At 43.0% G+C, this 144,179-nt stretch overlaps 2 protein-coding genes and 2 long non-coding RNA genes across 10 annotated transcripts in view; 3 read left to right on the top strand and 1 right to left on the bottom strand.

The window, feature by feature from the left end:
• The first annotated feature begins 1,139 nt into the window (after positions 1-1,139).
• On the top strand, positions 1,140-73,924 carry mef2cb (myocyte enhancer factor 2cb). 7 transcript variants are annotated; one of them, XM_034596610.1, is made up of 13 exons: positions 1,140-1,222; positions 1,312-1,385; positions 8,796-8,924; positions 32,664-32,906; positions 42,531-42,734; positions 58,484-58,627; positions 58,838-58,975; positions 61,429-61,609; positions 62,447-62,494; positions 67,713-67,885; positions 69,197-69,326; positions 69,705-69,840; positions 70,070-73,924. In XM_034596610.1, the coding sequence occupies exons 4-13, from the start codon at positions 32,853-32,855 to the stop codon at positions 70,416-70,418; spliced, it is 1,557 nt and encodes a 518-aa protein (XP_034452501.1). In that variant the 5' UTR covers positions 1,140-1,222; positions 1,312-1,385; positions 8,796-8,924; positions 32,664-32,852; the 3' UTR covers positions 70,419-73,924. The 7 variants fall into 7 exon arrangements, with proteins under 7 accessions (XP_034452501.1, XP_034452503.1, XP_034452506.1 ...); XM_034596612.1 differs by having other exon boundaries at positions 1,141-1,385; positions 61,432-61,609; XM_034596615.1 differs by lacking the exon at positions 58,484-58,627 and having other exon boundaries at positions 1,141-1,385.
• Positions 53,356-76,929, bottom strand: LOC117768347. Its single transcript, XR_004615046.1, has 3 exons — positions 74,404-76,929; positions 65,481-65,485; positions 53,356-57,698 (listed from the first exon to the last, which is right to left on the bottom strand). It is a non-coding gene; the product is annotated as an uncharacterized LOC117768347 (long non-coding RNA).
• A 3,486-nt stretch (positions 76,930-80,415) lies between these two features.
• Positions 80,416-117,500, top strand: LOC117768346. Its single transcript, XR_004615045.1, has 4 exons — positions 80,416-80,805; positions 94,589-94,695; positions 113,538-113,636; positions 117,156-117,500. It is a non-coding gene; the product is annotated as an uncharacterized LOC117768346 (long non-coding RNA).
• Positions 117,501-133,109: 15,609 nt separating this feature from the next.
• tmem161b (transmembrane protein 161B) overlaps positions 133,110-144,179 on the top strand; it is a 16,669-nt gene continuing 5,599 nt past the window's right edge. The window contains exons 1-8 of the mRNA XM_034596618.1: positions 133,110-133,384; positions 137,995-138,098; positions 139,212-139,292; positions 140,868-140,965; positions 141,078-141,234; positions 142,711-142,862; positions 142,981-143,041; positions 143,160-143,300. Coding sequence (XP_034452509.1) covers positions 133,382-133,384; positions 137,995-138,098; positions 139,212-139,292; positions 140,868-140,965; positions 141,078-141,234; positions 142,711-142,862; positions 142,981-143,041; positions 143,160-143,300 — 797 coding nt within the window. The 5' untranslated portion in view covers positions 133,110-133,381. The remainder of the gene's footprint in view (positions 133,385-137,994; positions 138,099-139,211; positions 139,293-140,867; positions 140,966-141,077; positions 141,235-142,710; positions 142,863-142,980; positions 143,042-143,159; positions 143,301-144,179) is intronic.

Consider the following 144,179-nt stretch of genomic DNA (forward strand, 5'->3'; position numbering starts at 1 on the left):
TTTAACTCATCTTTCCTTTAAATCATCAATCTCAACATTAGCTATTTTGTTGATTTGAAGAGATGTATATATAAAATACTTATTTAAATGCATCAGTCAGTGTTATTATATTAGATTTTGACATCAGGTATAAGAACCTGTCTGGAAAATACTTGATTAAAAATATCAATTACATCTGTGCCACCTCCACAACAGTCTAATGTGCAAACAGTCACAGAGGATATTATGATTTAAACTCACATTCTTCTGAATGTATCATTAAGAGGGAGAAATGTCTCGTAAAACTTTCCTCCTGCATGATTTTTATCAGGTTTTAAATGAGAAACATTTCCTGAACATTATGGTTCTTTGGAAAAAAAACAAGACTGTGGGTGGATTTTAGTCATAGTTATACTCAATTAAATGAGCTTATAATTACCAAATTATAGGTGTATACCACTGCACCTGGTATTTTGACATTTGACAAGATGCTATCAATGCCATGTTAATCTCTTCCAGTGGATAATTTACTTATGATTCACATATATTAAGCTGATGCGGGTTATGAAACAGATAACATTGTTTGCTACAGCAGAGTTTATTTAATATGTTTTACCCTAGGTCACTGAATTAGAGAAGTAATAATGTTTAAATAAGCTTTTAATCTGGGAATGTCGATAATACAAAGTCTTGGATCTGGCTCATTTATATAGCTGTGCATATTTTTTCGAAATGCCTATAGAAAGGTTAAAGAAACGCATTTGAAGTTTGTGTTAAATTTGGATATTTACTGTCGCTCGACTAAGAATGTCGCCTACACAGTTTCAAGTTGTGGTGTGTGAAGGGGGAAAAAGGAGGGGAGGGGGTGGTCTTTTTTTGCCACTGTGAAGATGGCGGCATTCTTGGGGGGGCACTAATCCAGGGCATATATGCCAGTGCTGACAAAGGTCTGGAGTGTGTGTGTGTGTGTGTGTGTGTGTGTGTGTGTGTGTGTGTGTGTGTTTGAGGGGGGGGGGGGGGGGGGGGGGGGGGTGTCACCGATCCCTCGGAAGGCTAAATTTACTCAGGAGTGATGGGGACAGGTGGATTCAGCTGGGACAGAGCGGTGGGGGTGGCAGTGCCGATGGGGGGGGTATTGGAAAAAACTAAACCTGGTTTCAGTTCAGACGGAGATCGGGGGGAAAACACACAAACCCAAATCGGGGGTTTCTATTCAAAGCCAGCTGGTCTGGCTTTATCACATGTAGGACATTTATTTCAGGCAGTTTTGTTTCTTTTTTCGTTCGACTGTCTCTTTTGTTTTCATTTCTTTATATATTTTTTTAATTTTAGACCTGTTTGATTGAACCGGGCCTCAGCTGGTGCTGCAGGGTGTAACTTCCTGGGGAAGCGGAGAAACGGCACGGGTGAGTTTTTCTCTCTACACCTATATTCCCTTCCTTTCCCCCCCCCCCCCCTCCTATGAATCTCACTCTGTCAGTGGAAAACCTGTCTCCGTCAGGATTTTCTAAACGCACTCCGCACAGTGGGTCATGACATGTTTAACAGATTAAGCCATAATTTTGATATTTGAGCTGCTCAGTTTGAATTCAGCAGAAATTTATTTTGAAGTGCAGTTGACTAATTGTTTCATTATACCCTGGCTGGATTTAGTGAATGATGCCTTTGTCATGTCACCAAATACAGAAACAGTTATTCCGCGAGGCTAAAAACTACATTTAATTGGTGTTTACTTTGACTTTTTCCTGCTCTTGACAAAGTAAAAAGACACCAGAGACACTGGAACACAGCTGAAGGAGGAATCAGGTCCCTGCTGCCGACAGTCACCTCTGCTGAGCTCTTAGGGAATAGCGGATTGAGGATCCTACTTTTTTTTTTAAGTCTACATTTTATGTCTCGGAGGAGAGACAAATGGTTTCAGTCACCTCAGTGGAGTTTATTGTGTTGTTTCTCTGCTTCTAATTCTTCACAGTCAGTTTAGGTTACTGGTACTTTCGAGGGTAATTGCTCAGAACGTCTCATTGCCCAATCTGGAATTATCAGTGAGAGAAGAGAGCATGGCCTTAACCTGCTGTTTGGTTTAGAAATGACTCATTCCCTCAAGGTAGCTACCTTAGTGGCAAATACACACTTCAGTGAGGCACGCCACACATTTCAGTGGTTAAGACAAACTGTGCAAAACTTTAAAAACAAGTGAGAAACTTTTGTCATATCACAAAGAGGGGCTCACAAATAATATAATAAAATGTTTCTACTGTGGGGCAATAGGCCCAAACCAAACTGGTGGAATTTAATACTAAACCAAAGGCTTTATTTAGGTTTAATGAGCGGTGAATGACTGTTGGATATTTTCCTCTGAAATTTTATTTAAATGTAGTCGTTGGATAAGAGAGGAGAAGTCTGATTATTCCTGAATTTGATTAATTATTTCCATAAAATGTTACCATATGATTTTATTTTAGATCAAATATATTTATTGCTACTTCAAATACAATTAACACTTTCACGCGTTTAATTGCATCCTTTCTCATCAAATTACAAACAAAACTGTAACAAGCAAAAATAGAGGAAGATTAATGGATTAAAAAAAGAAAAGAGAGACATCTCTTAGATGAGACACCGATATATAATACCGTGACGAGAGTTACTGTCCTTAACCCAAAGAGGCCAGACCTGGGGAACTTTGACCCACTTTACAGGAACCGCTCAGTCCAGCACTTACAAGCTTTCTGCCCCTGAATTCCACGGCTTTGATGGTCAACGGAGTTGAGGAAACACGTTGTTTTTGTTCTCTGTAGGGAGGCGAACGCTCTTACGCAGTTGCCTCTCTGCCTTTGAAATTCACCTCATCCTGTCACTTCACCTTCACCCTGCGCCATGCGCTTCATTGTGGCTGTTTCTTTATGCACCATGAACAGTGGGAAGTTTGGGAACGCTTGTGTATCTTCAGTGGAGATGTCTGATGTGAATGTAGATTAAATCAAATTTTAGTCATAGTTTCTGACACTCACATGTTTAATGTCCGTCTTGATACAAAAGCTAAATCTTGTGGTCACTGATAGTTTTAACTTAGTGATTCATTGCAGATATGCTGTTTTCTGGTTTCTACTTTTTTTATGTAAATTAATAGGAAGGTTAAGATAAGGCAAAGAAGTCATTTGTTGTGTTTTTTTCTGTAATAGCTGCTAACAGAAAGCAAAGCAGTAGTTAGGGTAGCCGTTAGTTTCCATGGTTATGTGGTGGGCACCACTGATCCATATGCTCTTGAGTTACTGAAGATGCCCTGTTTTGCTGTAGAAAGAGCATTTCATTTTTTAAAGAAATCATAACTGAACCGAGACCTATTTCACATATGGAGGCAGTTTCGATTGCGATGGCATGGAAAGCAAAAGTATCTTTGTTCCGCTGTAATGGCTTCCAGTAAAGGCACAGTCATTTTGCTCTTATTTTTCCTTTTCATTCTCTTCTATCGTCTTTATTATATAATTTTGGATGATTTCCAGCAGCAGTCTGGCCTCCTGTCTGAAAACTCTCTTTCCATCTACCCCCCTGAGCACCGTCGAGGCCAGAAAACAGTATGACGCTCCGCCGCCACTGTACAACGCCTGTGTGCTGGGGCCGCCTAAATCTACAAAACATGAGTGCTGGCGCGAGGCAGCTCTTTTGATCTGCAGCTAATCTCAGTTGCCTGCCTCCCCTCTGATCATGTCTGAATAAGAATGAGTCGGGGGGGTGATCCTGGAGGCACAAAGAGCTTTAGACGCTGCCGCTCATCTGCTGAGCTCTGCCGTGTAACACGGGCCTGCGCCAATGGTCGCTAGGCCTCGCTATCAAACATAAGCGCTGGGGAACCCTCTTATAGACACACATTATGCTCCACTCCCCTTGCTTTTCTTCACAGCGAGATGCTATCAGCTGCTTGTTAGGAGTGTGGGAGAAGTTGCACAGCCATGCTGAGTGATCTTTAATTGTCAGGGGAATTGGTTGAGGTCAACATCAGCAGAGGGGACTTCTGCTGTGTAATGGTTACTATGGGAATCGGAAAAAGTGATTGTCTTATGTGCTATAAGCTCACTGTAATACAGGGTAGACATCTGTCACTCAAACATACTCAGTGAAACTCATCATCAGTAAAATACTTGTGAAAGAATAAAATAGTGGGAGGAAAAATAACTGTCATCTGGTGTTGTTGATGCTGTTTCTCAACCTGGACAGATCTTTGTGTAATCTGATCCCTGATCTGAAAGCAATGGGAACCACTGCTGGTCAAGAATTATGGATGTTTCAAATAGAATCTTCTTCCTTGAGCTGCCAGTTATTTAAGATAGGATTCATGTGGATGTTCTTTTCAGCTGCTGCTAAATAAAGGAATATCAGTAACATATTGTAAAAAGCTCATATTATTATTTATACCTTAAGATGCAGTTATTCAGTTCTATTGGGTTCTATTACCACATATCTAACTGTGTTACAGACACAGCTTTGGAACCATTTCAGGAAACACCGGGGGGCACCTCTTGAATAGAGACCAAAAACATACTTTGTCATGTCCCCTGTGTGGACAAAATTAAGAAAGTGCGGTGAGATTTTTTTTATAACTTTGGTGATGTTGCAGTAGTTCATAGGAATCATTAAGAGAAAATGAGTTTCTCTTTTTTTATTTGAGTACATGATGTAAAAGAGAAAGTGTGTGCAATTATACTTGCTACCTTAGAGGGACTTTACAGGGAGAGAGGACGAGTAGAGAAAAGTGTCAGGGAATATAATAAAACATGGCATAAATTAAAAGTAAAAATATATAGTCAACGTTTGTTTGCATGTGGGATAATTACTAATACTGAATGTTATTGTATTATCCAAAATGATAAACAAATATTGGTTAAACTTTGTATGTGGCGATACATCCATACTATGAAAACTGTAAAAATAGTATTGTGCAAGGAGGGAGGCAGAGCTCCCCTGCAGGCAGCATGTTTAATTACACAATGTGCTTTTTATATGTAGCAGGTGTCACACTTCATCTTCCATACATTCATGACATGGATAACATTAAAACATATTGATTCTAAAATCAGTATTTACATCTTCATATAGTTTATTACTCTGCAGAAATCTGCATTATCATATAGAAAACAGCTACTCTTCTAAATATTTAAATGCTTTTTGGATGTTTGTCTTTTGCACAGGATTTGTTTACTAAACAATAATAAATGAAAGGAGGCATAGACTGATATTTAAACTGTGTCAATTATACAGTTTGATTTATATTCCCAATAAAAAATCAATCGTCTTTCTTACTTAAAGTTAGTAAATCTCATCTTGACAAAAAGGTGCATTAAAAAGTTTTTAAAGTGTTTAGCACTAGGATCAGTGTGGATTCCTCAGCAGGCACCAGGTAGGTGTAGGAATGAGTGCACGTGTATCTCAAAGTGTGTGCATGTGTCTACATGTACTCATGGTAAACATGGTAGTATAACAAAGTGAAGAAGCAACAGGTCTGATCAACAGCTCAGCCGTCGGCGCTGTCACACAGTCACAGGACCATGGGGCTTTTCCTATGATGTAACTGGAGCATCCGGCAGAACAAAGGCAGAGCTTGTTGTTCAGCTTGTGGCTCATCCATAATGCATACAAGGTGTACAGACAGAATAGTGTTGGTTAAACATGACACATGCAAATCACCGGTGATGCCTCTCGTTTGACTCCGCTCGGTAAGGGGTCGTTATGTGGCCATTACGGTTTCAGTCGCCCCTCTTGTTATTCCTGAGCTCGACTCTGCTTTGTGTGGCTTTGATCCAGGAGGGTGCTGTTCTGAAAGTTAACCCTGAGGACGAGGAAGTGTGTGAAATGGTACAGTGAGTTTCAAGCTCGCCAGACCCGGTTAATGGCCAAGCCACACAGAAAAACTGTGTTATGGAAATGAACGCTCTTTATGGCTTCACTGAAAAATTAGTCAGACCATTACGGAACACAGCTGCTAATGATAAGCAGACATAGCAGTGTTCTGACCAGAGCGGTGATAAATAAAATGACTGCAGTGGCTTTATGTTTATGAGATATGTGGGATCATTTAATGTCCAAACTGTGCAGATAAAAATCAGCTGATGGTGGAGGGATTTCTTTAGTTTGTTTAAGCGACAGATGAAACGCCTGCAGTTAATATGCTGTCATTCCAGGACTAGATAACATCGTTGGATGCAATTTTTGCAGCAACATGTTTACTTAAACCACATAAAATTATATTTATATGCCATATTTTTGTGAAGGCAATTACCACAAGTTGCTATAGTACATGCTACTACTGCTTTCTTTCAGTGGTAGAATTATCAAGGTAATATTGCCTGCAAGCTAAATTTAGAATGCAGACTGGAACCTTCATATTACAAAAGCTCATTTGAGTATACAAATAAATACTTCCCTCAGAATCATGGGTTTCTTTGTTTTATATATTTTGTAATATGAGGACATAGGATTTCAGTTAATTAACAGATTTTCTCACCTTTGCTCCTCTAATTATATTGTACAGTGGTACAATACATGTGACTATAATTACTAATGATATTGCCCCCTGAATTTCATTATAAACCTTATTAATAAGGAGCTCCATCATCATGTGTAATATCTCGCTTTGGATGACTTAAACAAAGACCGAGCGCAGATCGACAGGGAAATATCTCTCATCTCTCCGGTGTGAGGCGACTTCTGAGGCTGCTGTGTTTTACCTCAGAACCAAACCCAGATGTTCACACTGATCGTGTCCTGTACAATGTGGATATGATCTGTTAACATGATCATAGAATTACTGAAATATAGATGGGTTAAAATGTGTTTATATATATTACATATAAAAGTTGCAGTAGAGTATAACGCACTCCAGCAGGTTTAAGCACTTGTAGTAATGATGGATGACATTTTGATCTGATTTACCATTGCCTTTAAATATTGGAAATTGTCCATATATTGCTGATATGGCTGATATGTAAATAAATTCCTTGTCAGGCTTAATTTCTCCCTTTAACTCAATATGTGCCTACTCAATTCAATAATACACTGTAAAAATGAAAAATGATTTCACTGAAATTTACAGTGTTATTTTACAGGTTTTGTTTTTTTTTCTTAATTAAATGTCAACAAAATACTGTAAATTACTTTGTTGCCAGATTTTCTTAAAATGTTTTAAAGTGTACATAACAGCTTTAATAGTCTACCATAGGCTTTTCCACCATACATTTTAGAAGGAAAATATATACCTTCAGTCATAATTTTCAACATAATATATTCTTGAATCAAACTCTGCTGGCGTCGGTGCTGCCTTCTAACAATCATATTGATCTAGCTATAAGACGGACATACACACAAACACCTACGCACACATACACATGTGCGGGAGTAAGATCTATAGATGCCCAGCTGAGCCCGTGAGTAAAACTGGCCTGCAGGTCTTTCCGTGCCCCCTGTGAAGAATTTGGTCATCAAATCATGTAGCATCAATCTGGCGTCAAAACACCAAATATCTCTTGGAGTCATTAGGGAACGGACGCAGGGAGAGTGACTGTGAAAGAAGTGGTAAATACCAAATAAAGATGGAAACATGCTCAGACATATCTGACGCGCAACAAATACTCCATGTGTCTCGCAGTGCCTCAGTAATAGCTAGCTAATTCTCAGGAGCAGCGAGGCAGCGTGCTTGACAACATCATCTACTCTGACAGGCAGATTTTGTTTTCACGTGAACATGATCGACAACAGATTGCACTGAGCCCGGGCTGTTCCTGTTTGCCCTGGAAATGTGTTTGTTTTTATCTTTTGCTTGAGAGAGACATTCCTTTCTTTCTCCCTCAAAAAAAAAAGAACACATTTTCAGGCGAGCTGTTCTGTATGTATGTGTGTGTGTGTGTGTGTGTGTGTGTGTGTGACACATGCTGTGAAGTGACTGCCAGGAGAGGCTTAAGAAACAATCCAAGCAAGATCAATATCAGCAAACCGCACTTATGTGTTTGACTTAACATCCAGTCGCAGTTTCCCTCTCCTCTTTTCATGCACGGCTGATGCCAAACCTCACAAAATTGCATTTACCCAAAAGCCTAAAGTGTGTGTATACACACTGCGACATATTTGAAATTACATAATTGTTTTGGCAAACTGTTGATTTTGCTCCACCGGGCTTTGATGACACTGTCAACCCACACACACGCACATACATACACATACACACACACACCTCAAAACACAAGTTCGGCATTGCTTGTACTGGGAGTGGGAGGAAAGGACAATGGCTAATGAGTTAGGAAAGTTTCAGAAGGCAAGAAACTAATAATCTAGTTTGTTCTAATTAAGGAGAAAATGCTTTGGCTCAAGATAACACAAAATCCAAATCCTACAACACACCCAACTCCAAATTAACTTCAACACACTGACTTTACACTAATGTAATATCTGGCTGCGTTACTTTGAGCTCTTTCTAAGGTCTCTACATTAAGCTGTAGACCCCCACTCATGAGAGCAGAGAATACTGTACAGCAGGTCCTCCCTACTTTGCATTAAATGTGTGAGCTCAGAATGAGGCTGTTAGTGCGCCTTCACTATAAGTTTATCCCTGTAGACAAGTCAGACAGTCGTTTATGAATATGCATGAGCCAGTGTTTGCCACGTTTAATGATTTTTCACCATTAGAATGTATTCAATCCACCTCCCCCCATTTACTTCTCTGTGTTTCATATTTCACATGGCTGTTGAGCACACACACACCGAACTGCACATGCACAAACTACTTCCAGGTTCACTCCTAAGACGTCCTTCTTATTTTCTCCCCCCAGGTGCCAACCAAACACAACCTCAAGCATCGTGAATGCTGAAAAAGACCTCTATACGATGAACTACTGACAGCACAGTGAAGCTACATGACTGAGGAACACTGACGGCAGACGAAAGGAACCTTCAATGTGGTACGTACTATCTCACATGGCACCCATAGGTGTTCATATGTCAGTGGGAGATTTAATGCAGTTGCCAATGGCACACGATAAGACGTCTAAAAGGAGGGAACTGTTTCTATTAGGGGTGTCGCATCTGTACATTTCTTTCACGGTTCTGATATGTGACTCCATTGACGTCTGCCATGTTGCATTCATGAACCCACTGTTTCTAACAGACTTGCACCCTATTGATTATCATGGAGGTCTGCATGGGGGCCAGAGGAAAGGCTATTAAAGATTAAAGGGTCAGGTGATGTGAAGGTGGTATCCCGAGTCATCAGATACCAGCGGCTTCAGTTACAGGCTGTAATGTTTGCCTGTCAAGCATATTAGCCAGCTTGATTTATTTATTAACTGATTTCATGTCCCTCCATTTCCTACCTCAAATGACTGCGGACTGACTGGGCGGGCAGCTGCCTTCATGGCTGAGGCTTCACAGATGAACTTAAGGGGAAGGGGAAGATTGCCTGGTATCTACCTACACTTTACACAGTCTAGTGAAAGGCATGTACGGCTAAGACCAGGGAAACTTTGAGGAAAATGATTTTCTATGTATTCACATATAGATACAAAAAATGCTTTCAGTAAAAAAGTGGATGATGCCAATTCAATGAAGGTAAGGATACTGGTAAAACCAAACACCACCTGTTCACTAAGGCCTTTGGCCTCAGCTAACACTCCACCCTGCCATTAGTGCTCAAGTCTATTTCTGTCCTGTTTTGTGTGAATGACTTCCTTTTCTTTTTTCTTTTTGTCCGTACTGACCGTCTAAAGCGCCCTTGGGTCTCTTGAGAGGCGCTGTATTAATTAAATTATTATTATTATTATTATTACTTCAAGTGCAGGGGTGGATCCAGCGGCTGGGCTGGGGGTGCACTGGCCCCAGCTGAAATCTGATTAGCCCCTGAGGTGCCCCTTAGTCACTTACTAACAACACAATTAATACATATGACAATTTGTTAAGAGTTGTTATTTTCTGAGCTTTCTTTGTGTTTGAACAAAGAAGAAATTTCAATGATGTGTGGCTTTGCTTAAATCTACAGAGCTAACAGTAGGAATGACTTTAATGTGCACCTTACTGAATCAGGAATCATGGGTGGATGTTGGACATATAATTGGCATACAATTGGATTTAAAAAAAATCCTAGATCTGCCACTGCACAAGTGACAGTGTGAGACTTTAACCATCCAAAAAAATGCTAAAGAACTTTAAAAACTGATGTTAATCAATGTCTGGGATTATATATTTTCTATTTACAAAAATGGATTCATGAAAACCCAAGAGTGAGGCCTGATGGTGTATCAGACTATAACAGGCTTCATTCAAGACAGCCATTAAATGTCTTCTAAAACGATACATCCCCCCGTATAATGTGAGTATAATACAACTGTGGTATTACAAGGCTTATCAGGCGACACATCTCTGTACAAAAAGCCATCGCGCTGCCTGTCTGCTTCTTATCTGAAGTGGCAAACTTGCTCTTCTAATTGTTGCCTTCACACTAATAGAGTGGATGTTTTGAAATCATTTGGTTGGATGGATAAAGGCCTGGTAATTCCCCCATGCTCACTGTCTGTGTCAGCGCTTATCTATACTGTGGGAGATAGCTGGGTCCTGGAGAATGATTGGCAGCACGCATGCTGGAGGTGGAAGGTTTGTACAGACTCAAAATAAGAGGAGGCATCATTAATGCTGCACAGACATGGAGGAATGTGTTGCGGAATTGAATAGGCCTATTATCAGGGGGTTATTGAACACGTAATGCAACAATTAGTCTTAAAATCTCAAAGTGAGAGTGGTGCACATACAAGGTCTATGCAGCAAATTGTGTAAAGTTTTTGTTCTAATTGAGGAGAAGGGGATTTGACTTTTCTGTGTTTTTCTCTGTTTTCATTGGGTCTGAAAACATCTTGAAAAAGTGTGATTTTTCTGTTGGGACTGATCGTGATAAAGTTGTTTCGAGGCATGCATGAAACAAAAAGGGCCAAAACTAAGAGATAAGTTTGTCAGCATGGATTTAGCCTTGCAGTCTAAAGTGGGCTGCAGACGTTTAACTTAACGTGGCGTGCGTCGCTCCATTAGTTAAAGCACACATTCCCCATCATCCTCCTCCTCCTCCGTGCGCTCCGTCTCTCTGAGCAGTTAATTGTGCGTCCACTCTATCGGGACCGGCGCGATAATAACGCATTAAAGAGCCGTGCCTCTTTCATTAAAGTGGAGTTGGAAAATGTGAGACCGCCCCCTTTCCAGGAGTCAAAAACGAGAGAGAAAGAAGGAGAGAGAAGGGAGAGAGAGGGAGAGAATCGATTATTTCGCCTCGAAGTAGAGGAGAGAGGGTTTAAGGGGGGAAGCGACGCGGTCAGGGTTGTGTGGGAAGGGGCAGACACGAGCTCTCCAACATCAAACCCCCGACAGCCTCCAGACGTCCAGCAGCAGCAGCAGCAGCAGCGGGGCTTTACGCACAGCGCCACCGCTCCACGACGCTCCAGTCCACCGGCACCGCGCAGCGCAGAGAGAGAGAGCAGGAGAGAGAGAGCAGGAGAGAGAGAGGGAAAGAGAGAGAGAGAGAGCGAGAGAGAGCAGGCGACGCGTCCTCGCCGCCTCCTGAGCAGACACTGTCCGATCAGAGAGAGAGAGAGAGAGAGAGAGAGAGAGAGAGAGAGAGAGAGAGAGAGTTTCCTCTGACATTATAGAGAGACTCCTACCACGCACTGTAGGTTACTTTTTTTTCTCCCCCTCCCGGCGACGTCCTCCGCTAAGTTGCGCTCCTGGATTTTAAGTGCGTCTTGGCGAAGTCCATCCTCATCCAGCAGCGGCGGCGAAACCCCTCCTGTCACTCGGCCGGAGCCAAACGACCGGCGCGGACCGGCGCTTGTTGTACCTCTCACTTCAACCCGGACACGATTTCACGCACAAACAAAGTAAGTACCGCGCACGCAGCACTTCGCCGCCGACTCGCAAACATCCCCGGGACGCATCGCAGACTGCACCGTGTTTATTTTTAATCTTCCAGAGGATGAAACTTATGTGTGTGTGGGGGGGGGGGTCTATTTTTCGATGCGCGCTTGCCTCCTCAACAAAGTAAAGTAACTGTGTCCATCGATTTGTTGTGACCCTGATCGACTTATCCCGGTGACAACAGTGTGCCGGGGTATAATTACAGGCTGACACCAAATATCTGTTTATGGTCAATTAGGAGAGTGAAGGTCTGCCTCGTGTTTTTAAGGTTGGAGTGTGAGTGCTGTGTCGACCTTGTGGAGCGTTCTCGTGTCCACATGCAGGCGCACAGCCCCAGAGCTGCAGCCACTGAACAGGCTGCCCTCCCTCATATAACATGATAAAGCATGTTCTGATCTCCTGTGCTGTGTTGAAAAGTTCCACCAGTAGTTTAAAACGTAGAATTTAAACTGTTTAGCATGTATTTCATTTTTTTTCAACCAAATGATTTGACAAGAAACTTAAAAAAAACTCAGATGAAGGCAATGAAAAAAAATTGTTCCGAAGTTTTAATATTTAAAATAATTTGCTGTGTTAAAGCAATAGAGTCAAAAAACTCACTGTAATAGCCTTATTTTGTGGGTTCATAAGCAACTGTAATTATTTTTCCATTAGTTTGAACGCACTATACTGAGGTGCACTGATCACAATTGCCCTGCATTGATTTAAATTTAATCAGGAAAACATGCATAAAGGTAACTTTCATAAATATATTAGAAAACAGAGAGTGGTGTAAATATTAATAATTTTCCATAATAGAATATAAAAGAGCACAGTATTTGAACGCTTATTACAGAGACTCGGTGGTAACCGTACTGTAAATCAGTGTTTGGCGTGTTCATGCTGAATTCTACTTTCTTCTCTGTGACTTTGGGTCTGAGCTTGTTTAGACCTAATTCCACGACACTGAGGAGGAAGTATTTACACGGGGACTTTAGTTCAGTCTCATGAGGCTCAAATGAACCTGTTGCAGTGAGAGGATTAATAACGACATCATAATTAACCTGTGACAACTTTCACAGGTTGCAGCTTTAGAAATAAAAAAGGAGATTTATTTGTTTTGAACTGAGGAGTTGATGTGAGGCCCTGTGATGAAATGTGCAGACGCACTAAGGATGGTGATAAAATGTAAAATTACTACGCCACACTTAATTTTAATTTGGACCAATTGTGGCACTGACTAGGTTGTGTGCAATGCAACTCATGCTCATTAAAAATGAGCCTCGAAGTAAATCTCTTTCATTTTATTGTGAATTTGTAAACATTAATTTTATCACTTAAATAAATTCTGTCCATTTTAATGTTGAAATAGCTGCAGTTTTTAAACTTGAAACTCTTATATCCACATCTTTTTTATTGAGATCTAAAAGAACTATTTAGATCTAAGAGAACTAAAAGCTATTAAATTTGAAATATGGTTTATTAGTGAGACATTTTGAAGGCACTCTGGAAAAGTACATTTTTAAGTGATAAAGTGTTGCTGTCTACTGCAGCATATCGACCTAATTTGTGACTCTGTGAAAAGCGTACTGCATACATTAAGTCATTTACTGCTTGATTGCATTTTATAGTTTTCTTTAAAAAAAAATACAGCCTGTATAAAGCACAGGCAATATTTAAGATCCATTTTTCACATTTTAAGAGGGTGTAGTGTCCTGAGCATTGTTCCGCCACTTTTTTATAATCCATTATGCTGTTTTTATATGAGTTGTTTACTCATAAAAAAATAGAAAAGCATATTAGTCTATTAAAGGATTTTACACATGGCCTTCCCTCTTCTACCCATCGTCAATGAAGTTGTTCTGTGTGGCCTGTCTGGCCTGTTGCTCTCTTGGGATTTAGCGTTAGGTTAATCCGCTCAGAGGAAGGTGAGCGCTCGCATGTGGACCTACGATTACACACAGAGGACTCTGTCAGCCAAGCTGTGTAATCTCAGAGACCCTGTGCAAACACGCACACACTCACATGCACACACGCGCATTTGCATGCAAACACACACACACACACATGCATAAAGACAAAAGCATGGCGTGTCCCTTTCTCCCCCTGTCTTTCTTTGTACGCACACAGTTTGACACATACGCACACACACATACGCGCGCACACACACACACGCACACACACACACACACACACACACACACACACACACACACACACACACACACACACACACACTGCGACACCCACACTCTCTGGTCTGCGCTGCCTTTATTTCTCTTATTCTCTTAAGACCTCTTCCTCTTGACAAATCATTTGGGATTTTGGGTGCTGATTCACAAAACCAACAGTGACAACACACTCTTACCCTTCTCACAGAGAGGGATTAGAAGGTCACGTGTCCCTGTGATTGGCCAGGGCATTGAGCCGATTGTCAGGGCACTTTGCTGTACACCAGGGGCTCAGTGAAGCTTTAGTTAAGTGAAGGAGAGGGACACACTGTGTGCCATGCTCAGCAGTATCCATGTGTTTTGATATCGGCTGAATAAAGAGTTGCTAATATCTTTAATCATGAATATGAATGTGTGAATACTTGGTTGCCCTGGCAGGCCAAGACGTGCATGACCAGAAAGAGTGAGTTAGCCTTCGAGTGCTGTAAAGACGTGTGCCATTAAGCTTGCATCTTTAAAAAAACAGAAGGTGTAAAGTATACCTCTGTCCTGCCTCATTGCACAGACATTTCAAACTGTACAGAAGGCACGTTTCAAGATTCCCTCCTCATGGAAAGCCAGATCTATGAAAACATTTTTTTTCTCTTAATGGAAACATCCGAAGCATTTACATTTAAGCAAATAATTCAGTATTTTTTTTCTTTCGCTAATGGTTTCAAATATTTTGGAAGGGGTTTGCAGAGTTTGCTCAGTACTACACTCATTTGCAGATTGCAGGTTGGCAAGATCTGGAGGTAGATATTGAAGAAAGTGTAATTGGACTTCATGCCCTTTGGGTCAAACAGGGAGGTAATATAAGAGTCAATTGTAGGGAATCGTATTTACCTCCGATATAAGAAGCATATAAACTGTCAGGAGACACCTCCTGGATTTCCTGTAAATAACATAGTTAATGTTGGTTCTTATTATTTTATATAAATTTTGGAGATGCACTTGAAATCCAAATGTGAAAAAGCAAAGATAAGCTCTCTTCTGAGTAAATGCATCTGACAAATAATGTGGAACTGTTAAGTCATTTGTTAGAAAAACTTTTTTTTTTTTTTTTTTTACTCGCCTGTTTATAAGCAGATGAAAACACTTAAGTTTTATAATAACTCAAGGGCTTGTTGTATTTGTGTTTATTGCACAAGGCAGGTGTTCGCTCTTGCTGCATGGGAGGAAAAGCCTCCTTTTTTTGTTTTTCGACACATTTTTATAGCGTCAATGAAAAGCATCGGGCTCAACCTCGCAGTGTGTTTATTTACTCATTTCCAACAGATCTCCCTTTCATTGTCCTAACTGTTGTGCATGTTAGAAATGTTTACCCAAATGTTTCTTTGCCTTAGGAGCACTGTCTGTGTAGCTTCATAAGTGCTGCAATTACTCATTAAACTTAAAAAAAAAAAATAATAACAATAATCCAAAGTAAATAACACAGTCCTTGAATGGTTTATGGTGGATGGAGTGCATATATTTGAATATGTCCTGGTTTCTGCATAATGATGCAAAGACTTCTTCTGTCTCTATCTAGTAATTAGCGGTGACGTTCCGCAACTTTCTCTGTACACTGTAAGTGGATGGGGGTGTGTGGGGTTTGTTCACTGGGGTGTTAAAGATCACAGAGGAATATATCAGGCTTTGATGTTTAATTGTATTGTAAAACACATTTTAGAATATTTCTGCATAAAGTAGACTTCTGGCTGTGCTGTGCTTTGTGTTTGCTGTTTCTTTGTGTGTTTGTCTGTCAGTATGTGCTGTGTGTCTGGGAGGTGTGTTTGTGTGTGTGTGTGTGTGTGTGTTCAAGTTTGTGCCTTGTCTCCGTCTGTTTGCGCATCACAATGTTTGTGCTTTTGTTTTTTTTGTCTGAATTTTGTGAGGGTGTTGCTGGTGTATATTCAAATGAAACTGCGTGTGTTTCTCTTTCTCCTTTCTTCTCTCACTGAAGAGGGGAGGATTTGATGTCTGCGATGATGGAGCAGTCTGGAAAACGGTGTCAATGTGAGGGCTGAAAAGGCAAACTGAGAAAATAGATGCACAGAGAGACAGAGGGAAAACAAAACACATACACACAAACACACACACACACACACACGCAGTAAAAACGTAGATAGAAATGTATTTGAGCTGAGGTGAGTTAAAAGCAGACCAACTGCATTTTTCTTTTCTTTTCTTTGGCCTCAGATCAGGTATTTTTCATTAACGGGAGATGCGTTTGTGATGTCATGTTTAACACATTGATCTAGATGAACAGGATGTCCTGCCTTCTTCTTCCTGCTTCCTGTTTCCTGCCTGGCCTGTTGGTCATTATATGGCGGCAGCTGCCTGCTGGGTGGTCCGCGCTCAGCAGTGCTGACCACACGATCATGGTGTCAGCTGCGGAGCCCACCTAAAGAGACACCCAAAACACCTCGCCATACTTGAGGCCTGCTCCCTGAAATATTTGGACAGCGAGCGAGTCCAGGGAGGCAGTGAGGCTGGAGGAGTGCAGGGAGCAGAGTATTCAGGATGATAAGACAAAGAGAAACATTTAGACTAGAAGAGAGTTTGCATCTCTTTGTCCAAACACATCAGGCTGAATGCCTCAGCATCAGCATCCAGACGTGATGTTTAATGTTAAAGAAAAGTAAAATGAGAGTTAAAATGCTTAAAGATTAGTTTATTAACTTTAATACCAGACTTTTACTCAAGTTGCGTCCCTGTGAGATTTTTATTCAGTGTAACAGAATCCAGACATAGTAACACCACATACAGTGTGTATCTATAACTGCTGCAAACATATTGTGCGGTAAGTCCAAAATTAACTGAGAATCCTTTTTTTAGTGAGTTTTTTGGGGTTAGTTTGAGGGAGAGGTGTTTGCTGTCCGTGCGCAGAAATGTGGCGACATCAGGCACGTTCCATGATAAAACACAGTACCTGACCTGTGAACGGCGAGGGCCAACTTCTCACCCCCTAATATATTTTCAGAAACCCACCCCCCTCCATCTCCCTTTGGTGTGGCACACATTTGGACTACACCCAATGTGAAAAAAAGGAGGAGGAGGGTGGAGAAACGGTGAGAGTGAGAAAAAAAAAAACTAGAAATGTTTCCCAGTGGCCGTAATTTATCTTTGTCACGGCTGCAACATAGCCGAGTCATTCTGCAACATCGTCCGGTGAGACGCACAGAGGTAGCTCTGTGCCTTGGCCTCACATAAGCTCACATCCATCTGAAACCCCTGCTCTCTCGGCTGCCACGATCTGCCACCGCTGCTGCCGCCACTGCTCCCCGTCCACGCTGCTGCTGAGCCTCACATTGCTACCGGGTATTTCTTTTTTCAATAGATCTTATGCTCATACTGGATTAAGAGGAAAAGGGAGTCAAAAATTACCCAGTCAGGAAGATTGTTGCAGTAAATTCCAAACAATTGGCAGTGCTGTTATTGTATTTATCTCTTTTTGCTGCTCCAAGGAAGTATATTACAGCCTTAACGATGATGCTTGTTTTTCATCAGACATTTGGGCAAAGTCTGCAACATCAAGACGGTTCACTTTTTCAACTCTGTGGGGACCGTGCTGTTAAAAATGCTGTTAACACCGTCTAAGTTGAGAAAAAGCTGTATAAGAATCCACGCTCAGTGCTCCCCCCTCTTCCACCGAGCACGCAGCTCGACCAAGCGTCGTCCTGCCAAAGTCCACACCAGTGTTCCTTTCCACTGTCATCTGTGCCATTCCCACACCAAAGGCCGGCCTGTGAAATACTGTGCAGCAACAGGGCTGTTTTGAACACTTTACATTACTCAGCTGACCAGAAGAAAAAAAAAAAAGCACGACAAAGAAAATGTAGGAAAAAAAGAATTGTGCTGCAGCTACATGAAGAAATGAAAAAAAAAGGAAGACAAAAATGAATTGTGTTCAAACTTTTCAGCTGAAGAGTATCTGAAATCAAACGTAATAACACGTAATAATGTACAGCAATATGAAGGGTGCCCTGAGGGTGGAGAAGGCTGAAGCACACACACACACACCTTTTTTTCTTTCTCGCTCAATTTTTGTAACACTTTTTTTCGGCCCAGCTCCTTCTGCCCCATGATGTATGGCCTTTTTCCTACAGTGGCTCTTCCAAAGTGCAGCTCGTGATGTCATTAATTTTATTCATACTTTATGGATGCTCTGTCTAAAAAAAAAAAAAAAAAAAAGGAGAGGGACAATGTGAGGAGAGAGGGAGGAAGATGGAGAGAAGGAGAAGAGATGGTGTTGCGGAAGGAGATTTTCAGTGCAGTCGCATGTATAATGAATGAGGGGGGCACTTTGTTTGAAACTCCAGCCCGGCGCTTCACTTCAAGGTTTGCTGGGCAGAGTGGGGCCTTGTGATCTCACACCAGCCACTCTCTTTATCCTGCCAATAGATGCTTTCACCTGGCACTGTGGTTCGACCCAGTGGAAAACCAAATAACCTTGTATGTGTGTGTGTGTATAAAAGAAACACACACAGACACACACAGAGAGCACTGACAATGGAACAAGGGGTTTGGTAGAAAGGGTGAGGAGCGGGTGAGAGAGGAAAGAGGTGAGTTTGTATAACAGCAGCAGTGCAATGACGCCCAGACGATACTGAGGAGAATACTGGCACCCGGCCCACACTTCCTAAACAGTGCTCTCTACAGAAATAGCCCAGCCTTGATATTGACTTTTGTCTGCTGTGTATGTATGTGTGAGGATGTGCACATTCGAGCATGCTCACTGCGAGTACAGCGATGGTTCTATTGTCTAGTGAGGAGTTTTTCTACTTTGTTAATATTTGGTAATAATTGTTGCATGGTGACGTTAGTCATTTCTTATCCCGGGGGTTTGTGTCTGGGCATGCAAGCATCAAAGGTGTGCGGTCGAAGGAGCCGCCTTTATTATTTTGGGAAAAAAATGGCCTCCGTCTTATTTTTGGCCGCTGTGCTGGACTCGCGGTTTTATAAATAGCCGAGGGAGTGCGGGGGGATACCTGTCGTGGCTCCTGCCTGCCTCCAGTCGAGTCCCAGCGCCTCCACGTCACATCCAGCCACCGTCCGCCCTTTCCAGGGGGCGGGCAAACAGGATGGGACTGAGATCGAGGGTGTGAGAAAATCAGTCTCTGGAGTAAAAACACAAAAAGGGCTCACAGTTCATCGCGAGTGGCCTTATCTGACACTGTCAGATTTAGTCAAGCACGGATTAAAAAAAAAATATAACAAGTTAATTCCTTCTTATGAATACTGAGCAGACTTTAATGCTTGAAGAGGAGTGTCAAGATGGCAACACAATAGAGTGTCTTCAAATTGAGAGGTGTGTTTTTTTGATACTTCGTCTATGAGCATAAGGTCACAGGGTTTTTTTTTCTCTCCTCTCTGCCTTCTGTACGCGGAGGTGTCTCGTTAATTTAATTTCTGCGTCTCAGACATATGCCTTGTGAACAGCAGTTAGCGTTAACTTTCTCTCCGTGCACTGTTTCCCTCACACTCTGCTCGCGCTTTCCTACCAGATGATCTGGCTTCACATGTTTTTTAAATGAAATGAGAGGGTTTTTTTGAATGATGGATCGCTGAATACAAAAAAAGAAGAAGTCTATTGATTTGCTGATAATGACATACGAGAGTGGAGCTGGCTTATTATAGGCAGTCTGCATTCATTTATTTATGAAAAGGTTTTGATTGTTTGGGTCAAACTAATTTTGAATGTCTCACTTATGTGGGCAGATAATCATTTGTACTTTTTCTGGCAACGTATTCCTTTATTTAATCAGCTAATTATTTGCTTGACTTTACGTTTTGACCCTGAGATGCACAAGTGTCCAATCGTAGGTGGAAAAACTCTGCATGTAAAGCCTGTAATTTGTTCAAACATGAGCATCATCCTTGCTGCTTCCTGTTCCTATATTGTTCCCCCACTAAATGAGTGGCCCTTTCCATTTTGGCCGCTTATAATAGAGGCCCAATAATCATGTTAAGAGTGGGACATAAAGAGAGAGGGAAGGAGAGAAATCTTTAAGAAGCACTAGTGCCCTTGGTGGACTGTGTATATACACAGCGAAAGAGAAATCATTATTTTTTTCTCTTGCTTTGTGCTTTTTCCCTCTATCTGTGCTGCCTGTTAATATTGTGCTTTTGACAGCTTAATTTGATAAGCGGACTACTTGTTAAAGAAGCCTTGGATTGTTCTCATAGAAAGAACATGCTTTTTTTTTTTTCTTCTCCTCCCTCCCATGTTCGCGCAGTCTGTCGATGACCCAGTTCTGAGAGATGGTCGAAAAACAAGGAAGAGCAGCGCGAAATCCACAGGGGAGGAGGAAGGAGAGGAGGCAAGAGGGTAGAGAAGAGAGCGAGCAAGATCGAGTGAGAAAGGATAATATAAGTAAGAAAGGCACTTGTGGGAAGTTAACTCACATGCTTTTCTTTCTTCTCGCTCCCTCTCGCCTCCTCCACTCTTCCTCCTCCTATACGCACTGAGCAGCCTACCTTCCCGGGCTCCTCTTCCCTGTAGTCTAATCGGAAGAGAAACGGTGGGAACGATAACGGGGATTAGCTTCCACTGCTCGCCAGCTCACCTTGGTTAAGTACACGTGTAATGAGTTGTTTATTCACAGTAGGCGCAGCAGAAGCCCAGAGACCCCCCCGCCCCCCCGCCTCCCTTCCTCCTCTGCTAACATAGACACACATCACACGCAACAGATATATCACATAGACTAAATGTATAACACATGGAGCTATACGCGGCAATGCACATGCACCATATGCAGTGTGAACATTGACGTGCGCAGGTATATGTGCAAATACATGTATTCAGTCAACCCTCCCGCTAGCACACCCACCCGTACGAATTCCCACACACAGCTGTGATGCAGGTCACTTATACTGTGCAGGATATGTGTGTGTGTGTGTGTGTGTGTGTGTGTGTGTGTGTGTGTGTGTGTGTGTGTGTGTGTGTGTGTGTGTGTGTGTGTGTGTGTGTGTGTGTGTGTGTGTGTGTGTGTGTGTGTGTGTGTGTGTGTGTGTGTGTATAATGTTCTCAGGCCTTCCTTGGGTCACAAGACTTGGGGATTTTTCTCAGGGTGAAGAGAAGGGGAAGAAATTGAATGATGTGAGAAAAAATGAAGGGAAGGAACCAAGAGAAGGAAAGGGGATATGATGTGCCCACTACTTAGTGTGTGTGTCTAATGCTCTTGTGTGTGTGTGCCAAGTTTGTGTGTATGTACATGAAGTGGAAAAAGCTGTTGCCTTGTGGAGGGGACGTGCTCTGCTATCATTAGCTGGGGTGGGGTGGGGCGGCGGTGGTGGGGTAGTACGAGGGGGCAGGCGAGGTTATGTGAACGGTGCAGCTGTGCTTTGCAGCGGAGGGATTTGAGCGGAGGGGTGGCGGTGCTGTGTGGGGTGGGGGTAGACATGGGGGGGGGGACTCAAGGCGGCCAGGTCCTTCGCTGAACCACCAGCTCGCAACGCAGAGGAGGAAGAAGGGAGGAAAGAAGTCGACTGAGCGGCGAGAGTCATATGCGCAGCACTCTGTCCGCCGTCTCCTCCACCTCTCCATCCCCCCACTCCTTCACTCCTCCACTCTGGCCCTTTACTTCCCTAAATAGGGAAAATAAATAAATAACGATTGATGCCTGATGGTAAAGATAAGAGTGCACGAGAGAGGAAGAGGAGGGAAAAAAGGAAACAGTCATGATTTATATATATATAGTAGTAAAGGGTAGGCTTCATAACTTTCAATACTTCTGCTACTACTACAAATAATAATAATAATTAAAATCACCATAATGAACATGTATTTTTAAAATGACTGTATAGGAACATAAAACTGTTGTTCAAGTTTGTAGCCTGTTTGTTGCAGGGATTTCCCCGCGACTTGACATACAATTCGAAAATCACTTAAATTTGTTTAAGCTTCCTCCCCGCCTCTCTCATGTTTGCTCGCTGAACGAGTCAGAGCCCACGTAGCGAAGGCTGGCGCAGCAGACGCAGACCCGAACTCGCTTGTCAGCCCCGTGTGATCAGTCGCTGTAGAGAGAGACAAGGCAGAGGTGGCTGAGAGACGACAGAACACAGAATGGCAGCGGCGTGCACTGCTAATGCATTCAGCCTGCCACCGTATCCAACAACAAGGCAGGATATCACACAACTCACTTCACAAGATGTTCCTACAACAACATCGACAACAACAGACATGCGCGCAGACACACAGTCACACACAGGTGTGCACACATGCATAAATAAACCGCACACTGCATGTTGAAAAAAAACAAAAAAACAACCATGAGGAACAAGAATTTGAAAGCAAACAAACAAGTTGGAATGTAAGCAACTTGTCGGAGACTTTGTGACAGAAAAAAATAAATGAAGAACGAAATGACACATTTTGTTTCATGAGAAAGGGAACATAATTGCTGCGGTGCACCAGGCGCTCAAATTTTTTGTGAAAGCAGAAAGTTCCTGGCAGATTTTAGTGTAACTGTGAACTACGTCAGGCACGAGGGCGAGCGCCGAGCTATAAATAGAGCGTGGTCAAACAGCAGTAGTGCTTTGGCAAGAGGGTCATCTCCATGTGATACAGTGGCCTTCACTGTAGCCACGTATCGAGAGCAGAGGCTCTCTGCCAAAGCTTGTAGCTTCACAGCAGTAATTTAATATTTGTTGGTCTCTATTATTTCATTCTCCCCTCTCCCCTTCTCCCTCTCGCTCCTGCTTATGGGGTTAAGTAACAGTAAGCTTTATCAGATTACTTGGTCTGAGGTCTCTTTCAAACCTCTCTTTGCCATTTTGATTTTGTGCAGCTGTGCAGACTCTTTAATCATACGCTATCTTTTTTCACTCGCCCTCCCCTCCTCTCCTCCCTCTTTCTCGTCCTCCCTCCTCCCTTAACATATGTTAATTGGCTGCTTTCTGTGACAAATTACGAGCGCTCGCTTTGATGAGGTCGGGTTGTGATGGTGCTGGGAGTGGAGTACAGTGCAACTGCCAGACCCTCACCGGTTCCCCCATAACCACTCCAAAAGGGAAAGCGGCACCCAGCCGATGACTAATGAGAGGCTTGGACTGAGTCTGGCCCAGATCTGGCCTTGGTGGGGCCACTCCCCTAAACAGAGGCTGATCTGTAGGTACCGTATGCCGCCACACGCCTTCCACACTCCGCGCAACCTTTCGCCTCATACATCTCACCACCGGCAATCCTCTGGGAAATCTAAGGCACTGTGAAAGGAGAAGAGTTCAGGCTATGTGCTGGAAAAGATTCATATTTATTTATATTTATTATTTATATATATATATATATATATATTTATATATGCGATTATATATATTTATAACTTTGTTATGTATATTTGTCATGACGGGGATTGAAAAACTTTTTGATATAGATAGTTTTTTTTAATTTTATTTGCCTGATCTATTTTTTTAAGTAATCTAAATTTGACTTCAAATTGTAGATGCAGAGCAACCTAAATTTGAAACTTGGGTCTCAAGTTTACATTGTGTGTGTGCATGTGTGGGATTGTGTGTGTGTGTGTGTGTGTGTGTTTGTGTGTGTGTGTCTGTGGTGAGGAGACAGTGCCTGGAAATGTTATATTGCCTTCGCTTAAACAAACATTAACAGTGGAACAATCTCTGTTTAATGATGCGCAGCGTCAACAGGGAAACGATGCTCACCAATAATCACCACAATCAGCTTGTGGTAAAAAAAAAAGACAACTGAACATGACATCATTCAAGTTTTTTTGCCTTCTTTTTTGTTTTTAAACGTTGAGTCGGGCGTTGAGGTGTCAAAGTCTCTATCTACCTTCAATCTATCATACTGCTTCTGTAGCTCAGCCTCTCTCTCTCCCTCTCTCTCTCTTTCTCAACCCCCCGTCTCTCTTCTTCTTCTCTGTCACAATCCCTCTCTCCCCTCAGTCTACGATCTAGGTTACTCGGTTTCCTAGCCGAGCACAGGGACCATTCGGAGAAGAAAAAAAAAATGAGAGAAAAGAAAAAACAGAAGGTCGAATCTATGAAGGACATCCTTGTTGAAGTGTGCAACCTTCTACTTCTGCGCAAATTACCCACACGCTGTGCATGGACTCAAAGCGGAGCTGTGGCTCTCAATTCAGAAGCTCAGAAAGGATACAACCGTGACATGTAATGCTTGTTGGAGTGTCACAACAACATGGAGAGGCAGCGTTGTGCTAACTGTTTACAGTTTGTACTATTTGCCTGCTTTTGATGGGTTAATTCTGTCCTTAATCGTTTTTTTCATGTATATATGTTGGGATTCTCATTACAGTGAATGGTCTTGAGAAGTGTGAAGTAGGGATGAGAAAATCAACAATAAGCATAAGTCTAAACTTAGAAAACAATAACTTGTTATGTAATAGTATCATTGTGGAAACTTGCTGATGAAGCGAGAAAAGAAAAAGTAGTAAATTCCACAACTTCCCCGTAGAGTTTCCACTCCCCACATGCTGACTTGGTTTCGACAAACCCGCCCTAAAAAAGGAAATCATTTTATTTACCTCTTCCCATCAGCAAATGCAAAACAGATGAGGGGCAAGCATGCATTTCCATACCTACAAAAGTGACTGACTCGCACAGATACACCTGCACCCACACCACCACATTCCCGTTTAAGGATGGCAAAATGTAGGTGGTGAAGAAAAAGCAAGTGCACACCAGAACCTCGTGGTTTGCGCGAGGGTTAGCGACGTTAGCATCAGCCTGCAGGCCTTAATTGAGGCCAGGAGGGAGCATTTAATAATTGCTGTCAGAAGATCAAATTTAATTCTCCTCTCCTCACAGCCACCACTGCTGTAGGGTAGAGTGAAACAAATTGTCATCAGAGATTTCTAAATGAACAAAGCTTTTAATTAGGGTGATTAGAATGCTGTGGCAAAGAGAAAGAGTAAAGGGGTAGGGGGCTGGGGTTGGGTGTGATGAAATCATCAGCAGATCGTCTTAACCATGATGTCTGGTGTTGATACAGTGTGGGGGTGAGGGGGCGGTGAGGGAGGGAGGGAGGGGACCGGGGCATGCATGGGACTACTGGGGAAGTTTGCTGTGTGCTTGAACACAAGCAAAGCGTGGCCCATGCTGCAAATTAGCCCTTAGCCTCGGTTTCAAACCTCTGACACGAACACACACACGCGCGCACGCACATCGCACACACTCTCTGCCCTTTTCCCCCCACTGGAGAACATTGCTAACATCCTGAGACATTGTCATACTCGGCGGGGAACATAATTGGGTGAATATGTCAGTGCTTTGTGTTCTTAGTGACATGACTCCCGGCTGTTCCTGTGGGGGCTGGGAATGCTCATTGAAGGGTTCATATAGTGCTATTCCACAACATGGGTTCATTGTTCATTACTTGTGCCGCTTGCTTCGCGATCATGAAAAAAAAACATTAGCAGAGAGAAACTTACCTGCGCACGTAGATGACGAGTTTTGCGAACGTGCCATCGGTCCCTGTCAGCGGTCAGTTACATACCTGGGTGCACAGGGCAACGTGTGCTTTGGGACAGTGGTTTACAGTGGCTGGAAAACTTGACCTGCGGCAGAGCATTTTAAATGACTTTACGACTGGAAAGAGAGGGAGGAAGGAGTGAAAGAAAATGTGACTCTTTTAATAAAGGGAAACTTAAGTTGGGTGCTTGAAACATTAGATGTGTTTGACAATCTGCACCACCTCCATAATCTAAACCTTTTCAGTACCTCTCGTCTTGTCCCTTTTCGCCAAACTTCCACCTTGTAATGTGTCACCTCTATTAAGTCCATTCTTTTTTCTCTCTCTCTCTATCATCTTTTCTATCTCCACTTCATCCTTGAATGCTCATCGCCCCTCCCTATGCTCATGCCATGGAAAGACTGAATGCAGTAAATGGTGATTCATTCCAGCCTTTTCCGGGGCCTCTCCAAATTGTGGCTCGCCTTTGCTTCTGCTTTTTCTTTTCTTCTCCTTTTTTTTTTCTGATACCACTTTTTCCGCCAGCTTGGCACGCGGGCATGTGTGTGGCAAGTTTGTCATTGTGGTCCGCTAATTTTATTTGTTTATCGCTCATGGCTCTATAAGCCATCGCCGCAAAAGAAAAAGAAAGCTGCTGATAATCGGCAGGGAACCACGAAGGCTACTCCTCCTCGCGATCCCCGTCTGTCTGGCTTCACCTCGCTTTCACGTGTGCCCTCTTGCTCATCTGCCTTTGGCCCAGCAGCTGCAGCTTTACAGCCCTTGGCCTCCTTTCAAACAGAGGGGTTGACGCATTGTGTCAAGTCATTTTGTCCTTGGGGAAGTCAGCGATGGGTTATGGAAAGATAGCTCTCACCTGCCTCCATACTGGCTCTGACGGATGGCTACCTATCTCCATTGTGGCTCTAGTGGCCCAAGGCCCATGTTCACTGGTGCTGAGTGAGAGAAGCAGCTGCCCAAACGAAGGGCAGGGCTTCACACTCTCATACCTTCATTATTATTAACTGATACTGATAAAGCAATAGAATAGAATAAAAAACAGTAGTTTCAACCCAATTTCCAGTGTTTTCCCAATAAATCTGTTGCGTCGTAAAAGAGGATTTTGCAAGTTTTAAAACATACAAAGCAAAAGAATAAATATATTAGGGAATTCAAGTGAAGGCGTTATCTAATTTCATATTCAGAAATCATTTTGTTTCTGTTCATTTGGACTTTATCTGGCACTGGGGATTTTGGTGATTTGGTTCTAAATCCCAATGTGTGCTCTGTTAATATGTGAGTGATTTGGTGAAGGAAGCACCTGCAGCACCTTTGATTGTCTTTGCCTGCTGATGTCACGTCCTTCCGCTGTGTGTGTGTGTGTGTGTGTGTGTGTGTGTGTGTGTGTGTGTGTGTGTGTGTGTGTGTGTGTGTGTGTGTGTGTCCTTCCTGTCTCTCTGTCCTCCTAGACCCCGGGGCAGAACTGTTGGATTGAAGGATAAGAGGGGGAAACAGCGCGGGCAGACTGTCATTAGTTTTAAAATCAATTAGGTTTAAAGTTGAAGTATGAAGCTTTAAGTTGAGGAATTGGTTGAACGGGGCTCGGTGATGAATTGAGAACTCATGCTGCGGAACTAGAGCTGCTACTTATAACAATATACTTTATTCCATAATGTCAATCACACTTGTAAAACTTGTGCCAGCCACGGGCTACTGGCTCACTTTCCTCCTCATCAATAGACAGGTGACTCACTTCTAAGCTACGTGAAGATTGAAAATAGAATACATGTGAAACCGTCTCTGTCTCGCTAATGATCCAACTAAACCATGAGCTAATAGAGAGAGACAGGTGAAGACATATCCTCCAGCACACACACTACACTTGAGGACACACACGCATCTCACATTCAAGTTTAGCTAGTATGCTCACTGGGAATGAAAAAATAAATAAAGAAGAAGAAGGAATGAACACATTATAGGATGATCCACCACTATCACTCTAATCCCCAGATGTACATGTTGCTAATCTCTTTAGCTGCTAACATGTTAAATTAGCCCTAATATCTGCTGAGATTCAGAAGCATAGAGGCCCACCTACGCGTGGGCTACCGCCCAGGTTTAGGTCACTCTTCTCCCCCAGCAGTCGAAAAAGAAAAAAAAAGATAGAGACATTAGAGTGGTGGGGGTGGTGGGGGTTGAGGGAAGTAGCAGTGATAGCCATTCGTCACCCTGCCTATCTCTCTCTGACAGATGGGGAGTGCGGCGTGCCACATAGAGGAGTCACTGCCTGTAATGACATTAGAGGCACAATGAGACCTGATACACATTTTTCTGTTTCCATCCCGCCTGGCCATCGACTCGCTCCTTCTGTATGATCCCTCCCCACCTCTCATATATATATCCATTCATCCTCAAAAGAGATAAAGTGTTGTGTGCCACTATTTTCGAATCAAAACAAAAAAAAACACAAACACACACACGGATGCGCCCGCAAAGACACACACGTATGTGCGCGTGGCTTCAGACGCAAAGAAGAAACCTCCAAAAAATTGACACATCTGAAAAGAAATATGTTCTCGAGGAAAAGAAATCGACATGACAGGAATGCTGGAATGAAAATGGAGCACTGTCGGTGTGTACTGACATTCAGATAGTATTTAGAAAACTATATTAAAGCTTCTTTTTTTTCCATCTACCTCTTCAAGGAAATGGGAGTTTATTTAAAAAGAGAGAGCGTTTATTTAATGTACCATACACCTACTAAAAGGTTTACTTACTGCAGTGTAATATGTTATTTCAAATCCTCACAACCACATTTCCTAGGAGGATAGGGGATACTGGTATTATATATATATTTTTTTTTTCTTCCAGGACACATGCTAGTACCAAATGTGTTGCAGATGTACCATGAGCCGAGGCTGTGCTGCCGAGGTGGGGTTTCTTGGAAAAACATCGCCAATCCTGTCATGATAAATCACCTTCCCCAATTTGCTACAACATGTAGAATTAGGATTTGAGAATGTCAGCATCAGCAGAATTCTGCACACGTTGCATTTACAGGAGTGCCAGTTTCGTTTTTTAACGTCTTTCCCCTTTGCAGTTCTCTGAAGGGCGAAGCCGAACTGGGCTCAACTTTTGTTCTCGGAAGGCGAATTCGCGCAGCCCCACGTTTCTTCTCATTTGCTGTCACGTCCCTTCTCCGCAGCTCACAAACAATAACTACCGCAGCCGTCTTTCAATGTGACAAATTGCAGGCCCGAGCATGAGTCAAGGTAAAGTTCCTCTTTTTGTCCCCCGCCCCCCCGCCCCCCCTCATGATTCGAAGGAGTCATCTCCAGCGCCTGTCCTCAATAACACAGCCACATTAACAAGCACCCTACAGACTGTCTATTAGAATGTGAAAAAGCGCCTTGTGCTGTATATTAGTTTTTAGTGACTAAACACTTGGGAGAGAGGCGACCTAGAATCAAGCCTTGTGGTGCACTGAGTGTATATGTTCTCGTCGTCCTCTCAGCTCCTCTTCTGAGACACAGAGAGAGAGAGAGAGAGAGAGAGAGAGAATGCTCATTAGATCTATGTGGTGAATCGCTTCTCCCTCTCCATCCTCCCCCAACCTTCGTCCCCCCCCCCTCTCTCTCTCCCTCTCTCTCTCTCTCTCTCTCCCTCTCTCTCCCTCTCTCTCTCTCTCTCTCTCTCTCTCTCTCTCTCTCTCTCTCCGTCCGTCTGCTTAACAGATGGGAGGGTCGTGGGTACAGCTCTTCCCCTCCCCCTGGAGAGGCCTGGTGCCTGTTCAAAAAGATTTCTCTCCGTGCTTCACTCCGTTTCCCCCTCTCTCCTCTTCAATTTCTCAGTTTTCCTCCCATCCACTCCCCATCTCCTTCTTTCATTGTCACCTATCCAACTCAAAGCAGCAGAGAGTTGGGACCCAGGGTATGAAACAAGCAGAGGAGCAACCGTGGCGCTTCGGCCCACTCGGTGCCAGCGTGCTCTCTGACCTTAGATGTCGCCTGCCCGGTCTCCATCCAGTTACCAGCGCTAGTGTGAATGCAGACATTGCCATTAGTCAGACTCCTCAGAGAAGACAAATAAACTCTGAAGTGTATTCTTCATCTTTCGCAGCTCATTCCCTCTTCCCCTACGCCTTACTTAGGGATTAGTAAATTGGCTTAATGTCTAAAAGCTCGTTAGTTCGTTCTCCTGTCTTGCGCTGTGTGTCTTAATTTTTCCTCTCATTGCTTTCTCACCTCTTTGCCCTCTCAAGGTCAGGTGTGTCTGCGACAAATTCCTGCTCAGGATCTCTGCCCTCCGACACTTGACCATGTTTATTTAGCGGGGCTTGATTTCACTCTGTTTCACTGTCACGTCGTTATGAGGCTAAATTGGATTGAGTGATTCGGTGGTAATCTGTTAACTGATGCTCCCTTCACCACATGGGAAGGAGAGGGAAGGGAGCCTGATGAGGAGGTGGGCAGTGTTTAACCAGGAGCTGCCTGGCACTCATATGGGACGGGGGTGGGTGTGAAGAAGAGTGGGGGATGGTGGCGGGAGAAGGGGTGGTTGGGACGACGGGAAGGGAACTTTCGTCGTTGTGTAGGAGGAGGCAAGAGTGAGAGGAAATGTGGCGGGTGGAAGGGGTGGGGGCGCAGAGGTGGGGAAGCACGAGGCTAAGCGGCGAGTGGCAGCAGAGCCTCACCTCGGGGAGCATTGGCTGGCACTGGGAGCCAAGTGCGGGGATTAAATGTTCAGGACACGGGCTTAGTCTTAGCATTAATGTTACGTAAGGCCTAAGGTGTTGCCCCAGCGGGTGTTGACATTGAGAGGTTCAGTTCTGCTCTGTGAGCTGTGGGTGGAACGAGGAGGAGGTGGAGGCCAGGAGGCAGGGATCACGGCGGTAACGCCTCCTTGTTTGGAGCGATGCCTGGGCTGGGTAGTGTTGTTGTGCACAAAGACTGGGAGGGGATGATGCTGTCAGCCTGTGATTGAGGTACGCCAGCTTGATTGATATCCTTGTCTGGCTGTCTTGTGCCAAGTGCCTTAGTGTTGGTTTGTAATCCGAGTTTGTCTGACAACATCCGTCTTTGTTTTTTTTCTCCAGGGGGCAGCGTTTTGTTTTCCTGTCTATCGGTTGGGTGTGTTTGCTCACAGTGATGCTAAAATGTTTTGGGTAGCCTCTTTAGAGCTGCCACAGAGTTATTTTAGATCTTGCTATTATTGTGATGGCGTAGATCGGCTGTTTGTCCAAACTGTCAAGTGATGTGTTTGTGTTTGTATCTCATTCCTTCCATAAGTGGGCGTGTCCCAAACATCAACTCAGGAAGCTTTTTGTTGCTCATTTCATTATTGTTTAAATCATATTGTCTTGTTTTGTTTTACTCTGCACATGAAAATCTTGGGCAGAGATTCTTAAGATATAATAAAAGTTATGTTATTTCATATTAAATCTGAAATAAATTCATGTTTCTGTGTGTTTTTGCACATGAACTCTGAAGGAACACATGATCATTCTAGTTACTGCTACAGGCCTTTTGTCTGTCACTATTACTAGTACGCCTGGATGTTCCTATTACGCTATTTCATTATCAATGTCCTACACTCCAGCACAAAGAGGTCAAGTGCATAGCAATGTGCTCCACTCACCTCAGGGGTTTAGAGCTTTCTTGTGCTTTCTCATGCATGTTACTCAATAAATACATGGATTCAGGTTAGGGAGGGAAAAAAGAAAAGAAGGGTAAAGGAGGTGCATTACAATGTGTGTGTGTGTGTGTGTGTGTGTGTGTGTGTGTGTGTGTGTGTGTGTGTGTGTGTGTGTGTGTGTGTGTGTGGGAGCGTGCAAAGGAGAGAATCTGAGAGAGCAAGGAAGAGAGCAAGGGTTTATGGGAGAAGAGAGGGAGTGATAGAGAGAGAGACTGAGACTGACATGTCTTTTGGTGAAGCGGTGTCGTCTTCCACATCAGCGTCTGATGCTTGTGCTGCCAGGTGCCGGAAATCTGGTTCAGAAAGGAGAGAAGAGAGAAGAAGGGGAAAGTAGAGAGAGAGAAAAAAAAAAGGCAGGGTAGATGGAAGATTTTTTTTTTTATGTGACGGCGCTGACAGCTCCCCTGCATTGCACTGAGCTTAAATAATGGGATGCTCATTTGCATAACGAGGGACGTTATCACCTCTACTGTCAAAAGAAAACACAACAACAGTTCTTCTGCTCCTCCCTGAGATAGATTGGGTTGGCCTACTTTAGCACTCTGGAGAGATGCACTGGAGCTCGGGCTTAGCCAAGCTCGCACAAGAACACACACTCGCACACGTGCACACACACACACGGACACACAGTCACTCACTCACGCAAACTTTTTGGAGCGCAGCTTTCTTCTTCGCACATGCAGTCCAGCTCAGCAGCAGCCGCGCTGGCCTGCGCTCATGAAACACAGGTACACACACAAACACACACACACAAGTGCATTTGCTCCTCAGATGCACTCACTGACGTGCATCTCCAGCTGGATTAACTTCATGTTGGAATTTTGTTTGATTTCCGTCTCTAAGAAACGTTTTTATTTTACTATCAACTCTCCAACGATGACTCTTGGCACTTTTCCCCCCCATTCCCCTCGTTTTTATTTTGGCTTTTGTTTTGTCAGAACATGGTAACACTGAGCTCAGTTTCACATCTGTATCCTATCTCGCCACTCACGCCTGCAATTTTGGAGATGAGCTGCAGATAGAGCAGAAAAAGATGTTTCTGGCAGCTCCACTGTCAATACAGTGCAGTTTTCGTGGGAAGAAACAAAATGTATTTCTCAGTCTGGAGGTAATGTAACAGTGTTGGTGATTAGAGCGTTTAAGTTAGCGGCACTTCCAAAACACTGTCAAAGTCTCTGTGAACGAGGCAACATCCTGACAGCGCTGTCTCCTCTCATAGTCGGTGCCTGGGAAGAAAAAAAATGCAGAAACTGATTTGCATGATATCGACAGTGAAAAACACAGCGGTTCTCACAACATTGTTGACAGATTCTTTGTCTTTCTTCAACCTCCCTTGTGGCTGCCATGATGCCACTTTTATTATTTTTTCTCTCAGTATTTTGCCATATTTCATTTCATTTAATGCTCACCCTCTCCTCTCCTCCCCCCCACCCCCTCTTTTTCCTTTCTTGCAGGTACAGATGCTGGAATCTTTGAGTTGATTGGAACAAATAGAAAGCAGGGAAGAAAAAAAACGACGAGATAAAGGAAGAGTGAAGAAAGGGAAGGAGAAGAAGAAGACGAGAGAGAAAGAGGAAGAAAGAGAAGAGAGAAGAAAGCATAAAGTTTTTTGAGAAAGAGGAGAGAGAAAAGAGACTGGGACGATGGGGAGGAAAAAGATTCAGATCACGCGGATTATGGATGAACGCAACAGACAGGTGAGTCCCTGGGGGATGGGAGGATGGATGAGTGTGGAGGTGGAGAAAGGAGGAAGGAGAAACACCCTGCACCCCACACAGCCCTCAACAATAAGGGTCTTCTGGGAGTCTGGGCAATATGTGAACTGGGGGACAGAGGCATGTGTGGGGATAACACAGTTATTGCTTTGGGTGGAGAAGATCTATTGGGTTATAATAGCAGGGTTGTTTCTCCTCCATCTAAAAACACCAGTGTGAGGACACCAGGATGTGTGGATTTGCATGAGAACATTTGTAAGTCTCAAAATTAATTCGGTATATCAGAGCCCCTCTGTCTGAGGGCTGCTGCCAACTGAGGCACCCAACCTCTCACACCATGCCACCCAGTTTAGCTCACTGACAGTGGAATATTACCGGGTGGTAGCAGAGGAGAAGCAGGGTGAGAAAACTTGTAAACAAACAGCCCAACAGAGATGGATTATCTGAGGTGACGCACGTCGGACAGGGTGGAGATTAAGGGTTGCCTGCGAAACAAACAGTGAGACAGTATTTCTTTGCAGTAGATTTCCTCTATGCTGCACTTTAGTAACTTTAGTAATCATTGATGTAATAACTCAAAAGAAAACTCCCTGCTTAAACAGCTACTTATCAATAATGGGATTCTTGCAGGACACTTTTTGAAACAACAGCTGGCATTACTTCTCTCAAGTAGAGACGTAATAAATAGCGGACGGCGTGATTCAAGCAGACACCAGCGTCTGTGGCAGGAAATAGATAGAGACAGAGTTCTCCACACTGCCCTCGAGGCCCACAATCGATCACTTCCTGTGGCACAACTGACCACTGACACTTTGTCAGCTTCCTGGCAGCCCAATTGGATCCATACGCTGTTAATGTGGCCCCCTGGATCACAGGTCAAACACACGCACCTTCTTCGGACACAGGGCCTGCTTCATTGCCTCTGCCTCGTCTTTATCCACAATACAGGTCCGCAACAACGTCTCACCATGCGCTCCGTCAAAAGCATTCATTTGTGGCGGAAGTAAAGTGACATAAAGAGGCTCGAGGAATCGATTGAGTCATGCGGGAAGAGTAATTGACCGTCGTCATGACAGAGCTCAATGAATGTGATGGTAACAAGATAATCCTGAGAAGAGGGTGAGAGAGAGACTTTACCTGAAATAAAGAAGCAACTTTCAGTAATGATTTATGATTTTTACTGATACATGGTGTGTTCACCTTGGATACAGGACAGAAATGTAATCCAGGCCTGATATTTTACAGTTTAACCATAAACTTTATTATAAGTAATTAGAAAAAATTAGAAAACACAATGAATGCACATCTTCTCTATGTAGTTTATTCTGTGAAATAAGTGTTCTCAGTTCTGCAAATATAAACAGAAATACCGATATAGATCCTTGGCTTATTTTCCATTTGCAAGTATTGCTGACAACTACATCACCATCTATGGTGAACAAATTAAAGGTTGAAAAAACTTTGAACTTAATTATATATAAAGTTTCCATTGCTCTCAAAGGTAATACTTTGAAATTAGTAAATCTGCAAAATTCTGCCTGATGCCGAGACTCACTGATAAGAATCGGCCAGTGAGATCAGCAAACCAACTAATCGTTCGGTCTCTAATATAAAGAGATGGACAAATCTGAGGGGTTGTTTGACTATATGTGCCTTTGTGCTCATAATCCAAATCATGTATTTGTTATTGAAGGTGAGACACGCAGTCAGACAGGGAACAAGGAGGAGGTCACAGAGTTTTAGACGAGGACTAAAGCTATCGTGTTGCAGCAGCACCCACACATCCTCCTTACTGTTATCTCAGCCCTCCTCTCTCATCCCCACCGTCGACCGGGCCCGCCAGTTGCACCGAGCACTCCGGCTCCTGAGGATAAGGAGGGAAAGAGGGAGACAGGAAGGACACCTGAAGGGAATCGATGCCTGAGATATCCGGGCTTTACTTACAGGCAGAGGAGGAGAAGAGAGAGAGAGAGAGGAGAAGGTTCAGGGAAAGGAAAAATCAATATATCACTGGATTTTGTTGTTTTGATCTCTTAAATGATAGATTACTTATTTTGCTGTTGGCTCCATGTAATAATTATTCCTTCGGATATGATGTCAACAAGTCATGCGGCGATCACCACGTGCTCTTCTTGGAGCATATGGAATTAAGTGTCATTCAACCTTCAGCCTAAATTACATCATTTTTACAGAGGCGGACATCACAAGACAGAGACACAGACAGAAACAGCAAACCTAAAATTTCTTCTTCTTAAAAAAAAGAAAAAAGAAAACGGAAGCTTTGACTTTTTGCATATTTTCACTTCCTTTTTGAGGAAATGTCCAAAAGCACAAGCCAAATAAACACTGGAGGAGTTTGTATAGTGTTTCTTTCAACCTCGAATTCTTCACATACTTTTACGTCTAAAAAGTTTTGCCGTCTTCTGAAAACTCCTCTAGGGTCTTTTTTATTAAATCAACAGATTGACATTAACATAGTGATATAGTTCAATATAATAGACGCTGTATATAAAATACAAAAATAACGATATAACCACATTGTAACATTAACCCTGAGTCCACACACACACACACACACACACACACACACACACACACACACAGACACACACACACACGTTGAAGCGTGGCACCATTCTGCGTGGCTGTCAACGCCGCCTTGCCACCTACGGGGCAGCGCTGCTTGTCCACCCTTGCCCTCCCTGCAGAAGCATCACAGTGGGCAAGGGGCCTGGCTCTCTCTGGGCGGCCACTTTGGGCTGCCACCCCGCAGGCCCTGAAACACTTCCCCAGAGCAGGGGCAGAAGGACCAGGCCTCCCTGGTGTTGACTGGCTGCCCGGACCTCTGGACACTGGGCAGCAGTGTGCGAGCCCTGGCTCCGAGCCCCCCGACCACTCAGACCCTCTCCCAGCCTTTGGGCACATGAAAGAGCCCCCTGTGCCATAAACTCATGGGCTGCACACAGACAGCAGACTCTCTTGACCCAACACACACACAGAGAACACACACATACAGGTAGGTGACACACACACACCTACTGTACTGTACAACATGCACGCGCAGGTTTGTGTTTGTATGCACACGGGCATAGATTCATAGTTTTGAGCAATTGCAGATTATACTCACAGACAAACACTTAGATGCATTTAGTGTCCTGTTAATGCAGCACATACACATGCCTGCTTGTAAACACATGTCAAACACATCCATCTCTCTGGGGTCGGTCTCGGGGATCGACTAATTTGCTGAAATTGGCTCTAATTGGTGTTACTTCTGCAGCCAGTTCATTCAGTGGACTTAATTTAGAATGACTCGTCTGTGCGAATCTGTGCGTATGTGTTGGACATGCGAGATTCAAGGGGGAGGGGACCCGGGGGCCAAAGGTCAAACGTTGATCAGGCCATCAGTGACAGGAAGTAAAACAACAGGATTTCCGAAACTCCACAACAAACAACTCAAACACATACTTGGCTGGGAGCAAAACAAATTGAGATACATTATTTTATGTTATCCTGCGTATATTCGCCTCACTATTTCAACCGCAGCTGAAATAAAGGGGTGTTTTTGTTTCTACGACAAAGCATTTTTCTCTCCAATCAACAGCACTGGAGTGAGAAAATGTGTGAGTGAAATTAACAGCAGGAAAATAATGAGGCCCACAGGGTAGCTCCTCACTCCTGCACCCCTCCTCTAATTCCCTGTTTCCCACCTTCTACCATCTCCTCTTATACCAAAGCGAGTGTGAGACCTCAACTGAAAAAGGGCTCACTGAGCTCTCACCTTCCTTTTGCTGTATTTTTCTTTCTATTCTCTTTTGCCTCCTCGACTTATTTCCTGTTTTGTCTCACATTCACATCTTCTTCATGTGGCTCATTTTGCTCTCTCACCTCACTTCGCTCATTATGTAGGCCCTTGAAATTTCAAAATAAGACTAAGTAGGAACAGTTTTTAGTACTTTTAAATGGTAAAATTATGTGACATTTTCTAAAACAAAAATATCTCCAAAAAATTAAGAATCAAAAGATGATTTGCTGCTAAAGTTAATAGACCGGTTTTTAGTTATTTGCTTTTTTTAAATTACCATGGTGGACTCCCTCAGAATCTACAGCTCATATATATATATATTTTTCGCTATTGTCCACTTGTTTTACTGCTGTAATAAATTATGTTTGTTTGTCATAAGAAGACTTTACTTAGTGAATTATGGGTCTTCTTCCAACCGAAATCACTGAAACAATTAAATGTGTGGGGACATACAATCTACATAAAACTCTTAAAACAACTCAGTTCCTTTTAAGAATTTCTTATTTTTCTTTTCTTTTCTTCAGAAAACGCTTTCAATTAAATAGGTTGGGACATTTAAAAATAATTTTAGGCCAGTCAGCTCCTTAGAGTTTCTTGTTCTGTTCTTTTCTTTTTCTATATATCTATATTTGCTACAGTGCCACGACAAAAAGTTTATGCACCTCACATGCATGATAGCAAAGTTATTTTTGTCGTTCCTGCCACTAACTTGGGCCTTGCAGTATAACATCCACTTTCTTTTTTTTTTCAGTTGGCATATCCTTTTCCAGTTGCGGTTTTTCAGCATAACCAGGAACATACACAGAAGGAGCGTAGCCAGCCATTTCAGCGCTGTACTGAAATGTAATTACTACTTCTGCTAAGGAGAACAATCTAAACTAGCATGTATTTTAAGACGCGCACCTAGAGTCTAACTAAAATTGGCATAATTAAGACGCTGCTCCATCAGTTACACAGATTCGATTTTAGCCACTCAAAGTGGACCCTTCTGATTTAGACACTGAATGAAGGAGTCTCCTCTCCCTACTGTATAATGACGACGTGCAGAAGAAGAATGATAAGTGGGGTTTTGAGGAGAGAGAGGAGCATATATTAGAGGTAGGACAAAGCCTCTTTTGTCGTAATACCCCTCTTAACAGCTTCTTTGGCTGTGAGGCAGAGTTCAGGCCCAGGTCTCGGGCTCCTCTTATTCCTTTTGCGTAAGCCCGTGTCTTCCTGCCTGGCCCCTGACAATGGGATAAGTGTTTGTCTCAAGACAAATCGTGCCGCTCCATAGCTGACTGACATCTCTGTATGCATGTGTGTGTGTGTGCGCACTTGTGTGCGTCCGTCCATGTTTGGTTTTCTAACCAGCAGTTTTGTTGGTGCCTGTCTCTCCACTCCTCCTCTTCCTCCACCTCCTCCTCCCCCAGGGAAGCAGGCAGGAGGTGGGAAGGAGAAGCGAAGCCATTGTGAAGGGGAAGCCACTGGCCTCTTCCTGTTATGAGAGGAAATGCATACAAATGTGCTTCCTGTGCGTCCGCCCCCCCCCCCCCCCCCCCCCCCCCCCCCCCCCCCGTCATTCTCTCTCCCCTCTCACCCATGTGGCAGTGAAGCAGCCGCTATCAGTCCTTTCTTCTCATCCCTCTGTTCATCACAGGGATGTTGTTCTCCTCTTTTTGTTGCCTGGAGGAGACGTGAATGGTCAATTGTGTAGAGTAGAGTGCATCATTTAATTTTTATAAATTATTTATTTTTTTATTGATAATTTTGACCAGTGGTAGCATATGTAGAATCACATGCACATAACAATAAGTGTATGATTGAAGAGAGAGAGATAGAAAAGAAAGACAGAAAGATAGAAAGTAAGAAAGAGAGAAAGAATTAGAATTAGTTCATGGCTCCGAAAAGGGGATGTTGTGGCGACATGGTTTGGGAGTTTACAGGGGGGTGTGTGTGTGGGCGTGTGCGTGTGCGCGTATCTGTGTGTATGTCTGTGTGTGTGAGAATCTCTTAGGATGGGGCTGTGGAGGTGGATGGGGTGAACAAATAAAGCCTGTGTGTCACAGTGTATGTTCACCATGATTTAGTGCTCATTATGTGCTAAAGTAATTGAGACTTGTACTAGATCACAGCCTGTGTAAACGGAGTAGATCGAGGGCTATGAACAGGAATTTTTTCGTCTCCTTCAGAAAGTACTTCGTGAAGAAAGTATCAAAAAGTTTTCTAACTTACTTATTGTTGACATGAAAACTTAGAAAACTTTTGTTTCAAATGTAGTCTGAATTACTGATCATCCTAAAATTGAATATGTGGTGTTGATGCTAGGTTGTAAAATGCTGACATTGTGAAAATGTTAAAACTTTCAAATCTGGCCCTTTGTTGCCTGTTCACTCTCCCCACAAGTCACATCTACAGTGGGTGCTTCTACAAATTAAAATTAGAAGTAGAATATAAATAATACCGATTTTAGCATAGTTTCTTTTAGTTTCCTAACTTTATTTCTATTTAGAAATAATCAGCCATTTGATGTGCTACTTACAAAACAAATTATCATATTAAGAACCAGGAGCTTTTCAGTAATGGAAAAAAAATCATTTGCATGTGTCTGATGTGAAAAGCAGTCAGAGCCCGACACTGTCACATCTCTGTAAATGTTTGCAGATCATTCATAGCATCTGTTTTTTACCCACTCGAGGGGCCGAGCAGTAGCACCTGAAAAGTAGTTTACACGTCTCTGTGTGGGCTCGGGCAGCCGTTTTGAGCTCGCACAGGAAGGGCTGGTGGTGACATCACCGGTGCGGACGTTGATGGCCTGAAAGTGTCACATGACAAGTGAGACCATGAAGTCACGACAGAGTCACCTCCATTAGTGGAAATTGCTACTGTGAACCTGCATCGCTGGGATACGGTGCACATTAGCACATCCCACATGATGTTGCAGGAGTCAATTTTTACCATAGATAGCATTTATGTGTGAGCCAACTGTGTTTTATAATGTGTGTGTGTGTGTGTGTGTGTGTGTGTGTGTGTGTGTGTGTGTGTGTGTGTGTGTGTGTGTGTGTTAGAGCAAGCATGTACTGTATACCTCGATGTATGCCAGTGTATGGATGCCTGTGCATAGCATTAGTAATGTGTATGATTTGGAGGTAGCGGGTTGTACGTGTCAGATTGAGACGTGGGGGTGCGGTGTGATATTTATGTAGGTGTTATTGTTTGGTCAGTTAGGGCTTTTCATAATCACACTCACTCTTCCTGTGGTGTTGTTAAAGTCAGTCTATGTGTGAATTATAGCCTAATATGTGGGAAACGCGCACGCACAGATCCGCATTTGAAGTGTGAGGCCCGAGACAACTTCGACTGGATTCCACTCTGAACTTTTTAAAAAATGTTTACATGTTTAAATGAGAAGCAGAGAGATTGCGTTCCAAGTTGCTTACTACCTTATACTGCCGTGTTTGTGTGTGTGTAATATTCCACAAATACGTGAGTGATCTGAGCCGGACCTCCCCTTTGAGAGTTGTGGACCTGTGGGACTCACACCCAGCCCACGTGTGTGCGCCGTGTGCAACCTTCCGGAACATTAGTGGCCCCAGCAGAGTGTGTGACTGAGTGAGTGGGTGATAACGGAGCTGGGCCGGGAGCTAGCTGTGTCCTGTACCTGCCCCTGGTGCCCCTTGCATCCAAACACCAGGGGAAGACAACACTCTACATGTCCTGTTCCCCGACACTCTGCTGTGACCTTGTGTCCTACAGTGCTGTCATCTTATTTACTCGCCCATGTATGACTTGTGCTCTGTAGCTCTGCTGCTGGCGGACGCCTTTAGGGTGCTTGCGCTTCAGTTTCGGACGGCACACCAGAGTGGGTTTGATAGGAAAATTATTCTCATTGTCACAAGATGCCTTTTCATCTCAGGGTGTTAAAAATGAGGCTTGTTTCTTTTTCACATTTTAGTTTCTCTGTGTAAATGTCAGCATGGTATTTAGTGCCCAGGGGAGCTTTTTCTCCTCATGTCGTCTGTGGATCAGATGAGCGTTTGTTCCGAGCTACAGAACCTGACACTGCGCACGCCGGTTTGTGAGAACGCCGTCCGTGTCTCTTGTCTCTGTTGTTTGAAAGATAGGCACGACGCTGTGACATCACTGGAAAACTTTTTTTTGTGGGGGGGGGGGATTGTGGAGCTGGTCCAGGATACAGCAAGGTTTTACTAAATCTTAGTGGAGAGAGAGGGAGACAGGGAGAGAAACAAGCGTCACGAACAGGGGAGAGTTTGATATTCAGTTTCCCTGGTACATCCTGGAAGATATGATTTCAGGTAATCCAAAACTATCTATCAATATCCATTCAACCTTATCTCCTCTTTCAGGTCTCGAAGTTGTAAAGAGAAAATGTGAAGGGCAGTGCACGATAGATTTTCACCACAAATCTATTCAAGGTTTATCCTCATCTACCACACGCACATGGATCTCTTCTTTAAAGGCATCTTTTTAAAGGCCTTTATAACCCACACTTACTGTCATTATTACTGTATTCAGAACATATCTGAGAGTTGAACGTTTTCTCTCTGTATTCTTCTGGCCCAGCTCAGTGTCAGAAGAGAATAGACAAACATGCAGTTAATCAACAAACTGAGATCATTAGCTACCAGCTGGGCACTGTGCTGGCAGTATTTCCGCTCAGTAAAAAGCTTTGTCAATACAGATCTCCAGTGTACGTAATACACACAGTCACTGAAGAAAAGAAAAGAAAATTCAGATAGAAAAAGAGGCAGTGTTGCTCAGAGAGAAGCTGGCAGAGGCACATTTTTTCCCATCCAGACATACGAGAGCTCGCACACATGGTTCGGAGAAGAAACCAGGTGCAGCTCCCCGGAATTAACTCACTTTCACTGCTCTAGTTTTTTTATCCAAACAATAGAGGAAGAATAGAAGCTGTTCTATTTTGACAATGTGGGCACTTGTATGCCCGTCTTATTAAAGGAACCGGTCTGAGGCCTCACATACAAGTACACACACACTTGCACATGCCCACAAACAGGGAGGGAGAGAGAAGAAAACAGGCCCCATTACAAAGGACAATTTTTGTGGTTTATGTTCATCGCTGCTATTCAAGCACTCAAACAGCTTCAAGCAGGGACTCCATTCTTTATTTATATCAATGGCGTGTTGTTCACTATGAGGCAGTTAATTGGGCAACAGAACAATGTGTGTTAATATCACTGTGAGAAAATGGTATGTCTCGCCTGTTTGGGTTTTTTTTAGATTAAAATAGTCTATGGGCATTACTTGGGTGCACAAAGCAGGTTTTATGCACCAAGCACGTTCGGGTCATTTGAAGGTGATGAATTTAGCCTCACATATATGCTCTGTGATGAACCTCTGTACGCTTTGATGTAGAAGAAATAACCGATCTTCCGTACCGTTATCTGTCTGAGACAGAGTGTTTTCAGTTCCTTAAATGCAAGCCCAGCTTCTTTTTTTTTTTCTTTTTTCCTGGTATAGAGGATAGACTGTTACAGCCAGGGTTTGTTGAACAATCAGCAGACTTTGCTTTTCCTCTAATGTTGTTTTAGAGGAAAAGAGTTATTACGTCAGATTTCTATTTATTCAGTCAGCACAGAATGAAAAGGTCTAGGGTTGGACATTTTCACTGGCGCTAGATGATTAAAACATTTCAGGTCAAATAGACTGATTTGAGTGTAAGGGCAATTTTCTGTTTAATGTGGGTGTGAAAATAAGTCCCCATAAACCTGTCTCCTCCTTATAATAAGCACAATTTTAATGCATCGTTCTTGTTCTCTGTCCTCTTATCTTTTACCCAGGTGACATTTACAAAGCGAAAGTTTGGCCTGATGAAGAAGGCGTACGAGCTGAGCGTGCTGTGCGACTGTGAGATTGCCCTGATCATCTTCAACAGCACCAACAAGCTGTTCCAGTATGCCAGCACAGACATGGACAAGGTTCTGCTGAAATACACCGAGTACAACGAGCCTCACGAGAGCAGGACCAACTCTGATATTGTGGAGGTGAGTTGCAAGAAAACACAGACGGCACACGAGCGCACAAGCACTCACGCGAACAGGAGCGCGCACACGCACACTCATGCAAACACACAGAAACGGAAAAGTAGACAGATGGTTACTGCGTTTGTGACTCATTCAGCAACCCTTACTTCTCTCTTTTGGTCTTCACACCTAGCATAGTGTAAGAATTAATTGCTCCCATAGTTCGTCGGTCTTCCCCAAGGGTTCAGTCACAATATCAATCACTTTTAGAAAAGGTATAAGACTCACAGTATGTCAACAACTTCAACAACATATGTTTGTTTAAATCGCCTTCTTCTCGCTGCGTGTACTTTGCAATATAAAAGTAAATCACTGATCCGGGGCCTTTCAGTTGCCCGTGTGGTGTGTGATCACCAGCGCCTGCCCTCTGTGTCCTGTCACCACTGATGTGCCTATTAGAGCAGGACGTTGATCGGACTTGCTTTGGACACGTGTCACCAGTGTGGCTCAAGGCGATGTTAAGCAGCCTCGCAGGCCGGGCAGCAGGCAGGTAGATAAAGCAGGAAATGACACAGGGAGAGTCCAGGATCCTTAAGCTCTCACTGTGAACCTGTTATGCAACATTCACGCTGGACCTCTAACAAACCTGTTGGGCCACACACACACACATAGGCAACCATGCATTCATGCAGAGTTTATCCCTCGCTCTTGCGCTCATGCATTAATACTCGCACCACGCTCGCAGATTAAACTGCACCTGTCCCACAAAATAGTGCTGAATGAATATCAAACAGTACATTAAATATTCTCTCTCTGCTCGTCACATGGAATCTTTATAGCGATAGGATGGTTATTTTGTATTTAATATGCCAATCCAGATAAACTATATTGAAAATTCTACATGAAGTGCACATTTTATAGCCGTAATCCAGCATCAAAATGTCATTTATGATTCAGAATACATATTCAATACACCCACTGCCCCATTTTACAAGATTTTAATACATGTGATGCAGTCTAGTTTTAATATTGATGCATATAATATAATGTATATTTACTTTTAACTTAGAGGTCATAAAAAACCTCAACCATGTTCAAATGTTCTCCGTTTTGTTTAAAATGTTAACTTGTTAGGTCGTCTTTACCTTTGTCCTTATCAGCTCAATGTTTAAAAAAGACTGAATGTTCCAAAGGAAAACTGAGGACAGATACCGCACTGAATGTATTGGTGCAGGCTGGCCACTTAAATACAGGATCAAACAGCATGGGACATGTTTTTTATCTTCTCATATGGGTGTTTGTGGGCTTGTTGCACGCCCACGGGTGGACACGTCCTCCGGGAATACTCCTATTCCAGATGGCACTCTGCCCCTGACGACAAACCATTTGAATTTACACACTGATAACAAATGTGTTTCACTTTGGGAGAAATCTGGCCCTGCATTTCCCCTTTCTTTATTCTATATAATTACAAATTCCAGCAGGTTTAAAGTCAAAATGCTGCATAAGTAAAACTATTGAGGGATATCAAATCATACCAGAGTCTTTTTTCACACACAATCACAATCCACAGTCAGAATTATGATCATTTGTCTATTTCCAATACTGAAAAGAATATCAAACATTCCTTTGGACGTATCTATTTGCACTGTTTAAACACATTATTGTATTAAAGAGATGCTGTAGGATCATACTGTGCATCTAACATGTGCACCAGTATCTTAAGTCTGACAGCTTTATATTGTACCATATGTTGCTCAATTCAGTCATTTCCTTTTATTGTCTTCTACTTTTATTTTTTTCTCCACTGCCCTAATCCATTTTGTTTTAGGGACCTTGTCAACTATTGATTATGGGGATATACTGAGTTGAGTGAAAACATTTGTGAAACCTTATCTCTACTCTGAGAAATATTTGACTGCGAAACCACTATTTTTGGCACCAGCTCCTCATCCACCATTCGGCTAATTCACGTTGAATTGTTTTTCAAATACCTCACGCATGGAAGAGACCCAATAATAGAAATTATAGTCTTCAAATTCACTCACGGCATAAAATCCTCAGATTACCCATCCCCACTGCAAAGGTAGCAGTGATTTGCTGTTGTCATTCCGCTGCAGTCAAATATGTAGTGTGTTAATGTAGCTCATACATCAAGCGATACAGCACTCAACATACAGCCAACCTAATGACGAAAACAAAGAGAATGGACTGGGTGCATTATCATGGAAACTATTTAGAAGCACAAATAAATCAGCTAGACACAACTTGTCCTCTTCTGCAATGTAGCATGTGCTCTTACTCCCTTCAATTAATATTATTATGGCTTTTATGAATTATTAATGTGGTTTATGCTGCAACTTTGTACGGTTAGATTATAAAAAACTGTTTTTCCATAGATATATCGTGCAACTCAAAAACTTAAAATAATCTGCAAAGCTGTTTACATCTATGTTGTTTCCCCAATGCTTGGTTTGAGGCTTATAAGAAATCCATATCAGAGGGAATGAAGAATAATCCTCGATGCATTATATATTTTACATTAACCAATTTAGCATAAACTCGTATTCCCAGTGTGCCTATAAGCACTGGTATCCTTTATGCACCAAGCCCTTCAGCCACGCTTCAGTCAGTGTATTAGCCTGCCCCAGCTGAACCCATGAAGAGAGTCGTCACATGTTTCAGCAAGTGCCTGTGACGAGAGCTCCCTGCTTTGAAGCTCTCTCTTTAGCTGTGTCTCCATTATAGAGCAGGGGATGGTTAACGTGTAAACAGCTGTGTCAGGGGAAGACGCTAAAGAGCCTGGTGGGGGAGAGTGCTGTGGAGCACTTCCTACACTGTGATCCCTGGAGGACTCAGGCTCCAAATTCTCTGAGCGACTCGCAGTGGGAGAAATCGATCTGAAGAGGCCTTCAGCCTTAGCTACGGCTCGCTAACAGGATTGGCCACGGGGCTGACACTGGCACGTTTAGCATGGACAAGGGAGGAGGAGGAGGAGGAGGGTGTAGGGGGGAGCGAGAGGGAGCGGGGAGTTGGATCGCTCCCGCTGGGCCTTGTGCGCCGCTGCTGTGCTACGTCACAGGTGCAGGAACGTGGGTGGGTTGTTGAGTTTGGGGGGAGGCAGGAGTGGACTTCCTGTTGAGCTGGCAGGATGATGAGGACGAGGTCAAGTACAAGATGAAGGGTTGGATGTAGGGTTGAAAAAAAATCAAAGTTACCGCAACAACAAGACGTTAAATATGACGTCTAATACATGACATATGGTGCAAAATTCGTAGAAAGCTCTTGTCTTTAGAAGTATGCAGAAACAAATGCGTCTCTCTTATTCCGCTGCTGCTGTGCCTGAAGGTATAGTGGGAGGAGAGGCAGAGGTAGGGGAGCGGAGCTCAGAGTGTGGGCGGCTGGCATAGAGGCCTGCTACATTAGCAATAAAGCTCTATGTAATTAGCATGTCTTTGGTTGATAATTAGCGTTGTTGAGAGAGTGGCACTGAGAGCGTTACAGCCTCTCTAGCTACAGCATGTTTACAAGAGGCTTGAGGGCTTTTCTCTTTCTCTCTCTCACTCCATCTCTGTCTTCCTGTTTTTTATCCACTTCTTACCAACAGTATCTTGAATATATGTATGGATTAAATTGTGTATGTATGTAAGAAATAGAAACAGGCAGATAGAAAGACATAAAGGGATATATATAGAGAGAGAGGAGTGGTGAAGAAGGTCCTGATGACTCACTTGAAAACCGTCTCTGCTGGGAATGACACTTCCACAAATATCTGTGAAAGCAAAAGACCAAGAAACCAAAGCTAACCCTCCTCTGAGCGCAGTGGTAAAATGAAAGGAGAAAAACGGCTACTATTGTCACATTCACAATGCATGACACCCAGAAACCTATAATAATCTGATAAACACAGTGACAAATTGAGGTCTTGTGTTTTTTTTCATATGTTTTCAATGCTTCCATTTAATCCCAAGACACGCGTATTGTCATGGAGGACACAGTGGCATCTAAACCAACAGAGACTCCCCCAGGAGACTGTAATAAAACACGTAGTATGCACCGTTATCTGCTGTTACATAAACAAGTGGGGAGGTTCTCTTAATTAATGCTAATTGTTCAAAGAGACATCGGTGCTCGTATACCTTCACGTAGGATGATGAAATCAAACACAGATCATCCAGTGATCCTCCATCACTGCATGTACGAGGGCGGGGTCCAAAGTGTGTTGTCCTGGCAGGTCTACAGTACACTCCGAGTCTGGCTCCAGATAAAACAGTCAAACACGCAGATAGATTTCCTATACTCGCTGTCTGCCAGGCCAGTTTCCTGGACATGTGAACAGCATTAGAGGAGAAATGGGAAGCTTTGTTGGGAAATGACATGAGAAAAGATCCATCTCTCCCCTTTTTCCTCTCCCTCTTTTCCTTATTTCTGCTTAAGAATAATCACTTTGAGCTCTTATTGGTGATTTATTATGCCAGTGTGGGGGTTGTTAATTGCAATAGCACATGAAAGAGTCCTTTCTTTCCCCTCTCGATGATTGCAGATCAAGCCCAAACCTAAGCAGCGCTGGCTGGCTCTCGCTGTGATTGAACAGCCCCAAATCCAACAACACACTTGGGCTGTGCCAAATCCCCTGTTCCACAATGTGTTTATTTTCCCCTCTGTTGAAACAAAGAACACAGGTTTGTGAAACAACTAAAGGGTTAGTGAGTGAGCAACGACAGGGAGCGATATCCTCTCAATGCCAGGATACAGCCGAGGCAAAACTGCTCAATTGTTTATGGGTATACGGAATCTAAGCTAACACACACATAAACACAAGTAGGTTTGGCCTATGTAGCTAAGTGAGTCCTGACTGCACTGCATGGGTGTATGCATATGTACATACATCGTGACAATTGGTTTGAACCCTGTGGAGCTGACGGCATTGCGATGACCTCACCCAGCGCGGCACACCATCATGCCGTTGGCTCAAGTATCACATGGACCGGCACATGGCTCTTGGTATTGAGCTGACCTGCCTGCTTTGCCTACCAACCAGAGGAAAGGCTGTTGGCCAATCCCATTTCCAGCAGATTAACCTAATCTCAAAGTTCAGATCACCCTGTAATCTTAAACAGCAGCAGCAGCAGCAGCAGCAGCAGGGACCTGCCTCCCGACCTATCCTCGACTCATTTCCTCCTTCCTCTGCCTCTGTCCTCACCAAGAAGGAACTACTGAATGAGAGAGGAGGGGCGGGGGGGGTGGCAGAGGGATGGATGAGCGCAAGGAGAGAAGGAGGGAGGGAAAGAGGGATGGAGGGGAGGAAGGCTGGTAATTATTTCCAAAGGTCATTCTGTTAATGACTACCCGCTTGGCTAATGAGATTCAGCAAAGCTCCCTCACCATGTTTCACCCTGCGTATGTTTCACCCATGTGCCGAGATGTGTGAGAAGCACAGGTGTGATTTCAGCCCAGTGACAGTCCACTGGAGAGAGAGAGAGAGAGGGGGAGGGGGGAGAGGAACATAAAGAGAAAGGAAAATCAAGCAGGTCTGGGAGAAGGCAAAAGAAAATATAGCAGATCCACACCACTTCCTCGCAGGCCTTACACAATGTTGTTTCTTTTGGCCAAAAATAAAACTAAATGGATTTTTCACACACTTTAAATAGCAGAGACTAATTCGTTCGATTTCACTGTCATTTACCTCAAAAATGTCCCACTTTATTAATTTAAACGCTTTCCTTTCTCTCTGCTCTCTCATTATAGTCTTGCGAGTTGACGGGACATGTGATCCCCGTCTCTGAAGTGCCAGTGTGCTAATGTTCTGCCTCACTCTTGTGAAAATATTTTCCAGCATGCAAGCTATTCTATATGCTTATTTGGTTTCTAAACAGCATGGAGAACATTAGCCTTAAGGAGTTTTCTGTGCTGATCAGCTCACTGAATGACTTCTTCTCATGCCTCTCAAAGACTGTATAATTACTCCGGCTTGAATGCCTTCACTAATTTATCCTCAATGACTTCTACATGTGTTTGCATCCAAGAGAAATAAGGGAGTCGTATCATATCTCCTGTTCTACAGTTGTCCACAGTAATTTTGCGCGGAGTCGTTTTGGGTGCATGTGGTGTAACGTGCGGTGGAGGACGGGGGCGGGGTTGCCACGGCAATCACAGGGCCTCAGTGTTTAGTAGTGAAGAGGGAGATCGGCAACATGGCTTGTTTTTCCTGGAGGATTAAGGTCTGAAGCTGCTTTGACTGACTAAGTAAATTAACCTTATGACATTGGCAAGCTAATACTACAGCAGTTTGTTAAAACAAAGACTCGGATGACAGGCCACATACATGATACAGCACATCTTCAAAAAAAAGGTGCCAGTATGTACAGTATGTGGGGTTGAGTTTGTGTTAATTACAAGTTGAAGAGTGGGCGAGGGAAACTGTTCCACTGTCAATAACTTTTCACACACACACCCTCTGTTCTTGTTGATGTTTACACCCTCAACAACAAGGGCAGAGTTGGTTCTGGAAATATTTCACAGAGTTACACTCAGTTACAAAAAGTTTCAAATGTACAAGCTACACAGTTTTTTCAGAAAGTGTTCAGACCCTGTCCCTTTTGCACATAATGTGTTTTACATTTGAATGGATGAAAATGCCACTTTTGCCCATCAGACTACACTTACACTGTTTGGGCACTTCAAATTATAGTCAGGTAAACCGTGCTTGCTTTAATTATCTTGAAGATGAATCCAAAATTGATTGGAGTCAATCTGTGGCAAACTGAATTAACAGGACATGCATATCGGTACATAAGGGCCCCAGGGTAACACCAAAACAATGAGGTCCAAGGAACTCTCAGTTGACCTCTCTCATGATCAGGGTGAGCATACAAATCCCTTTCTAAATCTCTGAGTGTTCCCAGGAGCCCAGTGGTCTCAGTAATTGTGAAATGCAAGAAGTCTGGAACCACTAGGACCACTGGAGTTGGCCTTCTGTCCAAACTGTGTAACCAGGGCCTTAGGTTGGGAGGTGACCAAGAACCCAACCGTCCCTCTATGAGGGCTTCGGAAGTTCTCCACAGAGATGAGAGAACCTGCCAGACCATCTCAACCGCACTCCATCAGTCAAGCCTTTATGGTACAGTGGCTGGTCGGAAGCCACTTTGCGTAAAAGGGCACATGACAGCTTGGGTGTAGTTTGCCAAATGACATTTAGAGGAATCGGAGAGCATCAGGAAAAACATTCAAAGTCCAAGCACAATGTCTGGCGAACTTCTGGCACTATCACCTGTCCAATACCATCCCTAGAGTGAACCGTCATGGGATTTTAAGGAAATTCGTTTTTTCACATAATCATTATGGGTTATTATAACAATGATAATTTGATCAGTTTACAGTTTAATCTACAAATCAATAAGTGTAAAAAACGTGACGGGGTCTATTCTGGGGCTGTCTGTGAAACTTTGTGTCATGAGCTTTACCAAGTCTGCCTTTGTCCTCCTCCTTTTCCTGTCCACACAATGCTCTGTCCTCTTCAGCGTGGACTTAAAGCTTGCACAGAGGAAAAAGGTTGAACAGACAAAAAGCAGAGAGAAAAACCAAGGGAAACAGTTGCCCATGTTTTCCTCCAACTATATTTACTTTCAGGCACTATATTTTTCTCACACTTCAGTGTGATTGGCAACGTGTACTAAAACTCACCACATAAAACCAGAGTGTTAGATGGTCAAAATAAAGCACCACCCCCAAAACAACCACCACCATCACGCTCTTCTATTTGATGTGCTCTTTTTTTTCTCCTAATAAATGCTTCAAAAAGTCGTAGTGATCTAAAAATAGTCTGTGGTGAAGCTAAAAATAGTTTCCTAGCCGCGGTCCTCGCCGGGAGAGGGTAGAAGAATAGGCCTGGAATCGCTCTCTCTCTCTCTCTCTCTCTCTCTCTCTCTCTCTCTCTCTCTCTCTCGCTCTTTCACTCCCCCCCTTCCTTGTGTCTGAAACATGGTGGGTGGGGGTTGTTTTTGAAACAGAGGAGTGAGTAAGCGAATTGTCAGGGTATTCATTCAGCCTCTCTCTTTCTCTCTCTCTCTCTCTCTCTCTCTCTCTCTCTCTCTCTCTCTCTCTCTCTCTCTGAAGATCCACCATGACGAGTTGCCCTCGGCGACCACATGCATAAGACCAACACTCAGTGACCCTGTTGTGCCTATAAACATTTGATTCTTTGGATAAAGAAGATATTAATTCACTTGTTGCTGTACCCCCCGACACGCACACACACACAGATTTGGCCAAGCAGCGGCTTCCTGTGTGGTTTTTTCTTTTTTTATTACAGGAAATATATTTCTGGAAAGTTATATCATTGATGTACTTTATTTTAATCATCTGGTACCATTATGATATCGGGGAAATCCAGAGAGTTGTCGTCCTCACACATCCAGGTCTCCTCATATAGCTGTAAATTGCTTGCATTGACCATTTCCTAGTGTGCCACTTTGTGGATGCCACACTAGAAAACATCTGTCTGCGGTGAGAGCCCCAGACGTAAAGAGAGCAAGTTAACTGAGTTTGTATTTTATAGACGACTATATGCCTCTTCCCCTTTTTTTTTAGAAATAGGCCAAAAACAAGATGACAGATAATGTATATGATCTACAGGCTCAGCATTTTCTTCCACATCAAACGCCCCGCTCTACCCAGAAAAGCAGAACCTCAGACAAGAAACTAAGTAGCACTTGGATCTTTGTCAGAGGTGTTTTTTTTTCCAAGGTCAGTATACTTAAGCGGAAGTCTGAGGTACTCACACAACAACAAAAGGGCTTTTTAAAAATAGACCGTTTGAAATGTGCCAATATGTGGTCCCCATGGTGCAGAGTGGTGAAACAAGGCAGGCCACTTCTGAGGCCACGCTGCCAAAAGCCAATGCTTTTCCACTACACAGCCCAAAACAATTCACGCCAGCCATTAAGATGAAATGATGCCTTGTTCTTTGAAACTATTTGTGGAAAATCCAGAATAATGAAGATCTATTTTTATAGATGGCATTCCCTGCCCTGCCTAGAGCTTCCCCCCTGGCCTCGCCTCACGCCCCCCCTCCTCCCTACCCTGCCATGATTGCCGCTTGGGCAGGGTGTGGAAACTCAAGGTCACAGTATAGAGGTCAACCGGCTGGTCATTGTTACTCAAGGCCTCCCTCAGGCTCCCTTTTCCTGCTGTGGCACCACGCGATAAGAGACGGAGAGACAAAAGACGATAAGTGACGATTGGTGGACGGACAAAGAAGGACTAGAAGGTGGCCTGATTTGAAGTTTAACCCATTGCCCCCCTAAAATATCTGGAGTCGGTTTAGCTGCTACTAGTGTGTAGTGGAAAGATTTATTGATAATATCAAGTCATATATTGACTTGTGTGACATTACATAAAACTGCTCATATGTCATTACAGAGTATGAATCAAGTAAAGCAAATATAAAGATATTTGAAAATTTGTGTTTTCCTCATACGATTGGTCTTGGCAAAGTGATCAGTCAGAAAAACACGTAAACAATCTCCCTATATCTCTTATTTTCGTAGAGACGCATTATGCAACTGGAGCGTAGACGGGATGAAAGATGGCTAGGTTGAGGGTGCAGACATAAGTGCCCTCTTTATCCAGTTTGACTGAGCTGGCATTGTGTCTAATAATGTCTATCTGGGTAATTATACAGTGTAGTGACTAGTCTGAATGACCACTTTGTTCCCAGGGCTGGGATGCTGCTGTAGCAAACAGTGTTGGATTCTGACATGTGCTTAGTGTGGGTCTCTTCCATATGGGAAACGCTGCACCATCTGGTATTGTGCTGTGTACTGGCTGTCTGTCTGCGAGCGGGCTCTTCTTAATGGCGATTTTAGCACATGCGCCGCCAAAATGCCACAGTTTGGAGGAACCGTGTTGTGCAGCTTTCTTTCCCTCTCACTTGCTTTAACACTTTTTTCCATTTTTGCTCTACTTCTCACCTCCTTTCAAAATTTTCAGGCTATCTAGTAATCCCCTAAACAGCTAGTAATTACACAGTTAACCAGCGCTATGAGCTACACGACCACTTTGCCCAGGGATGATGGACGCCAGGCGCCAGCGTTTGATTTCGAGATTATAGAGCAGCAGGGCACCGCAGGAGTAAGGGGCTTCAAAGCCACCAAATCACTGAAAAGTCATTGATGCAATACTTTTTACAAATGTTGCCCCAACTAGTGCATAGGGATGCACAGACGCTGACTGAAAAAAGCAGGGAGGGACAGACTGTGATTTGGGGGTTCCACTCTTTAGATTGGTAACCTACAAAATCAACCATCTCCTCCCAAATGCTCACTCACTCACACACACACCATGCAGCCATCATCCATGGGCATGCCCCTCGACATGGCCCTGGCATGTTCAAACCACGCTTCATGAAACTGTGGCCTTCTTGCCTTTGGTCTGCCATCTGCTTCTAATAAACTAAGCCAGCCTGATCCCTCTGATGTTCCCTCCACTCTGAAAAGCAGAGAGAAAGAAAGAGGGACAGAGAAAGAGGGAGAGTGGGGGAGAGACAGAAAACGAGAGCAAGTAAGACTGAGCCAGACAGACATAAAAAGACAAAAACAAGGAGAATGAGAGCATATCTCAAACATACTATTATATCCCTGCGTGCTGCCAGCAAGGCCACTAGTGCGCTTACTGTGCAGTGGTGCCGGGGGGGGGCTCCAGCAGGTTCACTTCATGACCACTTCCATTTTGTTATTTGTGATGGGAAGGGACAGTATTTCCCCCCACTGCCTCACCCCTACTGACACCAAGCCACACTGCTCCTTACCAATCTGCTCTGATGGAATTGAGTTAGTCAATTGGTAAAAAGTGAGAGCGCTCCCAGTCGTCCTGTGGTTTTCAAAACTTTTTTCACCTTTTCCACACAAAATGATAATGATTTATCTTTTAGGTTTGTGAGTTAGTGTGAATACCATTCAGATAAAATGTACTCCACACTTTTTCTTCATTGTGTGAATAAAAAAATATCAATTTAACTATCAAAGCCCATAGCTTTGGAGGACATTTTCTTTAAGATTACTCGGGTGCCATTTTAAATTCCACTGTGATCGACTTTTAGGTGTTAAACCAGCTACAGAAAAGGTTCTCGTGGGTACTGCTGGTGCACTCTGTGGTCACACCTAGCAAACGCTCATACATTATAAAGGCAGGGTCTGTACATTTCACATGTCTCCAAGGAGTATCTCTGACAGTCAAAGTGAATCTGTCTGTTTCTTTGCCATTTTTAACTGTGTGACAAAAAACGGGCTGAGCCTGCGAGACAAAAGCTGTTCATTCCAGTACGTTTTTTTTATATTTCAACAGCACAGCAAACATGATTAACCATAAGCGGCACAGGTATTAATGGTTTTAAATTGTCTGTCAGCGACTTGTTTTCCGTCAGCTGCTGAAACGCAATGCAACCGTAAACTGCTGCATTTATTGGGTAAAACCCTCCGTTATAAGTTTTGGTTTAGCTTACAATGGTGTGTATTCTGAAGACCATACAGTGTTGGCAGAAATATAAAAGCTCTATTATAAACTGCTTGTTTTTGTTGAGGGTTTTTGCACTGGTGCTGTCAGCCATTGGGCAGAAGACACTGAGAAACATTCACTGGTCGTGCTGTCGCCAATGGCCATAAACACAATATTGAATGTGTCATACCCTTCAGCCACTGCCAAGATAACTGCAGAGGGGAATGGTCAGCTCTTTCCAAACAAACCCCCTCAACCAGCCTGACCCTATCAGAAATAGAGAAGTACCCATCAAGCCAACAGTGTTTTGACTCAGCTTTTGTCGAGATGTGTTAGTATTGCAGAAAGGTAGTGAGACAGACTGAGCACCAGACTGAGACACAAAGATGGAGGCAGAAAGACAGATAGAGGGATAGAGAGGGTGAGCAGGGTGGCAGAATGCCGAGCAGACGGATCCTGGTATGGCAGGAGTTCTGTGCAGGCGTCAGCTGTCCCTAGCAGACCCCCTGGGGCCACCCAGAACTCACACCCAAATACCCTCCACAGTTTTCTCTCAAGAGCTACATGAAATCATCACCCACACCCCAAGAAATAAGTCTAAAATTTTGTTTTTGCTGCAAGTAGAAAATAAAGGACCCCGCAAATCTTAACTCCAAACAACAGCCATTGTTGCCATTGAGATAACCTGTGATTATTTCAGTCTAGCCCAGGTTGCCTTACTGTGCCTTCATCACCGCGTCCTGTAGCAAAGTGCAGGCCAGCCTATAGCTGAGGGTGCAGAACTGAGACGGGTGTCTAAGTATGTAGGACGCCACGTCTATGCTGTGCCTGCTTCATACAGGCCCTGTGACAAGTCAAGTCATGAGGGAGCATCATGAAGAAGGAGTTTAATTAGGAGCAAGCCTCCAAAGGGGCCACAGAGAAAGACACTGAGCCAAGCGAGCGTACACATCTTTTTAGCAGTTTTTCCTGTCATTTGTTTTATCATTCTTTGCGTTCATATTTACAGTGCTCACTCTGTGGCAGTAGCTGGCTGTAGCACATTGTAGTAATTTGTAGTTAATGTTTTTTCTGGGCCTCGCTCCCCTTTTTTTTTCTACCTTCAACTGGCTTCCCATTTCATTCTGTCCACAGTTTCTTTTTTATTTGTAACTACATCGGTTGACAAATATAAAACATATTATTAATTAATTAATGGCAATAAAATGTACTTGTGTAAACAGGGTCAATACAATCGCTGTAGATTTAAAGTAATTTATTATTTCTTATCAGGCTGAAGATCCTTGTTACTTGAAAATTTGAATAGTTTTAATATAAGAATGATAATGATGGGTGAATATTTTCTGCATAATATTAAATAAGCGAACAGCACCACAGTGTTTTTGTTTAAGTCTCATATTAGCATATTCCCCAAAGACTATTTCCATAGCAGCTCTTCATACCTGTGTCTTTGAGCACTGGGTTAGCGGCTCTTATTTTTCCCAGTGATCATTAGTCTTTGATGCGTCTTATATAGTGATGATGTCATGGAAGCCCGATTTGGAGCAACGGTTGATGACTTTAAGCAGCGGGGCAATAAAATACTTCAGGGCCCAGATAAAGCACTGGGCTATTAGCGAAGGGGAAAACATATAGGATGAGTAGGGTGATGAGGAGTGGTGAGGCGGAGAGTGCTGGAGTGAGAAGCCCTTCTATGGCTATGTGAAGACACCAGCAGCTCTGATTGGTTGTTGGGTCGGGTGTCAGCTTTTGGCAACAGGTGTGATGACTTTTAACAGGTGGGCATAACTGGGATGAGTGGCATTGCGCCCTTGTACCGCACCCTAAATGTGCTGAGGCCTGCTGGAAAGCTAAGCCTCGGGCCACATGCTTCCAAGTCGTATAACACTCAGGCACAGGCTCCCTGCAAGCCATCAACACCCAACGCAATCATTGCCCAACCCCCTGCAAGACCACCAGCTCAGTTTCCCCTTTTGGGTGTCACCTTTATCCTACCCCCTCGTTCTCCTCTCCCAGTGATGCCCCACTGCTGTTCTTCCCAGAATGGAAGTGAATCTCTCTTGCACTCTGTGCTGGTGGTGGTAGGTGGCGGAAATCTTTGCAAGTAGGACGAGACGTTTTTTATAATAATAATAATAACAATAAAAGCTTGCATTTATATAGCGCCTTTCAAGAGTCCCAAGGACATTTTTTATTCAGTTTCTTGCATGCATCCTCATGTGAGCAAAAAAAAGGCCAGCGGTTCAGCTCTTGTCAGTTCGACATGATGCATCGCCAAGACCAGAACGAAACTCTAACACAAAAGAAATACCAGAAATTTCACATCTCACGCCTTTGCCAAAAAAGACAGCATGCTAAACCTCTGCAACCCCTTTGTTCTTTTGACTCATCCACCTCAGATGGAGCGAGAGAGCCTGATTCACTGTAGGTCTGTTAGAAGTCAGATCTCCTGCTTCGCCGTGGTTGATTTGTTTGGTGTGATTTCCTGAAGACTGTCAGAGATGTGAGAGACGCTTTCAAATTCAGAATTCCAGATTTCCACTCTGGGGGCCAAGTGAGGATTCAGAGAAAGAAGAGGAGAGCCAGCAAAATGTTGACACGCTTACAGTAGCTGCCTCACCACGAGACGCCTCAGGAATCAAACAGTTATCACACACACAAAAGCAGCCCTCTAAGTTCACTAAAACCACACTCAAAACAGGCCTTTGTTGTGCCGACATGAGAGATGACTGGATTGTTATTTGTTTTCCAAGCAAGCGGATCACTCCCTGTCACTTCTGCTGCTGGTTGTGATGGAGTAGCTCACGCTCGTATCTCTGCCGTGAGTGAGTATTGACGGAGACAAACAAATGAGAGGAAGAAGTTCACTGAGATTAACTTATCTTAGCATCTATCTTCCTCCTTTCTCCGTGCTCAGTGTCTCTTTCTTTTTCCTTTTTTTCTTCTTGACGCTAACACCCACTCTCGCACACCCACACAGGCACACACAAACAGACTCATTCCCCTCTTTCCCCTCCCACACGTAGACACACACACACGACAACATACACAGAAAGAGAGAGAGAGAGGGAGCCGCGCACACTTGATCAGCATCAAATACAGGGTGTGCTAAAGTAAATTTAATTATGTCTGTCTGATATGGAGCCTCAGATGAAAGCAGGAGAGCACGGTGTGAAGCGACGACTGCACAGACACGAGCAGGCCCGTGATATTCCTCCTGTAGACTAATCTCCCTTTATTAAAGCCAGGAGGGAGGGAGAGGGGGGTGAGAGAGAGAGAGAGAGAGAGAGAGAAGGAGAGAGGGAGGAGGAGGAGGGGGGGTGGGGGGGCAGCTTTGATGAGATCTTCTAACTGTCAGCTACTGTACTTTTTCCTTCTCTTCTGCCGCGCCGCCTTTGTCGCTCACTTTGCGAGGCAAATGAAGACAGCACCTGCATGGGCACATGCCTGCCTGCTCAAGCGCGAGCAAACACACACACACACACACACACACTTCATAGTTTGCTATCACACACGCTAATGTGCTCTGAAACTTATCCCCGTTGTTATGGTTGTCAACAATATCGAGAAAAGGACAGAGGTATAGCTGTCTGTGTCTGTCTCAAGTGGAGAGCGTGTGGGCTTTTTCTGCCCGTGTACTGTCTTCTGGCCACTCTAATGGGGGCAGGTGGCCATCAGGTGGCCAAAACAGAAACTGCCACATTTAACAGCACATGAACTCAAAGCTCCTCCACTGTATTTCAATTCTATTTAATGATCCAATGATGACTATGGTTATAAAAATGATGTGTTTTATTTTTTTATGACTTTTCCGTATGCAATTATGAGGTTTCAAGGTCCCATGATTTGTCATTTTGGTCAAGAGTTTGATCATTTGTTATGTCTGGTTATTGGATGCAGTTAAATCCTCCTGAGTGTTTAGCTGCATGTGTCCTTGTTCACAAAGCAGCCAGTGTATCCTCATGTCACCCTGTGTTGTAGGAGGTTGGAATGAAGCCTGCCAAAATGAGTCATCAAAAAACAAGGTCAAAGATTTTTTATTGAACTAAAAACTAGAAAAACAGTTGAAACAAAACAGGACGTACTTCTGTTAAATAAATCTCTACAAGGTTTCTCTACAAGGTTTTACCAACTCTGATTGGATTTGTCAGGATCGATTCTAAAAGTGACCTCCTCAGAGTTCATGACCATTTGTCTCCAAAGCTGTTCACCTGGGTCATTGTTCCCTTCACCCCAAACACCCATTCAACTATGTTGTACAACTACTCTGTTTGCAGACATTGAGAAAGAAGGGCCTAAACGGCTGTGACAGCCCAGACCCCGACGCAGACGACTCGGTTGGCCATAGCCCCGAGTCCGAGGACAAGTACAGGAAAATAAACGAGGACATTGATCTGATGATCAGCAGACAGAGACTGTGTGTAAGTACCTCTCATTGAACCCGAGCCTTCCTCTCACCATTCTCTCCTCTCTTTCTACCCCCCCACCCCTTCTGTGCTTTCTGTTGCTTCGTCCTCGTCTCCTCCTTGTTCTCGTCACGTCTTCCTACCACCACCCATCTGTCCGTCACTTCATCTGTGTCTCCCTCCGTCCTTCTGTCCGTCCGTCTCTGTGGTTGTGGGACCTGGCAGGCGTTGAGCAAGAAGGAGAACAAAGGCGGCGAGAGCCCGGAGCTTGAGTCTGCTCTCATCCTCACCCCCCGCACTGAGGAGAAATACAAACAGATTAACGAGGAGTTTGATCACATGATTAAAACTCATAAGATACCTGTAAGTACTGGGTTGACGCCACGCCGCTTCCTCAGCAGGCTAACAAAATGCTGACTGGCCGGTAACTGTTGAGCTAACCCAGCTAACCACCATTGTTTGCCACCAGACTAAATACTCAAAGTGAGAGTGCAGTAAAGACGAGAGTGAGATTACACTGACAATGACAACAAATTACAGTTCTTTGATTTCCCCTTATTACAGCTGAGGAACAGTCCTCTAATTTGACATAACTATGACCATAACAAGCAGGCGTTTTTTACTCAAGTAATTGCAGACTTTCTCTCAAGACAAATTTTAACCTCACTGGGTTCCCCACCTTGAACCCGTTACCCATAATGCCTTGCCTGGCTCCCCGGGGAGGTGTGGTCTGCATGTGCTTTTCCTTTTTCCTGCAACGAAACACAGCCCGCACATCAGTCACCCGCGACAACAAGGACGGACGCCGTGGCAACGAAGCATGAGCAGACATTTACACACGCTTAAACCTATCACAGAAAATTAAATGATCGCTCATTCTCTATGAAATGAATGATGCAGGCAAACACCATTTTGAAGACATCTCTGTTAGTGGATGTAGAAATGTCAGTACACTTCAGCTACTGGATTTATATTATACAATGTTACAGAAGAATCTAATCTATAGCCATCTGCCAGAAACCACAAAATAGAGGCTGCCTTCTATGTAAACTTAGCCTGCCCCTCATTCAGAAAGCAACATATTGGAATGGTTAGAGCTCTTTCCTCACAAAGAAGGAGATAATTCCCCAGTAGATAATTCAGAGAAGAACAGTAGTGTCTAAGCCACGTGGAGCTGGGGGAGATGTGGTTAGAAGCGAGGCAGGGGCTGGTGAGCTGGGGTGGGTTTGGGATCAGAGCTGAGTGTGGATGGTGGGGGTGGAACAGCGGGGGCGGGTGGGGGACTCTGCACACAACAAGTGGCAGTTCGGTGTGTGGTCAGGGCGGCTGCCAAGCACTGGGCCTCTGGATTGCAGAGGACTGTTGAGGGGACTGTGCGGGGGAGAGGCAGAGAAGGAAGATGAGTGAAACAGGAAGGATGGCACCAGTTAAAGGACAGCTCACAGCAATGGGGCGTTTGTGCCGACGCAAACGGGCACGCAGAGACAGCTCCGGCACTCTTAAAAAGCGTGGCACAGGGAAGTCATGGGTATGAAAACTCCTGCAAGGATTACGAGATGGAAGAAATTACTCAAAGGCTTCAAAAAAAATTAAACGGAACCAGAGACAGCCGCTCACTGGTTATAAAAGAGAGCATCCATAGTTTTTGGCGAGCCCACTCTTGTGTAAAATTGCGGTAAAAGCGAAAACGCACAGAGGCCTCACAATGAAATACGGTTAAAGTAACATTCATTGTGCGTTGAAATAATATTTGGCCAAGGAAAATTAAAGAAGATGATGTATAGCGCTAAGGCCCACATCCCCACATACGTCGGCCCGATGATCCCGCTGATGCACTCGCTCCGTCCACGGCTCTGAGACACATGGCAGCAATTTAGGACCCTATTTTCTACTTCCTAAAGCTAACATGCAGGATCAACCACTTCCAGGGCACTCCCAAGGTTAAGTCCTTCTGCCAAGTGACACAATAAACATGACAAACTATACGCCTGGGGCCGGCGAGCTACCTCTGCTGATGAGACTGCTCTCAGATCTGAGTCCACCACTTATAAACACTTTGCATTCGCTCCTTGTGACAGAAAAATAAATAATTTCTCATTGAATTCAGTTCTCCAGTCGTGAAGCTACTCATGCAGACTTTTTTTTTTTTTTAACGTGAGGTGAAGACAGACTGAATTATCTTTAGCTCTTTTAAAAAACAGTGGGACGCCACTGGCTTAATTCCCAGTAAACCATAGCCTTCTTATTTCTTAAATGTAATAAACCTGGAATATAAATGCAGCGTTTCCTCACGTCAAACTTTTGCCATCACAGTTATTAGTATCCTCCAAAGTTAACTACCTATGCTACATCAAGCTGCAATGACAAAGTGTTTCTAGCCCATATATCATCTTGGAAGCAATTTAAATAGCTCTGAGAGGAGTTTTCTAGGTGCTTACCCTTTAGTTTTTGTGCAGTGCTCCCTCTTACCGACCACACTGTCCTGTATTTTTAGTCTTTGTTCTGAGAAGTTGTTTTCCTCAACTATGCATGGCTGTCTATTGTTAGTTCCCCGTTTGTCCTTCTAAACTTGGCTGTCTGTCTTTACTTTTGTGTGCGACTGCTTCTGGAGTTACACTTGGTCAAAGGATTTTTGAATTCCTTTGCGTTCCTGGAGTGTTTGTGACATGTCCCGTCTCTTTCTCTCTTTTCTGTGTCCATTCCTTTCCTCGAAGGCCTCCTATTAGTTTGTTCACTCACTTCCATCGTTGGCATCTTTAGTCTAATCAAACTCGTGTCTGTGTCTCTTTTTTTTTTTTTTTCTTCCTCTTTCTCAGCAGGCCGTGCCCCCATCAAGCTACGACATGCCTGTGTCCATTCCCGTCAGCAACCAGAACAATCTCATTTACAGCCATCCCGGTGGTTCCCTAGGCAACCACAACCTGTTGCCACTGGCACACCATGGCCTACAGAGAAACAGCATGTCTCCTGGAGTTACACACAGACCCCCCAGTGCAGGTAACACATGTACGGCCTCACTTGCTCTCATGCACCCATGTACACGCTGTCATCCACTCCATCTACCTCCTGTGTATCTGTCTGCCATGTTCATAGAAACACATCAAATGTTTGATTTATTTTATGACAGTGACTCTTTATGAAGGCACTTAAAGGCAATGAATGAATCTGGAGTCTCCTGTACATACTCACACAATGCCAGCTCAGTGATTTCTTCAAAGAGAGTCAATGATTTAAGAACACATTAAACCCCAGCCCACAGTCTCATTGATTTAACATGAGGCTCTACACATGTCTCGCCTTATGTATGAGCATTGAATTGCTTGGTGACATAAGTAAATCAGGCCTATTGGTTTGTTATTGTTGTCCAAGGTCCTTTTTCTGTCCCTCTGGTCTGAAGGCTGCTGCCCACACCCTTACCCTGTCATTACAACTGGATTCGAGGAGTGCCAGCATAAACTAAATATGAGTTTTGGCGCTCGCAGCGTCCACACCAAACCGCACACGCTCTGGACCCTCCCACTCTTCCACCTCACATGGATTAAAAATAATAATGTGTCATTTTTCTTGGACGCCTGCGTAATGTATCTGCTCGCAGTGTCCAGTTGCTTGGAGTGTTAAGGTTTGAGTGGGAAGCGGCATTACTTCGGGTATCAGTGCGCATATGAAGCGCCGAAACGCACACACACACATACACACACAGCGTATTGTGATTAAATTGAGTTAGTTTCTGAAAGGTCAGCAAGGTATGAGACAGGAGCCATAGTGGATGTTACGTGGGTGTCTATCCTCTAATGGTTTTCTCTCTTTTCCTCTCCTCTCTCTTTCATCTTTCAGGTGGCCTCATGGGTGCTGACCTCACCACTGGCGCAGGCACCAGTGCTGGTAAGAACGGCCTCTACTATACACACACAGTTGTCTGCTAACACACACACCCACATACACATATACACACACACACATACACACATGGCACCCACTCACCCACTCAGGGCCATAAATTGCATGACTAATAGTAACCTAAACCCAAATGGAGATTTTGTCCATGATGTGTTGATGTTAGTGGTGGTGGAGTTCATCTGGGAATGTTTGCACAGTGCTGGGGTTGTGAAACATCCTGCCTGCATTCAGCTATAAAACGCTAGAACAAGTGGGGTGGAAACAAATAAAATCGCAGTATATGCTGCAGCAGCAGATTGACTGACAGGTAATCTGAAGAGATTTGAATGTGCCGTTCAATTTTCTCCGTTTCCCCGTACAATAATTTATTTCTCTATTAGCTTTGGGTGTGAATTAAAAAATGACAACACCCATAGCTCCTATTTGGAGCAACTTGTTTTGCAAGACAAACTTGCTTCACATACAATAACTGCTATCATATGTCTGCAACCAGATTAATTCAGTGGCTCACCATGTAATATTGATCCCATGGAGCGGGGAACAACCCGCGTTTGAGGAGCATTTGTAAGGAATCTTATGTGTTGGCCTCTGTGTGTCAATGGGTTTGTCCCCGAGGACATGTCAAGCCCAAGTTTATGGTAAAAAGACTCCCAATTAAAGGGTTACATTTTACAGCCATGGCAGTGCAGAGTGTAAAAATGGAGAATGGTGGGGGGGGGGTCAATGGGGCACAGCTGGGCAGCCTTGTCTGGCCCCTAGGGCTCCATCACAAGGGGTCAATGCTTGGTTTCTCTGTCTGGTCACTCATCACACACACACACATAGACATAGACACACACACACAACAGGACCGTTTGTTGTGGCGTGTGTTCTGTCGACGGCGTGCTGCAGAGCGTGATTCAAATGTAGCCTTTGTGTCACTGCGCAGCTCTCACAGAGTGCCTCTGTTCCTTCTGCGCGTCGCTCAGCAGCAGCGAAAAACACGACATTGAGAGAGAGAGTCATGTCGGAGCTAAAAGATTCCATTCAAAGCTCTCTTAAATCTCATATGGATGTGTGTGTGTGTCTATGTGTGTGTTGGAGAGGGGGGGACCCCAGTGATGAATATCCACTGATGGCTGAAGCATGTGTGCTAAGGAGAAACAGTGGGAGAACACAGATGGAAGTGTTCTGTGAACTTGGTCAGCCATTTTAATGATGTTCCTCTAAGTGACTCAGTGTGAGGTGGCCCAGCCACTGTGGCACCACAGCGACTGCTCCTCTGCTCCTCGCCGCATGTTTTGATAAAATGATCGCACAATAGCCGTCTGGCCGGTGCATGAGTGTCTTAAGTGGCAGGGCCTAAGTGAAATAGGAGGAGCCAAGTTATGTGTCTTTTTGAACGTTCCTACGTGTGTGTGTGTGTGTTTGTTCCAGAAATGCACAAAAACACACAACGCCTCCTTTGTGTCTCAGATGTCTGCACAGAGAGAAAATGACAGCTTTTAAAGCCCCAACTCACATGGGATTTGCATTACCTGGGGTCCTCCCGTTGTTTGGAAGGATTCCTGTAAGAATATGCCACGTCTGTAAAGTTATAATTCCACTGTTGATTGTCTACCTTCTTTCACCAAACAGATTTTGCCAATTTTGATCTCAATTAAATTCTCTCTTGTCTTATATATTTTTCAATGTCTTGATTGATTTGATTTTTTTTCATTTCTGAGCTAACAGGGATGAAGGTAGTGGAGGTAGTGATTTGACAGAGTTTATAGTGAAAATTCAGTAGGCTCATGTAGCTAAAGGTTACCAGAGTTTATGGTTTCTGCATTTGTTAGAATAGTCCATTTAAACAACCACTTATGTGGCATTCATGACTTTGTACCTGGATATTTTCTAAGAGCTCCCACTTCACATTTTGTCATGCCACAACCTGAGAGGGTTAGTTTTTAACTTTGTTTCATAGACTACAAACATAACAAAAAACAAAGTAATTTAAACAACAACTTTTGTTGTTCGTTGCCAGGCAGCAGTATTTTCAAAAACTACTTCAACTCAAAGTGCATCACGTACTTGATTTCCCAAGCAGAAAATACAAACTTCAGAGTTCCCTATCTTTGCGGCATTATTATGGGACATATCTGGAGATAATCCTTTATATTTTAGCCTGTAAATTCAATTCAAACAATGACTTACTGATTATCCTGTGAAAATTGGCTGTGTGAAACTCAGTTGTGGAGGTAAATTCTGACTCACATGAGGTCCCCAGGTAATTTTTTAGTACAGTGCAAATAAGGCACGTTACTGAAAGGCTGAGTTATCACATCCATCCTTCCTTTAAGGGACGCTGGGGGTCCTGGAGCCAATGAGTTATCATATATTACATAAATTTACTTTGAGATGTGCATATTCACGCGTATGTTCGTTCATTTATATACAGTATGTCGTCAATCTGTCAAATCCTCTGCTTGTGAGGAGCGAGACAGAGCGTGAGTGAAAGCGAGCTGATGAACGCAGCTCCAGACCAAGGCCCCAGCATGTGAAAACCTCCCACCTCCATTTCTGCAATTATGTAGCTGTCATCTCTGCTCCGATCAGCACTCTAAAAAGCACCGCGAGGAATTAACGAGAAACTCCTGTCGCCTCTCACCTTGATCACAGGCCAATTACTCCCTCGGATGGATTACATACGAGGTACATCTTTAAGACGTCCCTGGTCAGATTCCCACAGAAACGCAAGTTAAGAAAGAACACATATAACAACTGACACCAAGTCGGGTTCAGCGGATCAGACGACGTCTGTTTCAATGTTGGCAGCACCTCGCACCAACTGTACAAGTTGTGAGCGCGAGTGTGACACCTCAGTTCAGTTGGAGAATTCAGGGTTGAATGCACATTTGGCCAAACCGCAACGGAAGCGTGTGTGTGTATGGGGGGAATAGGATGGAGCGCGCCTGTTAGACCACAACAGGACACTAAAAATGAGTTTAACCACACCTCTCCTTTTTGTGTGTGTGTGTGTGTGTGTGTGTGTAAGAGGGAGAGAGAAATAACGAAAAACTTTGAGGGGGGCTTTGTCACACATGTGCATCTTGAAGTGCTTCAACCGTGGCACCTACAGAGGCCGAGTGCAACTCGTCCCCCAGGTATGACCTCAGATGTCCCTCAACGACTCTGAAATAGCAAAAAAGCAGTTTATCGGAATCTCAGATCAAATGTCGTTCTCTACGTGTTACTTTCATACAGCGGCAACACAGACCCCAGGGTGAGCTGTGTTTAATTTTGGTACTTCCTCTAAATGGTTGACACCAGACCTGCCCCACAGCCCGGCGTGAGAAGCAGCATTAAGAGGAAGAGAATGGAAATGAACTCGACCTGATATCACGTCATCAGCTGCAGCCGTTATTGAAGGCAACCGTCCTAAAATCAGGGCGATGGAGCCTCAGAACGGACAGATTAGAGTCACTGTCCTTGCTTCATTAGCTCAATTAGCGAGTGATTTTTACTTTTGAAGCGCTTAGTGACTGGCCTGTGCCGCTCGTGATCACAGTCATCTTGCACATAATTGACTGGGCCGCCGCCATCTTCACAGGGTGGCAATACACAGATGTCTGATTAACCGTCACCGAGATGAAGTCCGTGTCATCTTGACCAAAGTGTGTATTAATTTCTCTCTATGGCTCAGTCTCTTTTATTTTATTCATTTGTACAGAAACACTGATGTACTTCCTGCTGGGTTATTTACTAAAGCGTGTGTATGCGTGCGGTGTGTGTGTGTTTTATGTGTGTGTGCGGTCTCATTCATCTGGCTCCACATGCACCCACTCAGTCGCACAAAGGGCCAGCCATGAGAATAAGGGAGCGGGAAAACTGAAGAGGCAGCTGCCTCTTTGCCAATGTGAGATCGACACTGGAACGAAGAGGGTCCAATACAAAACACACACGTGCATCCATATGCATCACACTCGTGCATAAGCAGTCGTGTCTCACAGGGTGTCAGGTCGTATTGTGCCTATGTCAACGCTTATAATGTGACAGAAAAATGGTACTGATGTTGAATCATGGATGTAAAATTGTCTACAGTAAAACATACAATAACTCATACACACTCTCGGTTGTTAACATCAACTTATACATGCTCACACATTACACATGCCAGCAGACACACACACACACACACACCGGCAGTCACACACACTGTTGTTCTTGTTTTCTGTCAGACGGTCTCATTTTCTCTCACCGCTAGCGGTCGTTTACTCTTCAGATTGTTGAAATTGAGCTTTTTAGACTTTTCATTTCCAAACAACAAAAACCTCGCTCTCAAATTAAACAAAGATCAGCGAAGGGAAATTGCCCAGGAAGACATCTGCGACTCATTTTCCCCCGGAGTATATGATTAGGAAATTCATTTATGTCTAACGTATAATTCCTGCCCGTCTTTCAAGTGGGATCGTCCACACAGTGCCCTGTGTTCTACCCCGTGGAAGAAGGAAGGAGAAGTAAGGGGAAAAACAGCCTGCGGCATTGGGTTAGAAACAAAGACTATGTTGCTTGCAAGAATGCTCCACTCTCAATTTTTTTTAATGACGTTGCTAGGATTTCGCCCCACCGGTTTTTTTTACAGAGAAATGGGTGCTGCACTTGGCCCTCTGTAGTTAAGGGAACGCAGATCTGGTGGCAACCCCAAGGCAGGGTCTTTGTCTGGAAGAACCACATGTGTTTAACTCTGATGGCCAAATGATGGGTCCCATCCCTCTGTGGTCTTGCTACCCGTAATTAGACGTTTTTACACGACTCACTGGCTGTTGCAGGGCACATGTAGCCTTAACTGACAGTGACAGAGGTGGAGGGTGAGGTCCTCTCCAGTGGATGCCTTCATTGTGTGACTGCCAAACAAACAGCGGCGATCCTCAAGGCGGAAACAGTCGTCTGTTTGAGTATCTGTTAATGACGCTCTCATGAAGCGCCATCGACGAGTCTGCTCTGACTGGTGAGCTCATAAAATATTCTACCACAGGAAGAGCAGATGAGACAGAAACACTGGAAATGAGCACGAGGTGAAAATGGATTCCCGTAGTTCTTAATTAGGCTCCACCATCATGGACAGCAGGATCTCCAAGATTCATTAAACTTTTGTAACAGGTTTAATAACATGTAGCTGTGCTTTCGGCTCAGAGACCATTCAGGGGCAGAGGTATATTTAATATCTTTCTTTCTCTTTCAGGAAATGGATATGGGAACCACCGCAACTCGCCTGGTCTGCTGGTCTCTCCGGGCGGCATGAACAAGAACATGCAGGCAAAGTCTCCCCCGCCCATGAACTTGGGCATGAACAATCGCAAACCAGACCTACGTGTGCTCATCCCTCCCGGCGCCAAGAACAACATGCCCTCCATCGTGAGTAATCTTTTCATCCCCTCATTTCTTACCATCGTTCCCTCCTTTGACCGCCCTCCGTTCCCTGTTGTACATCCTCCCATCTTTAAGGTTACTGTGGTTTATTTCCTCTCTCGTCCTCTTTGCTGCTTCCAGCTCTTCGTATCAGACTTGGTGCGATGAGGTTAACTTTAGGCACATTTCTTGTTTTCAAATGTGCCTCTGCATTTTCTTGAATCAACAACTGTCCTCTTCAAAATGTATTTTTCCCCAAGACTGATATATTTCATCAGCTGTATTTGTTTCCTCTCTTTCTGATAAGGCTTTTTAGTGAGTTATAGTTAGCATCTTCCTTTTTCACACTAGTTCTGTTCCCTTGGTCCTAGAGCAGCTCCATCCCTAGATTCACCAGTATTTCTCTATTCTCACTCAGTATTTCTCTATTCTCACTCACTAATTTGAATTTATCACCCTCCCCTTTTAATGCCACCAGTCTGAGGATGTTGACCTGCTTTTGGTAAGTTGGACTGCCACTCAAATTTAGAAATCAAAACCCCCCTAGTAGGGCCTGTAGAGTCTGAAACTTAGCATAATGTTCCTTGTAGAACGGAGAGCAGTCACCTGAGTGTAACCTCTTAATGATTGTTACAGACAGATACAGGATGTCATAGGCAAGTGGTTCCGACTTCACTGTAACTTTAACCTTTATTGTTGCTGACTGCGCTGAAGACGCCAATGTCACATGACATTTTGTGAGGGCACATACTGCCACCCAGTGGTGCATCAGAGTAAAATCAGCCTGGCCTCTTTATCTTGCCTCAGCCTTCGTCAATACTCTCTTCCCACCACTCCCTCCTACATCAATACATCTGCATATAACGTTACAGGCTCACAGTTTTATTTATCAGAATATAGAAATGAACATCAACACAAAATTACACTATGATTTTGCACCAAACCTCAGTTATATTCCGCCCCGACCATCCCCTCTGCCACAGTAAAGTGCCTCTCCCTTGCCGTCGCTACCCTGCGTTGCTGTGGAGACTGATGGTGTTACTATAGCGACAGTGCGCCCTCGGAAAGGGTGGTAAATGATAGGGTTGGCAGGGTTCAGCCGTGCCGCACGTCAAGTGATTAATTTCCCCAGAAGTTGGCATCACATTCATTTTCTCAGCATCTGTTGAGTGAAAGAAAGAAATGGAAAAGAAAAAGAAAAAAAAACTTTCTGGGCTTGTCACAGTTTTTTGTTTGTTTTGTCTGGGAGGTGATTTCATGTTCTAACGCTGTTTCCATCTCTCTTTCCTCTCTGTGCCGTCTCTTTATCTGTCTCAGAACCAGAGAATAAACAACTCTCAGTCGGCTCAGTCACTGGCCACCCCTGTGGTATCAGTAGCAACTCCCACTCTACCAGGACAAGGCATGGGCGGTTACCCATCTGCCATCTCTACTTCTTATGGTACCGGTACGTATCTTATCACCGTCAGCGTAAAGTTCTCATTTTCCCATCAACGCCGGATAATTCTCTGTTAATTACCTTGAATATTTTAGATAATGTGATGTGTTTTCCTTCAGTTCTTACAAAACCCATATATTCCAAACAATTTCGTTTTGTTTAAGGGGATTTAAATCAGTAAAAATTTACTCATTTGAAATGCATGTGATGCTTTTTGAAAATCTCCTTTCCTAATTTAAATGTTATACAGCTTTATGACAGCAGAGGGCGCTCTTGTCCCACTCACTAGACACAGACCCAGCACTTCTCAGTGAGGCTCTTTGACCTTCCTTGAACAACCTATAATCTTCATCCTCCTCTTCATTTCCCCTGCGTGTTTGTACACAGAGTATTCCCTGAATAGTGCGGATCTGTCCTCCCTGTCCGGCTTCAACAGCGGCAGCTCCCTTCACCTTGGCTCAATGAGTGGGTGGCAACAGCAACACCTTCAGAACATGCAGCATTCAGCCCTCGGCCAGCTAGGGTGAGTGACAAGGTGTTGTGAAATGCATGATGTGGTACATGACTCATCACTAGAGATTCACCACACTCAAGAGAGTCACTGTTTTCAACTCGCAAGGTCCAACACGAATATGACACCTCGCTGTTTTCATGAGTTTGAGTGCGTGTGTCACATTTGCAGACTGACATTAAACATCACGTTGTTTCTCTGTCACTCTGTAACCCCTCTGTGTTTGCTTTCCTTCCGACAGAAATTGCTCTAACTCTCACTTATGTCAGGGTTCAAATCTCTCCCTGCCCTCTGCTCAAAGCCTGCACATCAAGTCCGAACCTGTTTCTCCTCCCAGAGATCGCACCAACAGCACATCGGGGGTCTACGGCGGCGGGGTACAACCTACCCACAACACCTCGTCCCGCCAGGACTCGGGACGCTCCCCAGTTGATAGCCTGAGCAGCTGTAGCAGCTCCCACGAGGGCAGCGACCGCGACGAGCACAGGAATGAGTTCCACTCACCTCTGGGACTGTCCCGGCCCGCCCTGGATGAACGCGAGAGCCCCTCCATCAAGCGGGTGCGCCTGTCAGAAGGATGGGCGACATGATAGCTCTGTCCTCTCTCCCTTGCCCCGAGTTGCCCTGAGCCCCCCCCCCGACAACGCATCGTCACAGTGCCCCCCAAAGTCAGCTCCCTCCTCTTCCGCCTCTCACTTTACGTGACGAGTCACTCACCACCCAACCCCATGGCCTCCCCCCTTTTATCTCTTCAACGCTGAAGGAAAGAGAAGGGATGACCCTTTTCAAAAATCTGTTTGTAATTTCTTTTCCCTTTTGGTTTCTTTTTGCTGAGTGTGTGTGTGCGTGTGTGCGTGTGTGTGTGTGTGTGTGTGTGTGTGCTATACATATTGACATTATATATACCAGTGGGGTGTTGTAATGGGGGGTTTGGGAGGGTGGGTGTTGATTGGGATAGGATCAGGGGGGTATTTTTGTTGGGGAACTATGCATAAATTGTATTGTGTGTGGATAAAAAGAATCACGTATGCATATATCTTTACACGTGTGTGTATGTGTACATATATGCATATCAACAAATAAACAAAAAAATAGTCAGGTACTCTGTTTCATAAAACGTACGTACAATTTGCCTCAGCGATATATCAGTGAGTAGAGACGAAAAAAAAGAAAGAAAAAAAAACATTAACATGAGTGTGAGTGTGTCCAGTGGAAAACACCTTAGCACTTGAGTTGGACAGACAATACATGTGTACAGTGTCGGTTTCATTGCTATATACCTTCTCTGCAGTTCTCCCTTGCAAAAATGTGTGTTACCATTAGATGATGTCATGTTGCAGGTTCAACGTATTTATGTAAATAGAGGGTGACGGGGGGGACGGGCAGGGGTCGAGTTGCCAGACGTTACAAGGTTTATTTACTCACTAAATGAGGAGCTTTTATGCAACATTTGAAGGATTGTACAGGTAAACAGACGAATCTGATGCTAAACGTGTGGGACCTTCGGCCATTTTAGCGCTCCCCTTAAAGACAGGAGCTGCACGAGGACCACCCCATTGATCTAAGAGCTACGTTAGTGTAATCAAGAAAACTCTCGATCTAGTATTAACTATTCAGTATTAACAAACAAAAAAAGAAGAAAAATAAAAAACAATTGTACGATACACTTGCTTATATTTTCATATGAAAGGAATACAATGCAAAGCATTTTTGTGGCTTTTTGTAGTTTCTATAAGCCAGAATGTGTTTTTGATAGCTTTGCTAATAAGAGATGGATAGTTCACCCAGAGGGGAAGTGACAGGGCCTCGGAGCCCTAAGCCATGAAAAACAGACTGAGATCCAATGCTTTGCTGAACTGTTTTATCTTTGTAGAGGTTTGTTTTTAAACGTGTATTTCTAATTATATATAATAATGGTAATATTAAGAATCTTTTAAAAAAAAAAATCTGTGAAATTAACATGCTTGTGTATAGCTTTCTAATATATAAATATATATAATAATGATTTTTTTTTTTTTTTGGTTGGTTTCTTAGTGGAGTTTCTATGTGCAGATGCACATTTTGTCTGGTTTGTTTAATTTGAGCCCTGAGCAGTGCTGTTTTCGGGGGTGTACTTATAGTCTAACCTTAAAAAACCAGCCGGAGAGCGTGGCCAGAGTTTGTGTGACGGAGCAGAGTCGGACCTGAACGCTGAAATAACAGCCTGTTAGTGGAAAATGTCACGAGACTGGAACTGGGGATGACAGAATTGAACACTGACACACGATGTACATTATTGTCACTCTGATGAGGAGATATGACCGGGCCTCAGTCCACATCCACATTCATTTTCATGCATCAGATATTTCATTCGTAACATTAATTACCTAATTCAATATAGTTAATCTCATCAGACATGTTTTTGACATTATCGGTTTTCTTCTTCACCACGATCTCAAGCGTGTGCTCAGGATGTTGCACGAGCCCAGAGCCAATCCATACAATTTTCTATTTGAATCATCGTTTTTTTCCCCCGTAATATGATTTTTGAAAGTGCATTGTGATTAATTATCCCCAATCATCAGTCTGTGTTGATTCCTCATGTTCCGCTCTTCGAAGCAGGGTTCCACATCATGTACCCCGTGTCACTGACGGCTCGGCTTCAGACACACAGGGACAAATTGGTCACGCTGGTTTTGGGAGAAGCACAATGGTTTATTTTAGATAAAACAGCTGTTTTGATTTTTCTCTTTTTTTAAACAACAAAACTAGCCACATATCTCTCCGCCTCCCACTCCCGTATCTGCTGTCACTTAAGTGTTATGATATTTCTGTGTGCATAATTCATGCAGGTTCACTTTGTTGTTACTGTATACAGTCTGTGTAGTCGAAAAGGGGCAGAGCCTCTATAACGGTGTTCTCTCTCTCTCTTCTCTCTCTCTTTTTTTTTAAATTCAATACAAAAGGCTGAGAAAAAAATATTCATATATATAAACATGATGTTTCAGGCAGCATAAGTGTGGAGAAACCAAAGCCAGTGGCATTTATTTTTTTTGTGTTGTAAACTCAACTTTTATTTTCACATTCATTTATGGTTTTTTGCAAGCATTGAAACAACACAATAAAAAGAATTTGCTCAAATGTAGAATTGGTTTCACATTTCAATTTCAGTCAAATGTAGCGTTCAGTTGTCTTTTACCAAACCACAGTGTTTTACCTGTTCTGTTGCTCATTCGTCTCCCTGTGCATTGCATTGAACGGTTTATACAGAAAAAGAAATATTGTATCTGCAATTTTTATTCACTTTAAATCAACAGAATCGTTCAGGCCTGGTGGTGTGAAACGCTTGTGTGATCAAAACACATTTACACACTTATTATCATTGAATTAATGCAAACATGTCCTGCTTGTTGTGTCGTTTTGACATTAATTCTAACCAAAGACATGGAGAAAACTTGTCTTTATATCTTCTTTTCTGTTTCTTTTTGTGTTTTGTTAAAATCGGAAGCCATTCTTTTCCATCATCTGTTGATCAGTTGTTCTCTGTCGTTCTGTTATTACAGACTAAATGTTGGTACCTCAAATTTGACCCAGGCAGTACCTCAGCTGATGTTTTTGATAAGTCACCTGCAGTGCAAAGGGGAGACCATACACCTGTACAGCCATGTGTAGTGACATACCATTGCTTAAGGTCCCAGTATTCACACGGGATTCTCTGTTGCTCCATCGTGTTTGTGGTTTATTTAAGTTGTATTCAGAAGCTGAAAAGGATTTTTTTTTTTTTTTTAAATGAGTAACATGTTAAAATGCTTAAAAAAAAAAGTCAGTCTGTAGTATCAATGTAGCTTGTATAAACCTGAAAATGGGGGAGGTTTGGAACTAATGTTTTCTGGAAACGCAAGAGCGGCTTTCAGCGGCAAAAGCTGGCCTTTGTCGCCACTTAAGACTAAGATGGTATTAAATTAAATCCACATCTCTGTAACTCAAGGGACTTGATTCAGCTGTATGTAGTGAAAACGTATGGGGGATGAAATAAAAGTCTCCTCTGCTGGAGGGAAAGGCTATTTGTATTTTGCAGAGATTTCAGTAAAGTTACTGGCTTTCTTAGTTATCCTGATATGACTTGGTGTGATTTCATTGTGTTTGACTGGTTCCTGCATGCACTCCAGAAACACTGGTTCCTGCAGACTCAAACAAATAACACACATGTTCATACTTTTGCATGAAACTCTGCCAGGAGTGGTTCAGATAACCGCTTCATGTCAAGAAAAAGTGTATAAACTACATGACACTGAAACAATGACAATGGCATCATTTTCACATTTGCTTCTTTGCATTTACCATAAAACAAATCCGACACTTTGCCATAAATATTCATGCAAAAAAGGCTTTTATTTGACATTTAAAGCTGAGGTTTATCTCACTTAAATTTACAGTAGCATCATCTTTCTCAGTAATACATTAGACTACACACACACAGTGCACATGGATCTTCAATTCACAATGAGAGGGGGAAAAAACATACACACACTGTTCATAAGTAATCTCGGAACACAGGGAGCTGCAAATCTGAGGGATGTGAAAAATTCCCCTGACACACACACACACACACACACATGAGAAGAAAGAAAGAAAGAAAGAAAAGAGAACAATCACTGAAATCTCTCTTTTTCTTTCCTCACTGGTTTCTTCCTAACGACCATGTGAGAATTTGTGCAGCTTTGTATACGAGAATTGCTTTTTTTAAAATTACATAGGCAGTGGCTGATTAATATCTGACTTGTGACAACCCAACAATCAGTGACAACAGTTGTTTATTGTGTGTTGATGGTTGTGTGATTCCAGTTTAGTGATTGCAGAGAAGAGACACCCCCCCCTGTGGTTCTGACGCGTCTTTGTTGAGGCCTTTGTGTTTCTCTTCTTTCCAACAACATAAACACACCACGTGTAATTTTTCTTAACCTAGAAACCATCAGAGATTTAATATGAGGGACACTCTTGACATTGAGAATCGATACAGATGAAAACCAATAATCAAACGAAACCGTTCTGATGCTGAAATTCGATACCGAGCTTTCCGAGCCTTTTATTCGTTTTCCCAATGCACCGTCACTGCATCGTCTTTTTGTAAAAATAAGAATGATCTTTTATCAGACTTTTGTTTTTATTTCATCAATTTTTTTCGTTAGAATTTGAAAAGATACGTCGAAGCCTGTCGTTTTGAGATTTCTATTTTATTCACATCACGTAGTTAAATGCGAATTAAAGCTTTGAAGTGAAGATGCGCTCCAATGCGTTTTGGAAACACACACGTGGAAACTCTTGGAGCCACATCGCTTCTTATTTAATCCAACCAACGAGATTAAATCAGTTTTTAAAAAGACTGTAAGATGAAGTACATTAAAAACACTTCGTTTTATATCTGCATCCATTTGAATCATTTGAAATGTAGGTATCTGTGGCAATACAAAGTAGCAATGTCTTTTATTTGAGATTTTGCAATTACGCTTTAATTCCATTAATTGATCATTTTCAATCTAAAAGTCGTATTAGGTGTTTATTTGTCAGTGTACTGTGTATATATATAGGTCTAGGTATATAGATATATAGGTGTATAGGTATATAGATTGGAGTCGAGTTTTCCTTTACAATGTGAAAAACAGAAAATATACCAAAAATAACTCATTGTAAAATAAGGTTGTGTCATAAAGTTGCATATTTTGTAACACATTTAGTTTTATTATATTATATATTTGTTATATCTCACAAAAAGCCTCGTTGTAACCACAAGAACAAAAACGCACCTTTATCATCTTTTAATTGTGGAATAGGATTTTGAAATTCACATTAAATCCTGACTGGCTTCTATCGAGCACAAACTTTGACAGTATTCTTGATGGTGCCTGTGAGCCTCCGCTGCTAAACAGTGGATCTTGTGGATTTGTATTATTTTTGCTCTCACTTACATTCCTGCAGGGGCTGAGGTTATATTTGAATTCTCGTGGGAAACTGTGCGTCCCCTCAGGTTTTAATTTAACTCCATGACACCCCCCTCCTGCTTTATCACATTAAACCTGAGAGCAGTGAATTAAAGGGTTTATTCGAGGAGCCTGCGTGTATACAGTCACTGTATATAAACACCACATGTTTATTATCTGTCAGAAATAATGTGACAGCAGTTCTCACGGATTCTCAGATGGTCCGACTGACGCAAACACACATGGAGATTTGAACTGAACCGTTAGAAAGACAAAGACCAGAGGTAAATAATCAAAAGGTGCACGGCGAGAAGAAAAATGTGATTATACATAAATAATAATGATAAATTAATTCATTGCAATTATAGTCTAAAATAGTAGCCATTTAAAAAGTAAAGCATGAATGTTTTACAAATACAAATTCATTTGACAGTTTCTGTAAAATCTGTACACGTCAGTACTTTAGAAAAGTCTTATGTAACTAATTTTGGCTTTCAACAACTTCAATGCATTTCTCGATTGTTCACGTCTTTTAAAAAAAAATATGATCATTTAATGTGGATGAGCGGATGGGGGGGGGGATGTTCAGGTGCACGTGCACTTCACTGACCGTGGAGGATGTTTGTCTCCCCGTCATCGACTCTCTCCAAACTCACCACTAGATGTCACCGTTTAGTCGTCTAGCTGACAGGCTCCTAACCTTCATCCTCCTCCTCCTCCTCCTCCTCCTCCTCCTCCTCCTCCTCCTCCTGCTCCTCACTGTCTGTCTCCAACACCATTCATGGAGACGGAGCAGACGTGAATCAGCCTCAGTGCGACACTCACTGCCTCACCAACATTTTTATATATTAGGTGATGAACAGTGGAGATAATGTGGGGACTCTTCATCCCTCATCATTTACATAGCCTGCAGGTTCACGATTAGATTCTACTTGCAGTAATAAAAGAACACCAATAGTATCAATAGTGACAATAATAATAATAATAATAATAATAATAATAATAATAATAATAATAATAATAATAATAATAATAATCGTAGAGTTGAGGATTCTTACAGTATTTGCTCCCTGTTCTGTTCCTGAGTTCACGGTGCAGGAGACACCTCGCACATTACAGCTGAAAGTGTTGAACTGAAAAAAAGCCTCTTCTTCTTCTTCTTCTTCTTTGTTTCTACTGTTTAGTCCAGATTCGCAGGTTTCTGATACAAACTGCACATTTTAATTCATGATTCAATGTAGACTATAATTTACATTTTTAGACCCTTTGGTTATTTCTGAAAAGAAAAGTACAGCACGTGCTGCATGGCCTCATTATGAGATTCATATTTCATCAGATATAAATATGATAAATGGCTGGCATCACATCTCCTTGCATTTGAAAGTTAAAATAAAAATGGCGAACTCTTTTATTTTGTTTTTCTCTGTTTTCACATCACACGTTCTTATCTTATCGTTTCGTGTAATCTGTATAACAGCTGTTTTTTTGCACGCGGCTGTATAATCACTATTATATTAAATTCATGTTATTGTATGATCGGCAGGAGATAAGCCGGTGTCTATGAATTCTTCTGTCCAACACTCGATCCAACAGAGAACCACTCGGGCTGTTGTTCTCTCTCACTGCCACTAACGACCTGTGTGTGTGTGTGTGTGAGATATTTAGAGTTTTTACATAATAAAAGGTGAGTAAAGAGTAAAATCAAATGTCTGCCTCTCCCAAAGAAAAGTGATTTTAACGAATCACTCTATTTTATTTTATTTATTACATTGGTTTTGTGAGATCGTCAATAAACAAGCACATCGTGAAATTAAACTCTATCTTATTGGAATAATTGTGGTTTCATTTTGTCAATAGCAAGAGTGTGATAGTTATTTAAGAGGTGTGTTTTTCTTTTTAGGAAATACGAAGGTGTGTGTCACCTTCATATTTTGGGAGATGTGCCCAATACAAAGGAAGGTGCTGAGTGGAGTATTTAAACGCATCCTATAACATTAAGTAACATCCTAATATTTTTGCTGCAGGTAACGAGAGGGCTAAACATTTCTTTTTAACGTGGGGAGCTCTGGATAGGTGGAGTGACGGACTCCTGTGGCTACTGAATGTCTTTACGCGCAGCCAGCCTGACCACTGGTGTTCAGCCACGAGCCGTTTAAGACAGAGCAAGGTTCGATGGCGAGGGGAGTAGCCTGCGTGGGTCCGCGTGGATCTGCTTTGGCAGAGGAAACAAAAAGTTTGCCCCGCTGGAAAAACGTCCCACCAAACTTCATGGAGAGGTCGCGCGTAATGGCGAGCAACGCGTAACGCAGCAGCAGCCTGAGTGGAGTTTTTGGTAATTGGAGGTGAGTTGAAATGTTTGGACTCAGGTTCACTTTGGTTTCGTGGAGACACACATACATGCAGCGAGTGCGCTTTCATATAAAAAGGAAAAAAATAAGTACTTGTTAGTGTTGGAAATGTCTCTCTTCTATTTCCTTTGACGCGATGATTGGAGACATATCCTCCCTGCGCACTGCACTCGCATGCGCGCGCTGGCACCGGTGCGCGCGTGCACGGCCGCCGAGAAGACAGCCTGAGAAATCGTTGCCTTAAATGTCAGCGCAGCGTCACTGGATTCCTCACAAACAGGGCAGGAGACTTTTTTTTGGTTTATTAGTTTTCTTCTCTCAGACTCCGACGTTCTCCTGTGATGCGCCACGAGTCGCCTCACGGCTGAATCACATCACCTCCTCCTCTCCTCTATTGTTTGCGCAGCGCACAGCTCTTTGTTCATGCACGCTGTATATGCGTATTCAAAGCCTATAGCGCATTTACATCACTCAGATTATAAGGGTAAATCTTAATTGTTGACACGACAGAGGTGCTGCTATCGCGGCACTGTACACATCAGCATCCAATTCACCTCCAGCCTGAATATGCAGTGTGAAATTTAAAGGTATTAAATACCGTCGCTGCAGCAGACTGCGCACAAGGGCGTCACAGTCTATCTTAAGACGCAGAAATCATGCAGAACTGCGCCGTATACAAGCACCATAAGCGAGAAAGTGTGTAAATGCAAATCTAGCCACTGAATATGCATCAATATTGAAAATAATACGCACACCAGAGCCAACGGCGTCGGAGAATTGAGAATGGCGGAGCGGGTCGTCTCATTACGCATGGGCGGTTTTTCCACGCAGGAGCCACGGTTCCCCTTCTCTTCATGGTCTCTCTTCTGTCCCGTTCACCTTAACGAAGCCTCTTTGGATGAAAAAAAAAAACATACAAAAGACTTTATATGTCGGGCTTTCAAAACGGCAATCAAACACCCAAGAAACTGGCTGGGGGGAAATTACTCCGACTGCGGCAGGGCGGACTATGTAGCCTAGTAAGCGGGATTTGCATATTTTGATGCGCTAATTGCCTTGATGTATTTAAATATGGCTGCACGTAGCTGATATGCTTGTCTACGTCATTGAACGTGCCCTCGCTGTTAAACTAAAACGTGAATCCGGTTGAATGTAATGGATACGCCTGCAATTAGGCAAGGAGGAGGGGGGTGTCCCTGAGAGAGGCTGCTTTGCGCACCTTTTGCCTGTTTTAATATATATATATATATATACATACATATCCAATCAAGATGATTTTCTAACATTTTCTTTTCTCAGGGAAAATAAAATTTTAGGGAAGAAAAAACAAGTACGTGAAAATTGAGATTTAAAAAAAATAACCGAGCAGGGAGCCTGACGCTTTAGTGTCTGAGACAGAAAGATGGATGGATGATGTTCCTGCAGAGCAAAGCGCTCCATCTCTTTTTGCACAAGATTTTCAGGATTATAACATATTCACAAAAAAAAAAAAAAAGTCTGTCAAATAGGTCACCACAACTTATTTTCTCTCTCTCTCTCTTCTCTCTATATTATTCCTCTCTCTCTCTCTCTCTCTCTCTTTTGGTTGTGTGTTAGCGTGTGTGTCCAGTTCGGGAGGGGGCACGCGCCTGTGTGTGTGTGAGTCTTATAAGATTACCTCTTGTTAGGCAACTGGGAGCAAGGTCAATTCATAAGCGATGCGGTGTTCAGGCCTGCACTTTACGCACAGATCCAATCCCGAAACATTTTTGGAGTGAAGTTGAATGTGTCGTGTGTGTTTTTCCCTTTTTCTTTTTTATTACTGACCTCATTCTAGACTTAGTTTGGGAATTGCATGTAGCAAATCACCCCCCCACCCCCCCTCCCCCTCCCTCCCTCTCTCTCTCCCTCTGTCTGGGAACCCGGTAAATGCGTTCCGTTTGTCAAAACGTGTTAGCGAAGCGCCTGCAGCAAATTCATTACCAGCCCGGCTGCGAGGCTCACTTCGTAACCTGGTCAGGACGGAGGGAGAGGGGGGGGAGAGGGGGGTGTCAGAGGAGGGAGAGGTCCACGCCGCCAAACCCCGCGCGAACAATGCTGCCTCAGTTCGTGCGTGCAACAAAAGAACCGAGGGAACTTGTTTGAATTTCCGAGCACGTCCTCTCCTCACACAGAAGGATGGACTTTACACCCCCCCCCATCCTCCTCCCCCCCCTCATCATCATCATCACCCCCCACCCACACACCCCACTCTCATCCCACCCCACCACCACCAACAGAGGGAGAGAGAAAAAAAAAAAAAAACTTGCACACTGTGAGAGCTCAACTGTGCCATGCACTTTTTCTATTTGGTGCTTGGGAAAGTTGTGTCCCTCCCTGCATCTCTCTCCCTCTCGCCGTCCCTCCCCGTCCCTCTCCATCCTCCCTCCGTCTATCATGTGCTCGGGATGTGCTCGTGGCTCAGCACAGAGCAGCTGTGGAGCACGCCTGATGATGCAGGCTATGTTCACACTGAGTGTTAGCGGCAATTTTAAAGTGATGCCCCCCCACCAAATGAACACGGCTGGGATATTTGAGGGGAACGTACAGGACCGCAGCCCGACAGACACGGACCCCACTCCACACCGCTGTCCTGCCTCTCCTGCTCGGGACCCTTTCTGATCCAGTGCAGTGATTTGACTCACCTTTGGGAAGTAAGTACAACTTTTTGTGCCTGCGTTGATGGGCTGCGTATATAGTGGCTATCGTGTGCGTAAAAGGTCGCCCAACGTAAAAAACGGGAAATATAAAATAGATGGTAGGTTGTGTGTGCTGTTTTGTTAAGAGCTGACGTGGACTGGTGTTTCGTGGAGAGATTCCACGTATTTAATGGGAAATGACAAGTTTGTGAGTGTGAATGTTTCCTCACACACTTTGGCCCAAGGGCGCACCGATTACACCTTTTTGGCACCTTTTAGAATCAACTGTATGTACCACAACTCACCGGTGGCTTCATTCAAACATTTGATCTGATTACATATTTGTATTATTTGTAAAAATCAATGAAATATCTTACACTTTACAGGGGACTTTGCTCTATATTCTGCCCTCAGGTATTGACTCCCACTGAGAATTGTATTCGACAGTATCTCTAATGCACTGGAGAGCAATCTGTGATTCTGTGCTTCAGCACAAACACACACATACACAGCGTCTTGTTAAAACTGTTGACTGAAGCAATAATAATTGCTGTTATTATCAGGCCTATATGAGGCTCATTTCAACACCAGTGAGGACACTGTGTGTGTGTGTGTGTGTGTGTGTGTGTGTGTGTGTGTGTGTGTGTGTGTGTGTGTGTGTGTGTGTGTGTGTGTGTGTGTGTGTGTGTGTGTGTGAACTACATTTGGTTCAGTATCGTTCCGGGAGCGATGGGCGAGAAGGTTTCAGAGAAAAAGGTTTTACAAATGTAAAAACAAAACAACCACAATATTCTCAAAAATCACGAGTTTTTTTTTTTTGCGATGAAACAAAAAGTTAACCTCACACCGAAAGAACAACGTCACCAAAACCGTCACACAATGACTCGAAAACAAAGCTTTCACTGTGGTGTTTATTTCTGTTTTACGCACACAATTACGCGTAGCTGTAATACGAATATAATTTCACCTTTCTGACATATATATGTATTTTGGCTTCTCGTTGCTGTATCATTAACCTTCACGGAAATATTTCGTTTATTGTAATCTCAAGAGGATCAGCAGGTTGCCAGGTTGTAGTGCAATTAAAGCTTGGCCTGCGAGTGAGGCCTATTCTGGCCCTTTTACCCTAATGAGGTGTGCTTTATATCGTGGATCTTAGTGATATCAAGTTGGCCTCACACTTTACCATTCATCTGATTCACACCAGGGAGAGGGGGCAGATTGAATGGAAATTGACGATGCATTTAATACAAATAAACATATGAAAAATATGTGCTTAAATTAGTGGATTTTGAGGATTTTTTCCTGGCACATTTGGACAGTTGGATAAATTCGGGCTGCTGGCTGGTGTCATGTGTGGCAGGTGGAGTGTGATATTTAGAGATTGGTACGAATGCTGTGGAAGTGACTGTAAACATGTGAGAATAAAACTGATGTTTATAGTAATCTCTTATTGAAATGCACAGGCCTTGTGGCTCACACCGGCTCATTAAAACATCTCTGCTTCGCCCCTCCCACCCCAGAGTAAACTTGAGAGCCAGATTTAAAACTGTAGCGAGAGAGGGGGGGGCGCCTGATGGAAGAAAAAGAGAAATATGCCGATGATGCCATTGACAAATAATACGGTGATACTTTATCACCACCTTATAATTCACTTTTCCTGTCATTTACGCACAGGCACACCCCCCTCCCACCCCACCGAAACACACACACACACACACACTCTCATGCACGAGCTCTCACTCACAGGCAGACGCGCATGAATTAAGTCAATCACTGTCAGAGACGAACTTTTCCTCTAATAGACTTGTGTTTTATGGTCAGGACCGAGAGTTGTCCTCAGAGGCTCAACACAACCCGACTGGGTCCAACCTGCAGTCGCACGCTCCTGCGCATGATCCATCACATGTTCCCGCTGCCTGTTATTGTTGACTCACTTGCAGAGATCTTACATATTGTCCCGGTTGTGCTCAGCTATATCGGGCTGACTTTACATTTCTGTGGGAAAGTGACACATAGGCTGTGTGCGCACGACGTGCAGCGCGTACTGGGCTTTATTTCGCGCGATGAGGGCGACATGGCCACATCCATACACCTGAACACCAGTGTATGGTCTCTGTACCCTTCGGATGCGACGATGACAAAACACACACACACACACACACACACACATGAAGAAAACACAGCAGTCGGGATTTCGACGCAAAAAATCGACAAGGTGCGCTTTGCAGTGAACTCCTGCAGACGGTCCTACATGCGATGTGCGAGTGGCGGTGCTGTCGCGAATAGAAAGCCCAGCCTGCGGTGGAGGAGACGGGGAAGATGCGGGCGCTCGGGCAGCTCCAGGATGCTCCCCTCACTCACTTGTTTCGTTTTTATTACGAGCTGCTGGATGTCCGGTCGCATCCTCCATTAAAAGCAGTAGAATCGCTCTCGTTCTGAGTAAAAAAAAAAAAAAACCTCCCTGCGTGTGAGAGAGAGGAGCTCGTGGCGAGGCGGACTTCTTCCAGCGCGCGCTCAGTAATGGATGGAGATTGTTCGGATAGGAGGGTGCGATCTGCGATTCTCTTTTTTTTTTCATGACATCACCGCAGTTACACTGTCGTGGTCCGAGGCCTTTGACCTCACCGGGGTTGGTCCATATTTTGGCCACCCCCAGCCCCCCCACCTTATCCAGTGGGGATGGCCCTTATCCCCCCCCCCCCTCCCACCCCCCCACTCTTTTCAGACCGACCGACCACGCAGCCTGCAGAACGGACTCTCTCTTTTTTGGGCTCAGTCATCGGCTTTATCTTCCCTTAAAGTGCACGCTGGATGTAAACGGACAACTTGACACTCTTTGGTCAAAGAAAGAGAAAAAAAAAAACAAGCTCCTGTCTTCATAATCCGAAACATTTGCGTCGTAATTCCCCGTGTTGTTATTGCACTTTCCACAGGAAACCGGATTTCCCCCCTTTCTCCGCCGTGTTTCTTCTCCGCCGGCCTCTCAGGATATCTATTGCTGCTGCCACAACGACTTAATAGAGGCGAAAGAGCCTTTTGTGGGATTGAAGCTATTTGCATTGCAAATTAGGGCCCCCGTGCAAGGATGACTGCACCTTACCCGCGATTTTCAAGGCCTACTTCAACTCAGTAATATTGGTTAATGTCAAGTGAATATGACACGAACACTGGGATTATATCATTTTTGCGAAGAATTGCAGCCTTTTTCTACCAGCGGGTGTATAACGGCTCAGGCTGTGCAGTAGTGGCCCTCAATGGCAGAAAGGGGGATGTAAGGAATATAAAGCGCAGTGTGACTTGAACAGGGGACACTGATGACTTTTTGCTTAACATACTTTGAGTTCTAAGGGATGGAGACACGAAGAGGACGTGCACATGTGGATTATTGCTGCTGAAGATGTGGGAAGTGGGTTGTTATCTTTGGTTATCTAGCTGTATGAGTGTTCTGCTCGTCATAAAGCTAGATAACCGAAAGTAAAAACTACTTCCAGACTCGTCGAGGACTTGTGGACGACCCATGACATGTATTGGGGTGATATGTATTATCCCATGGACCTGACATGGAAGATGTTTTTAATCCAACTGAGTTTATTCTGATTTATGTTGTTATTTTCTTCCCCAGTGTACGTTTATAAGTTACAGGAAGGGACAGCTTGGTTTGTGCACTCTCTTTAATTTCATTAATAACTTTTAGTATCATGGAGTTTATTGTTAAAAACAGTTGCGCGCACTCGTCCACATTTAAACATTTAATATACTCTCTCTCTCTCTCGCTCACACACACACACACACACACACACACACACACACACACACACACACACACACACACACACGCACACGCACTGAGGTTGACTCCAGACCACATATTGCATTATTTATTGGCCCAATGGTTTTAAATTGTATTCAATTTGATTGGACATTTTAACACTAGTTTAAATGAGTGACACTTGTAAACCCACGTGTGCGCCTCTACGCGTCTTATTGCAGCATGTTCGAGTCCGGCCAGGCAACGGCGCTGGCCTCCCAAACAGTAATAATTAGGACATATACTGAACTGACAAAAAAAATGAGAGAGAGGGAAGGAGAGAGGGAGAGGGAGAGAGCAGGGGAGTGGGGTTAGGAGAGGGAGGGAGGTGGCAGAAGAGGGAGGGTGCGAGTGAGGGGATTGGGGAAATGTGTGTGTGTGTGTGTGTGTGTGTGTGGGGGGGTGGGGGGGTCGGGCCTGCTTAATTGATTCCGTTAACCGCAGTGCAGGAGATGTGAACGACTGGACGATCCCATTCCCACGCTCGGTGGGGCAAGTGGCAATGCCATGCCCGGGACCAATATGACAGACAGCGCCGTGAGGGCCTGGAGGGGCTGGGGAGGAGGGAGGAAGGGGGGACAGGGGGTGGTGGTGGGGGGGGGCGGGGGGGCGACAGGGGTCATGAAAAGACGTCAAGTGCACCAGACTCATCTGCATCCCCAAAGAAAGAGGCGACGTTTTCCCAGCCCCAGCCGACGCGGCGCTCCCTAAACTTGGAGTAGCAACGGCCCCTGAATGCGTAATGTCTCGCCAATTGTGCTGATGATGAGAACTCCGGGTCATTATCTTAAAACTATGCGAGTTTATGAATTTGAAAGGGAGGCGCTGCAGCCCTGTAATCCTGCATGCGGGCCCCACTCGAGCGCGCGCATCCAGGCGTCGCTCACTCCCCGTGAGAATCAGAAATAACGCACATAATGACGAGAGAAATCTGGGCCGTGTATAAATAGGTGACATCACAGTGCATTGTTCGTGCCTGAACTTGACCATGAACTGAGACCAATTTGAGATTAAGTTGTGTGTTTTCATTATAACATAAAATCTGTATAGCTACTTTCAGAATATATGCACACTTTATTTATATACACACACTTTCAGAATATACACACGTTTCCTGAAAATATCTGAACGCGTGTAGCCCCTATATTAGCTATTTAGTGAAAAAACTGCAATAAGAAGTTTTAAACTTGTAGCTGAGTTGCACTTGTTTTATCATCAGTGTAGTTTTGATGCTTATTTTCTCAGAGGCTCATATACACATGCTGACTGTGAAAGTTACCTTATGTCAGCAGGATCCCATCATAGATCTATTCCTGCCTTAGACCACATATGTAAAGCATCCCTGATTGTTCAAATGACAATTCGAGCAACAACAAAAAAAAGTAATATTTGTTGTATTCTGTTTAAAAGTTTCTTGCAGGTTATCCAATATCTGATTAAGTCGTAGGTCAAGTTCAGCATATGTTCAGACGGAGGATTATTCAAGTGCACTGCTAAACAGAGGCACGGTGGCTGGATCCAGCGCTGCCTCCTCTGCTGAAAAGCTCTCTTGCTGACTTTCTCACACCGTCAGACAAAACTAGTGTCTCTTGTTCCCGGGCCCCTGTCAAAGACGGCACACAATACCTGGTCGTTTGCCCGAGAGAAAAATTTGAGAACACAATCTGGGCCGAGCAGCCGTGAAGAAAACAAGTCTTATTGTCCCCGGTTAAGTCGATTGAAATTGTCGTCCGGGTTTATGAAAGGGAACACTGTTCTTCATGTCTGGGGGCCACACTTAATGTCAGTCCAGAGTATGAAAGAACTTAGCGTCTGTAACTAAGCTAACATCTCATATCGTATCCAGTGTGCTTCCGACTTTGTACTCGTTTTATGAGCTCTTCATCAATCAAGGGACTAAATTTACTCTTCTTTACTTCAATTTAAGGCCAAATTATTAAACTTCAGTATATTTCAGGCTAAAAGGCTAATGTCATCATACTTTGACATCAAGACTTTATAATTCCCTACATAGCCTTGTCAAATTAACAAAAAGGTCCAGCCTCCAGTCAGTGGGGTATGTAATGTACTGCTGGGATGTAGTGGTGAGAGCAGTGTTACATGTCTCAAACAGCTGCAAATCACACGGGCATGCATCTCCCTCCTCAGCCCTGTCACTTTGAGCCGGGCTGCACGGAGGAGAGATGCAGTGTGGGTCGGCAGCAGTTTGCACGGCCTTTACTGCCTCTCTCTGGAGGCTGTGTAAATCTCTGTAAAATGTGCTTCACATTAGTGCTTGTTATTACAATGACAACCCCTGCTGCTACGAGTCCTTAAAATAATGAACCGTATCCTACATCGTTGGCCTCCATATCTATATATTCCACATTTACCTGAACGTGCATTTCCATTCTTCCCTGCGTCTCCATAAACGAGGATGAGAAGTGTTTTTCATGTAAAAAATATGTTGTTCCTGCACTGCTAGGAACCTGTCATTCATTTCGCAGTGCCCCATTGCCATGTATGAATTTATATATAATCACAGGGGTGTGATTTGACCCTACGTGCATGGGTGGCGACAGTCCCCCGTCCCTCTCCTCAGTAAACGGGGACTATACGCTTGGCTGTGCCCTTCTTCTGTGCTAACACATACAGTGCGCTACAGACACCGATGTCACGTGATTTGTTGAGTAACAAAACCATGGCGACCATGGAGGGGGTATTCATATTCATTGGGCGGGCAATCAGCATATTCTATGTGAGCGTGCCTGTGCTTTTCATGTGCCTCTCTCCTGTGTGTGTGTGTGGCAGCTTTATAATATCATCAGCTCGGGGTCATTTCTGTGCCAGACAAAGGATGTGATTATTACCTCATACAGGTGTCATTTGTTAATATATGTGTTGCATGGCTGTTAACATTTTTTTTTTGCTCGTTGCGGCCTAGATTGTTTCTGCGATGGCAAAGGGATGAGATATGTGGCTTCTTTTTTTTTAAAACGCTGTCGTATTCCGAGCTACCATGAAACATCATTTTCAGTGTTAACCAGCTACAGTCAGGACTATTTCCCCCACGTTCTCTGAGCAGAAATGCAGGGATTATTTTCATGCTGCAGCAGCTTGTGATGGGATGAGAGGCTCCACGTATGCATACATGTGTGTCTGTGTTTGCATGTGTGTACGTTCCTCCCTGTGCGTTTGACTCTGCCATTAACCGACCCAGGCGTCTTGGATAGCTACTGAGGCTACGACATAATGAAAGGGAACAATAGCTGTGTCTCAGTCAACAACGTCTGTCTGTCTGGCTTGGGCCATGTCTCTCTCTTTCTCTCTCTGTGTGTGTGTGTGTGTGTGTGTGTGTCTCCTGGACATGAACTTGAACTTGAGACAGGCAGCCAGACACCATCTGTGCACCAGGAGTAATGAATTCAGTGCATTCATGGCTGTGGAGCAGGCCTAGGCCACCGCCACCCATTGATGAGCAGATGACCCCTATAGTCTGAGTTAGCTCTTCATCACTAATAGAATTCAACAATACCAGCTGGTAGTAGGGCAGTTTATTTTGGCCTCAAGAGAAGCCGGAGTGGGGATGTGCCAGTATGGAGCTTATATGACTGTGTGCTGTATATGAGACTGCATGCGTCTGTATGCTTGTCGGTGTTGTATGTATTCATGAAGCCCTGTTAATCTTTGTCTTCGGATATAGCCTATATGCAAATGAGCCGGCATACCCCTTCCTTCCCATATACCAGCCCTCTTCCTATTAAAGCGCTGGGCTGCTATTATAAAGACACAGCCACCCTGAATTTATTGCCTTGATAATTGAAAGGGCCAGTTCAGTATTTCCCCTGGTAAGAGGTAGTAAGTGAATGAAGCATAAACCTTAAACAAGCCAGGCACAATGTGAATTCCTGCAGGCCCTCCTCCTTCTTCTTCTCCTTCTCCTCCTCCTCCTCCTCTTCCTCCTCCTCTTTCTCCAGCTCAAGCTTCTGTCACAATCACAGTCGCACACACACACACACACACACACACACACACACACACACACACACACACACACACACACACACACACACGTACGCATGCGCACACACAACAAGGCTTTCCTCTCTGGTTGGTGTCGCCACGGCAACGGTAGGTGAGATCACCGTGCGCATGGCAGCATCAGCCCCTGCCAATGCAGGACAGGTTCCTGGTGTGTGTGTGTGTGTGTGTGTGTGTGTGTGTGTGTGTGTGTGTGTGTGTGTGTGTGTGTTTGCCCGTGTGTACTCTATGCGAGAAACTAGAATGCCCCCTACCCTCTCTCCATGGGCCAATATAGACATATTATAGTGTCACAATTTCTTCAGGTAACCTCACATGCATTGATTAATTGATTTAGTTCAATTATCAGTATTTGTTCCATAAAGTGAAGTCATAACATCAATCCAGCTGCTCAATGAACTGTGAGTCTAAAGGCTCTGTGTGTTCATATATGAGGCAGAACATAGTCTGAGGTTGTACATCGGTCTTGTACACACACACACTGACATGCACTTACCCTCAAAAAGGTGTCATCCCCAATTAACAGGGGTCTGATCGATCCCCGCTCCGTAATAAACCAACCAGCCACAACTTGCCAATAATCCACTGAGGAATGTCATGGTTGGGCCCTTTTTAATGACATCTTGCATGGCCACTTGAGCGTCTTGTGGGGATCAGCGGGCATGCTGTGCTCTGCCACGCCGTACGACCCTCCCCTTCGGCTAACTGCATGGATATGCATGGCCGACGTGTTTGCCAGGCACCCTTGTCACTTACGTATCGTCAAAGATCTCTTCCATATGTAGCATAATGAGATTGAGTTTGAAAGTGGGGGGAGTTGAGTTGCCTGTATGGAGCAGGTTTGTTGTGATCTGGGATGATAGGGCCATTCTTGTGGAATTAAAACGATCTCGTCCCTTGTTATGGACACATGGAGTTTAAGTGATCCTTAGGAAAACTTCAAATTGATAAATTGTCAGCGTCACAAGACAAATATTAAGAGGCTCTGTAAATATTAATACAATTGCGAGCTTGTAGTTATCTCTCTAGTGTCTATGAAGTATGCAACATGTAAAACCATAGTAAAGTGAAAATTTGGTTTTCCCAAAGTTAATAGTGCCAACAAGGTTTTTGCCCAAACCTGCCTTATTAATTGAAAACCGTCATCAGTCTGTTTGATAGTCTGCCACAACAATTCTCTTCATTTCTAGTTATCTAATAATTTAGCCTCTAAAATGTATTAAACACAGAAAAAGGCTCAGTCTACATGGAAGAAAAAGCTAAAAACAGAAAAAGAGAAATCACATTGAATTAAACTGAATTTATCATCTCAAATACATGTTTATATAAATTTATATTTATACTAGTCTGTAGACATTAGTAAGATAATGTGATGTTTATCTTGTGTGAGTTTTATTATCATCACAATTCTGTGAGTTGATAATCATGTTCATAAAACCCTAGAATTTAAGATTTAGTTTCTTGCTTGATTTTACAATTGTCATTTGATGATACCCATGTTTTCTGATACATCATGTAACTGCAGAATTTGCAGGACATTTGATAGAATACAACATCATTATACACTCTGTATCTACATTGTGACTGATGATAATGCTAAAAGCTGCTACAATATACTTCATGGTTAGGTATCAGTGCTGTGGCAGCAGCAGTGCACAATGAGGCTGTGTACATAAATGCTATTCTTGCACTACAGGTCTAAAGCTGGCTGTCAGCCTGGCTCCTCAGATATCTGTGCTCTGCTGGCTTTTGATTATGCAAATAATATGCACTATAAATAAATTAGTATAATTGCATCTGAAATATGCTTTGAATCTTCCTCAAAGATGAAAGGGTGTAAATAATATATTTCGTGTCACTGCATTATTCATTCACTATTAATTACAAACATCGTGGCACTCAGTCTCAAAATGCTTTATGCTATACTCCGTATTTAAAAGGTTCGAGATGTTATTTCCTACATATAATACACTGTATGTATGTGTACGATATTTTCCATGTTACGCATAAACACTGTATTATGGAGGAGTTCATACAAGTGGAGGGTCCTCAGAAAACATTAAATAAGCATAAATACTGTAGATGTCCCGCCACCACAATTAAAATACGGCCATCGCTCCACTCTTTGTAAGGCACCGTATTGAGGCCTGGATGCAATTTGAATACGGCGAACCATTTGAAAAATATATGCTGTTCGGCAATTAAATTATATGGGCTCTCAGGCTGGGGAGCTGGTACGAGTGCATATAGAATAGTGAGCAGTAGTTGCTACGCTCGCATTAGCATCTGGCCCTTTTATGTAAATTTGATGAGAAAGGACTCATGCATATAAGCCAGGGCCGGGGTGTACTTGCCTAATATCCTTATTAGAGAGGGGCGAATTAAATATTTATTTGGGGGGCGAAGGGTGAGGAAGGGGGGCCTGTCCTGTGTTGTCGTGAGCACCCGAGGTGGAAGAAGGGGGGAGAGGGAGCAGGAGGTTGGCTTTCTCTACGAGTGTCTCTCTCTGCCTCAAGGTGCCACCATCTTAAGGCGTTTGGCAGTAGTGAGAGTGTGAGGAGGGTAGACTTAAAATGTCCGCTGGCATAGACGCGCGCACGCATACACATTAATGCATACAAATTTGTGTGCGGCATATGTGGACCAGAAACACGGAGCTCCGAAAGTCAATTATTCAGTTACTGTCAACAGCGGCTATGCATGCTGAGCATTTCATTTGCATGTATTAATTCCCTCGATTACCGACACCTTCGAGATCGGCCGTCATTTTAGTTCTCCGCCGAACCCGGTTTATTGGCTAGAAGTGCTAAGAACACCGTGGTCATTAGAACGAAAACTGGTATCTGCTAATGTTCTAAGTATTTCTGTATTTTCATGTCTTTTCGGGCCCATTATGTATCTTGGCCTCAGTTTGATGAAACACTGTAATATGACACACAGGATTTCTATTTAATAATAATTCAAGTTGCAGGTGTTTATGTGTTTATTCACAGTCTAAATTTAATTATTTCATCTGCTTCATTTTCCGCAACAGCTTGCTACCTTAAAGTATCCAAATGTCAGAAATAAAAGTCTGCATATTATTCCTATATATCACAAATATATCAGTGTGCATTAACTGAACGTGAAGAATAAAGGTGCCTCATTTTACCTTTTGTGAGCAGTCACTGATAAAACTTGCTGTTTTTCCAAGAGTACAGATGATTTTCTTAAGACTGTTATATCAAAAATGACAATACAGATGAGAGAGCAAAGAAAGGAAGTCGATGGCAGTATTTCCAATTTATGTAAATCAGCGCTCGACTCTCTCTCATTTTCTGTCTCCTCTCTTACTCACTGTCGCTGCCACATACACATACAGTAGCTGACCTCCCCTATCTGTTAATTATCATAAATGTGCTTAGTGAGGTGACGCGCACACACACACACACACACACACACACACACACACACACACACACACACACACACAGGGAAAAATCACACATTGTTCAGGGAGATACAGACACAGCATTAACATTCCTTTCATCTTGAAGTGCTCCTGAGGCATAGCATGAAGAAGAATGCGCAGGAAATTATTCAAGATGAATTATACCACACATCATCCCCATTTTTCGTGCATCAACACACATCCACACCTACACACACACACACAAACACATGCGGATATATACGCAGTTCACCGGTTTAAGGAAGTATTTTATCTGAGGTGTTTATTGTCACAATTAAAGGTTCAGTTTACATACGTCGTTGATGTGTAAATTTGTTTCTATAGATACATGTATATTGCAGTGTACGTATTCACCTGGAAGCCATTGTGTTTAAGTGTACGAGTAGAAATTATGTCTAGGCGAGCGCCATCTCCTTGCATTGTCAGCCTGTTGTCCCTTTCTACATGCATAAAGTATGTATACAGTATCAGCTGGCTCCCTGTTTCCTCTGATGAGTGGTACGCCCCGGCGTGCTGCCAAAGAAGTGAGGATAATTAAACGGCTGCATGTTTGAGCCTGGCTAATGGATTGTTACCGGTAGGAAATGAGACAGGCAGCATGGGGGAGCTGGGTGGCAAAGCAGCCCTCGCCGCTCAGATAATGGAACACTGTAAGCCACCGGGGTGGAGAGTAGACACACCTCTCATAAAGGAAATGCTTTTGTTCTATGACTACTTCTTTTTGTCATTATGAAGGTGCAGCTGTTGAGGAGTCACATAATGTGAGAGACGCACAGTCTTAACAGCATCACTTAAGTCGGGAGAAATGTACTTTTTCCTCTTTTAGTTTTCTCACACTATTTTTCAAATCAGTGCTGCTCACTTAAATCTATTTTTTTATTTCTAAAATATAAAAACAATCCTCGCAGCTGCTGCTCATATTCCTCTGAACATTACTTAACATTGCATGTGTGTGTGTGTGTGTGTGTGTGTGTGTGTGTGTGTGTGATACGTATACAGCACATATGCAATTTGCATACGATTTTAGCATCCCCCTGCATCGCCTAGCTGCCGCTTAAGAGAAACCAGGGTCTGATTCTTGGCACTGTCGTCGCCAGCGTAGCCCACTACCCCCACTACCCCCACCCCACTCCACACATGCATGTAGGCTGGAAGCAGAGGGGTGGTTGGGAGAAGGGGAGAGGGGGTGTTAGAGCGCAGGAAGAAGATAGAGGAGCAGGAGGGAGATGGGATGAGACAAGCCACACAAGCCGCAAAGGGAATGGGGTGAGGGTGGTGGTGGTGGTGAGGGGGGGGTCGCTGTATAGTTACCCTAAACCCTGCCGTAGGGCTAGAAGCACACACACACACACACACACACACACACACACACACACATTGGTTTGCCACACAACCGCAAGACACACTCACAGTGTAGAACATTGCAATGGGGAGTGTAAGAATATGTCTGTATCCATATATATTATTAAGTGTTCATTGAATATGTACCTGCTTTTTTTCCAGGATCCTTGATGTAAATGCATTCTTGTACTTTGTATTGGAACATTATTAATAAAATTGAGAATTAAATAATCTGAATCATGTGTAGTTGTGTTTTTGACCCTTGCCATGCAGCTCCCTGCAGCAGCACAAGTGTGTGGTTATGAACACGTGTGTGCTTTGGAATGACACGTCAGAAAAACCTCACACGACTTCAGAACACAGCAGGAAGGAGAAACTACACACAGTACACATTCCTGTATATCCTCCTAATGCGTAGTCAATTCAACAAAATGCAATTAGCTTTGCACATTTTTGGGATCAAAACCAAAATTGGAAGGGAATCAAATATGGAAAAATTATCCAGTTTTCTTTAACACGGCTTCATATGTAAAATCCCACCCATTCACAGTGTTTAAGAATCAAAATGTTAGGTCAACACTCAGGTCTCAAACTAAGCATTAACAGCTCCAGCTATTAGTTTGACCATTTGACCTCAAATTGACTTTTTTCTTTTGGCTTGACATTTGACCTTTGACCTGCTCACCCTCCAGCGAGAGGAGGCAGAGGTCAAGTGTGGCTGGTTTCAACAACCTACCTTTTGAAACACACCAGAATTATTGGTGCTAATTGGATGATTCAATTATAGCCGTGTTGAAGTTAACATTTAAACAACATCTCTGTTTAGTATTTTGAAGGATGTAAGAACACGCCTCCTGTGACCTTCAGATGATTTATAAAGCAGCTGCTCTTGAGCCATAAAGGTCCCAAGTTTTTCTCGCTATTTGTGGCAAAGTGTAAAGGTTGAGAAGACATTTGCACAAAGTTATTGCCAATTTGAATTCCTGCGAGTAAAATTATGGCGAAAGCTGTTTCCTCCTTCTGACTTATAACTGTGATAACTGAGCGCTTGCTTTTCCTCTTTTCACTGTGGTTGAGACGCGTTAATTGTGATTTGCTCGAGAAGAGTTATTTAATATGTAAAGGTTAGCACTTGGTAAATGTACTGACTCCCTGCCTGTGTGTTTGTCTTCTAGTGCTGCAGTGATGGAGACAGGGAGCTGTGGAGAACTGTAGGCGGCAGCGAGAGGTAGAGGTCAACATGGGATCTCTGGGATTTTGCTCTTCGCTGGGCCCACATGAGGTGCGCTTGGGTTAATAAACCAAAATGTGTGTGTGTGTGTGTGTGTGTGTGTGTATGGACACATGTGTAGGCATGTGCAATACCATGGCAACATGTTGTTTTTCCTCCTATCCATAAAGACAACTAAAAACTAAGCTAATCACACCTAAATTCTATTATCCCAAATGTCTTTATTTAACATGACCTTTTTAATAACAATAACAGCAATAATAATTATTATTTTTAAATTCAAGAACAAAAGATCAATGAAACTCACTCTTCAAATGTGTTGCAATGCCTTGAATCAGGGATGTTTTATTTAATTTCTTCCCAAATTACAATTATTGAGCTCTGATTTATTTATTTAACATAGTAAAAATTATCCTCTTTGATATTCACATCAACATTTCTAGTTCTTCTTATTGACATTTCTGTACCAAGTGTTGAAAGATTTGTCAAATATTGGCAAAATGTATTTGTTGGCAGGGGTTTGAGTTTTTTTCCCCCTCTGTGCCCGTCTCCTCTGATGTGTGTGTGTCTGTTTGCCTGCAGCCAAGTTAGCCCATGTGTGTGTCGGATAAAGGCATAGATGTTAGCATTGGTCCAGAGGACACAGTAAACAGAATAACAGTGGTTTGAAGGGAGCTCAGGCGAGGTGATCGTGGGCAATATCAAATCCCATGACCCATTCTTTGCCCTGTGGTCCATACCAAAGAGAAGGAGCGCGGGGGAAACAGAGGTTATTGTTCACTGTTCATCATCGCAACACAACACAACACACACACAGACACACAAAAGATACACACCAACATTAGCTGGAACCAGGAAGTGATTTCAAAGATTTCCTCTAGCCATTGAAATTCATGCGGCAACAGTAATTGCCCTCCGCCCTGGGTTGTTTGCGTTGCGTGCAGGACATCTTGCTCTATCAATTAGACCTCCAGCCATTATTACACATGACATTTTCCGTTATTGAAGACAAACCTTAATGAGCTGAGCTTCCTCTCATGACAAGGAAATGGATATTATATTAGCTGGCAGCGGCAGCAGTCGATTTCCATTCGTGATTTCTTTATTTCAACTTTGACACCATTTCTCTTACGCGTAGGTGACCTGGAGAGGCAGCGTACAGTGCTCAGATATTAGGTCTATGCAGAGCTGTGCAGTGATGGACAGCTTTCACTGTCAGCAGAAAATATTCAGTAGCACATGTACTTATATGCCAGGCCTTTGCTCTTGATGGTTGGTAACAATACCACACGCGGTGCACTTTTGCTACGACAAACTTAAACCAAATGAAAACACCCCCAGTGATTCCACATTTTCTGTGTTGAGAGCTCTCAGAGTTAAAAGTTTATTCCTTGGTAAAAAAAAAAAAAAAAATAAGGGGCAGAGGAGGAGAGGTGGTATGTCAGCGCCCATGGGCCTCAGTGTGTTAGTGTTACTCGTCCTAATTACTCCCAATACTCACACACATTTGGTGGACTGCTCAAAAGGGCCAATTAGAAGGGCAGGGCGAGTCACTGGGTGGGAAAAGTCAGCGCTGAAGTCCACACTATACCACAGAGAGATTGTGTCTAGTGGTGATCTCTGCAGTGCGAATCCATAAATTATGTTTTTGTATAGAGTGAACCATTTCACCTCCGTAGCTCTGCTTCACAAAGAATATTTTATAACTTAAACATAGGGGATTTTCTGTATTTATTGTAAATCTATTGTCCACTATAACATCAGCATCCGGGAATTGAGTCAAAGTGAAAACCACCAGTAAAAACCACTGACTCCTTGAGAAAGAAGGTTGCTACTTAGTGATCATCTCACTGCATAATAGTTAAGAGCTTTGGATATTCTTCACTGAAAAACATTAAAAGCCGACTTGTTTTTTGAAAAAGTCGAGTTGATGGTTTTCAGTTTTCTGAAGCACAAATTCTATGGAGGACCTCTGCGTACAAAACGATCACCTTGGATAGACCTCGCTCAAAGCTGAAAGCCCGGCCCTTTAAGTGCGACAGGGTTATTAGGCCCCTATATTTCTGACTTTGCATTATTTAGTTAGAAAGGTAGACTTTTTTTACGAGCAACGTCAGGATCGTGGGCTTGAAGCCGAAGCAGGAAACCAGGACAGCTTTCCATCTTTGCAGATACAGATGTACCTTGACAATATCAGGAGATGTTCCCACCCCATCTCTCTCAGTCTGTCTCATTCTCTCTCCCTCTGTCTTTCTCTCCCTCTCTCCCTCTCTCCCTCACCGTTTTTTAAAACTCTACGGCCATGATGAATATTTCTGCAGCTCAAACAAAACAAAAACATTTACACTGCAAATTTAGCCTTCGTGGCCATTTGCTGAATATTAAGACATAAGCACCCACGGATATCCACAGTGTTTGCTATACAGTGTGGTTTGTTTACATGGCATCACCTCATTTCCTATGCTATACTCATAATCATCTATCAGACATGCATATTTGCAGTGCAGCTGCTTACTATTAAGGCGCCAGCAGGAGTAAGCACTTAGAATGTGGCGCCCGCATTTGTGAATATAAACCCTCCGGTCTTGTAGGCCAGCCTGTGTATCATCAGTAGTAGCCCTCAGCCATTAATGAAGTCATCTGCTTGTGTCTGCATGATTAAGGAGCGCTAACGCATCAGTGTGTGAGTGTGTGTGTGTGTGTGTGTGTGTGTATGTGTGTGTGTGAGTTTGTGTGCGCGGATGAAACAACAACAGAGAACAAAAGATGCCAGCGAACAGGAAGGCTTCGGGTCCATTCAGAAACATCAAAATGACAATTTCTCGCAATGAGCATTGCTCAGTAAATGCAAAGGCTTAATTTTTTTAGGATCCGGTAATACAATAGCAAACAATTATAAATAATGGACTCAAACCACAAAGGAAAGTGAGGGACAGAATAGTACATTATTTATGAGAGTATTGTAAAATATGTGAAAGGTGTTTTTTTGTTGTTTTTTTCGTTGATTTAGTTTTCATCTATAATTTTTCCTGTCTCCTAATTGTCAATTAATTCCATATTTCACTCTTGGATGCAATTCCTTCCCCCTCGCTTTACATTGCAGATGCTCATGGCTCTTAGCTATAGTACAATATGTCCTTTCCATAGCTGTTCAAAGATTCCACAGAACTGGAACATACTCATCTTTTCTCCCCAGATTCTGATGTACCACATTATCGTGGGCACACCAGGGGATGAGTCTGCTATTTGGGGAATCTTTGTCGTATCAGTTTATAATTAAAAGAGATAAGACCATACAGTGTTTTTTTTCCTTCTATTTAATATCCAAGTAGCTTTCAGGGGGGCCGTGTAATAGCGCTGCGTAGGGAGGGTTTCTTCTGCATCATCATACAGTCAGAACAAAGGATATGCACATCGTAAAAATCATGCAAATGAATGCAAATCGCTGGCAGCAAGGAATAGCGAGGTGGCAGGAGGAGAGTTTGTATAAGCGGAGGATTGTGTGTACAATACTTGCTGGACAATCTCCCGTCAAGTTGTGGCAGATAACTAAAAATATATTGGTTTTGAATCTGATTGTAAATCTGATCTCGAGAATTCCTAGAGTTTTCTCTGCCGGATAGATGTGTTTAAACCCACAATGCCTGAATGACATTTAGCTTTGTATTGTTCCTTTTTTTTAGATGGAAATTGTGCTTTGTAATTTATTTGTTTATTTTATTGTGATGCAAAAGATGCACAGTGGTAATACAGCTGCGATACAGTGGCTGCCAACAGCATTGCAGCAAATGTGTGTGTATTTGCATGATACAATATCTGGAGCGTAGATAAATGCAGAGCAGACATTAGCAACACAGCGCTAATGAAAGTCCCGCCTCTCCTACTCTTCAGCTTTATCAAACGTAGGACATTTTCATAATTATGTTCAGTTACCGGAGGATTAGGTAATGACGGCGCAGGTCGGCCTCAATTCTCCTGGAGCCCTAAAAAGGAAAATATGCTCGTATTATTTTCCTTGATATTTGATTTGATTCTCACTGCGGATAAAACACTAGTGTTGTTATTGCATTATCACAAATGTAGACAAGAAGATTCACTGGAGTACTTAAAAGTTAAAAGCCTCTTTGCTTTCATATTAAATTATATATCATTATTTTCATAATTCATAGAACCACACAGTGTTGCACGGCATTTCAAATGTGTGTGTGTGTGTGTGTGTAGAGTAAAATATGCCAGTGTGCGCTTCATCACAAATTAATTATTTCATTCAGTCCTAATTTGTAGATAAATTCTAGAATGATGCATTAATGTCCTTACACATGAGTTGAATCGTTTTTGCCAAGCAAGTATTTTTTCCATGAAATTAATTCCTGCAGCATCACTTCCCTCTGCGGAAAAATGCTGATATTAACGTAGACACGGTTTAACATGCAGAGTCTCATAGACACACGACAATCGGTAATTTGTCTCAACTTGCATACAAAAATAGATCATATTTAAATAGTGCCGCCCTCTTTCAGACACACACACACACACACACACACACACACACACACACACACACACACACACACACACACACACACACACACACACACATACATGTGGACTAACCCGCAGACACAATATGGTAGGGGAGAAAAGGGGGAGGGCTCAGACAGACATTCACAATTGTGCATAATGATGTTAACATTCCTGCATGTCTAATGCAGGGGATATTGAGACAGACACTAGCTGGTCGACGGTCTCGCTGCGTGTTGTGTGTTCATGGCTGTACACTGTAGCGATGCATAATGATATATTAATTGTGGCCTGCTCTCGCTCGTGGGGTTTGGGCTCCTTGCCGAGGTTACCACGAGGCCTCCGATGCGATCGTTAATCTTATCAAGCATATGCAAGATCACACCGCACCTTCATTTTCCAGCCCGCTCGCATGAAATTGTAGGTGCGCCGCAATCTGAGTAACGGGCAACGACTGTTGTTGTTGCCTTGAACAGAATCATAACCAGTGGATATGTGTTTATTGCTGCTTTTCTCAGGTGATTGTTAATGTTGGAGCGATTAACCCAGATTTACAAAGCTGTTTGAACATAGTAGGGAGCAGTGTGTTACAGGGATCATGGATTTTAGAAAATAAACACTAAACTGAAAGAAATGGGATGGCAGTAGCGATTTTAAAACACCCCCGTCCTTAGAAAATAAAGTGTTGTATTCAATACCATTGGCTTTCAGAGGGTGTGTCTTAATTTCATACACATGCACCATCAAGTGATCCTCCAATACTACCATATTTTTTTTTCCAACTTCCTCCCAAACAGATTGAGACAAACAAGGGCTAGGGGAAGTGCGTAGGAAAATGGAGTGCATAAAGGATGGAAACAAAGAGGGACAGACAGCGTACACAGAGAAGGACAGGCAAAAGATGAAGCTCATTTTTTTCCTGTGGGCACCCAGTGGCGTCTGCATTGCAGATCGCTGAAATCCCCCTCGAATGCGTCCCTGGGCTTAAGGGGGGTGGGGTGGAGGAGGGTGAACAAGCGATGGGTTTATGCTATCTCTGCTTTGGTACACTTTTTTTTTTTTTTTGTCCCTCCCCCCCACCGAAATATATATTTTTTCCTGTCTGCATCAAATGTCAACTTAATTTCCTGGGTGCTATGAGGGATGTGTCCTCCCCTTCGGTATGTGTGGCAGGGTGGTGGATTGTAGAAGGGTGCTGTGAGTGGCGTTGTGTGTGTGTGCGTGTGTGTGTGGGGGTGAATGGGGAAAGGGGCATGGCAAGGCAAAGGGAGAGACGAGAGGTGGTGAGGGGGGGTTCACTACAGTGGCTATAAATTGGCTCTCTCGGAAGAGGTGTGTTGATCGTGTGTGTGCGCGGGCGTATGTGTTTGTGTCCGCTTGTGTAAGAATATGATCCAATTATGTGTCCGTCCTTATTTGAGCATTCACATGTTCAGTTCTTTTGAAGCTTCATCTAAATTGAATACTAATGCACAAAAAAGAGCGAAAGAAAAAAAGATACATAGTATATATTATAATAGATGCTTGGTAATTCAGTGTTGTAACAAAAGCATAAAATCATACTAGACTTCCAGGTATTTCTCAGCACTATATTTGAGTGTGGAGGTAAATTTGCTCTTAGTCTCGCAGCACCTCTGCTGCATTTCCTGGTCACTAACTACTACGTCTAAAGCTCATTGCCAACTCATATCTAGTCTCGTATTATGTTAAACATGCATGTGGATCAGTCCTTTTTTAACCTTGTTGCTTGGCAATAGCAGTCTTTGTGTCCTTCCGCCTTCCAAGGCTGCGCCATGTTTTATTTTATTCTTTATTTATCTGGTTTGCACCATTATCACTGAGTAATTGCGTCCCTCTGATATTCACGTGCCCTTTAATCACAACTCAAGCTTTATTCCAAATACACTCTGACTAGCTGTCTCTCAATTCACGTTTTTATTTGTAGCTTTTAAAACAATTGGACTGCGATTTAGAGTTTACGCAGCATTTCTGTTCAAATACACAGATTTCTTTTAGTGCCATATATGCAAAGTGCTTTTCTCTCCCCAATGTCTTTATTGCATATGTGTCCAACTGTGCATGTCTTTGCATGTGTGCGACAGTGCTGATGCGTGCCCGTGTGTGTACGTTTATCTGGATGATTTTGTGCATTTGTGCATGCATCTGTTCGGGCTGTTTAAGTGCAGGGAAGGCAAACTGCATATTTTGTATCGCGAAGTGTAAAATTCCTCATTGCAGAGAAAGGGATTATGCATTTGTCAGTCGTGCTTACATTGATGTATGCTGCTGCCCCACAAATGTCACATCCCATAACCCAGAAAAATTACACCAGTCCCACCTAATTACGCATATTCATGATGCTGTTTTGCATAGTGCTGGTAGCATACTTCTGTTACAAGCTGCGGAGCTGAGGGATATGGTTGAGTGAAAAGGCTTTCAATCCACTGATTCAGTGCGTCTCCCCACAAGCATCAGCTTGATAACACTACCTCCATGCCAATTTATTTTATGATCTGAGACCATTATGGAGAGTTTTCTCTTATTTCTTGCAGTCAGTCATGTTGCCGCTGCCTGCAGCATGTTCAACCCTTGTGGGAATTTTTAATAAAGAAATTAGCGGTGTCCTAGATTATGAAGGTCATTTTGAAAATAGACCAGATTCGACTAATGATTTTTGAGGTGCTTACTTTGTCATTTACACTCCATCCCTGTTACTTCTTGCATTTCTTCCTCTCTCTTGTGCTCCTCCTGTAGTGAATGTGATCCTGGTCATTGAGGATAAAGAACATGTAAATCAGAGGCTAGCCAGCGGAAGCAAGGACGAGAATATACAGAGCGAGAGAATCACATTGAAATTAAGACCACAGAGGACGGACAGGAAGTGTTGGAGAAAGAGGGAACCGGGTTTTTGTAGCGGCCGGCTCAGTGGCTCATTGTGGCACTTGTGGAACGGACTTAATCAGACTTGGCCCGGTCGTAATGAAGCAGAGGGTCCTGGCTGCGCCACTGCTTGGGTAAACAGCGATTGTTTCAGTCCGAGGTTCCCAAACACGAGCAACAATGGCACTATTGTCCCGCCAGCTCTCATTAAGAGGCGAGCCAGAGATGGAGTGAGTAGCAGAGGCAGAGAAGGGAGGTGGGTGAAAAAGGGGCAAGAGGGGAGAACAGGGGGGTAAAAAAAAGAGAAGAGGTGTGGGGGAGAGCGGGAGCCGGTGGGAACCTGACAGGAGCAGAGGACGGGGTGGGGAGGGGGAGGTGGAGGAAAAAGATAGGGATGGAGGGAGATGGGCGAGAGGTGCTTTTCTGATCCTCATCTTTTCTTTTTTTCCCCACACTTTCATTATGTCTTCTCTTTCCACCATCTTGTTTCCATATCCTTCTATCTCCCCAGCCATCACCTCTCTTCCCCGTCTTTTCCTCTCATCCTTTCATCTATACATCCTTCCTTCATCATCTTACCAGCCACCTACTCTGTTCCCTCCATCTGTCCTTTGTTCCTCTTCGTTTTTGCATTTGGGATGGTGAGGGATGCTTTGCCTGTCATACCGTCTTTGCATCACCTTTCCCATCCAGCGCAGAGAGAGAGAGAGAGAGAGAGAGAGAGAGAGAGAGAGAGAGAGAGAGCGAGAGGAAGAGGGGAGTGGAGAAACAGAGGACTGGGAGGGGGAACGAGAGGAGCAGGGCAGAGAAAAAGGGGGCAGGAGCGAGACAAAAAGAGAAGATCACGCCGCTTCCTGGCTTAATGAACACGGGCGAAGGATGATCACAATAGAATACATTATGCTCTTGTTAGTAGAGGCAATCAATTAGCAGCGAGCGCACCAGTGGCACACCATCTTTTGCTCTCGGGCACCGGCTCATTCACGGCCCAAACGGGTGACCTGAGGAACCCCCCCCCCCCACTCTCCTCACCATGCTTTTTTTCCCACCCTCAATGCCCAGCGGCCACAAAAGATTTGATTTCATTCCTCGGTGTGAAAGGGGGCATCGCTAAATTTGCATTCCCGCCATATTCACTGCACGTTAGCAGGAATATTAGTCAGGTTGCGTTACAGTCTAAGACCCTGGAAACCAAAGCTTGGGCCTGCAAGAGGAGAATCACACACACGACCCGATATGTGACCATAACCCTGGCAGTTGCATATCTAATTGTCACTCAGGTCTCATCAGCAATTCATACAACGGTTGGGGGGAAAATCCTTCATCCCACCCCAACCACCACCAGCATAACCAACACCACCCCAGCATCCTATGTTTTTTCTTCCTCAGCTCCAGAGGAATAGCTCCAGATAATGGCAGCAATCTATATTGTGAAAGAGGCAAAGAGTAGCTCTGCCTTAACACAGGCACAAATCACCACTGTCTGGCTGAGGATTTGCAGAAAGTGTCGGTGATGAGTAGAGCGCACTGCCTTCGCTATAAGGAACTTGTGATGTGATTCCAGGCCGAGGCTGGAAATGGAGGAAACAAAATGAAATGAAGGGGGAAAAAAGGAGAGAAAAGAAAATTTGTATTACCAGTCAGGATGTAGTTTTTTTCTGTGTGTGTGTTTGCTTCTTTTTGTAAAGTCTCATCCTGCAGGTAAGACGGCATCGGGTTTGGGTTCAGGGAATCTGTTGTTGCTGGGTTTGCCATAGCATTCACACTTTACAGTATGGCTGTGTGTGTGTGTGTGTGTGTGTGTGTGTGTGTGTGTGTGTGTGTGTGTGTGTGTGTGTGTGTGTGTGTGTGTGTGCGTGTGTGTGTGTGTGTGTGTGTGTGTGTGTTTCAATCAGGTTTTTTTTTTTTTTAACTTAATACTATCTAATGTTGAAAATGTGTTCTATATAATCCGTGTACACATTTACATCAGACTCCTAAAACAAAAAGGTAAAAACCTAAAAAACTGTAAATGGCATTTGTTCTCTAATGGTCTGTATTTATTATCTACGAGGCATAAAGTTTTTATTCCACATCACACACTGCCTCAATAAAATATCAATAATTTTCAGATTTTGTGTTGCTACTTACACAGATTATCCTTATGAGTAATCTAACCGTACACTTATTTTTCAGTTAAACTTGTACATCATATTTAACACACTATGTATTTTTAAATTGGCTTTAGATTCATGATCATACGCTACATGAACAAAGTTAAATTGCTATAAAGGATTTTTTTGGTGCAATTTTAGGTCAACAGAAAAATAACAGAGATACATTTCTCCACCTGTATTTACACTGACAACAAGGCTAATACTTGGAATGCCATTTTGTTTTGTGTGTATCTTGAGGATGCATTGTGTTTAGACAACAATGTGACAACAATTGCAGAATCTGCTATACGGACAGATAATGGAATTTCTATAAATACCAGTCTTTGTATTTGTTTGTAATACATTTCTTCTTTGCGCCTCATCTTGAGTGTAATACCTTGGTCTTCATTGGAGCATAATGACGTTCATCATATGTTACGATGTAAAGATGAAGCCAATCTTTACAGCTAAGCTCATATGTCAATCTTTCTTCAATTAAAATAGATCATTTTATTTACTAATATTTATCCATCAGAATCCAAGCTTGAATTCCTGAAGTCATTTAGTCTTTATTTAGCCTTGTGACTGACTTTTTCTGTACGTCTTGCCACAAGTGTTGGTGTTTGCACCTATAAAAAAAAAATAAAAAAAGCAAACACACATGTTGATCACTGGTACAGGAAATCCAAGGCTACTGGTTTTACAAACATGTTCTATAAAAACCTCTCCACTAATGCATGGATGAATAGAAAACATGTCACACTGTATATTGTGTCTGTTGTTACCTGAGGAGCTACAAAGTGGATTTTTGAAATCTCCTTTCACTCTGAGTGAATGTGTAGAACTGTTTTGTTGGTGTTCAGAGTGCCTTGGACTGGTGCAGGATTGTGTTTTGACCTTTCTTAGAGAGTAGAAAATGTATGTATTTCTCCTCAGAATCTCAGTGTATACTGTATGTGTGCTTATATATTTGTGTTTGGCAGAATAGAGAGTGCGAGTCTGAAAATGTTTATAATGTATTCAGTATTTTTTAAGTTGCAGAGGGCATTGTGTTGTCTCTCCACTTTAAAAGTTGAAATGCTCAACATCTAATGGATGGGCAGCAGCGATGGGAACATGGGGCATGAGAGGGAGGGCTGCACACTCTATTGCATCTGTTTGAGTAATACATCTGGCTGTGGGGTGAGAGTTCTGGGGAGAATAAAAAAACACCGTCTGTTGGGTGGAGCTTTGCTTTAGTAAAGTCAGATCCATTAACATTCCACCGGTGTTCAAATAAGTTAACAATGAAAACCTGTTTTTACATGGAAAGAGGTTGTTTTTGGTCACATTTTGCCAACTGGCAATTTAGAAATCGCACAAAATATGAAAGATAAGAAGACACAGCTTGTTTTTTTGCACTGTGTTTGAATCCTTAATTGTTTTAGGTTCAAGGTAAAGGAATCTCAAAATATGTTCTTTGTGTTGATAAGCTTTCTTAGGTAAACTGCAGCTCCATTTGTTTCGGGCGGCGACATCTGTTCCTCTCTTTCTTCATTTCATCTTGATCATCTTCTGTGCACTCACACCGCTGGCTCTCCATGTACAGGCAGTCATGCTGATGACATTTGTGTCCAAGCAGGGCCCATTGACATGGCCTTTACCACCCCTCGCTGGGTCTCCCTTCACCATCCCTACCCCCTACGGTCATTCTTAACCCACCAAGTCCTCTTCATCAGCGTGCACACAGTTACGTGTCTGTTTGTGTGTGTTTGCATGCTTCGGGACCTTCCCGTGTGTACAGTGTCTGTGTGTTTAAGTCGTGTCCAGATCAGCCACGTCCATGCTTGCCTGTAGCCCAGTGTGCACAGTAGGGGACATGGTATGGAACAAGCCTCTTTCTCTGCTGGATGCAGGGGGAGCAAATCCAGTCACTGCAGGCTGGGAGGCAGTGTGGTACACATGTGACAGTGGAGAGCTCAGTCTGATGTGACAAGATATAACCAACACATGAGGGATATCCTGATGATGACAATTGGTCTTAAAATGTTACAGAATATATACAAATTTCACTTTTTTCCAGGACAATAAAATCTACTTTCTAAATTTCATGGCCATAAAATCTCACCTAGATTATTTGCTGTAGATTATTTGGAGATATCTTGTCCCTGGCTGTCTGTGTAACACATTTTTGAAGAGCTATTATGTGCACAGACAAAGTGCAAAGCCTCATTGTTCTTCTTCTCAAACATACACACATACAAACATACAGACATGCTCACCGTCCCTGCAGCCATGGGAATGGAGAATGCTGAGGTTCAAGGTCATTTCAAGTATTCAGCAGCCCGGGGCTCTCCATTGTTGGTGCATCGCATCCTTTTGCTCACACATGCACTGATATGCACACACAACACATTGCGGGTTAGCGTGCACACTACACACGGCATCTCACTAACACTAGCAACACCCGAGACGGCAAAATGTCTGTCAGGTGAGAACGTGACACTTTGGAAGGTCCACTCCCAAACACAAACAGTCGCAGATGGGAATCCTCAATGGAAACGCAGTAGTTCATGTTTATGAAGCAGTGAGTGTCTAGACACAAAAGAATGAAAGACCTCAATATTGGACAAATGCTGTTTTGTGCCATTACTTAGCTGTTCTGCAGCTCTGATCATTTATTCCTAATGCTCTTCAGCTACAGATTGTCCTGTATTGTATAAAATTTGCTTGACAGTTTCTATTGTTTGGTGCCGTCCGATTGCACACAGTTGGTTTATATTTAGTTACGCAGTGAGACCTTGTGAAAACGGCAGCGATGAAGTATTTTGGAGACAGAGTGAAGGTGAGGAAAAGAGGGAGAGAGAGCAGCAGTGGGTGTGATTAGCCCCTTTGTTGGAGGTCTGTTGAGCTTCATTGGCTCCAGAGAATAGCTTCCTAATGAACCCAGCCAAGCTTGGACCAAACTTTGTGCTGAAGACAAACTAAGTTATGGTGGTCTAGCAGAGTGCTGGGGGTGAGCCCACTGATATACAACGCCTGGACATATGGTCCCCCCATCAGGGCCTCTCCCAGTCACTTTCTCATGTCATGGCTTCTGTGTGAGTGTGTGTGTCTGTGTGTGTGTGTGCGTGCATGTCAGCGGGGATATAAACAAGAAGAATATTTATAGCCTGGATTTTTATATTTGTTTGATAACTCATTGGAACAGAGAGGAACAGACAACATGGAGAAGAAACAGAGGGAGTGAGGGGTGAGGTGGGGGGTGCGGAGGGGAGGCCGGTTGATGCTTACCGAAAGCGACAGAGGAGAGAGGGCTGCAGGCTTTGTCTTTCCAGCTGACCCCAATACAGAGTCCTTTCTGACACGTCCTACAAGACGTGGAGTAACTGAGTAAATCAGGCCAACCTGGCTTTGGTAAGGCTGCGACCGCACCACAACAGATGCAACAAGGAACAGAACCATATGAAGTCAAAACAATGAGGGGCATAAAGGTTTGAGGACATTTAGCAATCCCGAAACTCTACTCCACTCAAAAGCGGACGCTTAGATGATAAGCACCAGTTTGTGTTTGCATGTGTTTGAGTGTGTATAAAGAGAAGGCGAGCCGGAGTGTAGTTACAGGCTAATCATTTGGGCGAGGGGCAGCAGCGCGGGGCCGGATGGCTTCCGTGTCCCACCAACGAGGCCCTCTGTAACTGAGCCAGCGAGGGGGAGAATGGGACCACTACAGGGCCACACAGCGGGCTCAAACAACACTTATTCTACTGGCCAAACTGTCAGCCAGAACAACTTCATTGTGCCCAAAATTGGAGTTGAAAGCACGGCAGAGACTCAGGATGGGAGGGGAGTGCAGGGGGGAGGGGGGCAGTGGGAAGGTAGGGAGGAAGATGGGAAGGGTTGCAAAAGGGAGAGTGGAACAGGAGAGGTGGGGGGGCTGTGGGAAACTGGGGGACTGGAAAAGGGGAGTCCCAGGGTCATACGGTGTGAGTTCATCTCGGTGAGCAGAATTCCCATAAATCCTACACGCGTGATGTACAGCCAGGAGCAAGGTGGTGGCTTGAATGGAAATGTATTCAAATGCATTCTGGGATAAGGACAGAAACTTTTTGGTATATGTTATGTCTCCATGTTTACTCCCATTATCCAGCCTCAATAAACAGACAATCGTAAAATAACAGCTGATTGTGCTAAATTAAAAAAAAATATGTATGCAGTGTGTGTTCGTCCACCTCCTGCCCCTAAAGTGTTCTGTTGACAATTGTAGCCCCCTAACACTTAATCCCATTCCAATGTGAGCTCATATATTTGAGATATTTCTCTCTCGACTTCATAATAAACAACTGTACCACACACACAGGCTACCCACAAGCATGAGACACTTGCCTTGCAGGATTCCCCTGCCTTGCACCCCAGGAGGGAGCCCAGCCACCGGCTTTGAACTGTGTATGGTACAACAGAAAGCCCCTTTAGACGGACACTAAACCAGTTTAAATCAGTCCAACACTGATTTTCGTCACCACTCTCCTCTTTGTCTCCTCTCCTGCTGGCTATTTTAAATTCATCTTCCTGCCCTCTGGTAACTACTGCAAAAAGGGTGAAGAAGTTTACTTAGTCACACTGAGTTTAGGGAGACGAGGAAAGTCGGTGATTCAAGTGTGTGTGGGCGAAGGTGCACTCTCGCGTGTCAGTGCGGTTTACTTGTGCATGTGTTTATGCGCATGTGTGAAACGCCAAAATGTACACACACACACACACACACACACACACACACACACATACACACACGCACACGCCCCTGTTTGATCGAGAGCTAGCCCTGCAGCTCCCAGCGACTCAACAAAAGGCCTCCTCTATCCATTGTATGAGCTGTGTGTTTCCCAGGAGAGCTCAGGCTCAGCGAGAGAAGGGCACCAGATCGCTTTCTCCTGACATGGATGTTTATTCGCTCCATGGTCCACCAGAACACCCTCAGAAAGGACTGGCCTTAGCGTTTTGACGTGCATGACACAGAGTTGTGGGAAAGAGACGAGGGGCTTGAGAATGGGAAAAAAAGAGGGGAAAAAAGCGAGAGTGAGTGTCCTGACAGATGAACAGACGTGCACGACAGCCAGATAAAGCACAGTGCTGTCTACGAAGGTGTTCTCAGTGCACTCATATGAAAAAGAATATTCAGGGTGTTCTCCACCATTTTATTTGCTCCTTGTCTTTACACTAGTCAGCTTTCTTGTCAACCTTGTTCATGAATGTAGATCCACCCAGTGGGTGGGTAGAGATTTCCCCCTGATCCTGACAAGCTCGCCCGTCCCTGACTGCATACTAATTTCCCCCAGAACTACTGAACCAATGCAAAACAAATACGAGTTGCCGGGGCTGCCGTTCCTCGCTGGAGAAGCATGGTCCATGGAAGGTTAGCATATAGTAGCTATTGTTGTGGGTGTGTGATTAATCAGATTGTCTGCTGTGGACAGAGGAGCTTACAGGGGGCCGCTGTTGTGGTCTGGCCATGAGGTATCTTTAGGAATCCGTCAATATGTCTGAGTTCAAAATCCTGAGATAATGAATGGAAGAGTTAAAAAAACAAAACCTTCACCAGTCAATTAAAAGTCCATCACATGTTCAAATGCGATCAGTCGGACAATAAATGATTTTGAGAATGGCAGGTTCGCTGGTTTTAAAGATGTCGGCGCGTTTCACTCGGTAGACAATGATCTGTCCTCAGCTGCTCCCTCTTCACCATTTGCCTTTATCTGGGAGTTTTGAATGCTATCTATCAGAGCGCTTCACTTACTCCGGCAATATCTGAAGGTTTCCTTGAGATTGAGAGTGCCTGCGGGGTCGACCATAGATCTCAGTAGAAGCCGCAGCAGCCGACAGTTGAAAACAAACATTGTAGGCCGATACCATCTAATCAGTTGGACGCCATTATCGTCTAAGATATCGCTATATACTTCCACTCCATATACCCGCATTTTCACCCACCAGCCTCCAAACTAGACTCGCTCTCTCTCGCGCTGCACTCTTTGAGGTAAAAGCTTGTGTGTTGAGGCTGGGAGTGAATGTAAGCCATTGTTACGGTGTAACCGGACTCTACAGCAGGTTGTTTGATCCTGTATTGGGCCTGAAAAGCCTTTTTTTTTTCTTTTTTTTTTACTTGAATCACCACATCAGCTGAGAGGGTCAGACAACAGACTCTATTTGTAGAGTTCTCTGTCTGTCTACTCCTTTTTTTCCTTTCTCCTTTTTCATCCTCACTTTGTCGAACTAAATCTCTCATCCAGACTCCAGATTTGTGTCCAAAGCTTTAATTACCAGAAAGAGGAATGTGCACTCATTCACATACTGTACTTGGACACAAGCTAAACTCTTTCAGGCACATGCTGTTGCTCTTGATTTCTCCCTTTTTTTCTCTAAACATGATCTTCTTGTGTCTCTTCCCGGCAGACACAAGGATTACATTTCTCGCCTGCACCTCTGGTGTGACAATCGCAAAAGAGAGATTTAGAGGCAAGTGTTTAGACGACAAAAGCTCTAGTAAATTGTTTCGTTGGCCCACAATGCTTCCCATGATACAGCCGGGCTGCTGTTCAGTTCCTGTTTACCCAACATCATTTCATTATTTACGTTACAACATAGGACCATGCCTGGGCATTGTCGAATGTTTTGGGACGCTGACTTGCAATTCTACACCTTTGTCACTATTTTGGCATTGTGCTCTCCAATTTATGATCTGTTTGGCGTTCAGTGTGGACAATGTTCATGCAAATATCCTTGTCCCATTATGCCGCCTGTCTTTGTATGCCAGCTTTCCTCCCTAAGAGGTATAGATGAAGAGTTGGGGGGGGGGGGTGGAATGGCGCTGTATGTTTTTTGGAGGGAGATTGGCACACATACACACACACACACACAGACACACACAGACACACACACACGTACGTCGCACATGAACCCATCTGTGCCCCCAACCCATTTCAGACGTGAGAATCTGTACCGTAATTTGCATAAGAATAATTGACACTTCAAATTAGCCTTCCAATCAAAGAGGATTATTATTTTTTTCTTCAGCATATGTGCAGGCAGAGCGCACAACCATACCGGAGAATATGAAAGGGAGGGCAGGGGGAGCAGAGACAGGAGGGGACACGTCATAAAAGATTAACCCTTTCATTTCCTTAGTTCAGAGCCGAGGATTTGATGTGGATTTTTATTGCAAATATAACTGGATATACAGTAAAACAGACTTTTGTAGGGAAATAATAAATGATTTCTTCTCTAAATCAAGGGATCCTGTGGCTGCCTGGTATATAGGGCAAAATGCTGTTTCTGACTGATAGCTATTTTACCTTTGAAAGCTTCAGGTGCACTGACTGTGTTATATGCACGTTTACACATCTATATTCACCTCAGTGGCATTGGGTGCAGGCCAAGAGACTGAGTGCTATTAAGTAGAGTGTGTGAGTGTCAGTGTGGATGTGTGCGGTTTGCCCACATTAAACCATTAAAGCAAGTGCAATGTTGAATTATTGATAATGGCTAATGAAAAGGATCAGTTCAGGATGAACTACAGGCTTAACCATAGCCCTGAGGGCCACACACACACACACACACACACACACACACACACACACACACACACACACACACACACACACACACACACACACACACACACACACACACACACACACATTTACACACATAAACTCACCCAAAAGTCATTCATTTTCCCTGAGCAACATCTATTTTACCTTTTCTCATCTTGAGACAAGAATTAAACTGGTACTGGCGAAGTACTCTCCACCTATATGTCACTCTTAATTGTTCCATCCACATTCCGGTTACATTACAAGCCATCCCAGTTAAGAGGGAGGAGGACATCAACACTGGAGGAGATACCGTAGCTGCCGTGTGCTTCCAGGTTATACTCAGTTGATGAGGCTGAGCAGGGTTTGTTTAGGAGGGGATAAGGATTTCCTTTTGGGGGGAAGGGGATAAAGAGTAGGGGTTTGGGAGTGGGGGTGGGGGGGGGGGGGGGGTAGGCGCCAGCCCCTCTGAAGCGCTCAGCATCCCCCCACATATGGGATGGCGGATGTGTCTCGGGGTATCCATGACAACACTGCTGCATGCCAGGGACATACCACGGCAACATGGCCAACTGTGCGTGTTTGTGTGTTTAAGGCCCACATATCTCAGTGACATTAATATTCACTCACTCAGATGGCGAGCTGCTGCAGCCTCAATCAGTTCACTGTTTGACACATGTGTATCTCAGGCACCTTTACTGCAGCCTTTGACTCAGAGGCCCAACGTAAATAGGTCGACTGTATGCATACCCCCATGTAAGTGTCTGTAAGCCAGAGTTTTTGCAGTGTTGTCAAGGAAAACACCCTCTCGCTAAGGGTTTGGCATGGCACAGTTTAAAAGCTTGTACTATATATTTCAGACTCTCACAGATACAGGGAGGTGCACCCTCACATTCACTCAGGTCATGAAGCAGGGGTCAAGACTCGCTTAATGCTCGCGAACATGCACACACACCAATACACACACTCTTAGACGCACACACACACACACACACACACACACACACAACCTCGCACTATCACACTCACAGCTCTTGCACAGATCAAGCTGCGTTATAATAGTCCCATCTGGGACAGCCTGTATTCTCACTCAGAAAGTACCCACATAATGATGCTCTGATGACTTCCTGTGTGTGTGTGTGTGTGTGTGTGTGTGTGTGTGTGTGTGTGTGTGTGTGTGTGTGTGTGTGTGTGTGTGTGTGTGTGTGTGTAAAAGAGGGAGAAAAAGAGTAAGAGAGAGTATGGAAGGTGCCATATGTGTCATGGGTTATATACTGTGTTATATTTTAAACCTACATCCCTACACACACACACACACACACACACACACACACACACACACACACACACACACACACACACACACACACACACCTATGTAGAGTCAAACTCAGTTCCAGTGGGAGTGTATTCTTAACCTCGGCTGCCTGTGCATTTGCTGAGGGGTTAAAGGGCCGAACAGTGAATCAAGTAAATAATTCACAATAGCTGAAACTCTTTCGATGTAACCTCTGAATGAATGGGGGAGGGAGGCCAGATATTTAGTTGTGTAGTGGCACACCATATGTGCAGTTTTTTTCCTTAACTCTACAAAGTATAGCAAAGCAAGTAGGTCAAAAAACAGATAAGACAGACATGACATGATTCTCATCGTCTAATGAAATCTGATTTCATGAAATGTCTTTAAAATGTGTACAGCAACATGTATACTTGTATATTTATCCGCTGAATGTACGCATGTTTGAGTGTATATGAACATTCAGCACTAAACACAATGCCTATCCTGTCTTTTTAGGTTGCATGGAGACCTCGGAGATTGTGACCCAGAAACAAATGGCATAATGACTGGAGCCTCCAGGCTGAAGACGTCAAGGATATTCTGCTGATATCAGAGGTGACTGCGCGCTCCCCTTTCAAGCATTACTGTTTCTGCCCTCTTGTTATATGGGCCATATTTCACAAATTCCTTGCTATAGATCAGCGGCCTCTGCATTCACTCTGAACCTTCTGAGTTCCATATAAAAGTGTCCGTGAGACAGTTTGAGTGACATTGCCTCTTTCAAACGACTGATCGGAGACGACAGAGAGAAATGCTGTGCTAATGAAATCGCCTGACCCACATCCTTTAGTGCTATCCATTTCTCCAAAGACACAGAAAGGGCATTTATACAGGTAAACTATGACTTGTCCCTGAAGTGAAAAGGGTTTTTTTCCAGAAGGAAGGGGAGCATCCATTATTTACTATACTGGGGTTGCAAGACACTTAGGAAATAATGCAGTGCTTCAAGCATACAAAACATAGAGCCTCCTTGGTGCTGGCGCGGCCATTGTTGTGTGTTTTGAACATGTCTGTTTCCATCCATACTGACAGATGAAAAAGAATATGTCTCCCCAAGGTTCAGAAGCATGGACAGAGATAGATGGAGAAGGGAGGAGAGGGAGTGGATGGGATGGGAGATGCGTTTCTGTGCGTGTCAGTCATATCTCTGTGCATGTCTGTGCATTCGTGAACATGTGCGTTTATTTTTAACCCAGTCTGTTTGTTAGAATCTGTATCTACAGTGTTATGTTCCCAAACATCCATTGGCAACATTTTTACTTTTTAGGGAAGGGTGGAGCCACTCCCAGTTTACACTGGGTGTGAGGCGGGGTACACCCTGGACAGGTCAGCAGCCTATCACAGGCCAGCTTATTGAGACATACGAACATTCATTTAGTTTAGTTTATTAGTGGATTTAAGTGGGCCCATGTACAACACAATGATCTTACCAGAGTTAAATATAAAGCTATTTTGACAATACAACAATTTATAAACCGTACATCACTATTAAAACATCATAAATAATATACATGATATAGTCTCCATGTTGTAAAATGGTTCCAAAGGTCAATGAGTACACCTCTGTCTTGAGCCATGGTTTTAAAAATACTGAATAGTCTATTCACGAGAAATTTAGAGTAGCCACAACCTGGCTTTGAACCAAAAACCTTTTTGCTTATAAACTGTATTTAAATATGAATGACTAGATAGCTCCCCAAAAGTGAAGCCAAAGCGTCTTGATGGCCACCTGTTGGTTGGCTGCAGTATGGTTCCAAAATATGGGATATGAGCCAAATTAAAAAGTCAAAGGCATCAAATATTTTTTTCTCAAAGATGGTTTCTGTCATTTTAGGTTGTCCTTATCATTCTGATGTATGATCAAGTGTTCATTTTTCTTGGTAAGTTTGGTTTTAATTAGTGATTTGGTGCTATTAAATGAAGTGTTCTAAATTACAAAATGCAATTGAAGTCATCTTACACACAGTGCAAGCACATGTGTGCCTGTACACATGTACATGCATATGTATGCATCATTTTTCTCCTTCACCAAGCCTGTATATATATAGAGCCTCTTTCAGACCTGAAAGGCTTCAGTCAGGTATCAGTCTCTTTAGATCAGCAGCAGCATCAGTTGCCTCCTCATGGCGAGTGTAGGCATGTGACTGCGGCCCACTGGGAGTAGTTAGCAGACGGAGAACAAGTCATACAACTCCTCCTTCCTGTTATCAGACTTGGGGCAACACCAGGCACCACTTTCTGCCTTTGTCAAGTTCCTGAGGGACACTTTGACATGAAATCCTTTTTTGTGGATGAGGGGAGACCACTCCCAAAACTTCTTGTATTTTTCCGCATAAATGTGCATTGTGGTTGAGAGCATGATAACAGATCTGGTCAGTGAATCCGCTTCCATTAAGATGAAAATTAAAACAAATATATCCCAAATAGATAGATAACTTCAACTTCACACCTTCCCCTTCAGGTATTTTCCTTGTTTCTCATCTTAATCAAGCACAATCATCCGTAACTGATGTATTGTCCCTTCTATCCATGGCAGAACGTCTGCTTCGACATCACTCAGCCAAAAATGACACTTGCCTAAAATGTAATCAACCTTGAAAGAACATTGTTGCAGTTATTTCATATAATCTGTCTGTCACACTGTCAATGCTTTGTCTGATGCAACCAAAATATCAGACATATTGAGAAAAATCTGGCTCGGGAACCATGTGTACACACACACACACACACACACACCGACACCCACCCACACACACTGCGGACATCATCCTTATATAGTATATAGGTTATAAAGTGCAGTGTCAGCAGAAAAGATGAGAGGCACATGTAGCTAAGATCAGCTGCCACAGATAGACAGGCAGGCCAGGCAGCCAGCGTGTGCCCTTGAGGTGCTCTGAGTGGACAGGCTGGTTTGCTTGAATTGTCTGAATCCACTTCTCTTCATCTCTTTGGAGTTGGGCTGAGTTTGGCTGTTGATGACCCAGGGACCTCCGGCCCACCCCCAACTGTTCTGTACTGTCAGCCAAACATCAGAGAAATGTGTTGTAGAAGACAGACCTGGCCTAAATAGTGGTTTTGTGCAATGTGAATTCCCTGAAAAGGAAAAAAAAAACACAAAGAGGAGTTGATGACTTATTGCAGCTTTCAAGACTGATTCCCTTTTAAGACGTTTTCACAAGATAAATCTGCAAATTTATTTACAGCAAACCTTTAGGAAACACCTCAAAGGAAATTCATGGGATGCTATATGACATGTATCTCTGTCCTTGTTGACCAATGCAGACAATGACACCATACAGTCAAGGTATAACCGAGTTAGTTACTTTCTCAAATGACCCCAGCTGTTGTGCACAGCCCTATACATTCATATCGGGCCCCAGAATACCCCCAGTGCTTGTCAGCGAGCTCTATAGTTTGGCAGAAATGTAATACCTTAATGTGTGTCTGGATGAAGGGAGTGTCAGGTATGGAGGGAGTAATGGAGGAAGGGCTGGAGATGCAGGTATGACCCAGGTTAGGCTTGGTGTAAAGGGGATCCGATAAGGCGTTCCCTGGACCCTGCAGTCTCCCGGTCTCTTCTATGGGAGAATAATAAGCAGCTGTAACCCTGAGACACTCCCAGGCCTGTGTCCTCAGCCACAAAAACCTTCACCCGGGCGTCTTATCGGGTTCTAAGGATATCATGTAAGACAATACATGTGAGAAGTGCAGGGGGAACAATGGGAGGAAAGTGCAGTGTGATATGAGGGGGGGACTAATGTCAGTGGATAATTGTCGAGGCCTTTGTCACCTTCAAGTACACACTGGCAACTCAGGACTCACTGAATTCTTTTCATTCAAGGATTTCACATTGGGATGAGATGAAACTCTACAACCAGTGCTGTTACACATACTTTCACACCACACACAGAGGTTATGTGCCTGTTGTGGATAAAGGGCAACTTTTTCTGAAGTTTTCCATGAAGCTTTGATGCAATAGAATGTAAAACAGTGCAAATGATCAACTGAGATTTCTGGAATGTCGTTTAATGTTTTGAAGTTTAAATGATTTTTTATATTTCTCTCGTTTTTTAGGTAAGCGTGTCCAACCTGATCAACTAGAGAAGAATCTGACTTGACTGACGTGTCTGACAAGCGCCAGGAGCTTCATCATATTCTCTACAACTCTAAAAACTGCCTTCTGTATTTCTCTCAACTGGTGAAATACCCTTCACGATGACCTATAATGATGCAATCACGGCGGCCTTGGACAAATATGCATATGTATTATATTAATATACGCTGGAAATATTCTCCAAATTGGAACTTGTTGTTTCAATGTTTATCTTTTTAATAAACTTCCCATTTATTTCATGTAATTGATTGAGTCTAACAAGTATATCTTTTGACAGCTAAATAAAAGCCTTTTTCTTACTTTAAGTGATGTCTTTTAAGTGTGTGTTATTTTACTCCTGGTTCTGTGCACTGCTGTTTCTGTGCACCCCAGGTAAAGAACAATAGTACTTGACATAATTGGGTCCCATTTAGTTTAACGAAAAAGAGCAGGCGTGCCCATAAAAAGCCGGCAGGGTGATCAAAGCAGCGAGTGCACTGATCAAAATCACACACCTGACACAGTTATCCAGACAGACTTACGAAACGCCGAGGCAAGAAGGCTCCCCTGTTGAAATCAGTTTCATTCCAAAGTGTTTGGTGAGATCTTTAGAATCAAGCATGTGCAAAATACAAAACAACAATTAAAAACTTTCACGATTCTCTGCTTATTTTCTGCACCTTCTTAACAACTAGAATGTTTTGTTGTCTTTCTCTGCCCATGCACTTCAGGCGTGTGCTTCTGAAAGAGAAATAGGACAATCTGACTTTTGTTTCCTGTACTAGAAATTCCCTATAGTTGTATTCACACTATAAGGATAAAAAGTAGGATCCACAACTTCTGCTAAAGTGTTTCTTGTGGGGAAGAAGCCTATTTTTCCCCACATCGTTCATTACCCCTCATTCATTTTTATGTGACTTTCCATTCTCCCTGCTACTTCCTAATCATATTAATTCTCTGTCCTTCCCTACTTAACATTCATTCTCACTATATATCTCCTGCTTACCCCATCTTCATTTCCTTTACTCGCATCACTCTTCCCTTCTTTCCTACGTCTTTCAGTCCCATCTGCCCCCCCACTTGTCCTCCCCCACCTTTGCCCATTCTTTTGCTAGCTCTCTTGCTCTCTCTCTCTCCCTCCCTCCCTTGTCTTTCTCTCCTTCTCAGATGTCAGATCACAGTCTAGTGTTCCGCTTGCCCTGTCATCACATTTTTCACACAGCCCCATCCCTTAATTGGGCCTGTATCATCATATCATATCATCTAGAATACCTGATCACAGCCAGAGATGAAAGATCGCCTCCACCTATCCCCTCGCAGACAGACAGACACTCACGTACAGTACAGACTCAAACAAACACACACACACACATACCGTACATGCGGCCACGCTCACACAAACACATCAGCGGTCATATGGGACAGGAATCCATGCTGATGGCTGTGTCTGTGCACATTTTTACACCTCATGTTTGCACCGACTTGTCGATGTGATTGTTACAGTGTGACAGGTGAGACGGTGTGGTATTCCGAGAGTGTCCAGAGATGTTTGTATCAACTGCTAGTGGCTTTTGTGATTAGACAAAGGATGCCCTGGAGCCAGCAGTGTCACATCTACAGGTAAATAAAGGAACCGTCAACAATAAAGTTTCTCCGGGAGGCTAAAATAGCTCCAACTTGTCTTGGCATCAACTTGAAGGATGTAACATGAGATCCTGTGCACTGCATCCAGTCAGTCCTGCTGCTGCAGACTTAAAATATACTGTAACAGTTAGATACATGATGAAATTATTATTCTCTAAAGGACATTTCCATCCAAACAAAAGCAGTGACCACAGATAAGGTCGTGCCTTCAAAAAGCAGACTGAACCTCTAACACGAGAGGTCTTTTATAACTGCTACACCACTGCACAACCTAAAACATTTTAGAGGTCTCAAATTTCCACCAAATGAAAATTTTGGTCAATAACTTACATTAATAAATCTTAATGATCTTGTAATTTTTGAGTCATGAAATGCCTATAAAAGTGCAAATATTTTAAATATGTACTTGAATTATGAAATAAATATTAAAGCACTTGTAGGAACTGTTAATACAACCCAGTTCCTGTTGCAGTATTTTTGTAGGTGTGGCCTAAGAAAACCAACGCATTTTTGCTCCAGCAATGCTTCAACAGAAGATGAAGGTCATCACACAACTAAAGAAGCCTTTATATTCTATATTAATCTGCAGCAGTTCAGTGGATTCCTACCTTTTTGACTTGTGACCCCTTAGCACAAGTTGTTTGTGTTTGAGATATAAGAGATTTATTCTTATTTGAATTATTTTGTGGCCTTTTGGCCTCAAAGATAAAAAAAATAAAAAACTTCAGATTCCTCTAACTTCTCATTAACAGGTAAAAATCCCACACTGGTAACCTCCCAAAATTATCGAGTAAATTCTATTAAAATGTTGTTTTTTCCTTATGTTGGTGCTCACAGAATTCTGTTGTTCCAACCCACATCAAAAACTCATTAAATGTAGAATATGCAACTTCAACTACGAGGGATCTCTCTATCCAAACAACAAAAAATTGGTTTGTAGTTTGTAGTGTGGGATCATGGGAGTTGTTGTCTTCACCATCATTGAAAATGTACCTGACGTGATGCATAATAATGAAATATAATTATTCATCTTACTAACGTTACACAGTTAAAAAATAATTGTGATCCATTAAGAGCGCCCAATACAAAGTGAAAAGAAAAAACAACAGACTGGGAAACTGGCAAACATTGTGCTTTCCTTCATCATACGTTGTTTGCCCCGGAAGTAATAGCAGAGATGGACAAAGCCACGGGTAAAGTGGTTACAACAAAATCCAAACGAATGAAATGTCCAATTATCTTGGAAATTTTGGAGTCGAAACATTGTTGGGAACACAAATATAAAACAGAGATCTCTTTGATCTCTTTGTTTTTAGACATTTTGATGAAGATGTGTTACATATTATATCTTTAATTACTAGTGTGTTTACAATCTACAATGGGTAAGGATTTTATTTTTCACATTGAAAACAGAATGCATTGCTCTGTGTGTTATTTCTCTCCACACCATGACAAATATGCCAGAGCCCTTTTTTGAATAAACTATTCCTCTCACAAGTGCTCAAATCCTTCTTTTACTGTGCACCCATGGGAATGCTGTGCAGCTACATCTTTTTTCATGAAAGCACACCACACCATTGCAAAGCCATTGTTTTTATGTGTTGGGTAACACAAGGACAGTTTGAATCAGGACAAAGAATGGGTCACAGGCCTGTTTTCTGTGCACACTATTAGTTGAGATACACGTTTACACAATTGAACTCAAGCTTATATAATTGTATTTCTAAAATAACTACTCTAACTCTAACTACTTTGGATTTCTTAGACGAGCTCGATTTTTACGATTGTAGTTTGTTTAATTGTTAATCAGAGCCCAAAATAAGTTGCAAACCTTTTTGTGTCTTCTCCCAACATGAAAAGAATAATAAGCATCAGCTCTAAAATTGAGGTTCATTTCTCATTCAGATCCTGGGCTGAAAACATGCAAAATCATTTCTGCAGTCTTTCTCATAATGCACAGACATAGGACACGATTTTGTATCTTGACAAAAACTTCATCAATTATCTGGCATTATCAATGAAAGAGAATCCTCCCCACAGATCATATTGTATGACACTGGGCTGGTGGATGAATGTGTCGTGAAATCCAACAGAGACAGACTCAAACACGTGAAGACATGGCTGAATGGGTCTTCCTGGGATAATAATGCAGCTGTCTGCATCTTTCAGTACGACTGAACTGAGCCAAAAGCATTTGGGAGCCACATAGATCTCAGATGACTTTTTACGTGGCACTTACATAAGATTGATCTCTTGAAGGCAGTAAAAAAAGATAAATGCAAGAACTCTACTATTGACTTAAAGCTTTGAAAAAGAAATTCTCTTTTTAACATCAAAGTGTTTTTTTTTGGCCCATGAACATGACCTTGGTAGCTGGTGGCGAGGAAAAGTAAAGAATAAAACTTCTAAACTCCATTATGTGATAGAACTTTTTTTGCTCCTCCTTTTGTCTCCCTCCTCTTTTTTTCCACTAGACGGCACAGTATTTCACTTTTATCTGCAGATAGCAGGACTTTGTGTTATCTTATTTTGTTTGGGAGAAGATTCACAAGAACTATTCGCCCCATGATCCCAACAGACGGCGAGATACAGAACTCCATGTCTGGAAACTTCGCAGCGAGAAAAATGAGGTCTTACCGGAACTACCTTTGGTACGTGTTAAACACTGTGGTTTTTCCCTCAAAAGATTTGGAAACCATAGTGGCTGCATTATGTTGGAGAACTAAGCAGTATTGTACAACACAGGGATGTGTGTTGATTTAAAAAAAGCAGCATCTTTATAATCAAAATCGGAGTGAGGTGCTTGAAACTGGAGTTTGATTAGATTATTCAAGGTTTGAGGTAAAAGGGGTTTTGCTTTTTCCTTTTTCCTTTTCAGTCTGTATCACATACGTGAACCAACATAACTCACTCTGCTGATCAGTGAATCCCACCATTTTGTGACTGAGGTACATCCACAGGCCTTTGAAGGATTTGAATGCAAACTGGATGTTATTTATCATAAATAAATGAACTGTCACTGGTTAGGTCAGAGTGGTCATGTTTGCGTTTGTACAACAAACTGTCCCGATGAGGTCCTTGGCAAACATCAGCTATGATCTCCTGAAGGTTATTTTGGAGGTTCCCTTATCTGTTATTGGTGACGTTACTCTGTGGTGTTCCATAGCAATTGAAGCTTTACAGGAGAACAGTTAATGAGGACCTTAGATGGAAGCTTCAACCATTAAGACCAGAGAAATACTTGCTTTTTAGCCACGCGTTGGCATAGACAACCAGATACATTGTGAGCGTAATTATTCACATATTCGTTATATACCACCCATCGGAGTATTCCACAAGAGGGCACGCCACAGACCCGTGACCGCTGAGAACTTCCAGATTTGCATTCTGTTAATAACAAGCATGGCGACACCAGAGGAGGTGAGCCCATGGTTACTTCTGAGATCACGGAACACGGCGCCATTGTAAAAGGTGAGACCCTTAAATCAGCAACGTGACAATGGCGAGTATCTGCTTTACCATTGTCGCTACTGTTTCTATGCATATGTGATGATGCACCAACTGAATGCAGGATTCGCGAGGCAGCCATTATGTGCATGTATAGTTCAAAGTAAGTAATCAGTGGCCTAGGTGGCTACTTTCAGCTTTGCCACCATTGGATGAGTAATTTTTATGTTGTTTATCCATTATTTAATCCTATCAGAATTTCTGTTGTTTTGTTTTGTGTTTGTTTAGTTTTGTTAAATGAGTTTTCACAATCTCTCCATGTACTCACTGGCAACTCACCCTAGAACCGTTGATGTGGCCGAACACTATAAAAGTCTGTCCGCCTAACTTTGGGAAATCTGATGCCTTCTCTTCTCCCCCTACAATCATCACATCACATCACAGTGGTGCACAATCACACACTGCGGTGACATGCTGAGGTTGCCGCGCAGAAGCCATATACGCGGGCAGAAGATGTTGAAAGTGCGTTCGGTTGCGTGAGCGAGCACACACATGTGTGTCTTTCCCTGCATGTCCAGTCCAGAGTGATTGATTTTGAAGTGTGGGATCTTGACAGAGTATTGGGCCCATCCCAGGAGGCACAAGACCCGGGGGCCGAAACAGACGAGCGGCGCCTTACTTTTTTCCGCATCCTTCCTCCTTTTCAATCGAACCCCTCTTCCTCCCTGCTATTCCTACTGTACCCTCCTGTCTGATGGGTTTATTGATATATAACATGATATTTATTGCTGGCTAAAATGAGCCACCGCCTTGAAGGTGGTGGGTGGGAATACCTTATGTAGGTCAATAAGAGACAGACATGCCTGGTGATTTACTTTGAGGGAATTCACAGCTGAAGCCTATACCTCTGAGATATATGCAGGTGTCGAACCACCCATAGGAGGAGAAACACAGCAGAGATGTGAAATGGAAAGGTCTCAGGGAACATCACAGATTTTCAATATTGCTTAAATAGAATAGCTTATTTGCACTCTCTACAATCTGTGCTCTCACCCACCCACTTACTGGCCAGGGCTATATGTATTTACAGTATATAGGTACTGTAGGAAAGGAAGTGAGGAAATAAAGAGGTTCTGTTACATGTGCAGCAGCAAATGAATCCATATGTGCTCCTCCTGCCCTTGTATCATATATTTGTGGCATATGAGCTGTGAAAATATAGAATTCAATTTGCACCAACACTTATGAAACCATCGCCGCAACAAACTACAAATGAATCACCTTTTGAACCAAATGTTCCTTTATACTGAGATTCAAATTACACAGATACTTGGCAATACGTTTCCACAATATACAGTATATATATATATTATAAAGAAACTAACTCTGGCACCAGCACCCGGGAGAGTCCTGTTAGATCCTGGTGAACCAACTCGCTTCAGCTGTGCAAACTTCAGATTTAAATTCTTGAATTGTGCCGTGTAGTATCTTCAACCTGCAGGTTGTCACGAGGACTAAGGCTAACAAAACAGAGGCAGTGTTCCCCTCTGCTCCACCATTAGTGATGTCGCGTCACCCACTCCTGGGGCTTCGGCTTTGTTTTCCCATCATGCCCTCGCTGCCTGCTGGTTGGTTTAAACAAGCAGTATTCTCTTTCAGCCTTTCAATTATTCCATGCCCCGCAGCAGCACCCTGCACCCTCCACATACACTGAGATGGGAGCGGAGAAAGAAGGAGGGATTGATTTGAATTTGGCATTTAATAGGTGTATTGGTGCTTCTACATATGGTGTTGTCATTGGTTGCTTTGAAATCTTTATGACTAGATAGTGCATGTATTCTGTATATGTTGGAGTAACGCACCCACACACTGAAAACATTTACAAACTAAGCCTTGAAGGAAGATCTGAAGTCGGCCAGCTCTATTTTGTGGTGAACCCTCCATATGGTCAAAATCTTTTTGTTTTAATTATTAAAAAAAACTAAATATCACAACCCGTACAGTAATAATCACAAATGAGCAAAAAAGACACGACAAATGCAATTTCAATATTTTACTTAGTGTTTCAATTAAGTTTCGTCACCCTAAAATACTTGAAAAGTCTCTCTCCGCTACATAATTTGCCATAATCGTACTACTTCCTTCGCTGTCCCGCTGTCTCGTCAGTCCATCTCCGTCCCCCTGTCTCTGACTCCCACGGCAGCTAGACACGGGTCAAGTTCTTCCTTTTGAGAGGGTGAGATGGAGGCTGAAACCCTGCAGTCACAAAAGCAGCACCGTCTAGACAAGGCCCCACAGTCCTGACCCCTGTTAGACCCTGTCCCCCTAGGGGCCTATAATACCTTTGTTTCCATGTTGATAAATTCTATTTCCTGTCATACTAGCAGCACAACAAACACAGACATACAAAGTTAGAAACTTGGACCACAGGTATGTTTTTTGCAGTGACTTTCAGAGTAGACATAAATGGAGGTCTCGTTTTGCAGATATGACGTCAAAGAGAAGCCAGAGAATATTGTTAAATGTGTTCAAACACATTTATCAACACAATTAACCAGATAAGTAAGTACTGATCATTTCGTGCAGGAATAAGTGTTGATTTTTAAGACTAAATCGAATTATTATTCAATTTGTTTTACTTTGTGTAACGGAGTAGATTTGTCCCGGTGTGTGTGATGTGAATATGTCTGTGTTGACTTAAGATCCTTGGTTCCCATAGACACACGTCTGGATTTGGGGTTTCGGGGGGAGCAGTCTGGTGATTTAGTCATGAATTATAATCTAGTCACACGGCGTAAAAAAAAAATTAACATACAGCCTTCGACAGCGTACACAAGAGTAGACCACTTCTATTCAATGGCCCACAAGGGAACACGGTCTGCTGGCCTGAGTCTCCTCAGTGTCTGTTTCAGCACAGGACCTGCTCATGGCTAGGTGCTATGTTAATTAGATAGTGTTTGCACACGCATTACATACGCATTGTGTTATAATGTCTACATGCCAACACCGATTATCTGAGAAGTCAAAAAGACTTTGAGTTATGAATCAAAATATTATCAGTAGAAGAAAAAAAATCTCATAATTTATCAGGCAAAACAAATAATTATTCAAAATTTTAAAAAACGATACTGCGATATCATCTAGCCAGATCCCTTTTAATTTTGTCCCACTTTTGGAAGAGTCTATCGCCATGCAAAATTAATGAGTCCAATTTACATTCAATAAAGCACATAATCAAGCCGCGTATAATCAGCTATGATAAACACGTAAAATACAGATCATATGCATCCTATCCGATCGATTTTTACTATTATTTTATTTCTTTCCTTTTATTATATTCATATATATTCACATTCACAAGTAAGGTGCTCATAATAACACATTCTTTATCAATAAGTTCCATACAACTGTCATCCATTTCAAAACATCATGTGGGAAAATCATGTTCTTTGTCCTCCATTTTCTGCCGCTGTGCCAGCTCAGAGCTCAGAGCTAAAATGTAGCCTACACACTAACATAAGCAACACATGGTCTCGCTAGTTTTCTCTCTTTGTTTCCGACAGTTTCCCCGTCCTCCCCTCTCCATCTTCAGAGAGCCATGAAGTGTCTGAGTCACCCTCGATTACAGTTTGTATTTATAGACAGCAGAGTCAGGACCCAGGCCTTGAGTGTGTGAATGTGTGTTTGTGTGTGTGTGTGTGGATGGGTGTTTCCAACTCACACCACCTAAAACTAGGGCCCAGAGTCTGATGACTCACCTCAGCTTTACTGGACACTGCCACCGGGAGACCTGACGTCACCTGTCCTGAGAGCGAGAGTTACTGCTCCCGCTGACCTCACTCTGATCCGGGTCAGAGAGGAAAAGAACCCGAGATTGTCTGTCTTGTCGGCGCTTGAAGACACTGCCTCATTTTCACGTCTTCTGAGCACAGGTCAGAGTAAATATGTGGCATCGCACTTTGTGAAAGCGAAGATGGTGAAGCCATAGTATTTTTTTTAGGAGCAAGGAACAGTGCACATTTACAGCTCAGTCATTGTCCTCTCTTTCATCCACATACATATGCAGTCAATCAACTCGGTGTATTTGAGTATGCGCGTCCATATTTACACAAGCCTGGACAGCCTTCTGTGTTCTCATGTGCAGGAGAGACAGGATTCTTTGGTTCACACCCGTGAACATGCACACTTATGCAACACACAAACACAGGGCTGAGGCCTTCAAGATGTTGATGTTGGACATTTAAATTGAGAAGCCTATAAGACCTGCAGCTGCCTGTCTCGCCTGCTTGAATAGGGTGGGATTTTTATTTTAGGCGGGAAGGCTAGAAGGGGCAGTGAATGCTTTCCCGATGAGAGATGAGGCATATTGAAAACTATATTAAATTACCCTGATTAACAATTTAGCCACGATCAGGATAGCGATAGGGGTGCTCTATGGGGAGGCCCCGAGACTATTCATCCCCAGAGCGCCAGGGTCGAAAGGTGCCCCAAGTTCACAGGCTCAGGCCCTTTGTTATGCTAACGCCCTATCCCAAATCAGCTGCCTGCTCCGTGGCCAGACACAAGCACTTCCCTGAGAACTTTCAGCGAGTTGTCATTCCACTGTTCATCTTAAAACCCCAACACCTCCCCCAACCCACCCCACCCCGACACACACGTAGACAATCCCTCTTGCCCAATTCCCGGCACAATCCAACATTATTTTGCAAGTGGGAATGGGGGTGGGAGATGCGGGGTGTGTGTGTGTGTCCTGAAAACGCACATTAAGAGGTGCCCTTTATTCTCTTATATTTGTCTTAGAATGCAGAAAATACTCGCGCAAAACAACAACGATTTTTTTATTTATAAAGAAAATTTAAGAATCTTTTCTTTACCTTCACAGGTGCCTGCCTAAGCTGAGAAAAACTAGGAGCTCCCATATTACAGAATATTCTGGAACTATAATGTTTGGACCTTTCTGTATAGAGTGAGCGGTGATCAATACTCAGTTGATAGGATGAGTTGATAAGACATATGTAAAAGGTCAAGAGTCAAATGCTGGTCAAACACCCTTGACCTTTAGGTCAAAGTCTTTAGCGTGAAGGGACAGTTACATATGTGTCCAATCTCAACCTAATATTGACAAAAGTGAATTTATTGAATAAGAATTCTCACAAACAAATGTAAAGTTAGACATTTAATTTTTTTACATGTTTTATTATATAGGAATAATTGATCATGTAATTGCCACAGTCTTTTTTTATCCTATAAAAACATTTCGATTTTAGCCCATTTTTATGTATGAAATAGATAACCCAGTTGTTTTAATGTTTTTAAGGTGCTATTTAACGATGCACTTTTAAAAAATGTGAATTTTGGGGGAAATCATATGCACAAACACATTCACACACTTTATGACTGACACAACAACATCAGCAACGACAGCAGCGATGCACGTACTACACCACATGAAATTGAATAAAATGTCTCAAAACACATGCAACATAATCATATACCACAGTTTAGAAGACACTGATTATGTGCAGCCATTGTCCTGAGTTGTAGGCGTGTGTAACTGCCCTCGTCTCTCTCTCTCTCTCTCTCTCTCTCTCTCTCTCTCTCTCTCTCTCTCTCTCTCTCTCTCACTACCGCTGAGCCAAAACCTCAACCAGGAGGCGAAGAAAAAAATCTTCGATCTCATCAATGCAAATCAGAGCCCACAACCTGGGGAGCCTTGCTTGACTCACCGGTTCTCCAGAAAGAAAAAAAAAAGAGCCAAAATTACAGGCTTTCACTTCCAAATCTTGTTGTCATTCACCACTATGGATGCTCCACATTAATACAGGATAGTCAGTCATATCCATGGATTAGTCTGCAGTCAGTTTAAAAAGCCGTCTCCACACTGAGGCTGCCACAAGAGAAAATAAGGATGCTTCTAATTCTGCCAGCATAATTGCCTGATTATAATGAGCTTCTCTCTCTCTTACTCTCTCTCTCTCTCTCTCTCTCTCTCCCTTTCTCTCTCTCTCTCCTCCTGCTCTGCCCTCATTTCTCAGTGTCTGTAACCACACACACACACACACACACACACACACACACACACACACACACACACACACACACACACACATTCTGATATAAATCAGTCTTCAATTGATTAGGGGAAAACAATCTGCATTAATATCTCTGGCTGCTGAAATGGCGCCGAGCAGTGAAACCAGTTTGGTGAAGCCTAGTTTTTCCCTGTGACTTTACTACACAACAGAGATTTTGAGCTGAAAATAAAATTTACAATAAAACCACAAAATAAAATGAGACGAGTCAAAATGCAGACAATTAACAGATTTTGTACGTGTATACGTGTGTGCGCGCATGTGTCGATTAAGTCATAACAAGGCCCGTTACGTTAAGCTACTTTCAGCATGCAATATTAATATCCTAAATCAATATCGATAGACATATTCAAGTTGTTACTCATGTTTGTCGTTGAACAGATTTGACCTCATGGTTTTAATTATAATTTCATATTAAGATTTTCTTACGAGTCACCATCACCTTCACAGCGTCAAATTAATTGCATTTCCATAATATTTCCTTCATATTTACATGAGCATAGAGCAACATCATTACAGTAAATTTGTATAGTGACATATTATTTCATTATCATTCTTATTGCTAATATGTTGACAAAATCTACTACTTTACCTCACAAATTTAACAACAGCTTTTACGTATTCAAAAAGGATTTCACATCAAAAAGAGGACGGTGGTGTGTATGTGCTTATACAAACACAAAAATCATAAAACAATATTCAGAATAGGTGTATAACTCATTTCTAGTTCAAAAATAATAAAATATAATCTTGCACAAAAACATAACAGAAACCCCTGCAAGCATGTTAAAGTATCTCTGCAATGTGAAACACATAATGTACAGAAGAGATTTGTACTTCCCTTTACAAAAAAAAATCAGAGGAGGAATTATATGTTGCAGGCTACATGTTGTAAAAAAAAATATATGCATACAAACTTTTGGAGTAGTTGTTATTCTGTCTGCGATGTTTTCAGTTTGGCGATAGCATACATTGCCTTGTTCCATCAGGATTTGTTCTTCCATCCCTCTAAAGCTGTCTAAACCCAGACGCAGGCTAAATGAGCATGCCCACTCATGAATGCTTCTGCTTAATTACAATCCCTGATGAAAAAAAAAAAAACCCGCTGAGGGAGAAGCCTGAAGACGGCCATGTATTAGGGTAGTAACAGACACGTTTATTTCCATAGAAAGGACAAACTATATGTGTTCAAGTGTATATGAATGTTATTAATTGTAATAGAGGATTTCCCCCCCCTGCATCAACACTAAAGATGAAGGCATTTGGCTTGTGCTTCAATTTAATTTACAGAAATTACGCTTGATATATTGAACAGGGACCTTGAAAGGCCTTGTTACGGTGTTAGATGCAGAAGCACTGCAGTATCTGAGAATGGGATCTAATGTCAACAGTGGTTTGGATTGACATTTACATACAGTATGTAGGAGGTATTTAAATATCAGCTCCACTGAACATGGGAACAAATGAAGGTTGGAAAAAAAGATTATTCAGCAACTGCAACAGCAAGTAAAATGTGGTTTGCTGCTACCATTTCATCAGGGCTGTACGAGCCAAATTACACATCAACACCAATCAGTGATCGTGGATGTAATGTTAAATTTAGCATTTAGGCAAGAAGAGAAAAAAATGATTGATAGGTCCAGATTTGTCCAGCCTACAGCAATATGAACACACGGTAAAAAGAGTACTGTATTTGAGATGATCTCATTCAGAAATAGATACGATGCATTTTAAATATTCACTCCTGACGCCTGCAAAACCTTTACTTAATCGCTAGAGAGAATTTTACATACTGTATTTTATGCTGTATTTCTGTGGTTAACCAAAAGTGTGCTGCGAACGCTACATTATTTAAGCATAAAGCTCCAGGTTTCTGCAAAGGAACTCTGTGCAACACATAAATTATTCAGGAGTATTTGCATTTGCATTGTAATTTGCATTCTTGTAGATTACAGAGAATGGAGAGGGAGGTGCTGCACCAAAGAGAATTACATTCTGAACCATTTTCTGTCCTACTGGTGAGAAGTTGACATGGATTTTTAGTTCTATTTTCCTCCGCGGCTTCGAGGTATACTGCTGAGATCAGTGACACACATTTCAAACTGTTGTTTGATTAATAAAACAAGGAAACAAGCTATAAAGCTCACCAGCGCTCACACACAAAAAGCCCCGCCATTAAAAATGAATTGTGACATCCAACAATGAGTCTTTTTGATTGACGAGGCTGAGATTTTTTACTGTAATATTCTCATCATCTTTATTTATATTGTAAGGCTTGTAGTCGAAACTCAAAAGAAGCAGTCGGCACGGAGGAGATGTCATATGGATTAAACACTAGGAAGGAGTGTGAAACTCTCACAGTACACTGAAGATCCTGCCTATTATGTTTCATCTAAAAATATCAAGCTTGACTAAAAAGAACAGACAACACTGAATAAGAAAAGGAGGGGAAAAAAACACAAGCTCCAGAGAGAATAGAGTTCAAACAAGCAGCAGAGACAGTGCTGAGTGTGATATGGAACACAACAAGGAGAATGTACAGTATGAGACTCCATTCAATTATAAATGAAAAGGAAATCAGTGTGAAATATATGGAATAACCCAGATACTGAAATAAATCATTGTCTGTCTCCAGAGTCACTTTTGCGAAACGATATCCTGTTTTAAAATTTGTAATATTTGATGTGTCCTGATGTAGTTTTTTCTTGCTCGCGTGAATTCCTGCATCCCTTTTAGCTTAATTGAATTTACTGATGACATCATCATTAGTAAAGAGCAGATCGTTATTGAGACACGTCCCCGGCCTGGAGGCAGAATAGTAATTCTTTAAACAAGGGGAAATGTGCAAGAGACTTGATTGAGACTGTGTTGAAGCACAGTCCTGCAGTGTGTGTGCCATGAGCGACTGGTACGATGCATCAAGGGGGTGGGGTAGGTATCCCTGCATTAAGAGAGGAGGGCTTAAACATTCAATGCGCATGGGCAAATGTTATAGCGTAGTCCACATGTTGATGTGCATGCCACACTGTGTGTACAGGTGCAAACACAAATGCACAAATTCCGAGTTTGAGAGTTCAGCAGCTGTTTTTGTTCCGAGACAAGCTGTAAACAAAATGCACACTCAGTATTATTCTTATATTTCATTTCTTTTATGTTTTTTTAAAAACTTGGTTTGTCTCATTTTATCCTCAATCAAATATATCAAGAATTAAAGAATCAAAGAGCTTCTTGACTTCATTGAGATAGTTGCTGTACACAATCCAGCTGATGTGATTTACTGGGAATGTTACACTCGATTCCTCAGGGTTATTTCATTCACACATTTTAACCATTGGAGCAGTAAGAAACAGAACAAATGTCATTTGAAGCGATGAAACAACTACTCAGTGTTTACTTATCGGAAGTATAGTCCTGCTTCTAAAGTTGTGTTCAACATATAAAAGTATGAGCTTACAATGTAATTTGATAAATTATATGTATCAAAATATATTTTTTTCCTTTTTAAGTATTTATTGATTTATTACAGAATTGATATAATAATAATACATTGTTTAAGTGTTTTAATGTTTTATACAAAGTATGATGAAATAGGAATACTAAAGAGCGATGGTTGGCTCTTGTCAATGTATTCAGTTTTTCCCGGCCTGCTATTTTTCAGAAAAAGGGCAAAAATAAAGGGCAAAAATGAAAAACAAGCAACTCATGATTTATTCCCCATGTATACATGGCATTAAAATGTATTATGGTGATTTGATTACAACTTGATAGAGCTTGACCACATAAAATAGCAGCTGTAAATGAACCCAAGATGCCTAGAGGACAGATGGATGGGTACACAGGGGCACAATGTGACCACATTGAACATATGCATGAATGCAGTTGCTTTCAACATTAGACACTTTATACCAGGTGTAAAGGTAATCAGGTTAAACTCATTTATAGATGCCATCTGGATACAAAGCCCAATAAACATCACTATTGATCAGTGGGTTGTATGTGCATAGAATGGAGTTTCATGTTAAATGTAAATATAATGACAATAAAATAAAAATCAAAACCATGAGGCCCTATAGGATCATAGAATAACTTAGGGAACATCTGTGACCACAGGTTTAAAGGACTTAAGATACATTTGAATCTCTCTAAAATAATTTAGTTGAGTTTGGTGGGGTTACATTGCTGTAGCATTTTCTACTGACCTACCTTGTGATAATATATTATTATAACTATACACATCTATATCATAAGATAAAATATTTAATAAGATTTAATACATGTGGTTAATAACTCTGTATTTCTTGATGATGCCACAATGGTAAAGTCTGTGAGGGAAACATCTGTCAACATTCAGCTTAATGACGCTCAGAGACAGTGTTTGGTTGTTTGGTTTGCAAACAAATACAGTCACACATAAACATGTTGTGAATAATCACACAGCGACGGACTGATCGATGCAGATGAAGCTGTGACCCTGTGTTGTCAGCATCACCTCTGCGCTGAATCCACTGTCTCACTGCCGATCTGTCGTGTGTAGCAGGGACTCTGCTCTCTTCCGGTTAAGGGGGTCCTATTTCATACTTGCGGTGTTGCATACTAATCCTGTCCAAAAATACTAAATCCTGTATTATTTTTAAGTAATATAATTTTTTTCAGACTATATATGCATTCTTAATAGTGTAGGGTCTTGTTTAAATCTCGATATGCAACAAAATATATAGTTTTTAATCGTAATTTCTCTCTCTCGCGGGACAGGCAAATCCGAGGACCCCTTCTTACCCAGAGTTTCAGCGTGACCTCTATTGCAGTTGAAAATACCGAGGATCGGAGGCTGAGTCCATTGATTTTTTTAGGGGTAAATCTACGATGTAACCCGTGTCTGTGATGATACGAAGACAGTTTGAATGAGACACCCGCTTCATTTGGTGCACAAACATCGCACGAAGGTCTTATGTGCTCCTCGCCGCCTCATTTCCGACTCGGGCTGCTCAGTGTTGTCGGGGTAGAGTCCGTTTCACTGCATCAACATGGTGAGTGTGTCACGGAGCACCTGAACGCAACGCTTTCTCCTCATGCCTTGATGCTGCATCATCTCCGATGTGCATGTCCCCCTTTCGATGTTTCTGACGTCTTCCATGTTTTCAGTGAACGTGTCATTGTGTTAACGATGGTTTAGCTTGCTAGCCAGAACAGGTGCCTGTAGCCGGCTAGCCAGTGTAGCATTGTAGCTAGCGTTAGCCATACACCGACTGCAGCCCAGTGATGCTAACAAGCGTATAAATGTAACGTTTTCCAAGGGGTTCGGTCGCATATGTTGTTGTGAAGTGCTAACAGTGGCTAATCTTGCAGGGTAGAAGTGGAAGATACGTGCTATATTTGCATGAACTGCACCAGCATTAGCTGTTAGCATGCCAGTCACCTGGCAGCAGGGCACCTATGGGAGAAGACGAGCTGTGTTCACGCACCTCACCTGTCTCAGTTTGACCTTAAGATGCCCTCAGAGGAACTGTAAAGCGTATTCAGTGTATTCATGATTTCACAAGCATTTTTAAAGACTTAAATGTATCGAGAGAAAATAATAGATGTGCACTGCAGGTTTGTAATTACATTTGTGGTCATTGCTGCAGTAATTGCATCCATGACAGTGTAATAATCTCAACATGTCCCTCCTAAATACCGCTGATGTTTAGAATCTAAACTTGCAGCAGCAGAATTGTCAGTATCAACTTTTAGATGGGATGCTGTCTGTGTGCTGTGTTTACATAATGAACATTAGATGAGTTGATTTGTATTATTCTCCCCTGCTGAATGTTATCATCTGTTGCAGCAGCTACTGCCGGAAAGGACAGTAGTGAGGATTTCACGAATGTGTAAATGATTGCTAGACAGGTGGTTATTCATTCTTCAAATTAAGAAGGTAGAACAATCAGATTAGATATGGGTATTTCCAGTTCATTGTAGTGCCACCATCCTGTAATATCAAGGGAGATGGAGGGGAAAAAGAAAACTTCAGCCAAAGAGTAAAATGACAAACATCCTGGATACCATCTAGTTGCTTATCACACTATTTGTTATAGTTTTATTTGGCCTTTTTTTGTAAGTAACATAACATCATGTCATTTGGTGGATGCTTTTATCCAAAGCGACTTACAATAAGTACATTCAACATCTATGAGGGGCAAATGGGGTTCAGTATCTTTCCCAGGGACACTTCGGCATACAGATGAGGAAGACTGAAGATCGAACCGCCGAACTTCTGGTTGGAGGACAACCACTCTACCCCTCAGCCACAGTGTTTAAAGTATAGACTCATCTTAACCACAGCATTAGTAATATTATAATATGTGGTCTTGGACTTCCAACAGTCAATACTTTAAGAGTTTACTGCCAAAGCAGGATTAAATTGACCCAAGAGTAGTCAAGATGAATAAAATTGAGGAAGTCTCGGTCAATAAGGGGTTTCACTGCCAGAGAGTTAGTTTTCCTAGCAAATAGTTGTGAGGTACTTGAGCTTATATTGATATGGTGGTTATCGCTGCAGCTCCCACTTTCAACCCCCTACAGATTTCATTTGGTTGTTGTGTGGAGGGGGTGAAGCGGCATGGGCAAGATAAGGGAGTCCCATGCTGGCTCAATTTCCCCCAGGCCTGAGATCCTTGCAGCTCCCCCACAGCGAATGGTCAGCATCCACCAAGCTAAGGCTTTCTGCTTTTGACCTATATAGCATGACCATTACTCACATGGAGAAATATCTTGAGTCAGAGAGGTTGTGTCTGGTCACTATAATTGTCAAATTATAGGCACCCACTCCCCCCCCCCCTGTGACTCCAGAGGAGGTATTGACTTAAGCTTTTGGAGCTTATCTCATGCCTGGTGACACTGGAGATCTCCACCACCAATCTAAAATCTAGGTCTACTGTACAGGTCTGGCCTCATCACTTTTCTTGTCTAGACGTCATTCCCTTCCTCCTTCTACACCTGGTACAGTCTAACAGTATCAGTGACAGAGTTGCTCTGTATGATGAATGTTTGCTTATTGTCCAGCATTAGGGTAGAAGCAGGACATATGCAATGTTACACCAGCACATTCAACTAGCCATAGGATCGCCAAAAGTATCACTTATTGTAAAATATCGTGTCAGTGAACAAGCCGGCCATATTAAGTAGTGGTATCAACATCATCAGTAGTAACATAAGGGCATATAGGGTATGGTTCATTATAGCCAGAATAGGCCAAGCAGCTGGTGAATAAGAGACTGACCCAGTTGACACATGTCAGCAGAGTCAGTATCTTACTTTTTAAAGAGATCAAGTCCTGATTTAAATTTCCCTTCTATGCATAAAAGGACTAATGAGTCTCACGGTTGACACCAAGTTACACATTAGAAGTGAAATTGGTATTTTTATATCCATTACCACAAAAATTACAGTCCTCTGTGAAATGAAGAATGACAATCCATTCTTATCCATCATGCATCAACGTAAATTATTGTAGTTTTTTCTCAGTTGAAGAAATTTAATCTTAACATATTATCATATGGCACTGTCACATTGCCATCACTCAACGTGTCCAAAATAACTTCCAAATGGGTGAAGATAAGCCCACTGAACTTCATTGTTGTGTAAACATCATGTTGACAAAACAAAGAAGGCCACATGACTTTGTGATGAGCTTGTAAGTGTAGATTCACTGGTGCATGCCTATAGGTGCAAGCCCAGACATGGGACTGTTTTTGGCAAAGAGAAAAAAAACATTTTTTTTAGGGGAGATTAGTTCTCTAATTGGTTCTCTTGGCTCAAGTGGGGGCAGGCACAGATATCAATAATTCCTACTGATAGCCAAAGAGATGGGCCAGCCCGCAGACCTTACCCTACAGTGAGTGGATAAAAGCGCAGCATGAAGGTAATGATTTTGGCCTCATAAGCCTAAGTGAATATTGATCCAAAAGTGCTGGGTTGATGTTGAGCCCCTTGTGTTACTAAGTCTTTGGCGATCTACCTCCTGTGGCAGGTGCTAGTTGTTCATTCTCCAGGGCACGTGGCGGCTGACATTGTGACAGTTTCCTGGCCGAGTGTAGTTCAGTGATCATTGTATTAACCCAAATAAATTCACTCAGATTACAGTAATTGGGGATTTATTAACTAAATCCCTTACAGTTTGTTGTGGAAGTGTTTCAAAATAGCTACCATTACATGTCTGGTATCAAGGTAAAAGTGGTAATTTGATTTTGATTTTGGGTCTTAGTTGTCGGCGAATGTTACTAATCATCCGTCACTCTATAATTGATTTGAAATTGAATCACTATACTGTACCATGATATTTTATATTTACATTACATAGAGAAAAAAGAAAAAAGGCTAATCTGGTAACTAGATATATTAATGGTGTTACTATTTGGTTGTTTCCCCTGGTTGCCAAAGCTCAGTCACCTCAAGGTTTAGATCGACATGTCAGCCAACACTGGGTCTGCTGCTTGCTGCAAATTGACTTGAAATCTCATCGCACCAGAGGCATCTTATAATCTGCAGAGTAGTGGGGAATCCCAGGCACCATATTGTTTACTGTGATGCCACATGAGAGTTGTTGGGGTCATCTGGTTCCGGCTATCTGGCTCATATGATTGACAGTCATCATAGCAACATGAATAAAAGTGTCAGTTATTTAAGGAACTTGGAAATGGATGTCAGAATGGTAATGGAGGTGACCTGGAAGACTGCTGATGCTTCAGTATTTAAGTTTTCTTTTTGGTTCTACTTCAAAAGACGCCATATTACACACATAGCAGCTTTAAATCATTTGTTTTTAGTAATGTGGCACATCTACATTTTTTGTTTTGTTTGACCGGCTAACACTGAAGTGATTAATCCCTTTGTATTCATGGACAAATGAAGGTCATTCTGTGTTTGAGTTCTTGATAAAGTTTGTGGAGTCTAATCTTTCAACAACTTGTACAGTATTATTTACAAAGTAAATCTGATTGAAACCATCCAGCCCATAATGTGTTGGTGCTTTTAAATCAGGCTCTTGGCCTGATGGAAAGGCCCTTGTTGTTTTTCAAATCAAAGGGGTTCATCCTCTTGAAACAATTAACCAAATGTAGTCGCAGTGTGCACCTAGATACAAATGGAGTCTTTGACCTGAAGGTGAAGCCTCTGGAGACCATGAATATTCACATCTGAAAACTTTGGACGCACATCATCTTAGGCTTCACTGCTAGCAGGGCAAAGAAGCACCATTATAACCAAATCTATGATCTCACCTTTCATTACATTGCCAAGGAATTTAATTGTCCTGAGATACATTAGAGGCAGTGTGAACTTGCTCAAACAAAGTCTTATAGTAATCATTAATCTCTCTGTGCTGCAAACATGTTTGTTGGAAGAACATCTGTGGCCCCGCTATCAGCAAGATAAAGAACGGCATTCACTGAGCATTTTGCAGTTAAGGTGTAATGCCAAGACTTTTGATATGAGATTGATAAAAGACTTTAAATTGCATTTTAAACTCTTTTTAATCTGAGAAGACATGCTCCAGTACGTATTAGTCCATATAAACCCATACTTCATGTGTGTAAGTGCTTTGTGGCATGTATAATTACTGTTTAAATGTGATTTTTAAACCCCCATCTCATTTCCACAGGGTGTGATCGGTGTGCAGCTGGTGGTTACCATGGTAATGGCCAGTGTAATTCAAAAAATAATACCTCATTATTCCTTCGCAAGATGGCTTCTCTGCAGTGGCAGGTAATGTAAAATCCCATACATGCTGTTTTGAATAGTTCTTCCAAGTGCTGTTGTTTCATTTCTCCAATTTCCTTTGCCTTCTGAGAAGTTTATTTCAAAACGAGTCCAGAACAATGGGCATCAAAATGTTTACTCAGATGGGAGAGTGTTCCAAACAGTTTGGATTGAAGAAGTAAAAGAATCATTAAATCACACTGCAAAGACCAAAGGGCACTGAAATATCGGGATGACCCGAGAGAAAAGTACATACAAATATAGTGCTGGCCTCATTTCCCCTAATTAGTGTCACATATGTTTTTCAGTAAACAGATTTTTGGAACACGTTTAATAATTCATTAATTTTTCTTTTCAGGGCACTGCTGAAACATTTTTTGAAAACTTTTTTGCCATAAGCAGTAGGCCTGAAGTGTCCCTCCAGAATACTTTGTAATTAATTTTCCATAATAAATAAATATACAGGGGGAAAAACAAGCTGTGCTCTTTCTATCCTCCTCCGCCACACAGCGTGCTTCTCAGGATGCTTTGACAGGAGGGTTTCTTAAAAAAAAAAGTTGAAGTTAAAGAAAGCTCCTAAATTACCTCCTATTTCAAGCTTGGTACCTTAAGGACTGATGTTGCAAAGCGTCTCACAAGTGTCTGTTTTGTGTTTGTTTTTCAGGAGTTATTCATTAATCTCAGAGCTGTTACAAAATGAGGCTTTGAGTCATGTTTCGTAGAATCAAGACTTAATGTCACTGCTTTCAAGAGCATTTTCCAAAGAGATTTTCGATATTTCTTTAAGGTGTAATGAAAAGGCAATTTAAGCTTTTAACAGTAAGTGAAATTCCCTTATTCCTACAAGAAATGGAAGTGAAGAGAGGGTGACTTTACAGTATTAATTACTCATTACATCTAACATTGAATCCACTTCCTTCTCTTTCCATCGTCAAAAATCGATATTATTAATCTTCTTAGTCAGTATGTGTTAATAATTATATTGTTGGCCAGGAAATCTAACTTAAGTCTGTTTAGTTTTTTTCTAACCCTAAAACTTAGATTTTAATTATATTATATCTTTTGTTTCCTTCTCTGTACAAGTCTGAGCCTGATCTCTTTCATTTTCTTTGTTCACAGTCTGCGGTGGTATCAGCACCCCACGGAAGATGAGCTGAGGAGCTTAGCAGGGAAACAAAAAGGACAGAAGAGGAAAGACAGGTAGGTTGTGAGGGGGGGGGGGGGGGTTGCAGAAATGAAATGAAGAAGGGCTATTGTTTGGGGGCTGGGGAAATGCGGTGGCACAGAGCAGGTACGAAAGGCACCCCTTTCATCAGAGAGGAAAGCAAAGATGAGACGCAGACGTATGAGATGGATGGAGACCACAGGCATGTCGGCAGGGAGATGACGCTGATGTGTGTTTGTGTGGCTCATTTACGGCATGTTTGAAGTGAGGAGACAGAAGTCTATTTTTGTTGTTTTGTTCCTTTACGGACTCTTCATCTGGGCTCAGAGCAACTTGGCTTAGAAGTGGCCCCCGTCTAGTGGATGTGAGGAAATCTGGTCCTGTTTTTTTTGGAGCCATTACTATCAAGGCTATTTTAAGGGATGACAGTTTAAAAGGATTGTATCTGCATTATATCTTCAAAGTGGTCAGATGTCAAGCTTTGATTCTGGAGGATGGTTTTCCTTTAAGACCACTTTGCAATTAAAGGGGGGGGAAAAAAACTACTATTCAGTCATTATGGCTGCAGGTGGAAGTTATACCATATGTTGAAAATGTGAATTTGGCTCTGTTTCCTTTGTGCTCGCCCTCTTAATGTGAATTCAAATTGAACTCACAACTGAATGCTAATCCTTACTGTTCCACATGGTGTCCAGCTCCTTACTCAAGGCGGTTTTGTAGCACAGTCCTTTCTCCAACCCTGTATGAGGCAGGTCAATGCTCTCCAGCACCACATGCTCAGTAATCCCTTGAAGGAAAAGATGGACCACTGTCCTTTTGCCAGCTCGTGCCATGCAGCTCCGTTCCCTTTGTCAACCATCTGACTCCCTCAGTGAGGGGTGCCTGAGCTGCTGAGCCCCCTTTCTCCCCCCGTCAGGTGCCTCAGAGATGAAATCTGTCCGGGGCATGTTTGGCCCGAAAGTCTTTCAGTGGTATTGTCCCGTGAATCGAGCACACACACAGACACACACCAGGCTGAACAAACAAAGCCCAGAACTGAGGAGGCCCACCAGACAGTTCTTCAGACCTAAAGAACAGCAATCCATTCACCTGCTGTCAGCGGTTTAGCACCGCCTATGTGCTCGGTCATGGAAGTCCAGAAGTATTAGTGGCAAAAAATATAAATAGAACTATGCTAAGTATTGAATATAGAGGGTACTGTGTATGCTCACAACTTTGCAATAAATTAAATTTGACTATTGGATATTGGATCATATTTTATCTGTGATGGATTAACTATAATGGAGATGGGATATCAACTGTAAATATATGGTTTTCTTGTGTAAATTGTCAGTAGTAAGGTTAAACACGTAATTTATAAAGTTCTCAAAGTGAACCGTGAGGTTAACTTTTACACATGCTAAAAAAATAAACTGTAAAAATGTGTTCATTGACCCTCTTGTTATTTTTATCTGCATGAAAGACAAGTTGCCAAACAAACCTAAACAAATGTCTGCAAGATTACAACATTAAGCTGTTTTTCAATGGTCAAACATTGCATTTGCTGCATTCTGGAGTTGCTATCATTGTTTTCCTGACCCCTCTTGTTGTTTTGCACCTCTTTTCCTTAGGAAGTACAATGGTCACATTGACAATAAGCCGCTAACAGTTCCAAAGGACATAGACTTACAGCTGGAGACGAAATGCATCACAGAAGTCGACACATTAGGTATAAATCTAACAGGACAAACATCTATAATCCCAAGTTTTCATTCTCACATGTTTAATGTTCATGTATACTGGGCTGTATGGATCTAATTATACTCTGTGTGTGCCCCCAGCATTGCACTACTTCCCAGAGTTCCAGTGGCTGGTGGATTTCACAGTAGCGGCAACTGTGGTCTATCTGATAACAGAACTCTACTACAGCGTGGCTCAGCCCTCAGGAGAGATGAACATCAGTGTGGTCTGGTGCCTGCTCGTACTTGCCTTCGTCATGTATCCTTACATCAGTTACTCTTTACATCTTGGTTTGTTTTTGGTTTTTTTCATATCACACTAATCTAAGAACATATTTCTGCTGTGCGTCAAGTGGGTGGGTGGGTGGGTTGGTTGGTAACATGCAATGTTTCAGCTCCGCAAACCTATGTTTTATGGACTCTCCTTCGGGCTTTCAATTATTTCCAAGTTACATTCTTCCTAACAGCCCCTGTATATGCCATAGGTTAACATCTCGTTGTCTATAAGAGAGTCTGCATCATTCTAGCGTGATTGTGTGGTTGCAGCAGTGGTGGTGAGAGGCTGTAAAATGACTGCTAAAGCTTTGGCTGCCAGCACCTTTATGCTCCACAGCCACCTGCTATTTTGCTACGCTGAATGATGGTTAAATAATATGCATTATCCTTGCCACCAACCACAGGGATCAATCTTCCCAGTGCTCCCGCTCGGGCCCAGCTCACTATGGTCAGATGGTGTGTCATTTCCTGCCTACCCCCGAGATTGGAGGCCCAATTTTCACAGCCCAACAGGCTGATATGCTTGGGGGGGGCAGACTTGGGAACAGATGACACTGGAGTATGAAGATGAGGGAATATGTTGGCGCAATATATGTGTTAATGGGACACTCGATTTCAGTTTTCCTATTTCGGCTCTGATGACATGTTTAAGACTCTTGGCCTGGAGATCAGCTCCACTGCTCTGTTAGCCTGTCCACTGATAAAACCGCTGGAGTCTCCCTCTTGTTTAGTGAAATATGATAAAAAAGACTGGATATCCTCACGCTTGGCCTATGTTTACAGGCCAGCTCGGCTGTATCATAATTGTAGGCCGCTACATGACAGCTCAAACGTGGCTGTATTTCTAGTTTCAACCTCACGCTGGCTCTAACTCGTCTGCCGAGTGTTTATACAGCTGTCTTCACAGCACTGAATACGGGTTAGAGACAGAAAGAAGACTGTATTGGATTGAATACCTTTCTTGAAATGGACTGAAAGGGAGTGAAAAATTGGCATGCTGTCACCTGAAATGTTCCGTGAACTGGGAGTTTCATCTCCGCGGCGACCGGAGTTGACTTTAGAAACACGCTCTGTCCTTAGCCTTCCGATCAGTGTCAACGGGGGCCGAGTAAAACACTATTGCGAGCTTGGTGGCGCTCACTGGTGCCACAGTCCCACACACTCTGTACTCACACATATTGTGTGTGTTGCAGGGTCTGTGTGGCACGAAAGGGTTGAGGGTTCACATGGAGCAGTTAAGTGTGCCCGAACTTGGGAAAAGATGAGTATGGTTTTGTGTGGTGAATATCTGTCTGTTACTGTGCTATAAAGTGTTTTGCGGTGGTTGATCGCAAAGACTTATTTCTGGTTCCCTTGAACCTGTGAAAAGAATTTAGAAATGTATCTGCAAAGCGCTTTGGATTAGCTTTAAATGCCAGTGTGCTTTTGGTGCTGATTTCCCTTGACTCTGTCCCGTCAGTAAGACCCTTTTCTCTCTAACGGCCCACTACTTCAGGCTCGAGGAAGGAGGCGAGCGCTCACTCTGTATTACTTTTGGTTTTTTCTTTTTTGTCAAAGCCATGGCCATTCTCATCGTCACTGAAAACTACCTGGAGTTTGGTCTTGAGACCGGTGAGTTCTCCGCCAGGCTTGTCTTTAAAATGACCCTGTTGCTAACAACCATATTTTAATACTTTCACCCCCGGTGTGTGAGTCACTGCTGAATATATTAAATTTTTTTCATTTCCAGGTTTTGCAAACTTCTCTGACAGCGCTCTACAGTTTCTGGAGAACCAGGGTTTAGAGTCCCAGTAAGTACAATATCAGTATTCTCGCAGTATCGTTTTTTGTTTTCTCCACCTTCATGAATTCTTTATGACTCGTGAAACTACAGTAGTATCACCATGTGTGTTTGTTTTTTTTACACAGGGGTCCTATATCTAAACTCACCTTCAAGCTGATCCTAGCTCTGCTCTGCTCCCTGATTGGAGCATTTCTAACTTTCCCTGGTCTACGATTGGCCCAGATGCACCTCGATGCACTCAATCTCACCACAGCCAAATTTACACAGTGAGTACACCACACAAATACGTTTTTGCTTTTGCCTTCTCTCGTGTTCTTGTCATGGAATACATTTGATTCATTTCTTATCTTTAGGAAGCCACAACAGTCTTTGGTGGAAAATGACCTTGAAGATTAGTTTCCAGTTGCAAATGTTTCACATCCCACACTTTGTTGATAGCATTATCTTCAGTATTTAACTTTTAGTTTTATCACATATGATGTAGAGAATTCTTCATTTATGTTTCAGCTGATATTGAAAATATTGTATTATTAATGATAAACTTTATAAAGCACCTTTCAAAACACAGTTACCAAGTCCTTAACGAGTTAGAAATTCAAAAAAGATAAAATTAAACATTATAAAATGAACAGAATAGGCCGTAACATCAGAACTAGGATTATGGACTATGGTTTTGATGTGCTCAAATTGGCCACAAACACAGAACTCAAATATCAGTCTACCCTATTTTAGAGTACCATGAATGCAAGTATAGCACCGTTGTACTTGTCTCCTACTATTCCGAGTGTGTCAGATACCAGAGAGCACCTTGTGAGTCAGATGAAGACTTCCTCAGTTGGGGCAGATTTCTGTTTCAGAACACACTGGGTGGCATGTCTCCAACCATGATAGGGGGTGCAGAGCAGGGAGCACATTGCATCCAGATAATCCACTTTGGCATAGCAGACTCTCTTCTCTTCTGGCCTCCTCTTCTGGCCTCCTCTTCCTCCTCCATTCCCCATTTTAGCTGTCACAAGCTTACATCCTCAGACCCTGTCACCAGCAGGGATTATCTCCCAGCCCTACAAAATCTGCGCCTTAGTTATCTTCTCACCCCTCTCAGGGACAGTCGTATTGATAATATGGACCATTATCCTCTCCATGTT

Source organism: Hippoglossus hippoglossus, chromosome 9 (genome assembly GCF_009819705.1).
Source record: "Hippoglossus hippoglossus isolate fHipHip1 chromosome 9, fHipHip1.pri, whole genome shotgun sequence".
Taxonomy (NCBI): domain Eukaryota; kingdom Metazoa; phylum Chordata; class Actinopteri; order Pleuronectiformes; family Pleuronectidae; genus Hippoglossus; species Hippoglossus hippoglossus.

Excerpts from the sequence above, each read along its gene's own strand:
- mef2cb (XM_034596610.1), top strand. The coding sequence starts at position 32,853 with ATGGGGAGGAAAAAGATTCAGATCACGCGGATTATGGATGAACGCAAC. Across the intron at positions 58,628-58,837 it reads TCAGCAGACAGAGACTGTGT|GCGTTGAGCAAGAAGGAGAA; the intron begins GTAAGTACCTCT and ends GGGACCTGGCAG. Across the intron at positions 67,886-69,196 it reads AGAACAACATGCCCTCCATC|AACCAGAGAATAAACAACTC; the intron begins GTGAGTAATCTT and ends TATCTGTCTCAG.